The sequence below is a fragment of the Barbus barbus genome (assembly GCF_936440315.1).
Source record: "Barbus barbus genome assembly, chromosome: 25".
NCBI classification, from domain to species: Eukaryota; Metazoa; Chordata; class Actinopteri; order Cypriniformes; family Cyprinidae; genus Barbus; species Barbus barbus.
In genome coordinates this window covers 20694559-20838737 of record NC_136753.1, presented here as the reverse complement: position 1 = coordinate 20838737, position 144179 = coordinate 20694559, and the positions used below count along the sequence as shown (strand labels likewise).

Genomic DNA, 144179 nt, shown 5'->3' with positions numbered 1-144179 from the left:
ACACATTCACACAAACATACACATGTCCTTGAAATGCGTAGAAATCTGAGAAATGGTTTAATGATTAGTAGTCTTCACATGTTTATTACTGAAGCACATTAGTGTTTGTGCATGTTTGTGAGAAGCCTCAGAGCCAATTCTGAAGGTTCGACCAAAGAGAAGTGCATCAGGAAGACAGAACCCACTGCAGCGTAAAACCAGTGCGCCCCCTGCTGTCATAGCATCTGACTCTATGGGTGTGTAATAACACTGTGCTAAAATCAACTAAAGCAAAGACATAATAAAAAAATTGTTTGCTGTGAATTCAGTTGCAATTTTGTTCCATGATCCTTAGACCAAGTTTGTGTGTTTTGTAGGGGGATCCTCCAGTTCTACTCCAGTATCCAGAAGAAGTTCATCAGCAGATAAAAAAATGAACCGTCAAGAGCCACAGACTTATAGCACATCATCACCACACCAGGTCTGTTACTGGTCTCTCTTTATATTATCTCTTATATGAGTAAAATATGTTTTAGAAGTCAGGTAGCATTTTTCATTTTTTTTTTCTTTCATTTTGCAAAGCTGGAATGCACACGCGTAAGGTTATGGTGATATATATTTTTTCGTACGTCACAGCATTCACTGTGTTGCTGTAACTTACTCCCAGTTGATTACTGCAGCGATCATCATGCAGCGATTTTATTTAGCCGCATTTAATTAGCCACCTCGTAAAATATGTATGAATTGCCATGAGATTGGGCTGAAATTGGGCCTACAGTTTTTTGCGGAATAGCATATTTTTTCTGTTTAAATAAATTGGAATGTAAAACAAATATTTGCTATGGTCTCCCATATACCTCTACAATTTACTATACTATAGTTGTGAAAAGGGTCCATTGTAATTGTTTAATAATTGTTTTAATGTTATATTAAGCCTAAAACTTTCCTCATTCCTGATTGCAGCTACATTATTCTGCTTTTCTTCAGGATGAATCTCCTGTACACATTGGTGTTCAGAACACCATGCTCTGGACTAGATATGAACAGCCGGTCTTTGCCTTGCCTGCACCTGTTCTTCCAGGTAACACACAACATTCACTAATCTTGAGACCAAAAAATGAGAGTAAATTAGAAAAAATAGCATAATTTGCTCTTTCTCTCTCAGTTCCTGGACCGTGGGCGGTGATGTCTCATAAGCCTTTGAGCAAATCCCAGTCGGCACCTTCTTTCTTCCAGCACATCCACACTCAGACTTTTATGATTACACATCCCATGTACCAACAGCAATGGCCACAGGAGACGTTCCAGCAGCACACTGAGACAAATGTACATTTGCACGCAAACACACAGAGCTCTTTTTCACATGCTCATTGTAAGGTACCTCTTCACAGGGTGCGGCCTGTGTCCTCTGGATCACTGAGAAAAGACAGAGAGAGAACAAGAGAGGACCTACACATACCGTCTCAATCGCCGCATAATGATCACTGCAGTAATCAACTGGGAGTACAGCAACACAGTGAATGCTGTGATGTACGAAAAAAAACATATCACCGGAACCTTACGCGTGTGCAGTCCTCTCCTGGCACCTTTGACAGAAGTCTGCCTTTACATTTATCCTCACCTCTAGCCCGGGATATCAGGAGAAAATCAAACTATACCACAGGTAGAAAGTTTTGAGTGTTTCAAAAAAAAAGAAAAAAAAAAAGAAAAGGAAATGTTTCTGCACTAATTTCATTAAGTCACTAATCAAATAAGTCAATTTGTGTCAATGAGCTTTCGGATCGATTGTTAAATTAAAAATTTTAGATACAGTATTAGCATTTTGGGTGTCCACTACAATTTAATTAATTGCTGTCAAATAATTGGGTGTATATATATATATATATATATATATATATATTATTCGGATTATCGCAAGTTAAGTGCACATTAAATTCGGCTGGGCAATTACACCCAAAAGATTATTTAAAGTCATTATTAGCATCAAAAAGTAGTTTTAGAAAAATGTATTTTGTTCTGCTGTGGCTTTATACGTAATATTTTTGTTTGCAAAATTGAGCAAAAATACTACTAAGCACTATATTGAGAACAATGGAGCAAAGACAGAAAAAAATAGTCTGTGTAAAATATGACAATATTTGCTCTTATATTAACGTGTTAACTCGGCAGCCCTAATATATATTTATTTTCATTTTAAAAGTATATTTGTGTGTGTAGGTTTGGTGTTTGACTATCAGATGCTGAAACATAAGTGTGACTGTAAAGATTCCAGTTTTGATCCTGGGTATACTGGCAGAATTATGGGTATCTGGTCGAGACTGCAGGAGTGTGGCTTCAGTAAGCAGTGTAAGGTAAACAATGCTGAACAGCTCATGAAGCTCTAACTATTATAGCAGTGGTGAGAATTTAACATCTCTCTCTCTCTTTGTGTGTGTGTGTGTGTGCTGGTGTCTCAGTTGGTTGAAGGCAGGTCAGCCACGTTTGAGGAACTACTGTCGGTCCATTCAGAACAACTTATTCGTTTGTATGCTGGGTTCTCAGAAATAACATCTTCAATACAATATCAAAGTCAGACAGACCATGATATGGTATTGAATAATTCCTGCAGTGCAGCAATACTGAAGATGTCAGTGGGCAGTGTGATTGAGCTGGCTTTCCAAGTGGCTGGAGGAGAGCTAAGGGTGAGATTCCCATAGTCCATAATTCCTTCTCCTGTTACCACAGAGCTTTGACCAGTTCAGATTCTTAGACTAGTGATACATGGGGCAGATTTTTGAGCAATGTTGCTTGGGCACTTTCCCATTGAGAATGGGAAACAAATTTCTATCTGGATAATTTATATTGGTCGTGGGCCCTGTGTCTCACCTAGTTGCCCACTGAAGGCAACATTGCTCAAAAGTTGCCCAGTGTATCATCAGCCTTACTCCTTCTTTTTCTGACTCATCCTCAGAATGGGTTTGCTGTGGTCACACCACCAGGACACCATGCATCACATTCTCAAACATAGTGAGTTGAACTTTATACAACTGCAGACACAAGTTTTTTTCGAAACCAACATGAAATGACGTTCAAAAGGATTTTTAGCAAGCAAGCATATAGAATAATCACAATTTCATGGTCATTCCTTTTCTTGTGATGTCACATTAATACTGAGAAACTGAAAAAACACTAACATTTAAAAGTTTGAAAACTATTTAAAAAAAAAGTTTATGCTATTCAATTATATGTTAAGCAGGACAACTGTTTTCAAATTGATAAAAAAAGGAAATGTTTTTTTTGAGCTCTAAATTAGCATAACAGGATTTCTGAAGGATCATGTGACATTAAAGACTAATGGCTGCTGAAAATTCAACTTTGAAATCACATTAATAAATTACATTTTAAAAATATATTAAAATAAAACAGTTATTAAAAATATTTCATAATATTATTGTTTTACTGTATCAAATAAATGCAGCCCTGGTGAGTAAAAGAGACTTTTTTCAAAAACATTAAAACATTTTTTACAAACCCCAGACTTTTAAATGGTAGTGTATGCAGGTAAATAATGCTGTGTATTTATATGTATGTTTTTTTCCCCCTCTCTCATTCTCTTTCTTACAGTGGTTCCAGTATCTTTAATTCTGTGGCCATTGCTGCTAAACAGCTTCAGGAGCGACTGAAGGTTAAAAAGATCCTTATAGTAGATTGGGTAAGACACACACACATTGTTTTATGGGGACCTTCCATAGGCGTAATGGTTTTTATACTGTACAAACTGTATTTTCTATCACCCTACATCTAAACCTACCCCTCACAGAAAACTTTCTACATTTTTAGATTTTCAAAAAAACTTAATTCTGTATGATTTATAAGCTTGTTTCCTCATGGGACCTAAAAAATGTCCCTGTAAGGTCTAATAGGTTCTGTATGAAAAGTTTCCAAAAGATTTGTGTGATTTTTTTTTCATCGTGTTCCTTGGGGCTTTTGTCAGGATGTTCATCATGGTAATGGAACTGAGGAGATATTCTACACAGATCCTAGTGTCCTCTATATATCCCTACATCGCTATGACAATGGTTCATTCTTCCTTGGGAAAGGACAACCCACCAGGGTTAGTTTTGTGTACATCCCTTTATGAAACTAGTGAGTGTGTTTGAGATTTGAGCATGACTGTGCATTCTGTCAGATTACTCTGTATGTAAATTTAAGCTGCATGTATGTGTTACAGGTAGGATCAGATAGAGGGAAAGGCTATAATGTAAACGTGGCATGGTCAGGAGGCCTGAATCCTCCAATGGGAGATGCAGAATACCTAGCTGCATTCAGGTACTCTTTTGATGTCATTTTAGTGTGTAGTATCATTCGCACAAATTAAAAATTCATAATTTGTCATTTACAAACCCTCATGTCATTCCAAACCTGTATGACTTTTTTTTTTGTCCTTCAGGGAACCTGTTTGCAATTCTGTCTGGTGCCACTGTTAAGTCTACATGAACTAAATAGCTATATATTCTGTCTCTCTTTATAGAACGGTAGTGATGCCAATTGCTCATGAGTTTTCCCCAGATGTGGTCCTGGTTTCAGCTGGTTTTGATGCTGCTGAGGGTCACCCAGAGGCTCTGAGTGGATACAGAGTCTCAGCAAACTGTATGTATTAGAAACACATACTGTGACCATAGAGTGTCTACAATTTCCAAGTTGTCTAATGTCTACAACAGGGGTTCTCAAAGTAGGGTCCACGACCCATAATCAGGGGGTCCGCAAAATAGGGCGATATGATTTCTGCAATGTGCAAAATGTTTCAAAATGGAATTTACTGTATAACTCAGAATGTCACTGTAGTTTTGAACAAATAAATAAAAAGTAGGTAGGTAATTGCAAAAAAACAATCAAATTGCAACATGGACTTGTGTCTGTGAATATTAAACCGCAAAAAGACTGCTATTGATATATGAATCCTGCATGTTCTGCGTGACTCTGTGTGAAAGAATGGCGCAGACAAGAGGTTTCACAAATTCAAGCACGCATGAGGCTTGCAGTGTTTTCAGTGTATTCAGTGAATTGAGAAAAACTACTGTCAAATCATATACACACAGAAACGCCAAAATAAGAGTTGGTGACAGAAATATATAACGATTGTACAGCTGAATGCACTTTTTAAAATAGTAGTAGTAATAATAATTATTATTATTATAATAATGCAATTATTGAAATGTATTTCGAAGGGAATAATCACACTATTTTAATCCATGTTTTACACTTTTTTTGCCAAAAATTAAAAAGAGTTGTTACATTTTCATTTCATTTTAAGATTCAATTGCTAACGTTTTATGCCTTCATTTGATTACCACCATTTTTGATAAGAAGTATTAAATTATAAATCCAGAAATCCAAAATTAAAACAACAACAAAGAATTTCTGAAGAAAATAAAACATTTAATATCGCCATATTATTGTAAAAAATATTAAATTACATTCATCAGACATGATTTTAGATTATTAAGATTGAATTAAACCATTTAAATCCAGAAATCTTCAAATGAAAAAACACTCAAAATTTGAGAAAAAAATAAAACTGATTTTATATGACCCTAAAAACATATTTTTTGTTAAATTATTAAGTTTTTGTTAAACTGTATAAGTTGAAGAAAAAAAAAACAGTCCAGCGAATGATAAACAAAAAAAAGTAATCCAGCTAAGTTTAACGTTTTCCAGAAAAATTAAATATTCCAGAAAAATGGAAGTTCCAATGGCATCTATAAGAGTACAAATTGTAGTAAAAAATTGCTTTTATAATTATGAGGGGTCCTTGGAAAATTTTCCCTGGCCACAAAAAAAATCTACTATATTTTTTAAATATTGTTCACATTTAATAAGCATGAAGATAGACAGAACATTTAAATAAATACTTGGTAAAAATGCATTTTTAAGTTTCCTTAAGTTTTGCAAGAGCATTTAATTATATTATCTGAGAGTGTTTGTGTTGGTTCTGCATTTTTCTTGCTCTGTAGGGTTTCCCCTTAGGAAAGTCCATCAAATACTTCAGATGGAAAGCAGAAGAGCTTATAATGACTTGGCATTTTTGATGGGACTCAAAAGTTATGGCCGTATATTATAGTCATGATTTAGCCAACGTCAGCTCTCATGAACTGTTAAATCAAGAGCCACTATAATGCCTCCAGGATGATTCTGTGATTGAATGCCATTACTGTCAGTATGATGTGTGCCACTGACCGAATATGCAGATGATCATCTGAAGGTTTTGATTTTATGTGATATGTCTCAGGTTTCGGATTCTTGACCCGGAAGTTAATGGAGTTGGCTGAAGGTCGAGTGGTGCTGGTGTTAGAGGGAGGTTATAACCTCACATCCCTCTGTGACGCGTTGCAAGCCTGTGTCAGCACTCTCATGGGAAATGAGGTGTGTGTGTTTACAGATGCCCACATGCACACATCAGCACCTTGAGTATTGTGTGAATGCTTGCTTGTTTTTACAGCCTGAGCCTTTAGATGAGGATGAATTAGTGAGGAAACCCTGTATCAACGCAGTCGAGTCCCTGAAGACAGTTCTACATGTTCAGAGTGAGAATCGTCCGGTTAGCATTGTTCATGTCTGTGTTTCTGTGGTCTTTCTGATCTTTTCTTTTCATGCTTCTCTCTCAGGCAGGTACTGGCGTTCAGTGAGGTCTATGGTAAACACTGTGTCTTTGTCCTATGTGAATGCGGAGAGGAGATACTCGGCAGGCAGTGAAGCTGCTTTAGTCCTGGATGGCCTTCATATGACTGTTCCAAGCAGCAGCCGGTAAGACAGCAGTATAGAAAGAAAATACAAGAGAGACCTGCTGTAAGACAAATCTTCCAGATCCAACATGGCAGAAAAAATAGGCTAGCACTGTTGCTCTGTAAAAGCTTTCAGTATTAGCACATTGATGGACTAACATATGGAGTGACTTGACTATGGAATCTTTTGGTGTTCTCTGCTCTATAGTTTCCTAAATGAGCCTATGGAGCATGATGAAGCTGATTCGTTGTAGAAGCCAGTCTGTCTTATTTCTGGAAGACTTTATTCCTCTCCAAGCAGAAGTTGGACATCCAGTGCTGTGACAGACTGTGATATTACTATGGTGACTGCAGTGTTGAGAAAGGAGACAATCCTCAGGAACTTGGCTGAACAAGAAAAATGCACTGTCACATCTCGTGAGTGATTTATTGAAATGCTGAGTCATTTGTTTAATGACAAAGGTTTTACTCATGAAGCCTCTGGGCAATGTCAAATAAGGATAACATACAGATAGGAAGTGAAAATTAATTTGAAACATCCTTACCCAGGATTTTTTTAAGGGACTAAACATGTGGTTAATACACTACCTTTCAAAGATTTGGAGTCAGTCATTTTTTCAAACATTCAGCAAGGATGCATTGCTGATCTTTTGAACTTTTTATTCACCAAAAAATGAAATAACTGTTTTCAACATTGACAGTAACAAATGTTTCTTAAACACCAAATCAGTATATATTAGAATGACTGCTGAATATTCAACTTTGCCATCACAGGAATAAATTACATTATAATATATATATTCATAGAAAATAGTTGTAATAATATTTCACAATATTACTGTTTTTACTGTATTTTTGATCAAATAAATGCAGCCTTGATGTGCATGAGGCTTCTTTGAAAAGCATGAAAAAATCTTAGCAACCCCAAACATTTGAACTGTAGTGTAAATTGTTACTGTTTAAATGTGGACTGATAAATGACTAGTTTTAGGCATCTGTTAGTTTTACATTCAAATCTTTGAAATGATCAGTTGTCCTTGATAACTTTAAAATGGTTTTGGCAATTTAATTCTAAAAGCTTTTGTTAATTGCACTTTATATTCATCAGTCATTACAAATTTCAAAAGAAAAAAATCCTGAGACATTTTGCATTGTTCAAGCTAAGTTTTTGCCATTATTAATAGAGACAGATTTCCCTAAATGAACATGTACCCTTGTGTCAAGTAGTTATACAGCAAGCATAAAGAAAAGGGTGCAAAGCACTGTGTCAGTTAGGATTAAATTAATTTCTGAGAATATTTTATTTCCTTTTTATTACCAAGATGGTCTACAGTTACATTTGAATATGTTTTGTGAAATACCATGACAGCACTTGCATATTTTTCAGGTGTCTGGTTTTATATATACATACATTCATGTTTTTATAGTCTTTTCATTTCACTTAATTATCTTCAAAATATTTTGCTGTTCTCAAAATTAATAAAACCTGTATTTTTACTTTTTTGTTTGTTTGTTTTGAAACCAAGAAGCATGTGTCAGGTATTAGGTTATTTTATTAATGGGTCACTGACAAATACATAAAGTTATTGATTTCATAATACAATATAATGGATATGTTCACAAAAGTGCCTGATATATCAGGCAAAAGCAAAAATCACATTCTAACAGTATAATGTTTTTTTGTGTGTAAATAGAAAAAGCTCAACTTAATATAACAAGACAAATGCATGCAGTATTATCTGAGTGAAATTATACTAACCAACACTCATATAACAGGTGACAGACATAAAAACCTCTAACCCTGTTTTGTCTTGTAAAAAAAAAAGAAATGCTACAAAAATCATTAATTTCATTCAAATGTGTGCTGGATGTTGCTCTCAAATGCTTTGGGGTCATAAAAGTACAAACAAGTAGAGAATTTGGGCTTTCCACATAACATATCCCTCACCAGTAAAGCTTCGCACAGGAACAAGGTTTGTGATTGGTTATAACACATTTTATAGACAATAAAGTGCTCGTTTTAAAAACCAATAGTTACCTAAATGCTATGCAATAGCAGGAGAAAACACCAGCTTTACCTAAACCTGTCACTTATCCTTATCCCATAGTGAGACATTCAAGAGAACAGCAGCAAGGAGAAAGACAAAAGACTCCTCTTAATTCCTCATTCAGAAATTCAAAGTATAAACCATACATACTGAAAAGTGAAAAGGCTCAGAAATGTAGATTTTGATCATAGATATTAAAAAGTCCCAAATTTAAAAAGACTGATGACATCCTTCATCCTGGACAGACAATAGCATAAAGAGAAAGAAATGGTACTCTAATGTCTCGATATACTAAAAAGACTTATGCTCCTCTTTGAGTGTTCCTGGTCCATTTTAAATGGTAACAGCCAAGCATGTTGTACACTTATTTACTTGTTTGTCTGTGGGCACGAGTGTGTTATTGTGTGTATATTTAAAAGTCACTGAGGATGGCGATGTCTGCAAATTCTTTGCGATATCGATGAGAATAGAGGGCCAGCAGAAACGCCCACTTTAAACTCATGAAGCTCCACACACATGACAGGTACAGACTGGTGGGATCTTTGAGAGCTGTAGACAGACACACAAAGAGAGAGCAAAACAGTTTCATGTCCTGAAATCCACATCATATGACACTGATATTTTAAACACTTTCCTTCACACATAAATGCTACTAATACAATTTAAAGTCAAGCATTCACGAGCTTTAGAACAGATCTCTACTCACATTGTTTGCGGGAGATGGCGACACAAAGGAAGGAGATGAACGCCACGATGGACAACACAGAGAAAATGATGCCTATGACCAGGAAGAACTTCAGTCCCTTTAACCATGTTCTCCAGTAGTCCTGAAGGTACATTATGTGTGTGACCAGAGCCCATAATGCCAAAACACCTGGAGAAATACATAAACACAACGAGCAAAAGAAAATTCAAAACACATGACAATTTTCAATCGGAAATTACCAGTAAATATTAAACAACTACAAAGAAATGACAAGTAACACTGAATTAAAAGAGACATTTTGAATGAGAAAAACTGAAATTGTATTTTCTGATAAAACATACTCCAATAATCTTTGTTTTACTTACAACTTTGAAAAATGTATTATTATTAGTGTACTAGTTTTGCATGTGTGACTGAATCCATGACTCTGCATTTATTATTGCCTTGTCATCCTCACATGCGTGTAAACTGCTCAGTTCCTGTTTGATTCTTTTGACAGTGCTATTTTCTCTCAATTCTGCATGTGCTGTCAGATTTGCAGAAGAGCGTTTTGTGATATTACACAACAAAGTAGACTCTCCCTGACCAACACCACCATATTTCCATTTTAAACACAGCGGTGTATGTGGATAGGGTGTTTACTATAGTCACACTTTTCACTTGCTCTCATACAACAACAACACTATAAATAATAGGCTAGTTCATGTGACATTTCAAGCAGTGTCCTGCAGTGTGACATGCTTTATAATTGTTGTATAATTTTGTTGCCCTCACACATAGAGGAATATTACACACTGTAGGACCATTTAAGTGAACTGCAAAAATGGTGATTTATAGCAGTGACCAGTTCTGAAATATACTTTGCTTTATCATTTTTAACCAAAGATGTGTTGCAATAGTTAATGGACATGTAATTGGTCAACCGTCTAATAACTGAACAGAACAAAAATCTGCATAATCACAACACAAACTCAAAGAGCACAGCGACGGATCAAAGTGCACTGAGGAACGGACATTTAGTGAGGCCAAACTCTCAAAGTTTTTTTTCTGTATTTGTTAAGTTAAAGGTGTCGCACCCTTCTGATACCAAACACTAATATATCGGACAAATATAACTTAGATTTGGAAACAATTAAGTTGTCAGGCCAGCTTCTGGGTGTTTCTACAAAACGCAATAAACATGTTGAATGGCATCTGTGGAAGGATTTGTGTTAAATACCTTCCTAAATGTGGGGTCAGTAGGTTTTTTAATGTTTTTACAGTTGTGCATACTTTTATTAACAATGTAAAAGTATTTACTGTCACTTTTGACCAATTTAATCCATCTGTTGCGAGTAAAAGTAAAAATCTTACTTGCTCCAAACGTTTTGTGTATGTCATGTATATAAGTATTTTGTGATCCCACCTTTTTCATCTAAACATTGTGGGTACATGTTTCATTATAAAATGTGTTACTGTTATTAAAAATGGTTTGGTGTAACATTTTATGCTACATTGTCCATATTACACACAAAGTTTGATAACTACTTCTGTACTAACAAAAACAATGTGTAAGCTACTCCAGGAAAATTAAACTCATTTGTTCACTACTCACTATAACACGAGGGTTAGATATTTAGTGTATTAAACCTGCATTTATTAATAGTTTATCCAACAAATATGTTCATAATTTACATAGTGGACACAGTTTTGAACCCTTGCACTAAAACTGATAAAAAATAGTAGCAGAATTTTATAGATGAAAATATAACATTTCATGTACAGCTTGTCAATTAAATAAAACAATAAGAAATAGTTCCCTTACAGAAAAAATGGAATGATATTATTTATACATGCATTATGCAGAAATAAACATTTTAATTTAATAATTTAATTTAATAATAATAACTGAGTTGCTTGTAAAGTTTTGGTAACACTTTGCAATAAGGTGTCGTTTGTTAACATTAGTTAACTAACACGAACAAACAATGAACAATGCATTTATTACACTATTTATTAATCTTTGTTAATGTTAGTTAGTTAGGCAAAAAAAAATGAAAATTAGCAGCAATATTTATTTTAAATCCATTCCTCCTCGTCCTAAAACTAGAGATTTGCCAACCTAGACAATGTTTAGGCAGCATAGGCGCGTTCCAAGTCAGCTGTCCAAAAATGCTGTCTAGGTAGACAGCTCACCTGCATTGAAACACAGCCAAAAATGTTACCTGATAATCCACCCATCGCGGCTGTCCACGGCTGTTTGTAAGCGATGTTCCACACTAGAAACGCCGAAAATCCCAGCAACACCCCGACACACGAGTAGCCCACGCTTATATAGGTCTTTTTAATCGCCATTCTTGCCGTCAATTGAATGAATTAAGGAAAATATTATTTAGAAATCCCCTAAACAACAAAGAACTAGCAGCTATCCAGTTACTAAAAATAGTTGTTATGGAGCATCAACAGCAACTAGTGATGAAATGATATTCACCGAGGTTTTATGAAGGACAGTAAGACCGCCTCAAACGATCAATACACGTTTACTGTCATTTACTGCTCCATAATCCGCCGTGTGTTATTGTTGCTCTTCGCCGAAGTAACAGTTAACGTTACAGCACAAGAGCAAAAGTGAAATTATGCGCCCGTTAAACAGAGAACAGCGACCCCTACGAGTATGGATGAAAACATGAATTTCCAAAAATTATTTGTAACAACATCATGCGAATCTTAAAGGAACACTCCACTTTTTCCTTTTTTTTTTTTTTACAACTCCTCTAGAGATAAACAGTTGAGTTTTACCGTTTTTGAATCCATTCAGCCGATCTCCGCAGACCCGGAGATCGGCTGAATGGATTCAAAAACGGTAAAACTCAACTGTTTCACTCTTGGGGAGTTGTAAAATAAGCCTATTTCCAAAAAGGTGGAGTGTTCCTTTAAGATTAGAATGATGCCAACTTATGTAATGTGAGAAACAGTAAATTTATAATTAATATTAAGTTTATTTTCTTTATTAGTCGTAGATATATCAGTGACAGTAAACGCGGTAGTGATGAAAGTAAATTAAAGTTTTAGTGGTATTATAATTTATATGTGGGACTTCGAGCGAGTGGTAGTATTTTTAACAGAAGCTTCCGGTTTACGTAAGCTTATATTTATTCTATTTACTGTATTCAATGATAATACACGTTTTTTCATAGCAAAATGAGTGTACAAAACTGTTTGCAAATTCTATTAGTGTCCACTAGATGTCATTAAAACGTTAAACAATAGTGTAAGTTCCTACAAAACGGTCGACAGATGTGTACAGCGCGTTTTGTCAGTAGGTTTACACCTGACCTGTTCACTTCTTCTAGTCCCAGCCTCCTTAACAAAACAAGAAAATACCATAGTTTCTTAAGCTATTGCTGCTATGATACAACTTTGGAAATTTGGTACGGTCATACATGGTTTCTCATTCATATTTATTATAGTGGTTTAGTAATATCAGTCTAATATCATACTAATGCAAGTCAATACATTTTAGTTTAACTGCCTCTTGTGTAATAGTAACATTGCCTATTGTATTTGAAAATCAAGTTCATGAAAAATAAACTGGACATACAATAATTCAATGTAGAACGTTTTTTTTTTAGCTGTCAACTTTATTGTAGAAAAATATTGTGGAGAATATATGTTCCCTGTACATTTAAGAAAGCAGTTTCACAGTAATACTCACTTTTTTTGGTCCTGTAAACATTGTGAAAATCTTGGTAGTCAATCTTAACACTGAGATATGTGAGAAACAACAGACATCATTACATGGTTAACAAACACAAAGAAGAGACCATTGGAACAGCCACATAAAGAGTGTTTTAATACTCATTGCTTAGAAATATTTTTGCATAAACACTATTTTTACTGACACACAATATGTGGGTACATTCATGCAAATGAACAGTGAAGATATAACTGCAAAACTATGAATGATATCTAAATCGAGTGAACAATATTAAGATCTATAAAAGACAAAGAAAATGTGAAAACAGAATAAAGACTGTGCAGCTGTCTGCAGTCTTAAGGCTGCATCAGGAAGTTGTAAAGGCACCGTATACTGAAAAAGTCAGAGTGTCTTTCATGTCTAGAGGAAAGGGCAGACAGAGTTCATATTACAACATCCAGTCATGAGGGCCTCAAATAGGCATTTAAGGGACCTCTGGTTGACATGCCATCCTGTGTATCCCACTTCATGACATGTCTTGATCAGAGGTGATGCGCTGGATCATGGCCTCCTCGACAATGCCAGCGAGAAGTGTTAGATCCTTGTACTGGATCCAGTCCTGCTCTCTCACACCCCATACAGTGCCCTCCGGCTGCAATATAATATTTCCACAACATTATAAAAATGTTAATGAGCAACAGAATACAAAATGATATCTTAGAATGAACAATGAATTATTCATAAAAGCTAATAATAATAAAAGAAGAAATAATATGACGAAACTTACAAAAAAGGACAAAGAAAACACTAATGTAGTCCATATGAGTTACTGGTTGATAAACTTCCCCACAGCCACAGCTCTAAAATCCTATTTCACTAGGTTTGAAGTCGAAGCCAAACACGACTAGTTTTTGGGAATGAACATGACTTGGCAAGTGTGAATATATGAATGCATGAATGAGCCATAATGGAAAGCAATTATTCAGGTAATAAATTTGAAAAGAAAAAAAACAGGAATTGTTTTATGTTTAAATATATTTGAATTTATTCCTGTGTTGGCAAAGCTGAATTTTCAGCAGCCATTAATCCAGTCTTCAGTGTCACATGATCCTTCAGAAATCATTCTAATATGCTGATTTGGTGCTCAAGAAACATTTCTTATTATCAATGCGCTGCTTAATATTTTTGTGGCAACTGTGAAACATTTTTTCAGGATTCTTTGATAAATAAATGGTCCAAAAGAACAGTTTGTTTGTTTTTTGAAATAGAAGTATCTGAAACATTATACAATGTCTTTACTATCACTGTTGAGCAATCCATCCTTGCTGAATAAATGTATTAATTTCTTTAAAAAAATATCTTACACAAGAGTTTTTAAGGGTGACAGAACCACCCACTTTCCAATTTCAAGCTGCAAGAAACTCAAGTTAGGAAAACCCTTTAACTGCTGCGCCATACAACATTATGCCTACTCTATATATAACTCACCTTTTCTTCTTCTTCATCGACATATGTAAGGATCACATCTCCCTTTTCAAACAGTAGAAGCACACCTTCATCTGAGTCTTGATTCTGCAGAGCAACAGCCTGAAAAAAACAAATACAAATGATTACCTACACAAATACAAAATCAATGACCATCTCAACACTTCCAAAGACACTGTACCTTATAGAGGAAGCCAGGAGGATTTTCATAATCTATCTTGTGGACTTTTACATCTTCGCTGCATCCCGATGTATTTTGATCAGTCTCTCCTTCATCTTTCTTGGTAGTGCTAGATCTTCGGGGATTTGGGACTGGTGCAGTTTTGTCTTGGGCGTCTGATAAGGGCTTATCCTCATTGTCTCTATCTGTAGATGCATGATGGGTATCTTCTGATGCTGCTGCTGATTTGGTTTCCTCCTCTTTTCTATGCTCAGCAGCAGAAACGGAATCTTGATGTTCCTGGCCGTTCGCTTGCACAGACTCATCATTGGTAGTTTCTAATGCGTTTTCATTGGCTCCCTCAGATCGAACCCCTTCACCCTCAGAACACAAAGACTGCCGCTTGGGTGTGTTAGGTTCACTGTCAAAAGAGTTCGACTCAGAGTCTGATATTTCAGATGCTGTGCTTCCTGTGCTCTTTGAGGGAGTGTCTGAGCGTGTGTCCGTGTACATGAGGGTGTTGGGCATGCTGAGCTTGCTCATGGCCGGATGATCAGGAGGGAAGGCGGTGTTACAGGGGATGGGGGCAGAGATTGTAACAGACTTTCTCTTCTTTGACTTTGAACTAGTCCCAATGGGAAGAAAAACAAGGCACATAAAAAGACAATAAAGACCAAGATTCATTGAGGCAATGACATGAGACAATTCTTAGATTTGCCTAGAGTTGGACTTGTAACCCAAAGGTCATGTGTTCGAGCCTCAGGTCAGGCAGGGATTGTAGGGGGGAGTGAATAACCAACACTCTCTCCACCCTACACCCTCTCCACCACGACTGAGGTGAGACCCTTGAGCAAGGCACCAAACCCCCAACTGCTGCCCGGGCGCCGCAGCTGGCTGCCCACTGCTCCAGGTGTATGTTCACTACTGTGTGTACACTTGGATGGGTTAAATGCAGAGCACAAATTCCAAGAATGGGTCACCATACTTGGCCACACACTACCACTTCCCCTTTCCTGCTCACATGCAATATACAGTGACCACAAAATATATTTGATCTACACTTACAACCAAGTGGTATCTCTAAACAATCGAACCCCTTCAGCCTCAGAACACAAAGAACAAACAAAAAAAACAAAAAAATGATATTCAATTAAATACAGGTTATTTCCCAAAGGGGAAGTTGAGTATCATTTGCCTTTTTTGCACGTTTATATAACCAACTTGTGCCAGTGTTATTTTAAAGGATGTACACTACCATTCAAAAGTTTAGGGTCAGTAAGATTTTTAGGTTTTAAAGAAAAGGCTGTATTTATTTGATCAAAAACAGTAATACTGTGAAATATTATTACAATTTAAAATAACTCTTTTACTATTAACTACTTTAATGCTTTCAAATATTATTTATTCCTGTGATGACAAAGCTAATATGTAGATTCAAGAAACATTTATTATTATTATTATTATCATCATGTTCGAAACCATTTTTCAGGATTCTTTCAAAGTAAAAAAAAAAAAAAAAACAGCATTTATTTGAAACAAATGTTTTATTACAATATAAACATCTTCACTGTCACTTTTGATTAATTTAACTTCTAAATTTTTTTTTTACTTTTGAAAGGTAGTGCAACTTCCCCTGAAATTCACACCTCATTTATCAGGGGAGTAATCATAGATGTATGATATTCATCATGCTGGCAACAACAAATTGTACAAATACTGTACTCACAAATATTTTATGAATGTTTTTCTGGAAAAGTGCTTTTGCTCTTTTTAAACATTTTCTTATTATATGTAATGCCATTTATACACTGTAAGCATGTACAGTTTAAAATTTTAGGCCACTGTAGAGCTTTATAGAAATGAATTATTTGCAAATACAGACATTACCTGTTAAGGCCTTTAACAATGAAGGGTTTGGTGGAGTGCTGATCTTCAAGCTTCTTCATCATGTTATAAATGTTATGATTCAACTGAAACAAGATATTAAATTGTCAATCAGCAACAATGAACTCAGTAAACATTAAACAATGTTACTTGAAAAGAAATCTTGTGTCACACTGAGTTTTTAAAGGGATAGTTCACCCAAAAATGACAATTCTGTCATTACTTACTCACCCTCATTTTGTTCCAAACCCGTAAGACCTTCATTCATCTTCGAAACACAAATTAGGATATTTTTGATGAAATCTGCATAGACAGCAACACAACTGACATGTTCAAGGCTTAGAAAGGTAGTAAGGACATTGTTAAAATAGACCATGCAGCTCCTCGTTGTGGTACTCTCATGAATGCGAGGCGATTACTGACACGGAAGAGAAGAAATGGTTGAATAAAGTAGTAATTTATGTTTTCTTTGCACACAAAAAGTATTCTTGTAGCTTCATATACTTAAGGTTGAACCACTGATGTCACATGGACTATTTTAACAATGTCCTTACTACCTTTCTGGGTCTTGAACGTGTCAGTTGCGTTGCTGTCTATGCAGGTTCAGAAAGCTCTCGGATTTCATCAAAAATATCTTAATTTGTGTTCCCAAGATGGACAAAGGTCTTACGGGTTTGGAATGACATGAGGATGAGTAATTAATGACAGAATTTTTATTTTTGGGTGAACTATCCCTTTAAGTTTAATGAGTTGAAACCCTGCTAGTTAAATGGCACAAAGAAGAAGAGCACACCATGCATGTGAATGTCCATCCTAGAAGTACACAGTAAAACAACTCACAAACACAAATGTTACATTCTTACCATACTCATTTCCTTGTAGAAGACATCACGTAGGTTTGAGATGTTCTGGAACATGGTGACGTAGCAGCTTATACGGCTGAAAGTAGGAAGAGAGTGCAGCCAAAATAAGTTACATTATTATTTGTACCACCACAGTACCTCAGTGACAGGAAGGTATTGTCTGAATGCATTTAAGTTTCATTTTTGTTAATAAAGCTGTGCTAACCTTTGATAAAGAACAGGCAGCTCCTCTCTCAACTCCTTGTTAATGTCTTCAAATACCTCCTGTGATTTATTGAACTCCTCCTCGGCCTGAAAAGAAATATCACCAACGGTCTTGCAATTTAGTTGAACTACAACCATAAACAATTATAAAATGGGATATTTCAAAGATTAAATGTGAGCTGACCTTTGATATTTTGGCCTCATCTCTCTTCTTGGAGTTCTGCAGTGCCTCCAGATGATGTCGAGCTGAATCGTAGTCAACCAGCTTCCTTCCTCGTTTAGCCACTCTTTCCTGCAAGGTCACAATATTAGAAAAATATTAAAGCAACAGTAACTTTTTAAGAATTGATTTTAAGTACACCACATGAATTTGCTATTAATTCAACACCATGATATACATCAAAGTACCAAGGTGTTATCACTGTGAATATATAATATAACTATTAAGTATTTTCAGTATTAAAAGGCGTGAGAAAACTTCAGCGAACACCTAACTTGACAATGTTAAACAGTCCTTATACACTAACCCTGACAACCTTGCAAAAACACACTGAACAGACCTAGACCATAGATAGTGAATAAATAACTGCAGTCGTTTTAGCCTATTCAGGTCCATAATGAAGCAATTTTACGAACTTTGACATCTTGAAACTGTCCAGTATAATTCTCCATTGTTCGAACAACTTGATCGCTCAGCTTTTCCTCATAGTCATTCCACAAGAGATCCTCACTCTGTAATATAAAGCCAGAGAGATGATGAAGGCAAGGAGAGTGGAGAAATTTTTACTATTAAATATCACAAAAAAGGCCTGGTTTACCTCCATTATAACAGTCAGGTCTTCTACACCATGCCAGTCTGGTTCATAGATATCTTTAAGAGTCTGGGACAGGCGTTTGGATGATTCATGCATCACTGAGAAACAAAGAGTGTACAAGACATCATGTGATAAAATTGTTACACAATTTAACAGTAGTCCTAAAACTCTGTATCTATCTATGACAAGTCATTACAAGTTACAGAGATAACATTGTATTAGCAAGAAATTATGAAATTGACCCATGAGTATCTGAAGTTTTTTAAAGTGTTCATCAAGCACTGAAAAACATACATCACTTGTTGGAAATTTATTAGATTGATAATTGTAAAAATAAAAATGTATATATATCTTCATACACATTTTCTGAGAATCAAACCTATGACTTTTATATGGTTTAGTATAAGGAAAAATAATAAACATGTCTAGTAGTTACTTTGAAACTTTTTAGACAGCAAAATTCAGAGATTAATCACTGATTTTAGATACCGACAACTACTTCATCCTTTTAGAACACCTGGGGGCTAAAAACACACGCAGTGACTTAATGGTTTCCATCAAAACTATGTGTATGGTTTGAGCAACAAGACCACAAACATCTTGAGTCTTCCTCAGTCTCAGTCTCTCCTTCATATTCTCATAAGCAAACTGATATCTGGGTAATTCAAGTGGGAGCATCAACTATTCTTGTAGACGTTTACACAATAAGCATTTTCACTTCCATTAATAAGAGACATTCACTTCCCCAAATGCTGAATCAGAGAAACACAAGCGAGACTATCTTTGTTAACTCGTCTTCTCTTGATCAACTGAATGTGGCAGTACCTTTAACAGCATTGTAGTACGATTTAACATCCTTATAGAGTCTGCTGCCATCTGCCTGGAAAGAGAAAATAATTTTATGTTATCTAAAGGCAAAAGGTTTAAGTATCATTATTTAAAAAAATACCTATTTGTAGATTTTTCATTTATGGTTAAAAGAAGAAAGCTCTTAAATCATTAGGTTGATTTGACTGCATCTATAGAGTGTAAAACTATCTACCATCATTAAACAAATACAATATATATTCTCAGTGGTATGATGCATCCAGGACATGGAATAGGATGTAAAGTTGATCAGTGAAAAACTAGGTCAACACTAGTCTAATATGATAAAGTTTGTTAGTGTTAATAATAAAATGTGGCACTAAACAAAAATAGCATTTTAAAAGGGCTTCCTGGGTTGGCTGACAGTATAAACAGTTCAGAAAAGAGGCAGAAAAGGCCAGCCTCTGCTACTGTGCAGCAAGTCACATATTGATATTTTCTAAAGGTGGAGTTTCCTGTGCTACTTGCAGTGATGATTCTGTTCATACAACACAACTCATTCAATGTAGTCTTTTTTTTCTGCAGTGTCCAATATTGACTGACCTCATTTAATACAGTCTGTGACTTGCTTGAGGTAACAAAATGTACTGTGACCTGCTTGTCGTTCTCTCAGACATATACTGTCAAAGTACCTGCTGTTTGTTCAAGTCGGCAGAGTACTCCTCAAACTGCTCATCTTTTGTCTCCATGGTCTTCCCCAGCTTCTGCAGGACCTACAAACAACACAATCACACTGAGAAGACCCACTACTGGTCAATCATTTCAGACAAAAACTGTCAGACAAGATATTAGGCAGAGGAGCAAGAGTTGTCACTGTATGGCCACTGAAATACGACTCGCCAAGCGGTTCCACCTTTATTCTTGACATATCAGTTGCAGCGAGTGTTCCTTGTGATGATGAGGAAAGAGCTCTATGAGTAATAACCAAGATTTTAAAATTCACTCTAAAATCAATAGGAAGCCAATGAAGGGCCTTAAGCATGGGAGTAATGTGTGACCTCCGGCTGGTCCTAGTCGTAAGACTTGCTGCCACATTCTGTACAACTTGTAAGAACAACAGTTGTCACTATATGGCCACTGAAATACGACTCGCCAAGCGGTTCCACCTTTATTCTTGAAATATCATTTGCAGCGATTGTTCCTTGTGATGAGGAAAGATCAGAAATGCTCAAAGGAAGAATTTAGCAAACATAAAATTTCCAAAATTTAAGAAAATGTGTAGTGTGCAGTCTACTACAGAGTAAACTCTAGAAGAGGAGGTGAGCCTAGGGAGGAAGTGATTGTGGGCAGGAAGTGGTAGTCTTTGTGTCAAATTTCATTTGAAACAGCTATAATAACTGACACTTTATTTGCATATCTTGTGAACATTTGTACCAGTTTTCTTTAGGCCTCTAAACATTTTGGAGCAGATATGGTGGATGCCCACACACAAAATACACACCCAGAGCAGCATGATAAGAGAGCCAAGGTCCTGAACTAAAAAAAAAAAACACCTACCTTCTCTTGCGCTCGGTTCATTGATTTCTGAAAGCGTTTGGCCAGGATGCCAGCTCCCGCGCCAATGTTGCCCCCAATGTTGGCACCTAGTTTTCCCTCAGACATCTTCACTTCTGATCCGCTGGCACTCAAGCGATCCTTTTCTCTGATATCAGCGCTTCTTCTATAAACTGACGGTTCCTGGGCGGAGTGAGCAGAGCGAGTGGGTGTGAAAGCACAGCGTGGTACAGCCAGTTTGCTGCGTATTAGTTTTAAAGACTGAAACTTACGGGACCCCGCGTCACGGCGGTACACTAACCGAGTTTGCAACATTCCATCGTCTTGTCATCGACGTGCGACGGCATTATCAACAAGTCAACTAGTCCTAATAAAATAAACGTGACGGCTACATTTGGATAAATTCATGTCAAACTACAACTCTCTGCATTGAGAGTGGTTCTATGTGTGCTGGACACTTTTAATGGGTTTCATCACAAATAAATATAAACAATATAAAACTCTGTATTAATTGACTACCGCTGATATAATATAACGACATTATGATAAGACTCGTAAGAGCCAAAAAGAGAATGTGACTGCGGCCCGCGCCTGTTAGCCAATATTAAAATTGCTCAGTTTGAAGCGGCTCTCTGCCAATGGGTTATTTATTAGATAGTTAGTGAAAAATAGAATGTAAATGACTGTAAAATAGAATTCGGAATGGCAAACTAGAATATACTAGCCTATTACTTTTTCTACGGTACCATATACATTTGTAGCAGTTGAGTAAAATGTATATAGCACCTTTCACAGACAAGGCGTCACAAAGTGTTTTACAGTAAGAAATAAAGTCAAAACAAATCAAATGGCAGCTGTACAAATGCCACAAAATTCAATGACAGCCAAACCATATTGTTCATTAAAAGCTTGTCCAAAAAGATGTCTTTAAGTATTGTTTTAAAAGATTCTACAGAACCCATAGTTCTCAATGTTGAAGGAAAGGAGTTCCAGAGCCTTGGAGCCACAACACAAAAAAGCACAGTCCCCTCTTGTCTTAAGACGTGCATGTTCTTAAAATAGTTAAATGGTCTGAAGGCCTCAAAGACCAGCTAGGGGAGTGTGCATGTTTCTGGTCTGGATATATACGGGTGCCTGACCATGTAGAGCTATATAAGTAATAGCCAAAATTTTAAAATTCACTCTAAAATCAATAGGAAGCCAATGAAGGGCCTTAAGCATGGGAGTAATGTGGGATCTCCTGCTGGTCCTAGTCAAAAGCCTTACAGCTGCATTCTGTACAACTTGTAATTGAACCATGGTAGATTTGTTCAAACATTGTACAGAACATTACAATAGTCCAACCGTGAAGAGATAAAGAGTAACAATAGAGCTAAAACAATAGATCTAATCTTAGCAATGTTCCTGTGATGGAAAAAAAACATAAGCGAACTACAGACTTTACATGACTGTTAAGACATAAAGATCTGTCAAAAATGACACCCAAATTTCTTACATCACTGCAGTCAGAGGATGACAGACCCCCATTAACCTGCCTAATCTTAGGGGTAATGTTGTCAGGGGCAATAATCATCACCTCAGTTTTATCAGTATTGAGTTGCAAAAACAACTCACTGTGTGACATCCATTTGTTAATGGAGACTAAACAATTTTGCAAAAGGGACAGTTTGTCTAGTCTATCAGGACTAAACAAAATATACGATTGGATGTCATCGGCTTAACAATGATAAGATATTATTTTAAAAATATTATTTTCTTTCTTTCAAGTTCTCCTGTTTTGTTGTACGAGATACGAACACTACACTGTTGTATTAAATCATTACAAATCCCATATGCCAAATCCCATTTTACTACTCCATATGCAAACAACACGCCAAATCTGAGATGAGATCCACATTAAACTATCTGTTGTAATCTACAAGAAGCAGATCATATTTCAGCTGTCATTTGCAGGCCAACTGACTTGTGTGGCCTAATGGTTAGAGAGTCGGACTCGTAATCCAAAGGTTGCGGGTTCGAGTCTCAGGCCGGCAGGGATTGTAGGTGGGGGGAGTGAATGTCCAGCGCTCTCTCCACCCTCGATACCACGACTGAGGTGCCCTTGAGCAAGGCACCGAACCCCTAACTGCTCCCCGGGCGCCGCAGCATAAACGGCTGCCCACTGCTCCCGGTGTGTGTTCACGGTGTGTGTGTGTGTGTTCATTGCTATGTGTGTGCATGTTGGATGGGTTAAATGCAGAGCACGAATTCCGAGTATGGGTCACCATATTTGGCAGTATGTCACTTCACTTGTTCTCGGTTTCACTCAGCTGATACCGTTTACACTATCCCCATACAACAATATTTGTTCTGTTATGCCAAAGGTGTGGGAACAAACAATGAATTTGCATTGTAAATCATTTGGTGTCACATTGAATTAGATCCCACTTCACTGCATCACAATGTTTTACATTTAATTATTAATATATTATATCAGTCATTGTGTTAAAATATAACAGCCAGTTAAAAACAAACTCCATCAACACGATATTAAATACAGACTCCTATTATACTATATCAGTACAAATAAATACTTATTTGTTTGAGAGTGGCTATTAATAGTGGCAGAGTTCTGCTTGGGTCTCACAATTACATAAGCAGCATTATATAAGCTTTAGTCAGCTCCCCACACATTGTTTAAATTGCCCAGGGCTTATATCTTAAATTCAATATGACACAGCACAGCAGATCTGTAAGTCTTTACCCTACACTTACTGTTATTGAGGCTCTTAAAAAAAAACACAAATACTGAAGTGACCACAAGGTGGCAGTGATGGTCATCATTAATTGAATTATATGTTTATTTACAGTAACAGCCATGTGAATTTTTGAATTTACACAAATTTGTTCTGTCTACAAATCATTTTATTGACAAATGACACGTTTTTTACTGTCTTGTGCTCTCTCTTTAATGATTCACTGTCTGCATGTTTGATTTAACAGTACAGTACAGTGTACAGTTTCCATGTGCTAATTAGATGATCTGTTCCCTTACATAGAAGCTTTCAAGATGTGAGACAGAGAGGTGATGAGTCAGGGCGGTGTATCAGATATTTCACTGGGCACAGCTGGTTTCACCACTCCTTAATGTTTCCTTGAGGCTTAAAGCGCTCATAAATAGCAGACATAAATCATTACCCAGGAAGTCTGAATCAGAGTTTGTGTTTATTCATATTCCAGAAAATATTTAATGTTGCTATTTAGACATCTTAAGTTAGTAAGTAGGCCCACCTTAAGTAATTTTTTTTTATTGAAATGTGTTGCATAGACACTCAATAGTTAAAACAAAAAGCAGCTTTCGATCACATCTTGTAGGTGCAGAGTCTACTTCAGAATCTTGTTCTGTGATTGCATGTGGACAGTCAAAACTCACAAGCATATAATTCAGATTACTGTAAAAATACAGTATCCATCCAATTGTTAATGACCCAGGGTTTTTGACTAACTCTGATGCACTTATGCTCCATTTAGAGTGACCTAAATCCAGTGAGGCATCACTCATGATGCTGCATTCTACTGCAAGCTTACAGAAAAGCTCATACTAGTGTGACCACTAAAACTATGCAGATCAATACTATAAAAAAACGCTATTCCACATAGTCTCCAAAATATATGAATGATGCCTAAAAACCTGGAAAAGTAGAATCCCAGATTGTCATTCTAAGACGCACATACTGTGTTATGTAATGACCTGATTACAAAGCTGTTTCCCCTCCATCCTCAGGGTCAGTGAGTACAAAGACTACACCGTCATACAATTTTATCCTACAGAAGACCCTCCCCCAGTACACACCATCGCCATAGACTGCACATTCCCATCCCCCATGTCTCTTCACGCTCTTAAAGACTCTTTCTGTCTGTCACCTTATTCCCAGCTTAAATATATAGCAATTAGGGATCATTCTGGTGAATGGTGCAGATGATATATTCAACATTATTCATGACCATGGCAATGGCTTTAATTGTGAGTTCTGACACAAGGTTAGGCCCAAAATTGACAGAATTGATCCTGTCAGGTTATAAACCCAAGCAGGTGTTTGGGTGCTGGTGTACAAGAACAAAATGTCCTTTCCCGCATGACTGCCTAATACAATGGATAACAGCAGCCTATGGAGAGTGATAGCTTTGTTTTAAAAGGGGATTTATCTTGTCTGAACTGATTAGTGTAATGTGGCTGTTTGGGGTATCGGACAACAAAAATCAAAATCGCATTTAGTAGTCGGACTGTGGTAATCAAACTAAAGTCTGGTAACAGTAACATGACTTTCTACTTCAAAATTTCACATTTAATTCAATGCGTTACTTAAACGGTTTCTTTAACCATATTTTTTCTGTGTTAAAAAAAACATGAAAAACACACAGTTTATGGTTTTACATGGTTTATTGAACAAAAACAACAAAACAATGAGGGATGACACCCGAGCGAGTGAAGCGTCCAACGGCTCTAGTGTGCTATACACAAAGGAAAGTCCGTTTTCAAAATTTGCACACAAAAAGCAGAAAGTGTTCCATTAAAAAAAAAAAAGTCATAAAATGAGCACAACAAAGCAACAAATTGCCATGGTCTGAGCAGAGCAGCATCATACAGTGTCTGAAAAGGAGAGGTTGCATAGAGTGCGCTGTACAGTCAATGTTGGAGCACAAGGAATACAAAGAAAAACACAATTCGGGTAAAAGAGATTACAGAACAGGAAGTGAGCTTCTATTAAACTTGGTTCACTCTCCTCAGTGCAAGTGCAGTCTAATACTGTGGTTCGTATGACTGCTATGACAAATTTCTCTGTGTTTATGCTCTCTGAAACATTCAAACTGAAAAGAGTCAAAATTAAGAGGACAAAAAAGCAAATGCAAAAACATTTACCAACTCTCTCCAGGATTAACTGACCCTCGTAAAAGATACAATCATTTAAATTGCCATTCGGGAAAACAAAAGTGGATTTAAAAGAATCAGAAAGAATGTTCCCAATAAATCCAAATAGCATTAGCTGACAAAATGAAAACATAATTGAAGATATAAAAAGCAACAGAACAATTTTTGTTCCCACGTGAAGAACTACACGGTCCAGAATATATCAAAATACCTTAAACCTGAGGCTGATTTAATCTTAAAAAAAAGATCTTGATCTCACAAGCCCCAAGTTTCTTCCACAGCAGACAGCAATAAGCAGTCGCAAACCAAGGAAATAAAAGAAGTTAAAATTACTAAAAAACCTTGACACTATAGATTTTTCATTTAAAAAAAACAACAAAATATAAATAATTCCATCTGAAAACATTAATTACTAGCCTCACCAAAAAAAAAAAACAAAGCACTGCTAGTTAAGTTAGTGAATTAGTTACTAAAACACAAGAGTGCTGAGGTAGAACTATAGCACACTCAAACCACACCTGGAAGTCAAACACACACCAATTTCTTCTCTATGAAGCATTCAGGACACAGATGAAAAAGAGCAATGGTACACTATTGAGCTCCCATTCTGTTTTAGAGAACATCAAGTAGTCAATATTGGATTCTGACAAATTAACAAAAAAAAAAAACAAAAAAAATTCTTGTATTTCTTATATAAAACACAAATAACACTCACAGAGTCTTTAACTGCTCCCTTTAATCATAATCAAATCCATATTTTAATCAACCAGATTCCACAACAAACTAAACGTGAAACTGTACAAGTGTGCGTGTCCGTACAGAAGGGTTTTTCACACTGTTTTTTCATAAGTGACAGCAGCATTGTAAATGGGGCACCAGAATTAATCATTTTTGGCCAAGAAATCATCTCACACAATGTAAAAACAAGCACCTAAATGGCTAAACTGCACATGCCTAATATGTAAAGTGTTTAAATATTAAAAGCTAGCAAAACGTACTGCATGTTTAAAAGATAAAGCTGTAAAACAAAACAAAAACCTACAAGAAATCTCACTTATTTCACTAGACTTCAAGGCACCAGGATAAATCTGCATTCAAGGAGAAAAAATATATCTCAGTGTTAGGTTTAGGCTTAAGATCATGAGCATTTTAATGGCAAATGAAAACCAAGTTCTAAATGTTGGTCTTTTTAGTCTCGTGATTTCAACTATTTTGTTGTGACAGCGGAAAGATAAATATGATCACGTTCTGTGGGGTTTTACTTTTAACTTCAGTAAGACCCAAGTGTAAGACTATGAGACTATGGCAGTGACATGGTTTGGGACATGTGACCTCAAAATGTAATCAAGTATCTTGTTTGTGTTTGTATTTGGATTTCCTTCTCCCCCAAAAAAACTAAACAACAACACTGTTGTGAACTGCTTGCTTACTAAAACTGAAGGCTTCACTGCTCATAAAACTGGATAAATTAACTGAAATACTTCTCTTTGTCTGTTGATTGTTTTGAGAAGATGAGCAAGTAGGGAGGCTCTGAGAACAGAATTTTAAATTCCCAGTCCCTCAGTAAGACTAATAAAGAGCTTGCTTGTGCTTGATTGTACTCACTGCATCATAACATTGTTTTAGCTTTACTTCACTCTTAGGGACATAACTGGTGATTGATTTAGGCTGAACACTTCTGGGCTTAATGAATGATGCGTTTAAATTACTACTGTAAACAAAAAAAAAACTAAAACGCGAACGGTCAGTTGAAAAACTATTTGTGGCAAACTTTGTATTGGTGTTCAAGTTGAGTACTTTGTACTCTTCACATTAAATTAGCAATGGAAGATTCACAGTTTTCCAAGCAACGCGGTGCGGTCCCTTCTGGTCTGTTATGAGAGGGAAAACCTAAAACAGAAAAAAAAATACAAGTCATTAGGATTAGTACCCGAAAGTGTCACACATTTGACTATACAGAAATTTACTATTAGCAACTAAGAATGCAATTACTAGCCAATAATATATTTTCCCTTGACCACGGGAACCCAGAAGACAGAAAACAACACTAGACATACAAATTGAAAAGAGGTTGGTTGACAGGCTGAAATGATGATGTCATGATGGCTGGTGCTGTTGCATAATGCATGATTTAAATGGGTCCAAATCTCAGATTGCTTGATCCAGATTTACAAGCATTCAAACATCTCAAATAGACAAATCTTTGCAGGCTATTTGTGATTAGTCAACACGACTGCCGCTTGATCTCAGCTGCATACAGTATAAAGAGCTTACCCCTCCTCATATCCTGCAGCTCAAACTATGTGCTGAGTCAGGAAGAGCTACTAAACGCCCCGCTGCAGTCACTCAAACTACACAACGCACGCTGTTTCGGGTGCAAACCCACCCTCTCTCACGTCCCACACATACAGACCAGAGAGAGAGAGAAAGAGAGAGAGAGCAAATTAACCAAGAGGCTCCAAGCAGTTTTCTTTTCCTGTCTGAACGTAGCAACAGAAGGAGAAGGAGAGGGGGATGGTGAACAAAAGACGACTGGAGTAGCAGACAGCTGTAATGTCCTCATAATGGTTGGGAACTCATGAGCCCTCTGCCTTTCATATGCATTCATACTCGAGCACACACATAATATTTTAGTGAGGGATGTTCAACCCTAAAATACATCACTTTAAATGCTCTGTCGAACTAATCCAACTGCAATATTCCAAAAGAAAACATTTTTTGATTTTTACAAGAATATTTTGTCTAAATGAATGAAAAATAAAAATGCTAAAAACTAAAAGCAATTAACTTTAATTGCTACAGGGTGAGTAGTCATCACAACATTAATTCCACTGTCAAAACTATTCATTTTGAAATTTGCTAAAGATTTTGGTGTAGTGTTATTAAATTGTTAGTGTTTTAAAACATTAATATTTACATGAATTAAAATTAACATTAAGAGCTAGATGATCGCAAAGGTCATTCACTTAAAGGGATAATTCACCCAAAAATCTAAATTCTCATCACTGACCCTCATGTTGTTTTAAACCCATAAAACCCATTTATCTTCAAAACAAGATATTTTTAATGAAACCTGAGAAGCTTTTGTACCTCCATTGAAAGTCCAGGTAACCAAAACTTAAAAGATCCAGAAAGGCCATAGAAGCATCGTTTTCAGTCATATATGGAAGTTCATGAATGCATCATGGGCTAGAATGAACCTCCTTGGTTTTCATGGTTTTCTCTCTCACACACACAAGAATATGGTTTGTTCGCACGCATGAGTTTCCATGTTAGATTCGCTCTATATATCTGTGTTTATCTGAATAAAATCATACATTAAATCAGTTCATCATATAAAGCAACTGTATCTCTTCACGAGACTTGGATTAAACCGATCAATTCATAGATTCCTTTTATAAATATTTATACGTTTTGGTCACCTGAACTTTCAATAGAGGAACAGAAATCTCTCAGGTTTCATTAAAAATATCCTAATTTGTTATTTAAAGTCATATGGATTTGGAACAACGTGAGTTTGAGTAATTCATGACCATTTTCATTTTTTGGGGTAAATGTTCAATATCAATACCTATATTACATATGAATATTTAAAAAAAACATCTACTTTTGGTTGATAACTGAAACTGTGACAGTACATTATGCACAATATGCTGTAATACTTTTAAACTAAATGGGTCCTTGCAAGGAACTGTCAAGTTATGTGTGGCATGTCAAAACAAAAATCTTTCCATTTCAGGACTAGGAAGAACTTCCAGTAACCTGGTCTGCCTGATGAGCATTGTCCCCCGAGGCAAAGGATATGGAAAATAAAGAGATGAAGGGATGGGGAGTGTTAAGAGGAGGGGTGGTGGTGAATAGGTGCGGTTGTATAACAGCTATCCCAGCATGCACTTTTAAAGACAAAAGAAGCTGTTATAGCATGCAAACAGAAGCTCTCTGAAAGTCATGTCATTAAATAAATCACATCATGATAAAGTCCTAGCAGAGCTTTCAAAACCACAGTGAAACTGATGTGGTCAAATAAGACACTAGCAATAATGTGCTAAATGTCAATTTGTTCTTCACTGCTGTGGGAAAGATAGTGAAGCTGTTATCCAATAACAATTGTATACAACTTATACTACTTGTTGAATATAGATATGTATATATATATATATATATATAAAAAAATGTATGTGATTTCACTTGGGTTTAAAGCCTCATGTCGTATTGTTTTCCACTTGCCATGCATGAGCTTCATCAAAATAATCAACACCCCTGGGATGCCTGTGTGGAAATACACATGACGATAACTATTTTAAAGATGCATCAAAATTGAAATTCTGGCTGATATGTAGGGTGTTATAAATCTATACTACTTCGCGAAAAAACAACTTTAAAACGTTTAAAACTCTTCAAAAAAAATAGTGCTTTTTTTAAAGGGTTAAACATTTTCCATAATCTATTGTTATGCCTTTAAGGAAAAATTACAAGCATAGGTGTGGGTGATTTGACCAAAATCTTATATCATGAGTTATTTTACTTCACAATAACAATATATCACAATATAGTTATTTTGACTTGTAGTTATAGTTATTTTGATAAGAATGTATAATGTTAAAATGTTAGATGTCATTGAAATTTCACGATCCTTAAAACAAAATTTCCATATCCCAGCAAAAACTAATACTAGACAAAATAAGTAAAAATCCTCAAGCTTACTGAAAACATGTAAATGGTAGGGGTGTCTGAAATATATCGTCTGCGATAATATTAATTGTTGTTTTAACAATGTGCAATTTGACATTGAGTGCACGCATACATTACGTGAAACATTACCTTTACCTTTCATTGCATGATTAAGTCTAATAAAATACATTTAGAATGATCACAAAATTCAAGATATGGGGACAGAAAATGTATATTTATATAATTTCATATAGTTAACCAATTCCACACAAAGAGTGCCATTTTTTTCTCCAAAAATGACCATGATTACAAATGTAATTTTTACAAAAGTTCAATAAACAAGAAGTTAATTAACAGGATTACAGACACCATATTGCCTGTTTTAGCACTATTTCGACAACAAAAATAATTCCAAACAAAGCCACAATGCTGTTTTGCGTCTCTGAGCAACATGACAGAAGGTGTGTTAGACTTCATGCAGCGCCATAAAAACCGATCGGCGTCTGACTTGAAGCAGTGCATGCCGTTAGAAAATTTGTCCGACTTGAACCGACGCGACGTCACTGTCACGTGTGGCATCAAAGTACCGCGAGAGCAGCCGGCTCCCTCCCTTTTTTTTTTTTTTTTTTTTATTGCAATTGAACAATCAAATAACAAATAATAATACACTTGAACATCCATAACAATGAAATGACAGTGGATGACAAAAACATAAGGAAGACAATAGAAATATTTTAAATAGTCCTACAAAGAAAAAAGACATATTAATCCAATTACACTTCGCTCAACAAAATGTCATATAATTTCAAAAATTTGACACTTTTTTGTTGTTAATTGTTTTCATCGTCTTAATTAAGTAGTTAAAGTCACACAAAAAATTATATAATTTGGGTACTTTAAGAGAAAACTTACACTTATGGATAAAATATTTTGCTAATAAAATAAATATGTTTACAATATATTCTGTTTTATGATTACAATGAGAAAAAAAACCAAATTACATCACCCAATACAAATTCAATATCTAATTTTAGTTTTGAAACAAGGAGATTTGACAAATCCAACCAGAATTCTTTAACAAGGGAGCAATTAAAAAACAGATGATCAATTGACTCAATACTACTTTTACAGAAATTACAATTCAAGTTATCATTACCAAATTTAGATGTGAGTTTGTTGGTGGGGTAAATATTATGTAAAATTCTTAAGTGTAATTCTTTCACCTTGTTGGGGATACAACATTTGTAAGGTAAAAGCCATGCTTTTTTCCAATTAATATTATCTATAAAAGAATTCCAAAAAAAATTCCCCCTCGGGGTAATTCGTTTTCTTGACTGAAACACATTTCTTAAAATTTTATTATTACATTTTGGGTCGTAAATACTCTTATCTTCAATCATAAATTTCTGTTCACTCTTTACAATCTCTTCAAATGATAAATGACATTTCATTAGATGAACAAGTCCATTTGGTATAGCTTTTACCATTGTAAGAAATTCCTTATGAATAACAGGGAAATTATATTTAGACATGCCGCCGCAGTATCTCCAGAGCGACTGCGGGAGCGCTGATGATGACAGCCGTTTCACTATTGGCCAAATTCACCACATGACAACAATGACGTGTGTTTCTAAAATCTTCAAATCCAATACAGCTCACAAATCCTATTTTACTTGGAAAATATCACATTCATGTGAAAAAATGGACTAAAGCTAAGCCAAACTTTGAACATTTTATAAAAGAGATTAAACAATATGGTTCTACGTTTGATAAAATTAAGAACAAAAAAACAAGACCTATGAAGTTTTTGTTCAAATTGTTGTAATTGTACCCCTGGCATGAATTGTTTCACTTAGGCCCCGTCCACACGACGACGGGTTTCTTTGTATACGCATAATTTTTTTACCGTATAGGCGTTTCGTCCACACGAAACCGGCGTTTTCGAAGAGTGAAACCGATCATTTTTGAAACCGGGTCCCAGGGTGGATAAATTTGAAAACGCCGGTTTCGTGTTTTCGTGTGGACGGCGAATCCGTATATTTTCTGAAACGACGACGTCATCAGCCCACGTCTCGCCCCTAATCAGACACCGCTACGTCACATAACAGCGACAACAACAACAACAATGTCAGACTACGTGCCTGTGTTCGTGCTGCAGAACCTACTGAGCTCATTAGTTTTATTAAAGCAAAATCCAATCCAAAGGTTGCGGGTTCGAGTCCCCGGCCGGCAGGAATTGTAGGTGGGGGGAGTGAATGTCCAGCGCTCTCTCCACCCTCAATACCACGACTGAGGTGCCCTTGAGCAAGGCCCCGAACCCCCAACTGCTCCCCGGGCACTGCAGCATAAAATGGCTGCCCACTGCTCCGGGTGTGTGTTCACGGTGTGTGTGTGCGTGTTCACTGCTGTGTGTGTGCACGTTGGATGGGTTAAATGCAGAGCACGAATTCCGAGTATGGGTCACCATACTTGGCTGAATGTCACTTCACTTCACACTAGTTTATATTCAGCGCGCATGGTCCAAGTCTTCTTCTCTGTTTTTTTGTGTATCTCTGTGGCAGAATTACAGCGCCACATATTGGTCTGGCATGTGTACTACATTTTCAGTCGGTTTCAGTGATTCCGTGTGGACGCAGATATTTTATGAGACGACTCCGTGTTTACGGAATTTGAGGCAAAAAAAAAAGATCGGATACGGAGAAACCCGTCTTCGTGTGGACGTAGCCTCCACCCCTCATTCTTATGAATGTTTATTTGTTTTTGTACTTGCTTGTACAAACCCTTGTATAATTTTTGCATAATAATAAAAAAACACTGCTCACAAATCTGTTTTTACAACAGTAAAAGCTTTTTTACTGTATAGTCACAATGTTATATTGAGTTACATTTAATAAAAAAACACTGATAAAAGCAAATATACCCCCACTTTATTGATATTTAAATAGTATGTTTATGTTGAACTTTATTCTTGAACAGATGGCCCTGTCTTAAGTAGTTTATAAAAAGTGTTTGTTGCTCATGAAAACATTTCTGAAACGTCTCTGCATTTGACAAATATTGCATGTTATTCACTTCATCTGTGATATAGGAGTATCCAAACACCGCGAGAGCATCACTACCTGGAGCAGAAAGAGTCCGACTTCACGTCTCCGCTTTCAATTCCGCCCCCGACTGCAAGCGGCTACTCTCGGCGATAGGTCTGTGCGGCGCTGCATGAAGTCAAACACACCTAGAGAAGCGTCTCGCTGCAGCCTACAAGATCCAGGGGGCGTGGTTGGATCCAGATCCAACTCCTCCCACCTTACATACACCTAAACCTACCCATCTCCACCCCCTGATCCCTAAAGCAACCCCATCTCCATCCCTAAACCTACCAATCTCCACCCCCTAGATGTGGATCCAACCACGCCCCCTGGATGTTGTGGACTGCAGCGAGCCCTACTTGACATGACAGCGTTTTGTTCTTAAGTGAATCAACCCTTTAAATGATTCGGTTCAATGACTCACTTGTTAATAGTGACTTGCTGCCACCTACTGGTGGTTTTAATTTCACATTTAAAGTATATTTTTATTATTTACCCTTAACTGTCACCTGCCCGTATACGGGCAACCTAAATTTACTTCACTATTTTACAATTAAATCCTAATCTAATCAAACTATACAAACGATATATCATTGGAAAGGTCTAAGACTCCTAAATAGATATTTTTCCACCTTTTTTGTTAAAAAATTATGTAGGCAAATGAATAGATTAATTTATGACAAGAGTGCACCTGAAAAATCTACATCAACAGAAGTTCTGACATTTTTCCTAGTTGCCTTTTTCCCTCTCACGCTTTAGAAATCATAAGAAATTATATAGTTGAAAACTTAAAATCTCAAAATTCATCCTTTGAAACCCATTTTAAAATCAGACATTGCATTACCATGGAAATGGTACATAAAAATCATGTTACAAAATGTTTTCGTTCATGAATTATAAACATTTAAGTTTGAATAGTGCTCTATAATCTCTATGTTCAAAACTGTGAGTGACAGTTAAGGGTTTTAAAGGGGTCATATGATTTGGCTAAAATGAACATTATTTTGTGTATTTAGTGTAATGCAACGTGGTTAGAGGTTCAAAAAACACATTATTTTCCACATACTGTACATTATTGTTGCTCCTCTAGGAAAAAGGAAAACTTGAAATCGCATCATATGACCCCTTTAAATAATTTAAAATAACAGTATTCAACGTTTTGTTTAAAATATCAAAACATTATTCATGCATTTGCAATTGCAGGTTAAGTGCATTCATGTTTTGCACTAAACAGTAGTGTATAAATGCATCTAAATGCCACTTCAGATGCAGTCTTTCTTCTGCACTGCAATGAATTTTGTTTATACTGATTTCATTTGCTTGGTAAGAGCCCAAATGTCTTATTTTAATTCACTGCTTGAATGTAGGAATTTGACTCAAAACATAATGCACACTTTTAGAAAAATGGCTTTATAAAAGGTAAAAATCAATTTAAACTTGTTAGAAAATATTAATTTCTATCAGTGTGGACTGACTGCCACACAGAATATGAAGAATATCAAACAATTTAGGAGTCAGCGGTCCACGGTAGTCCTTAAGATACCAGCACAAACTCAGCAAAATGTTGTCTAATTATCGTTATCGATAAAATCCCAGAAAATATCAAGATATTTTTTATCAATATCGCACACCCATAGTAAATGGTAATAAGAAGAAAGAAATTAATTGCAAGCAGTAGGACAAACGAATACAAATTTGACAGCCGGTAGAAAATTTATATTGCGAATGCGTTTGTCTTTAAGAGATAACATGAGAATAAACAGTATTTCTGCTGCTCTACCATTATCTTTTACCGGTTGCGATTACTGTCACTGCACACATAAGCCTTCACACAAAAACAAAGCCAAAAAAAAACATTTATGGAAACTGCACTGGCAAAGGCTTACCTGTGTGTGCATTCAGGTCAGGTCAGAGTTCACGCTGCGCAAGTGACCTGTCCCATCCTGCTGTGCAGTTCTAGTGCATCTGGTCGGTCCTGAGGATTGACGGCCAGCATGTCCTGCAAAAGTTTCCGGAGTGCCTCAGGCATGCGCGAGCGCCTGCGCTGGGGAATACTCAACACCATCTTTGGGTTCTCCAAAAGCGCCTCTCCAACTGGGACGATGTCAGAACCTTGCCGCACATATGTCCCGAGAAGCTCCCGTTTCGACTCTGCGTCAATGAATGTGATTCTCTCTATCATGGCCCAGATGATAATGCCTAGAGCAAAAATGTCTGCTTTGGCTGTGTAATGTCCTTCCCAAACCTCCGGTGCCATGTAAAAGTCCGAGCCGCATGCCGATGACAGCCAGAACTTGTTGATGTTAACACTGTTCTTGATTTTGTCCCGTCCCTCCTCCGAGTCTCGTACTCCGGCACTCAGACCGGCACACACTTTGCTCAGTCCGAAATCTGCCACTTTCAACACAGGTGCGCCGGAACGCTCCGAGATGAGGATATTATCTGGTTTAAGGTCTCTGTGAACAATGTTGTTTTCATGCAGGAACGCCACAGCGCTACTCAGCTGCATCATGAAGCTGTCATTGGTTCGGGGATCGGGCCGCCGTGACAGGATGAACTGATTCAGATCCCCTCCCTCGCAAAACTCCATAACAAACCACAGGTAGCAGGGCTCATCTGGACCCGACAATACACGCTCACCTAAAAGAACACACACAGAAAAAAGCAGATGCATAGATGAATACACTTAAATGTACTTGAATGTTTTGGAGATTTTTGCATTGGTATGAAGCATTAATAAACAACAACCATGATTCCAAAAGTAAGGATTACAATGCAACTTTCGCAGAACCTACTCAACACTGTTGTTGTCTAATAAAAATATTAAATGACTTCACCTTCAACAGAAATACTATGGTTTAAACTACTAGTTGTTGCTTATTGACATTAACTGACCCTAGTTAAGATTATTTATGAAGTTTAAAGGCGGCAATTAAATCAAAATTGGAGATTTGTGGCGTTTAGTGCTTGAATTTTGGCTTTGATTTCGTTGATATGCTAGTGCACTCCTACAAATCAGTCTATTTGGAAAAATAGACCAAAAATACTGATGAAAAAAAAAAGCTCAAAATAAGAATGTCCTTTACACTTGCCTCTGACTAATAGCAAGCATTAGATCATGGCTATAATGTAAACCACTGTATAAGGCAGAGAAGGTCTATTTGTAAATTATACCACATAATATGGCAGCTGTAGTTTCGCCTTACTGTTAAAAGTACCAATCGTCATTTGCAGGAATGGAAATCCTTCTTTGAAGTTTAAATTAATTTGTTAACCATAGAATGCATGCACATTAGCACAATTTATGAAACCACTGTTGTCAAATTTCATTGCTGATTTGAAATATGCAACTGTTACATAGGTTTTGGTCTTTCCCCATTCAAGTAGACATGAGCTGTACATGCATGCCTGGAAATAGCTTACAAATATGGCTGTCAAGTGTACCAACTTGCCTTAAAGGGACTTTGAGGTCAACTAAAGTCTTTAAAAAAAAAAAAAAAAAAAAAAAAAGGGTTTGGCCCTTCAATATGTCACACCCTAACCTTGTGTTTAGGAAAAGAGAACAACAAAAACACATCAACACAGGAGCGCAAACTGTAGGAAAACCTTCCACATAACATATATTTGTGTGCTATAGCAAGTAAACATGTTTTAAAAGGTGAGAGAATGAGAGCACCAGATAAAACGAGGAGTTAATGCAATGAAAAGAGTTAAAAGAAGAATTGATTTGTCATCAGTTTCAGAGACTGCATTGCTGTGGAACCAGTTTGAAGCGGTTGAGGTTTCTTCTCACAGGACTTGACAAGCTCCCATAAGAACAACAAACACTGGCTTGTATCCCCTGATACCAGCCAAAATGCCTTAGTCTAATTAATAAGCATGGTCCTGTTCTGGGCATTATTTTTATCACTTTCCCTGGTTTTGTTGAGCAAGCACTACGTAAATCTGCACATCTGCTGTAAATACAACACATATGAAGGTCAGACGTTATCATCATAACAACACAAAACAGTCTAAAGGCTTTATCAAGTTGATGTTTTTATTCACACTATAAAAACATATTTTAACATCAAGGTAATTGCTTGAAAATCATTTAAATCTACGATAAATCAGTTTCTTTTTTATATACACCTTGAAGTGCACTAAAACTTTTGTGTAGGTTTTAGCTGGCTTTAATTCCAATGATTTTAAAGTTTATGCTAACACCTATTGGCCTGAATGTATGGTGTTTGTTTTGTGTTTATGCTATGCAAGTGCTAAGTTTAAGTTATTGTACCATTATTGTTTTTATTACCTTTGTCAATGCATGACGTGGTTGCTCACATGATTGAAAAGACTTTTTCAGTTATTTCCACATAACCAGATGCTTTTAACCAAACATTTTCAGATACACAAAAACTGTTCACTACAGCAACACTTTACAACGTAACTGCCATTTATTATAATCACTTAGCTATATTCAAGACAGACAATACTGTCTTGTGTTCCCACCAGAGATTAGCTGTTTGAAACATTTAAAATTCATAACATATCACCCATATAAAAGTTAAACACCTCTTCCATTTACACTAAATATAGACTAGACCATCAGCTTTCAAGCAAATGCCTCTAGCAACACTTTGCATATCATACAGTATAAAAACCTGCATGACAATTCAGAAGAACTACATATGAAAGCAGTCACACAAAGAAGGCATTAAGATGAAGAAGATCAAATTGGCCTCAATTATCTGTGATAAATCACCATTGTCTATTTTTAATTTGCATGCTAATTTATATAGTTGTCATGTAAGGAATCACACTTCTTTCATTGTTATAACTTGGTACAGCGGGTGTGGAGAAGGTTTGACCCCAACACAGCACCTCCCCCACCTCCAACCTCAGAGTTTCATAACCGAGAGGAGGGTGGGGGAGGGCAAATCTGACCGACATTTGCCACATTCTTACACAAAATGTAAACAAATCTTAATGTAGAGCAGAGACATGCGCAATATCGACGTCCGGTGTCACTGATGAAACGCCACATGACTCACTGCCAAACAATGGAGTCTCACCGTTTTGTTTCAGATTACAATTGAAAAACGAACAAAAATTGACATTGCTTAGATTTTAAATGGCTAATATGACATTGCTACCAAATGAGTGAACTGTCACAAACAAAAGCCACTCTTTGAGCTCGTGACAAATCATTCTCCCACCGTTGACCTTCCAGAAAAATACCAGCTTGAATAAAAACACCTCACCTTTCAACGAGGTCTCGACCAACCTCAAATACTGCTTTGAACGCTTATTGCCATGGCTCATTTTCTGGGCCATCCCGTTCCTTTGGAGCACACACTCTTCCAGCTGCACCACGTTTTCATGGCGTTTCTCCAGACTGGTCAAAGCCCAAAACTCCGCCAGCGCCAGCTCCACGTTCTCAGGCGCGTCGCAGCGCAGCTTCTTCACCGCCACTCTCGCACCTGATTTACGGGCAACGGCTTCGTACACAACGCCATAACTGCCCCTGCCAACTTCACGGAGCAAGCTGTACCTCGGTGCGATGAGTCGCTGTTCAAGACTGCCATGTTTAACCAGGTCCGACTCGCCTGCCATTGTCTCATTATCGCCTATGTTGTCGACGCTGAGCGAGCGCAGGACACTGGCGCTTTCGGTTCTTTTGCAAGCGCTCCGTGTCCGCTGCCGCTCTCTGTCCTTTGCATCCATCGCGCCTCCTCACGTTTTGTGCGTGCGCTTGGAAACACCTTCCGCGTTCATATTTCTAGAGCTTGAGGAAGTTTAGCAGCGCTTAAATTTTCGTTGGCATTTGCATTTGTTTTCATTCAGTAGAGTAGTGCGACTGAATCACCAACAACGTGCTTCTAAACTGAACTGCATGAACCTTGAATGGGGAGAGAACTTGACTGGATCGTCCCACTTTCCTGTACCGGGGGGATTCCTGACCTATGAGGATAAACGTACGCGTTACGCCTCTTGTAGCTTTAAGTTACGTTAAAATCAGTATTTTTAACTTGGTAAGGTGAACCGAATATGAGACATGGTGTGATCATTTGTTTTTAAATAAAAATAAATGTGTGTTCTTTCTTTTTTTATCGATGTTAGTTTCATGCATGCGAAAATCATTATTTTCAAAAAAGTTTTCAAAATTTTTATTTATTTCAAATATCGTGATTTTTGAGTCATGAGTATCAAGATATTGACCTGACAGACAAATTTGACTATAAATATGTCATTAATTTCAATTTATAAATTAAAAGACATTAATCATTTACTGTGTCGCTATTTAACACAACTTGTAGAAGAACTGCACCTGATACATATTAACATAAAACAGTAAATTATTTCCCCATCGCAAATTGTTAATGTAATGTCAACAAGGATCAGCTTGTCACTGTGGAACACCTAAAGACATGTACATACGTAGACACCCATATTGTGGACTAGAATGGTTTAGTCCCTCCAGCATGAGCGTGCATGTGCTCTATAAAGCTCAGCGCATACACGTGGTCTGACACGATGGAGAGCATCTGGGGTTTCTGAGGTCACCCACCTGTAGAGCATAAATAAGAATTTTTGTCCGTTTAATATTGTTATTATTTATTTCACCGTTCTATCCGTTTGATTCATATACACATTAAAATTATATTTTTATTGTATTTTCATAATCAGAAATAAAAAACGTTCATAAAAAATGCGTGAACAGCGAGGGAGAATCAGTACATTTATTTGTTTGTTTGTTTATTTATTATTTTTTATTTGCTGGTTATTACAAGAGGGTAAGCTTTGTAGAGAGAGGACATCAACATTCAGATATTAATGGACAGGATTTACATGGATTACATAAAATGACAACATTATGAGGTGGCAGCAGTTGCTTGCTTTCTTGCTGATCTTCCTTTAGAATAAACAAACAATGTCTGTCTCACTCTCTTTTTTCAGTAATAAATTCTGCAAATTTTTGTATAGATAGATGTTTATATGCGTCTGTGCATAACAACGATTTGGTTAAAAAAACACCCTGAAGCAAACCTCAAAAATGACCTCAATTGTCATCATTCATCCACATACAGGCATGAGGGCATGTCTGAAAATGCTGCCAACATCAATGGCTCACTGCCTACATGGATCAATGTTTTGTTTGTCTCCATACAGTGAGGAAAGTACACACACAAACACACACACACACACACACACACACACACACACAAACAAACACACACACACGCACACACACACACACACACACTCACACACACACACAAAGAGAGAGAGAGAGAGAGAGAGAGAGAGAGAGAGAGAGAGAGAGAGATTCTAGGCTTTTAATTTGCAGCAGTTATACAGATATAATATAACTTATGTTCCTGGGCAGCTGGCAGTCCTTATTGTTGATCCCTGATGGAGGTCTGACCCCACCAAACCTTTTCTCAGTAACAGGCAGAGAGAAATGTACTGAGAATCTGAACTGATCTAAAGTCAACATGGCCTTTACAACCCATTTTTTAAAAGGGAAGGAAAGAATTGATTTTATCCATTAGTAATTGAATTGACTATAAAAGTCCAAGTTAATAAATGGAGTGGTGAAAGAAAACATGATTTAAGAAAAGAAGTCAGTGGGAACAAGGGATAATGAGTAAAAGAGTGACAAGAGACTAATTGCACCACCTACTGTAGTAGTTTTAAATTACATTGTTAAAACTTTAGTATATTTTCATAATGCAAATTTGTTTAACTGTATATGGCTAATATAGATGTAGTCTGAATTAAATTTAATTACAATTACAAAAAAATTATGGAGTAAATTCTCCACTTTCAGGAATAAGGGTACAAACTGTCACTAGTGAGGTACCCTTTAAAATACTAAATGTGCTTTTAAAGCAATACTATTCACATTTCAGGCACTAATATGTACTATTTAGGGATAAATGAGGTACAAAGTTACCCAAATAAGATACCTTTAGCTTTTGTACCTTAGGATATCACCCCTGTGAGTACTTTGTATCTTTTTCCTTTGTGTAGCTAGTTTGTGACCTAATTTTGTAAAACAAATAAAATAAATATTTACTATAAATAACTCACTATTAATGAAAAAGATTATGTCAAATATGACGTTGGATGATTTAATTGTTAGATACAGTCGAGATATGTTTTATATTAAATCAACATTATAGTCAGTTTTTAAATTAAATATCTTAATAAAAAGTTTTATAAAGAGTGGTAATGTGGAACAGCTTCAGTAATATCAAAAATTACACTGTATACTGCATTATAAGTTGTAGATTTCTTCCATGCCCTTTATTATTTTGCAGAGCATCCTGTAGATGGCGATGTTATATTTGTACAACTGGCTCTTCTGAAGTGCTACGATAATTGAATGGTGAGTAAACATTCAATAAACCTTGGACCTTTATATATGAATAATATATATTTGTAAGAGTACACGTTTAAAGAGACTTAAAAGGCCAGAACAGACTTAACTGATATAGTTAAAAGTATAAAATGTGATTCTCCTGTTTAGTGAACCTTCATGTGTTTGAGGATCATGTCCTTCAGTAGTAACAAAAGGATCCAAGGTTGTAGCCTTTTTTTTTTTTTTTTACACAGATAAAGCTAAAATCTACTATACTAATGTGTAATTATGCAAAGGATGCATAGGGAAAAAAATAGCTCTAAATTGTTGCAACCTCATTGCTTTGCATCTCTATAGGAAAAAACATACTGCATTACATTATGTGTGACTCATTAAAATGCAGAGACATTGGAAACATTTGGCTGTTGTGTGTGTAGTGCGGCCTTGAAGACCACTGAGAACAAGTGGCGTAGAAAATGAGTGTGTGGTACAATAGGATGGTGTATGCTGCTCTGAAGTGGGCAATAGGGTACAGCTCTCCATGCTTTTGTATGGCTTCCATGGCAACTTAACAATTATAAAGGCAAGCTACATTTCTGCACGTTTTTGTGAATACTAACCTCTTGAGTAATATAAAATAGTAGGCCGCCAGTGTATTCTAATGACATCATAATGCCAATGTTCTGTTTTTATTATTCCCTCATGAATAATTAATTTGAATACATTTGCATTATTTTTAAACCAATAGGGCTTACCGTTGTCTTTTGGATTTGGTATTATAGGCAACAGTTTTTTAAGATCACCCTTGGGCCATTCAAGATGTACATGACATTTGGATTAATTTAGCATTACATCATATGGGCCGGTCACTAACGGATCCACTGCAGTGAATGGGTGCCGTCAGAATGGGAGCCCAAACAGCTGATATGAACTTCACAGTAATCGAAAAGTAATGCACATGACTTCAGTAACAGTAACATGAACTGAAAGCTGTGTGTTTGCAAGAAACGCAATATGATTTTAGCTTCAAACTGTTGTTCTGGGCTGGCTAAAATACAAGTCCTCTATCCATATTGCTTTCTCCAGTAATAAAGTTGTCTCCTCTGAATCCGGAGAGAAGTGTTTACAATTGAAAACAGTAACAGTGTTATTTTTTTTAAATCAGCTGTTTGAACTCTCATTTTGATGGCACCCTTTCATTTAAGAGGATCCATTGCTGAGCAAGGGATGTAATGCTAAATTTCTCCAAATCTGTTCTGATGAACAAACAAACTCATCTACATTAACTCATGGACAGCCTGAGAAAATATTTGTTTCTGGGTGAACAATTCCTTTAACATATATTGAGCTGTGAAGTCAAGAAAAGAGTCACCTTTATCCCTGAAGTGCCTAATTTCTCCATTTTGTGCTGTAAATAATATTATTTTAAAGATTGCTGTGACAATGGAAAGACGTGGTGCCGTGCGGATGTTAAGAGATCTGACATTGCTCTTGCCTCTGTCCACCACTTCAGCGCTCTTCTGAGAGATTGTTCAAAACACAATCACCGCAGGAGTAATCAGGACACAAGAACAAGAGAGAGGCTAGGATTAGGGTAACACACACACCCACCTCCACACACACAACACTTCACTGCAATTACTGTCCACTTGAATTTGAAATGCAGAGTGATTGGCATGATTACATTAATTCCTTCATCATTTCACCTATATCGGGGTCGGTGGTTCTTGTTGGCCTCAAAAAGAGTCAAAAGACCCAACTCCTTTGGCATCTGAAGATACAATTACATTGTGTAGTTTGAGTGTAAGGTCTGAAACAGACTTGATGTTTTCACTTGACATGACGTTAGTATAATGTTATGTTTTGATACTATATTTCTTAAACAAGCACACACAGCATGGGATTTATTTTATTTTAGAAATTACAATCTATTCACGCTAAGGTCTCCTAAATGTCATTATAATCTAGATATTCATTCTCTGTGTTGTGAAATCCAAAATATTTTCAAAGCCTTAACTGCAGCCTTCTAATCAGCCTAGCTGAAATTAATTCCTGATGGGTTCATTTTTGCTGCTGTGGGAAGGTTGAAGCAGGTGAGCACACAAGCCTTATGGTTGCCATGGCAACATCTCATCACCCGAAGAACGCTGTTGTTGTAATCAGCAAGTCCGTCGAATGAGGGTAAGCTGTCACATTGAGGTTTGCATGGAAACACCAAAACACCTAGGTGTACCATTGCAACAATGAACATATTAGATCTCCTAATTCAGCGAAAGATTCAAAGGAATAATTTACCCCAAAATGAAAATTTTCTGAAAATTGATTCACCCTCAGGCCATCAGTAGATAAATGTGTTTCTTCTTCAGAACAGATTTGGAGAAATTTATGGTTACATCACTTCTTCACCAACAGATCCTCTGCAGTGAATGGGTGCCGTCCGAATGACAGTCCAAACAACTAATAAATATGTTGCAATATTTGACAAGTATTCAACACAACTCCAGATGATCAATTGCTGTCTTGTGAAGTGAAAAGCCAGGTGTTTGTAATCATGCTGGGTATTCCAGCATGACAATGGCCCAAAACACACGGCCAAGGCAAGAAAGGAGTGGCTCAAGAAAAAGAACATTAAATGGAGTAGCCTAGCCAGTCTCCAAACCTTAATCCCAAAGAAAATCTGTGGAGGGAGCTGAAGGTTCGAGCTGCCAAACGTCAGCCTCGAAACATTAATGACTTGGAGAGGATCTGCAAAGAGGAGTGGGACAAGATCCCTCCTGAGATGTGTGCAAACCTGGTGGCCTACTACGAGAAACGTCTGACCTCTGTGATTGTCAACAAGGGTTTCGCCACCAAGTACTAAATCATGTTTTGCGAAGGGGTCAAATACTTATTTCACTCATTAAAATCCAAATCAATTTAGAACTTTTTTGAAATGCGTTTTTCTGGATTTTTTTGTTGTTGTTGTTATCCTGTCTCTCACTGTTCAAATAAACCTACCATTATAGACTTAAAATTATAGACTGATCATTTCTTTGTCAGGGGGCAAACGTACAAAATCAGCAGGGGATCAAATATTTTTTCCTCCAGTGAAAAAGTTGCCTCGTCAGATAAATATACTCGGATAAATTACCAGAACAGTCCAAAACAATTCTAAACAAATATGTTGCTGGATTTTGAGTTGAAAGGACAACAGGGGACGGAGCTTTTCACTGGAGGAAGCATTATTATGGACTCGTATTTTGTCAGTTTGTTTCTTACAAACATGCAGCTTTGTGTTAATTGATGGACTGAAGTCATGTGGACTTTACTTTTGGATTATTGTGAATTGTGAATTTTCTTTTAATTATCAGTAATATTGACTGTACTTCAGGTCTGGTATGGCTAGCTAACTGCTGCTTAACATCTTGTGCACATGGAACTGATACTAGAAATTGTTCCTATTCCAGTGATGTATGAATAATGTCAACAAAATTTTGCCAATATTCTATTTTTGATAAATCTGAAGTAAAATATCCACTTTAATAGAAAAGTTTAAATCTTTGTATGTCCAAATGAATCAATTATTTAAAAGAAAAACTGAAATAAATGAAGAACAATAAGCAATTCCAGCATGGGGACAACAGCAAAAACATGAATTTGCTGCTTAACATGTAGGAATATTCTAATCACGATTTTAGAATAAATGTTTAACCGGTACACAGATGTGAGCTGTAAAATGATGTGCAGGTAAAAGTTGTGAGCTGCGTATTCAGAGAAGAATCACTTGAAAAGAACAGGCTGATGGATGATCTGATTCTGTAGGAGATGTAGAGCAGAACAGGATAACAGTGTTTAATGCTCCGGGTCAAAGCTGTTCTCTTCAAAGTCTAGCAACACATTAACAGTGACAATCAGAACAGGTGATCAGGGTACAGGAAAGATGTGCATTTGAAAGACAGATGCTAACATTATATTGCTTGTATTAAACTTACAACTCCAACAATGCTTCATGTTCATGCTCCTGTCCCTCGTGTTCCCTGTGTTTGTGTTAGTGGTTTTGTTTCATTCTTTTAGTTCCACATCTCTGCCAGCCATATTACAGTATCTGATTACTAGTGACTCTAATGAACTGGTTTTACAGCACACTCTTTCTCATTTATGCTGTGTTTGTGCCTCACTGCATTTCTAATTAATGCAGTGTTTTGTAGTATACCGAAATGTACAATGGCATTGTAAACAGCTCCACAGTGCAGTCCCCCCACCCCCCTGAAATATTCATCTCATTTATTTATTTATTTAACATTATTAGGCTACAGTTTCCAAAAATGCATAAACTTTTAAAAATATCAAACTTTTAAAAATATCAGGTTCAGTTCACATGGAGTTTCAAATCTGTTGATTGCAGCAGGAATGTGGGTGTATGGCTGTCATTTGTAATGATATTGAGTGAAGCTGGTTACACAACACAAAAAAGTTACAGCAGCGCATAGGGTGAAAGCAACCTTGCAACTATGATGAGTGAGTGGCCGAGAAAGAGAGAGAGACAGGCTGAGGAGGACGGAGGTGTTTAGAGACAGTGATTACCTTTACCTTCTGGCTGTGTGAGCTAAGAGGCTTTTAATTGAGCCGAACGTTTCTGTACATGACTGTGATAGTTTTATTATCATGATTAAATGAATTCACAATTATTACCTTAAAGGGATAGTCTGACCATAACTAAAGATTCTGTCATTTGCCCTTGTTTCAAACCTTTATGCATTTCTTTCTTGTGCTGAACACATTTGAAGAATGTTCAGTTTCGAAACATTTTTGGTTCCCATTGATTTCCATTTTAATTTTTTTTCCACACAATAGAAGTCAAGGAGAACCAAAACTGTTTCTTTACCAACATTCCTCAAAATATCAGAAGAAATAAATGCATACAGGTTTGGAACGACATGAGGGTGAGTAAATGAATGTTCTTGTTTTTTTTGGGTGAACTTTCCCTTTCATTTTCAATTATATATGTGACCCAGGACCACAAAACCAGCCATAAGGGTCATTTGCTTTCCATTGATGTATGGTTTTGTTAGGATAGGATAATATTTGGCTGAGATACAACTAGCCTATTTGAAAATCTGGAATCTGAGGGTGCAAAAAAATCTAAATACTGAGAAAATTGCCTTTAAAGCTGTCCAAATTAAGTTCTTAGCAATGCATATTACTAATCAAAATTAAGTTTTAATATATTTACGGTAGGAAATTTACAAAATATCTTCATGGATCATAATCTTTACTTAATATCCTAATGATTTTTGGCATAAAAGAAACATGTATCATTTTGTCCCATACAATGTATTTTTGGCTATTGCTACAAATATATCCCAGTGACTTAAGACTGCTTTTGTGGTCCAGGGTCACATATAGTTGAGTATCTGTTTATTGAGTCCACAGTTCAACAGTTGTCTGGAATACAGTAGACAAAATGTGCATTTTAGATCAGTTACACATTACCCAATAGTTAACAAATAAAATAGTTGGAAAAGGTTGGGATAGGTGTTGTCTTAATCTGAGTGTAAACAGAGGCTGCAGTAATATAACATTTGTGCCAAACCAGTACTCTAGTTAGGCTGCATTAAGCAGCAAATAGAGTCTTTTTAGGGGTATTATGCAAATCTGGACAATTAGCCAGCAAATTATGGAACCTGTGTGAAAAGCAAATAGGCATTAGCCCATAATCTATAATGATAGCATCAGTCAAAGCTGTGTGACTATAGAGAGATTGCATTAGTATAATTTATTTATTTTTGTAGTTACATCATGTTATTTCCATAAAGGCTGCAGCAGCAACATTCTGCCTCTGCCACTCAATGTCCCAATGACATGAAGAGCTTTAAAGCAGCTGAGTCGAAGACACTTAGCTTCCTCAGAGATCAAAGAAAAAAGGACTACGCATAAGACCTGGACTGCATTAAACAGATTGGTGGAATGTCAGAAAAACATTTAGCTGAAGATTGATTGGTTTCTGACTGAAGGGCTGTGCCAGATATTATACCATATTCTGTAAACTGTATTATGTATGTTATATTCTTCCCTTGAAAGACGTGTGAAAAATAGTGTACTGTTTGACAAATGTTTACAAAGCCTGATATTCATGATTTGCCTATGTCTTTTCAAAGTAATGAATCAGGTTATTAATTAAGGATCTACAGTGTTTCTTCTGAAACAAATATATGAAATTCATATCTGAATCCCACATAAAAATATATAAACATATTCAGTGTTGTCTTTAAGTTAGTACAAATGGGGCAAAAGCAAACCTATAATAATAATAGGATAATAATGTGGGGCAGTTACAGTTTATTAGCTATTGAAACTAACTACAACAGGTTATTTTTTCATAAAAAAAATGGCATGATGAACCTTTTCAGATTTTGTATTCACTTAAATACAAATCTTTTGGAGATCTGTGACTGTGACAGATGGCAGATGTTAAAGGGCAGCTTAGTCCTTATTAGGGGCACTTAATAATATGCTTTTGGCAGGAGACATGAGAGTTATGTTTGCAAATGCTTCTATATTTTATATTACTTGTTTGTATTTTTGATATATCGGTTTCTCTTTTACTCTTTCTGTCTCATCTCACACCCAATTTAAAACACTGAGCTCCCTTGAGATTATGTCTGAGTTTTCATTCTGCCTTTAGCTTCTGTACTCTTTGGTCCCAGTCCATTTTAAGAAAAATGCAAAACCATGTACTAAACGTGCTACGTGAAGTCAGCCCAGTTTAACTGATGCACACATAGTATTTAAAGGGCCGAGGCCAAGAAAGAGTATTAGGTGGCTCAGATAGGTGCTCAGGCCTAATCTGGGATTAATGATGCAGCTCCGCAGATTGCCTTAAGGATTTCTCAGGTCTCATTAGCATGGCTGGGACGACCATGTTGATGCCAGAGTTGGTGATATCGGTATAGTGCCACCAATGCTTGCCACTTTTTTTTTCAGTGGATCACTAATCTCTGAAAGTGCTGGTTCATCAGGACAAAAATACTGCCTGGCAGCAAAGAAAAGGTGTTCTCACAATGCAGTTATACAAATATAAATAAAGATAATGAATAACATATTTTATGTAATGTAATTGTTTTAATTGTATAAATTAGCCTACAATATATCATTATAAAAATAACTAAATACGACATAATTTCTATAAATTTTGCCCTAAAGATAAATAAATAAATAACAGAGGAATCACAAACATTAACATTATGTTTCAGTCGGTTGTAAAAATTGCCATTTTTCATTGCTAATGAATATTAATGAGAAGAGGAGCACTAGGCTCCGCCCACGTCCACATCGATAGCTCGGAGCTGTCAGTCATCTGAGGAGCTGAGGACTTCTGAACGCATCCATTAGCAATCTATGAAAAATTTGGACATCTAAGAATCTCAGTCTAAAGAAGACAGGTAATGGCAGCAAAAGTGGGTGAAAACTGACGGCCAAAAATGCAAACTCAAATTAGTTCTTTAAAGATGGGATTTTACATAACATTGAGCAGGATCACCAATTGCTTCAACCAAAGAGCAACAACTTGAACAGGAATTCTCTTTGAAACTGCTGCCCTAAATCTGTCGGACTACTAAATATTATTGCTTCGCAGGTAAGTTTAATAGATTTCATGGTTACTGTAGTGTAGCTAAATGATGTAAATATAAAAATGCTATGAAAGTGCTGGTAATTTCCCATACGAATACTTATTTGTTGCCCGTTGGTGTTTCCGAAAGAATTTGTCGATGAGACGATAAGTCGTCAAGACACTGAAATATTGGATAACGTATTATTATTAATAACTAAGGTTCGTAACAAATGTAAATGAGTTGACAAGATTCCCTCTAGTCAGAGCGTTTCTGGCGCTCAGCTTTCCAACTAAACCGTTTAGTGACGCAACAGTGACACTTTACATTACAGTGCCAATGTACATAAAACATATACTGTAAAAACTAGCCACCTTTATGAATATGAATCTTAAATGAAAGAAATACACAGTTCATTTACTTTTAATTTATATGATTTAGCATAAACACTAAGCATTTGAAATAAAATAACAGATGGTTTGTCTCTGTTAAATGTGTGATGGCAGTACAAATTATAGAAAGAAAGGCTACACTGGGCATGTCAGAGTGTTGATTTATTTAGGGTGGGCATTGGGGTCTCCTCAGATGACAGAACCCTGTGGGTGGAAATCAGGCCTGCGGAGCTGCTGTGTCCTCAGTATTAGCATCGTTCTGGATTTGGAATAGATTACACAAATAGCTTTGGTGGTGTTAGACTAATTACACTAATCTTCCCTCAACAATACGATAAAACTAAACATAATTAGATAGAGAAAGCACAGCATCGCCCTTTTGGCCAAAGACCATTAAAGATGTGGTGTATAACTGGGTTAGGAAATTTGTTGTAATTTTTGTCCAATTTCTTGCCATATGAACAAATAAACATTATTTTTTCAAATCAATTGACCTCTTAGTTTAACCAAAAGTCAACTAATTCTTGCTATATACAGTCACACTTTCTAAGAGTTCTGTCTACATGGTGGCTCGAATTGCCTTTAAAGTACATCTGGGTCAAGATCTACCAGCGAGATGGGCCACTGATCTTGTTTAGTGTTTACGCAGCAAGTATTTTTAGGCGATTTGTTCAGATGGCAGTGCTGTCGGTGTGAAAACGGTTTGCAGAGATCAAGTCAATAACAGGTTCTTGTAATCTCTTCAGATTTTAATTCCACCGAACCGTGGGTTCAACCGATACGTTACTATCTGAGATAATGGCAGCCCATTGAAAGCCTCCTAACATTATGCTTTTGAGCATAATTTCTAGGATCAAATACATGATTTAAATGTTTAATAATTCATGGTCTTTTGTTATGGTGTGGTCCTTTGTTTGATATGTCTTATCAAGTGCTGGATGCCTAGAATAGGCAAAGAGAAGAAAGAGAATGGCGAAGATTTGTACAGAGCAATCCTACCCATCCAGACACAGGCTCTCGGTCCAAGCCTCTGAAGATGAACTGGACCAGACTGAAAAAAGTGCAAGCAGGTTAGAATAACAAGACGACCTTAAGGGGGTCATATTGTACATTTTTAATCTTTTTTTCTTTCTTTTTGAGCATCACTTACTGTGTTCATGATTTTCGCACCTAATGGAAAACAGATTTCCAGACTTAAATTTTTCCAAACTGTAATATTTCTGAAACCACGACCTCTTCGCAAATGAAACAGGAAGCTGTCAAGCTCAGGATGTGGGTTTGTTGTCAGGTCAAATATATTTATGACTTCCCCCATTCTATAATAACTTTTTTTTTTTAAGCTTTTTTTTTTGCAAATCTGCATTACATTGTGACAAGTTCACAAAACAATAAATGCTGAAAAATTCAGCTAAAACAGTTAAGTTTAGATTGAAATGGTCTGGTATTTTGTTTAACAAAATTAGCTAAAATCTGAATGTTTGGATTCTTCAGGAAAATATATGGAGCTGCAAGTCCTAAACTTTGTAGAACGTACACTTTGTAATTTGGAGAACATTCTTGCATTTTTTTTTAAAAAGTTCTGCTGTTTTGCTATTTCTGCAGCTTAGTTTCAATAGATGGTCTTTTTGAAACATGATTAACCCCAAACTTTTCTTAGGGCACATTCTCTTTGTGAGGACAATTCCTCTGACATGCAGGGGATAATTTCTTCTGCAACCAGCCAGTTTCAGGAATCCAGGAGAAACTCTTTCACAGGCGCTGGGGCTATGGCAAGGTAACACCAAGACCATCTAAACCAAAGCTTTAACATAGTTTACCATGTGAACCGTGATTACCACTAAAGCAAGTCAAATGCATACTCAGCATCAGTCATTAACACATCTGATTTTACCATACACAGATCCACACTCATCAACAAAACTGCACACAATTTGAACAAGTTAAGTGTGCATTTGACATTGCTTGAACAGAAAGCTACATACTGTATAAAGAGCTTGGAAGTGTTTCTGTTTGACATCTTTCGGTCTCCCAGGCTCACCCAGTTTCCGGTAATGCTGAGGAACTGGGCATCACACAGGCTTCACAGAGAGGTTGAGCGTCCCGACTCCTTTTTAGAGCGATTCCGCGGACCTGACCTCAAAGACTTATCTAGCCGAGGAAGTAATGCCCGATCCTCTATAGGCCTTCCTGACAGGCCTCATAAGAGGAAGTAAGTTAAGAAAGATTTTCTGTACAGTTTCTTTGTATAGACAAAGATGCCTTTGGTATAATGCGGAGGCTTGAAGAATCATGTAGAGAATCATGCTGCATCTGTGCAAAAATACAGTATATCTGTGTGCAGATGATTCATAAAACAGATCACAGAGCTTAGGATTCATTCAATTAAATCAAAATCCAAAAACAGTATGTCAATTTCCATGTAGAAATCCTACTTTAGATAAAACAGTATCACAATAACTAGAATAGAAACAGTTTTTCACTATAGATATAGATAATAAATCAGCAGTAGTGATGAACTATAGAATCTATAGAGTTGTTGTCCTAGAATCAGATCCCTCAAAATGTACTCCACAATAATAACAAAAATGAATGCCTTTTGCTCATTAAGAAAAGCCAATCACTGGGCTCTGGCAGCTTACAATATGAACAACTGCAACAACACAGATGAGTAAGTACCATGTAGAAATGGCTCCTCCAGATATAAACCCTTACTTAGTGCTTTATAAATGACAGAAAAATAATACGTGGATGTGATAGATACTAGATTTTAGAATCCTAAATAATAAATGAATGCTAAAAATAATTTCTCAAATATGAAATTAATAACAACAGATGACATGTTTGGTACATTTCCTTAATAGTGTTCAGTGGATATTGGTAGTGTTAATGCTGCCCTCTGCAGGATAACATGAGTGTTTACTAGTTTTAGTTCACACTAGTGACCCTTAGATACCAGACTAGTTCACAAGCTAATTCAAATAAAAACAACCCAAAATGTTACCTTCAGCAAAAAGGAGGACAAAATGGATGAAATAAAAAAAGATGAGAAAAAAGATCAAGACAAGAAGGAAGAGAAAAAAGATAAGGAAGAGAAAAAAGATGAGAAAAAGGATGAAAAGGAAGAGAAAAAAGATGAGAAAAAGGATGAAAAGGACGAGAAAAAAGATGAGAAAAAGGATGAAAATAAGGATAAGAAAGATGATAAAAAGAAAGATGCTCCTCCTCCGCCGTGAGTATACCACAAAATAAATTTTAAAGATAGCAGTTTTAGTACTAATAATCAGATAATGATATTGATTATTCACAGATGAATGCTGTGATTTAGTAGGTGTTCATATTAGAAAGTGGCCAGACGGTAATCTCATATGTGTTTTAGGAAAGAAGTATGGATCATGGACCCAGCCTCAGACAAGTATTACAGATGGCTTTCAGTTATAGCAGCCCCAGTGTTTTACAACCTGATGATGCTGGTGACAAGGTCTGTTCATGCAGAATCTCTCATGAAATCAATGACTTCAGATGTGGCATGTGCTTCATTGTGTATATTTCTTTAGGGCCTGTTTCAATGAGCTTCAGAACTCTTACACAATCCTTTGGATCATCATGGACTATACCTCCGATGTAATCTATTATGTAGACACATTTGTCAGATCAAGAACAGGTATGCGGATTTTACAGGAATATTTAATATCATTTTTAATATGTACTATTAAATGTTAAACATATTGATATAATATATACATTATATATTTAAATATGAATACACTACCATTCAAATAATTAAAAAACAAAAATGCTGTTCTTGAAATTTCTATTCATCAAAGAATCCTGAAAAAAAAAATGTATCAAACTGTGTAAGCACAACTATTTTGAAAGCTGATAATCAGCATATTAGAATGATTTTTAAAGGATTATATGACACTGAATACTACAGTAATGGTTCCTGAAAAAGGTTTCCATCACAGGAATATATTACATTTATAAAATATATTATTATAGAAATATTTATTTTAAATTGTAATAATATTTCGCAATAAATACTGCTCTACTGTAATAAATGCAGCCTTGGTGAGCATTAGAAACTTCTTTCAGAATCAAAACTTTAACAATCTAGTCTACTAGATACTATAATCTTGTTGAACTTTTATTCTGTTTTTTTTTTCAGGCTTCTTGGAGCAGGGTCTCCTTGTCAAAGACTCTAAGAAGTTGATGGATCATTACAGGAAAATCCCACAGTTTAAATACGACATGATTTCAATGATCCCGACGGATTTAATAATGCTAAAAGTGGGCTTCAACAACCCAGAACTTCGCTTCAACCGCCTTTTCAAAATGGCACGTCTCTTCGAGTTCTTCGACCGCACAGAAACCCGAACAAACTACCCGAACATTTTCCGCATCAGCAACCTCGTACTTTACATCCTGATTATTATTCACTGGAATGCTTGTATTTTCTTTGCCATTTCCAAAACGATTGGTTTTGGGACTGACACGTGGGTATATCCAAACATCAGCCATCCAGAATACGGCCGCTTGGCCAGAAAATACATCTACTGTCTGTACTGGTCCACTCTTACTCTCACCACCATCGGAGAAACACCACCACCTGTTAGAGACATTGAATACTTGTTTGTCGTTATGGACTTCCTCATCGGAGTGTTGATTTTCGCTACCATCGTCGGTAACGTCGGCGCCATGATCTCCAACATGAACGCTTCTCGTGCTGATTTTCAGGCCAAGATCGACTCCATCAAGCAGTACATGCAGTTCCGGAAGGTCAGCAAAGACTTGGAGGCCAGGGTCATCAAATGGTTTGACTACCTTTGGACGGAGAAGAAAACCTGCGATGAGAAGGAAGTCCTGAAGAACCTTCCAGACAAGCTCAAAGCTGAAATAGCCATCAATGTCCATTTAGACACACTGAAGAAGGTGCGAATCTTCCAGGATTGTGAAGCTGGACTTCTTATCGAGTTAGTGTTGAAGCTGCAGCCTCAGGTGTTCAGTCCCGGAGATTACATATGTAAAAAGGGTGACATTGGTCGAGAAATGTACATCATCAAAGAAGGAAAGCTTGCTGTGGTGGCTGATGATGGTGTCACGCAGTTTGTGGTGCTCAGTGACGGCGCTTACTTTGGAGAGATCAGTATCCTTGGAATCAAAGGTAGTAAGGCCGGAAACAGAAGAACGGCGAACATTCGTAGCGTCGGCTATTCGGACCTCTTTGCGCTGTCTAAAGATGACCTTGTGGAAGCGCTTACTGAATACCCAGAAGCCAAAAAAGCCCTGGAGGAGAAAGGAAAGGCCATCTTAAGGAAGGACAACCTTCTTGATGAGGCAGTTGCAAGTGCTGGTGCTGATCCCAAAGATCTGGAAGAGAAGATTCACCGCCTAGAGAACAACCTTGAAGTTATGACTGGCAAGTTTGCCAAGCTTACGGGAGAATACACATCCTACCAGAGCAAGATGAAACAGAGGATCACAAACATGGAGAGCAAAGTGAAAACACTTCGGGTGGAAGATCTGTCTGAGGTTGTTAAGGACAAAAAAGAAGAAGAGAAGAAGACAAAATAGTCAACAGATAGACATTGGGGTTAAAGGGGTTTCCTATCCATGTAGATATTTCTTAACATAGTACATTACTTTTAAACTGTTTATATTTATTTATAAGTTTTACATGACGATGTTGTACTAATTGCCATATATTATATATGTGTTGAAATGTAATGCTGATGTTATATTTATTCAATATGTGCAGTAAGAGCAGCTCAGATGACAGAACTACCATTGAAGAGTTTTTTTTAAATTTTTTTTATGTTTTAGTATTTTATAGTGCTGTTAAACGATTAATCGCATCCAAAATAAAAGTTTTTGTTTGCATAATGTGTGTGTGTGTGTTCGGTGTATATTTATTATGTATATATAAATACACACACATACAGTATATATTTTGAAAATATTTACGTCTATATTTATATTCATATAATTTATTATAAACATATTTAATATATCGATTTTTCTGAAATACATACATGCATGTGCGTGTATTTATATATACATAATATACACAGCTCACATACATAATGTAAACAAAAACTTATTTTGGATGCGATTAATCGTTTGACAGTACTAGTATTTTTTAAAAGATGTGTCTTAAGCTTCCCCAGGATGCATTTATATTTACAGTAATAGCCTAAAATATTATTACAATTTTAAATAACCATTTTCTATTTGAATTTACTTTAAAATGTAATTTATTCCAGTGATGCAGCGCTGAATTTTCAGCATCATTACCACAGTCTTCAGTGTCACATGATCTTTTAGAAATCATTCTAATATGCTGATTTGGTGTGCAAAAAACATTTCATATTGTGATCAGTGCTGATTCATAAACATTATAAATGTCTTTACATTTATTGATAAATTGAATACATCATTGCTGAATAAATGTACTCGGTATTATATCTTTGGCTACTTTTAAACAGTAATTTATCTTTGTGTTGTAGCCCATGTCAAAAACGTGGCCAAAAAAGGCACTTTGTACTGGATGAGGTCTACATTTTTAGGTCAGACTCAGAAGAAATAATACTCTAATTGTTGATTTACAGCAATGAGTATGATAACATATTCTAAATTAATATTTAGTTGCTATGACGACGTTCTGATTCTGCTCATTAAACAATTACATTATTTTAATAATATGGCTAATAGCGTTGTTCGAAAAACAACTCAACATGGACAAAGCTAAAATCATCCCAAACACAAGCCAAAACGTTTTAGTATATTATCCAAGAGGACCCAAAATGTGTTCTTTAATAAATGTTCTAACAATGTTGTTTGCTTAAGAGTGTTTCATTTAAAAGTAATATTATTTAGTTGGACTATGTAAACAAAACTGGACTCGAAATTCTCAATATTCTAGGCATGTATTGTATGTGTATATCATCTTAGGGACCACAAACTGTACTCGTAGAGAAAAGGTTAAACCGTGTAAATTATTAATTTTTATAAAGTAAGTACCAGTTTGATGCTAAACACCAGGCGACTGAATCCTAAAGTGACTAAAATCTTAGTTTATAAAAAGTTAAGCAAAGTATTTTGGCTTCAATGTGGTATTGAATAGGTTTAAATGTTGTGTATATTTTACATTAGAAATGTGTAAAATATTGTGTATAAACTTCTAAATTGTGTGACACCACAAAAGACCCAAAAGTTGAAATCACACAATCTCATCATCACATTTTCACACTTGGTTTGTTTTTTCAGTTTTGAATTTATTTAAGAATAACTTGAAACAATCAAATGTTGTCATTCTCAATATCAAGTTCTGTTTCCCCCTTTTATGTTAGCGCCATCAGCAGTGGAACAAACCACAGTCACATTTAATATGCAAGAGGGGAAAAGGAAAAATAAAAAGTGTAGAGGGCATCGCTAAAGTGGGTTTTCCAGCTATGCCTGGACTAACCGGAGCGGCGATTCTCAGCATAAATGTTTGGCACGACAAGATAGTGGTACAATTTGTGCCAATTTCCCCTCATGTTCATCCAACAGTATAGGGCGAGACACTGCAGAGCAAAAAAAAAAAGCTACTAAAACAGAAACAGTTTCTTCATGGGGCACTGTCAATTAGCATTCACCGACTAAAAGTCTGCCATCCTGAATTAAAACAAGACAGATATAACAGAAAACAAAACACTTGTAGGAAGCCTTTGAGAGAGGTTTATGGGAAGGTTAGATCTCTTTTGTAACACTACTCGTTTTTATCAGGAGTGCACCATGAGCGTGGATTGATTTTAGCAAACAGATCAATTCTGTGCAAGAGAGAAAGTGCCGGCTCTGAAGCGAAATGCAGAACACTGGCCATAAAAGAGCAGCACAACTCACCAAGCGGCATTACAAACAATGCAGTTCCTCAATAAATACAGATTCCTGGACACGAAATTGAGACTGGAGCTGCTCTGTACCTTTGAAAGCACTGCTGCAAATGCAAATGGACTAGGGAAGACCTATGAAACACAAGCCAAAAAATGTCAAAGGGCAGACCCAAAACAGAAAAAAAAAACCAACAACCCTAAGAGACATTCTGAATATTGAGTTAAGTGCACTTTCACAGTTCAACCATAATACATCAATAAAGTTCCACTTCCTCCCTTTGATCTTGTTAAGTTTAGATGGTGATCAGTCCTGCAGGTGTTGAAAACTTCTAACCGTCTCTCCGTTTCATGACTACGAAAGCAAAAAGTGAGTGGATTTCCTGGCAGACAAGAGATTTCATCCCTTAAAATAAATAACGCTATTTCTCAGTGCATACAAAAAGGGAACCTTAACACTTACATAAGAGGGAGAGAGAGAGCCAAGAGTCCAGTGTGGTTTTATCTACTATTTAGGCACAGGCACACGGTCACCAGAACTTTTCCATTTTAACCCATTTCACGTTGTCTTACATTTAAACTTGATATTTACTTTAATTTGTCGATGTAGCTGAATGCTCCGTTGACTCACAAATGAGAGCTCTGAGGGAGAGCGAGTTCTTTTGCAGATCCTGGTGCCTCAGAGCATGCCGAAGCCTTTGGCGTAAGTGATGGCTTTAAGGAGTCTCTCTCTAAGTTTCTCCTTGGTGGAGTATTCAGGGAGGAGCAGCACGTTGAAGCAAGTATGAGAGGTGGGTAACCTGACCATAGGAGAGAGGAAGAGCGTATTACTTTGAGAAAACGTTGCATATTTATTACTGTAGAGATGTAGATATACAATGACATTTACATGTGGTAAAAGTGTAGTTACACATGTATACTTGAATGCTGGTTAATAAAAAGAATGCAATACATCATTGCATCTGAAGAATATGCATAACTATGCTAATTGATGCTTTTTTAAAAACACTAAGAAACAGGTTTACTTGATTTGAGCAAGAATAAAAAAAATAAAATAAAGTGCTACAAAAACAAAAGCACTGGATAAATATATATAGAAAAAAAGCATTAAAGAACCATTAAGATTACTGCATTATGACATTATTTTCAGGAAAAGTGTCTCAAGACCTTGCATTTTTTCTCCCCGTTCCACTGCCCACATCTCACTTTCTTTAAAGTAAAAAATGTATTCTGATTTCAAATTGAATCGATCTGATACATGATCTATTTAAAACCTGAACTCATTATCGAGCAACAGTGTATGTGAGTTTACCTGTCTGAGTCGGGGCCATTTTTGGCAATAATCATCTTGAGTTTGCCTAAACCTCCAACTGGAGCTCTATCTGTGCCTGTTGTGAACTGAAGAAACAGCCTCTTCTGCTCCTGCCCAAATGAGTGCACTGTCTCCCAGAAATCCCTGATGAGTTTCAAAAATATTATTTTAAATACACTTTTAATCTGACATGGGAAGCAGTATTAATAACTAGTGGTCGACTGATATTGTGCTTGTAAATGCTGATGTGAATATCTGGAGATTAGGTTGGCTGATGCGTAATGTAACACAATTAAACAAGACAAATTAAATTAATTACTTAATGACAAATTAAATGCTCGCATAAAAATGAATCATTAACTTAATGCACATCTTGCACAACATTTAGTCCTGAAACACCTGAAATACAATTACTACCAGAAAACCTATTTATTATCCATTGACATGGTTGTCAGTAGGTTTTGTAACTGGAGAAACAAACTGCTAAAAACCTCAAATGGTCAAATATCAGCCGATCACTACTAGTAACTATTCTGTCATAAAGAAAATAATAATCCACACAACATTAAAAACTTTAATATACATAATGAAATTATTTTAATAAGCATCCACATACTTAATAATGCAAGAGTCTTTGTTGTATCCACCATCATATTCTGTACTCTCTTCAAGTGCTAGGAAGTCAAGATTCTGCATGAGAAAAACACAAAGGTATGGGTTTATATCTATGGCTGTGCCACATGTGTAAGAACAGCCTGGAAGTAGGTAATAATCCATAGCCAACGCACCCTGCTACCACATATTAGCAGCTCAATTTCCTCCGGTCGAAACAGATACTTCAGCGGAGATTCATTAGTGACCATGTGGAACCCTCTTCTGAAGGCCTTGAACTGTTTCTCCACACTTTTGTTCAGCATGTACTCTGCATAGAGTGCCACAAAATCCTGCAGAGACCCACTTAGTGTTATGTGTATACTGGCAGATACGAACATGTTTGTGTTTTCAAATGTTGAATGAATTAATTTAATTCCGGACATTTCTTCTTAAAGTGGACTAACCTTTCTGTTCTCATTGGTAACTGGGATTTTATCCCCTCCTTCCTTTAAATCGTACATTAGTGGGTTTCCAAACAGGTCTGTTTGTGAGATCTGGAAGGTAATCATCATGTCTTCTTCCACATTACCTTCATACTTCAGCAGATCCTTCAGACTCTGATAAAGAACCTGAAGAAACAGATGATCAGAACCATTATATATAAACGTTTTCAGTAGAGATGCACTGATACAGCTAGGTTTTCTGCCAATCCTGCATAATTGCTATTTGACCGAGCATGAATCAACTCGCCCCAAATATTTTGATGAGCAGACACCATGTGCTCAAGTCATAATGACAGGGTCTGTCACTAAAGTGCTGATGTACCTGCCTAAATCTCCACCCAGGCACAATCTCTGCCCTAAATCCGCCTGTATCCTGTACAAGTGCAAACAGACAGCTGCTTAGAAGCATGCCTCCAATATGAGAACAGGACATGCACTCCTATTTTGCAATAAAGCTAAATTATCGCTCTTTGTAAATTCATAGTCAATGTACAACATGATGTTGAAATGCTGTGGAAAACAATGAGCTTATGTTTCAAGCGATCCAAAAATCCTTTATCATTAATATAAGGGCATGTTAACAGAAGATGTGCTCTTACATACTGTCTTGTTGGATTCAGCAGGATCTGAATCTACAATTAAGTTTATCTGCATGTGAAAAATGTACACGCCACTATTTGTAAAGTGTAGTTTAATTGTTCACACAAGTGGAAGCTTCAAAACATGTACACTACTGTTCAAAAGTTTGGTAACATTGTAACAAAAAATTTATCAAAGAAAGTATCATGGTTTCCATAAAAATATTACGCAGCACAGCTGTTTCAACATTGATAACAATAAGAAATGTTTCTTGAGCACCAAATCAACATATTAGAATGATGTAGCACTGAAGACTGAAATAATGTCTGTTGAAATAATTTTGTATTTTATTTCTAAAAAAAAAAAAAAAAGGTTAGACTAGGAATGCTGAATAACATACATAAATGTAACCAGGCAAGTATTACCGGATGAGAGTCTGCAAGGTCTCTAAATGTTCCTTTCTTTCCCATTAGTTTTCTGTAAATCACCATAGGGAAGTGCACATCGAGAATGCAATTATTGTAGATAGCTAAGCCCAGGACGATGCCTATCAAGGTGAACTGGCCTTCATTTTCAAGCGATGAAGGGTTGAACCAGAAAAGTTTTGTGCTTTCATCATAGGTAAACATGCCTGAGGGGGTGAAACAGAAAGAGAAACAGATCCTCATCTCACACTCACTGAATCAATAAGATCATCAATATCAATAAAACAAGTTCTGAGAGGCACATTAAGCCTACTAGCGCATACAAATAGTGTATTATCCATTCCAGTATCAATAAATAGAAATTAAACTGATTAGGCTTCACATTAGGATAAGTAGAAAAGCCAAAGAGTATATTAAATAAGTCAAGAAGGAAATAATTGATGATAATTACCTATATCAGGGTTAAAGATCTCCTCTACGACCAGTTGAAAGAACTCTTTGGATACTCCTCCTTCATCTACTCCCTGCTCACCCTCAAACTCCACATACAGCTGTTTCTTCAGGTCTGCTGGGTTTTCCATGGCAATCATCTCCAACTAAAACCAATCACATGTTCATCACGCATGATCTTCACAAATGATAAATAATACAGAAGAAATCACTATGAAACAACATTCATCTTTGCAAGCTCTTCGGGACCTACCCTGACAAGAGCATCATCTATGATGTGGTCTCTGCGTACTTTGAGTCGCAGGTAAGGGTTCAGCTGTTGTCCCTGCACTAAACTGTAGAGGGCTGTAATCCTGCGCTCGCTGTACATCCGGATCCGGTTGTCGTAGTACAGGCCTAGATTCTTAGTCACAGCGTTAAGAATGAACGGGCAGGTCATAAAGGAGAACTTGCTTTCTGTCTCCACCTTGAAGAAGGTGTAGTCTTTGTCCATTTCCAGCACCTCATTGAGCGGTTCGTTGATGAACTCCTCGAAGGGGATGAGGGGCTTTCGACAGTCCGAGGAACGAATACCCAGTTCCGTCTCCAGCGGATCCACCCGAGGGCCTTTCTTATTGCGTCGTTCCTCACCAAGCAGCTCCTGCAGGGTCAGCTCGCTGGACTCCGGGATCGGTTCGTCGTCCTCCTCCTCGTTGTGATCCGTGTCTAGGTCGCCGCCCAGCACATTTGCATAGTAGACGATTTTCAAGCACTTGGTGGCTGCCACCACACCATCATCCTCGTTGACCAGGTTGTCACTGCTGAACTCGTTGCTGATGACCGTGTAGGTAATAAGCTGCTGGAACGTCTCAATCAGACGTCGGATCTGGTCTGTGCCGTACTGCGACCACAACCACGCAAGCTTGGCCAGAGCCGGAAGAGGTAGCTTGCTCATTGCCTTGCAGAATTGCGGCAGGGCGATTTCTAAGTATTCTGGACTGTGGAGGTTACTGTTCTCCATGATGATGATGAAGACGTTCAGGTAATTAGGGTCGGCGGCGTACACATTGTGATAGGTGAGGTCACACTCTACGTTGGGCGACAGGTAGACTAACGCATTGAGGAATGCTGCTTCAATCTTCTCGTTCGATAATAGTTTGTCGTACACTCTTCTTACTGCATCAATGTCTACAGAAACCTCGACGGGACCAAACTTCTGGACGTTGTTCTCTCCGTGAGATGGCCCGTCTCCACTTGACGCCGAGGCTTCGGGTTCCACCTCCATGGCTGTGGACGAACCAGAGGCCGTTTCTTTCTCATCTTCATCTTTGTCCTCGTCCTTGGCCTGAAGGGACTTGAGCTCTTCCTTGGTGTGTTGTTTCTCCTTGCGGAAACTCTGGACCAGACTCTCCGCGCTAGAGAAAACCCTACCGATGACACGGATTAGAGGAGAATAGTCCTCGGTCTCACTGCAGAGGCTCAGGATTTCATACACCTTCTCCTCAGTCAAGTAATCCAGATCTGCCGAAGAACATGGTAAAGAATATGTAAACATTTGCATGGAAAGTAAGTCAAAGGTATGATTCAGAAAGTAAATCGAAATTGGATTCAAGAAGATCATGTTGTGACAGAAACATTAGCTGCTCCTCAGTAAAGTTTTCTTTCTATGTCAAACTTGCTTTTTTCCCCACCTTCATAGTGTTCAGGCCTCTTTTTGTTTTTAACTTTCAGAAAAAGTCAAAGGAGTTAAAAATTGGAATTTGGGAAAAAACTATGCTTAGATTCTAATTTACTTAATTGAAAAATACTTGATGTAACACTTTAATGATTAAATTTGTGATATATACTAAATACATATTAATATTCAAAGTTTAAAAGTGTATTCAATAGCACATTTGTGGTATCAAAATTTTTATAACAAAAATCATTAGAATATTAAGTAAAGATCATGTTCTATGAAGATATTGTGTTAATTTCCAACCGTAAATATAATATGCATTGCTAAGAACTTCATTTGGACAACTTTAAAGGCGATTTTCTCAATATTTCGATTCTTTTGCACCCACAGATTCCAGATTTTCAAATAGTTGCATCTCGGCCAAATATTGTCCCTATACTAAAGTAACATCAATAGGAAGTTAATTTATTCAGCTTTCAGATGATGTATAAATCTCAATTTCAAAAAATTGACCCTTATGACTGGTTTTGTGGTCCAGGGTCACATTTAGAAATTACATTGTGCATATGCTCCTTTCCTGATCATTTTCTAAAAAAATAAATAAAAATAAATCATGAAATAATACTAATTCTGCAATTGTGACAATGCTGTTCACCTCTAAAGTCCTCCCTTGTGGGTGGTAGGCCCTTATGGTTCATCTTCCCGTTGCTGCAAGCAGAGAAGTTGTGAGCTCCTTTGGCACTGTTCTCCGGGAAGGCTGAACTGGCTCCTTTCTTAGAGGGATGAGGATCACACAGTTTGGCATTATTCTTATATAACTCCAGGGCCTTGATGGCCGCTGCATTGTTATCCATGCGCTGGAAATCCGGAGAAGAGCCACAAGCCTCATTCGTGCAGGCCTCATTTCCACAGCCCTCTGTTAACTGGTGGTAGTAGCGCTCAATTAAATGCTTTGCAGCCGCTCGCTTCCTGTATCAGACATTCAAACAGGACAGCAGGGGGATTAGTATGGTTCAATCCCGAAAATAAGTTCACAACAGTGCAAGTATTTCTCTACTAATCAATCTCAAATAAACCCATCCATTTGAATTTCTCAAAAGCCATCAAAACATGTTGACTTTTGCATGTGCACATGAAAATACATTCAAAATGATGAAAAAAGCAAGCATTATACTTCAATTTTTTAAAGAGAATTATTAATCTCAAACGATGATTTAAATATATAAAATGCAGCTACACATTGTTAGACCATGCCTACAAAATTCTTTATGCACGGGAAAAAAACAAAAAACAAAATACCATGCACTGATCTGTCACAATAGAAAACATTCAATGCACATTTGTGTCTTCATATAAAAATCATTGATGTGATATCATTCCAATATAAAGGCACCCAAAATGTTTCAGGTTCAACAAGTTGCTCTTTTGACAGCATTTGTGCCATAATATTGAACAAAGCACAAAATAAGTCACTCATTTCTCAGTTTACAAAAAAAAATTATAATAAATAAATACAAATCAGTAATACTTACAAAACATAAGTAGTAAATGGAGTCAGCCTTTCTTGGGGTTTAAAATCATATATGAAGCTTATATATTTATTACAGCTTTACCATGATTATTCATCAAAAACTGCTAATTATTTGACCTCTAATACTTAAATTATGCTTTTTGGAATTAGACTTTTCTAGGTGGATGGACTTATGGATAAGTATCACCAATGTAATGTCAACACATATTAATGTTGAGGTCTTTTAAAATAATGCATATTTTATGCTCATTCTGTACTTCCAAGTGTTTTACTGTAAACATGATTTTATTAACCAATGTGGTTAATGGTGCTTTTTCAACCAGTAATTATTCCTTTTTGAAGAACTCTTAAGGTGCGGTCACTTTAGCAAAAGATCAGCACAATTATGCAGGAGAAAAAGTTCATTGTGAATAGTGCAGAAACGCATAAATCACTGTTCACACTTTCAAACCAAAAAGCTTCCTGTTGGTCAATGTGGCAAATTCACGTGACCAAACGTGGGGAACTTTTTCACCCTCACGTGACATTCCTGATTGTGTGGATTCCTGTCGAAATTTATGGATTTCGCCTGCAAAATGCCGCCCAGCGATGGTATTTGTGTGACCATACCTTCATGATTATCAAGAATTTGACAGTTCAACCAAAACCGAAAATCTGTCATTATTTGCTCACCGTCAAGTAGTTCCAAACCTGTATGAATTTCTTTCTTCTGCTGAACACAAAAGATGATATTTTGAAGAATGCTGGTAACCAAACAGTTGAGAGCCATTGACTTCTATAGACAAAAATACTATGGAAGTCAATGGCTACTGTCAACCATTTGGTTACCAACATTATTCAAAATATCAGTAGAACCTCATACAGGAACAAGTGAAGGGCGAGTAAATGACAGCATGTTCATTTTTTGGTGAACTATCCCTTTAATGCAAACTGCAAAATAGAGTCAGTAATCTGGAAACTAGCTATGCTTGTGGAGAAAATTTGAAAGGAACACACACAAAAATCTTACCATTCAGCATAAGTTTGAAAGTCAGTCAAGACAAGCAAGGACACTCATGAAAACACGGGTATAAACAAAGAAACTTACATTAGACTTGCTTAAAGTTTCCAATATCACACTCTTCTGCGGCTCTGAGCTCAAAGAGACCAAAAGGTGGTCAGGTAGCAATCCTGCAGATGAACAGAGAACGGTCACTCACACACATACTGCTGTACAAACAATATCCACAGATGACTGTGAACAGTTCACTTAGTAACGACGGATAAAAAGGGCAGTTCTTTCAAAAATAAAAACGACCCTACTAACTACTGATCATAACTGCTCAAGATGATTGAGAAACACTGTAGTGTTGGTAAACACGAACCTAACGTGCATCACGGGGCACGCAGGGGGTATGACAGTGCACAAACAACTTCAGCCTTGCACACACACATAGCCAATCTCCCACGGTTCATTTTAAAACGAACGAACACAGACCTAATGGCCAGGAATAAAGTGAGTTGATGATCGGTGCGCTTAAGGCAGAGTGAGAGCAGTATATCGTGTAACCTTGCAGTAACCGTCATGTGGAGTAACGTTAATGGCAGGAGAGAGCTGAGTAACTAGTTAGCCTAGCTGCAGCAGCTAACCACAGTCTGACATTTCGAAGACACGGGCGGATTTTACTTAACGGTTGTTTGTTGCATAATCAAATGCGAGGGAGTATTTAGGATATCGGGACTGCACTGATTTAGCTTGTTTACCAGAAACCCCTTCCGTCCCTCCCCGGAGCTGTTAGCAGCGCGGCTAACTGGCCTAACAGCGATCGATCAAGCGCGATCGGGGCGGAAGAAGCGTGATTAATGTTTTGACAGCTTACTTCTAAAGATGTTCTGATGCGGACGAATAAATCTGGTCTCTCAACATCACAATCGCTCCGAGTGCAGCGTGTATTCAACTCCAACCCCTCCACAAAATATTCGCGGCCATCTTGATCAACTGAGGCAAACACGGAGAGCGATCCCACAATGCACCGCTGCACGAGGACGACCATCAGTACAGCGGGAGCGTTCTTCTGGCAGTCAGTCAAGATCAGAGATGTGATGAAACCTTGAAAGTTGTATTTGTATGAGCTCAAATAAACAAAGTTTTTTTTCTTTTTATACATACATATCTAAAACGAAACAATTGTAATAATATTGTTCATCAGCAGATGGCAGAATCCGAAAGGAAAACTTAAAAATAGCTTTGCATTTGCTGAAGAAAATATCAGTGCTTGTCTTAGCAGTGGGATTTTGTTTTATCTCACTGATTTGATTTTTTTTTTTTTTTTTTTGTCGGTTCACCCAAAATATTCATCATTTATTGAGTATGTTCTGTGGGACCTGCAGGTTACGTGTTACGCCAGTAGGGGGCACACCAATGATAATTATTATTATTGCTATAACTGTAAATATAAACTTTTGTCAACCATTCTGATTCTATAAGAGTAATGTCCAAATCACAGCTATAATATTGTTTGAATCACTTAAAGATTTGTTTTTCCGCTGATGAATGTTATAACCACTGACAGCCAATCAAACTCAACCCAACCCCAAAGAAGCATTTAAAGTGACAGACACACAACTGCAAAAAAGTGTAGAAATCCTGTTGTATTGATTACCATTTATATACTGTTTGTTATTTTACTACAAATACCATGGTTAAACAATGATTAGTCTAGCAAAATAGCTTAACTTGTGGTTTTAGCCTACGCTTTTTTGTTTTTTGTTTTGTAGTAAAACCATGGTTAATTTTTGTAAAGGATTCTTATAACTTTATTATGTTTTATATGTGTTCTTGTGTTGCTGAGAGAAAATATTTTCCGAACAGCATTTTCGGCATGTCATTGTGATGTTATTTGCACTTGATGAATGTTGAGCGAATATATTCTCTGAACAACATTCTCGGAACATCCTTATAATGTTATGTTTATTGTTCTTGGTAACAGCTCTTTAGTGAGTTACTGAATCATTTATTCAACCGTTTCGCTAAAAACATTGAGTCGTTCACAAGAGAAAGAAGTCTTTGTGTTTCTACAGATCTACTGAGATAACACGGCAGGCACAATTTAAATGCTGCAATGATATCATTAAAAACTGTTATTTAAATGTTTAATGTTCAGCATTCTGTCAGTATAAAGATGTGTTCAAACCAAGAACGCTAACTATAAAGAAACCTATACATACAGTAGTTCTGCTTATTATGACTGTTTGCTGTAGTTGTGTCGTCTGCTGCTTTAAATGCTCAGGTGGGTTCTGATTGGCTGCCAATGTTTTTACTGTTTATCATCTTAGGGAATAAAAATGGCCATGAAAGTGATTTCAACAATATTGATCATTTGTGTTGTTATCGTTATAGTAGTGTGTGCTTGCTTCCTCATAAACATAGTGATTGTAAAAACCTTACTGTTATAGTCATTGTCCTTGGTGTGAAAATTAAATATATATATATATATATATATATCTCCTGAAATGAATAAAAATGACAAAAATGCCACAAGCCTGAAATTATTTAATAAACAAACTTTGAATAGAGACTCATGATTCAGGCTGAATTTATTGCAGAAGTTTAATGCTTATGTTTGGGGGGGGGGGGGTCTGACCTGAATGTTTGAAAAATATCAATACAATACTGCATTGCAAGCACTGTGATAAAATAGCAGTGAATAACCCTGCTTGAATAATGGAGGCACAAACTGAATAGCAAATATTACCTTTACTGGTATCCGAGACACTGAAGCCTGTTCCTGTATTGACAGCCTATCACTTCACAAGACCCTATTCACATCTCACTAGACTTTTACAGCTGCAAAAAAAGCAGCAGCAGCTGTAAAAAAAACTTGATTAACATTTATTGATCTAAACTTTTGTTCTTTACTTATCAGGGTATCACTGATTTATCAATTTACAATAAAATCTCTATTTCTGAACAAAAAATGCAAAGCATGTGACAAAAGCCATCCCTGAATGCAAGATCTGTGTGGATCACAATAACATGATGGTACAAGTGCAGTGACTGGGAATATTTTAGAGTCAGCACTGCTACAGTGCAACATGGGACATTTTTTTTTAGATCTTTGAACATCTGAATATTATCCCAAGCTTTTCATCACCGTAAAATGCATGAACATCACGCGTTAGTTTACACATGCATCCCACTGTGTGTTTTGCTTATCTCACAGACCTGCAAGAAAAGCAGTTTTCTTCTGAAAGAGACAAGAGACATCCTGTAAATTCAGAAGAAGCTCTTGTGGGCTTGAATAATGGAAAAGGTGACTGTTTATGATGATGCAGCTGTGGAGAATGAGGATCTCATGAATATAGACAGCTGTTTAGCCCAGAGTCAACACGGTTTGAGATCCCACACCACTCCTGCCAAAGCATTATTAGATGGAAAGACTGAACTAATCTAAAGTGTGCAGCTGTCGTGCAGCAATTCTATTGAAAACAAGATGAGAAAACTATTCATATTTTTTAACATGCAGACGCTGCATATGTTCACAAAATAAGCATGAAACTAGCATGAGATGTCTGCATTAAAGATTTGAGAAATATTTTGCCCTAATAAAAAAAAAAAAAAAAAGATTTGTAAAATTTGTTTTTGTTTAGTTTATAAAACATGCATAACTTATGAACAAAACAGACAAAAGGGCAAATATATAGTTCAAAAGATTTAAAAAATGCTTTGAAATAAGTTTCTTATGCTCTACAAGGCTGAATATATTTGATCAAAATATAGTGAAAAAAAAAACCCTGTACTATTGTGAAATATTATCACAATTCAAAAGAATTGTAGTTTAATGTCGATATTTTAAACTGTAAATTTAAATTGTAAAGGCAATTGATTTTGATGGTTCCATGAAGAACCTTTAACATCCACTAAACTTTCCATTCCACAAAAGGTTCTTTAGATATTTAAAATGTTCTTCACACTGAGAAAAATGGTTCTTTTAAGAACTGTTTACAGAAAGGTTCTTTAGGGAACCAAAGGCATCACTGTTAAAACCTTTATTTTTAAGAGTTTATTTTTTATCAAATAAATGCAGCCTTTGTGAGCATTAGAGACTACTTTTACATGAAGCAGTCTTTGTGATTCCAAACTTTTATACGGTAGTGTATATTTATTTCTGAAGTTATAATTTTGATAGCTTTGAGAGGACTTGGCCAGGCTGTTTTTTTCACCACAAGCCCACAGTCATGTTGGCCACATCAGGCGAAAGCCCATGGAAGAAAGAACAATTTAGGCCCTTTTGTGAGACTAAAAAATGTCAAGGCCTTGGGACACTCACTGCAGAACATAAACAAGCTACCAGTGAAACAGACAGCCATAATTCGACACATAAACAATCAATTTTTCTGAGGGTCCAACACTCAGACCTCCACAGGGACTGCTGCACACATACAGTACACTCATACAAGTCAAGGTCTGTAGTGAGGCTGTTTCTCCTCTCTAGACTCATGGTAGGATTTAGGGCATGGAGCTGCTGAACGCAGGGATGGAGCTGTTGAACGCACTGATTTGTGGGTTTGGAAATGCAGGATCATAATCATTTGGCAGATTTATTTTAAACCAGACTCATGTGTTCTAAAGTAAACATACTATATATCTGAACACATTAATAGGCACTTTTTGAAAAACAATCTCAACAGAATGGTTTATCTCCACACTGAAGAAAAATAAATGCACCATTGTCCTTTATCCATTCATTTAATTTTTATTCCTGCAGCCTTTTCAAATACCAGAGGTCTAAAAAATTCATGACTCTGCTATGCGTTGTTGAATTAGATTTTTCAAGTAATTCATAACAAAATGGAATGCTGGGGGAAAATTCTGTTGCTTTGGACATCTTAAAGGACATCATGGAATGAATGGCTACATAACTTGAATGATTTCATTTCAACAAGAAAGAGACATTATAGCTCCCACAAACCAATAAACAAACAGTAAGTGAATTCTCAATGTCTGAGGGGTTCTCCTTTACCTCTCTCTGTGTACAAATAGCATCAATCTTCCAAGCTGTACCCTTGAGCCATGCACATAAAAAGACCAAGAACAAACTGGATTTGCAGCAAGTGTGATGGCCAAGCAAATGAATAAAACATAGTGGTAATAGTTCAGGTGATTTAACCATCAATATGTCAAAATATGTATTCTCTTGGGAAATTCTCTTCGTCATGGGGTTCCGGCTGGAGTGTCCTGGCCGAGGGACGAGGCCACGGCCACAAGGAACACCTGCCATGGCCTCCTGAGCTCCCTGCTCCGCCATGGCCTTCGTAGCTCCCAGCTCCGTCATGGCCTCCGTTCTGTCTGTTCCGCTCTGGAGGTCCCCGTCCTGTGATCCTGTCCATGTCTGTCCTGAGGGGCCTCCAGAGTGCCCGCCCCCCCTCCCCGGTGAACTGGGGCAGTTTTCGGACTGTCTATTGTCCCTGTCAAATAATGAATTAAATAAAATAAAGTTACAGCGTGGGAGGCGCCTTCCGGGAGGAGGAGGAGGGGGGGGGGGGGGGGGGGGGGGGGGGGTTATGTGAGTCCTCTGTCGTGTGTGTCATGTTTGGTTTGTTTCCTGTCCTTGTTTAATGTGATTATTAGTTTATTCTGTTCAGCTGTCTTTTAGTCATTCACCTGTGTATTAATAGTCCTGTCTATTCAGTTTCGTGTCATCTGGTCTACTCGTTACTCCCCGTTGTTCCTGTCTGTGTCAGCCTTGCCTTGTCTTGTCTTCCCTGCCTTGTTTGGAATCATTAAAGACTGTTATTTGAGTTTACATCCTCGTCTTTGCGTGTTCCTGTATCCTCCTCGTGTGTGCACCGTGACAATAATATACAACCCGAATTCCTTGTTGGGACGTTTTTTAAATTTGAATAAAATGAAAACTAAAAGACTTTAAAATTGCATGAGCCCATATTTTTCACAATGGAACATAGATAACATAAATGTTTAAACTGAGAAAGATTACACTTTTATCCACTAAATGAGCTCATTTCAAATTTGATGCCTGCTACAGGTCTCAAAAAAGTTGGCACGGCGGCAATAAAGGGCTGAAAAATCAAGAAATTTTGAAAAGATTCAGCTGGGAGAACATCTAGCAACTAATTAATTTAATTAACATCAGGTCTGTAACATAAAATGGATGTTAGGGTTAGGTTAGGGTTAACATAAGACAATATAATGTACAAAAGTATAATATAAATTTTATATTAATATATAAATTGTTTATATAATAATAATATGTAATATAATTGTTTATATATTATACATCCCACTCCCTCTGACTGCTCTAGAAAGTACCCTTGGGACTCAATCTTCCTCTCCCGCCACGTTTAAAATGCATAAGGAATATGTTTCCGTTGACCTTTGGAAGAGCAAGAAGGTCCAGTTATATTTGTCATATAGCGGTCCCCTCAGCACCTCGCTCCCCGTGACCTTTTCAGCAGGCCTGTTTAACAGGGTGATAAACTGCAGCATTAGGAGTAATGCTAGCTGCTATCGCTGGACTCGGAAATCATTTTGAAATGATAAAGAGTGAAGAGAAAGGGAAATTCCGAATTTAAATTTACTGCCTGACTTCTACTTAAAAAGATATCACAATGGTAAAAAAGAGAGGTAAACTGATTGATTCTACACTGTGACCTTTTTTTTTTTTTGAAGCTGTAAATAAAACAAAGATTAATGGAATAAGTTCTATAAGAAAACACTATTTCAGGCTTTCTACTTAAAAAAATCACATTCAATTCAATGTTTTGCTGTTTCTTTTTAGTTTTTTATATTTACTAGCAATATATGAGTTAAAATAGTTTCTACACCAATTTTTTTATTTTTAGTCTAGTTGTTCTTGAAATCTTGTGACATTGTAAAATCTACATAGATCATTTAAACAATTCATTACCAACTGTTTTTTTTTTTCTCTACAGTTCACATTTTCACAATGAGCAAAAAACAAGTAAAATTTAAATGTCAATGAGGCATTGAAGGGTGGCAGAGTTTTATTTATTGGCCTCCAACAACTATTACAGCAAGCATGCATCAACAACAAAGGTTTTTCGTCTCTGTTTTGACAGAAAAGTCATTACTTCAGGTTTGCTGGTTTGACTCAATTAAATGGATTTAGTCTTCCAGAGGAAACCGTAAGTATTCCTGCTTTGGTTGTAGCTGCTTCTTCTTAAATGACCGCCGATAGAAAGCATCTGCTTGAGTGACTGCAGCGAAAGCTATTTTATCCAGTCTCAGAACAGATTTACTTGTAGACATCATCATAATTCATTTGGCGAGATACTAAAAGGTACTTTATAGTGTTCTCAGCAAGGCTTAATTGACATTTGATACCTGAACATGACAAATTATGCATGAACACTTTAAGCAACATCTGTCCTCTCTTCCCCTGCTGAAACCTCAAAACAGAAGGACTTAACTCATGTCTCCTTCATTCTCTTTGTGTTAATAAATGCTCTACGAAGGTCAGAGGAGACTGAAGAGTTCTAATCTCCAAAGTTAGTTCATGGCTGTTGTTGACGTTGTTCAAGCAGAAGCAGCGAGGAGCAGTCTTCAGTATGCACATGATAGCTCATCGCTCTGTGCTTTAGAAACTGGTTAAATGGCACTGATGAAGAAGCCCACTCATCAGTCAGCCAGCCCCTGAGCCTCTCTGTCTTAATTCATTTTAATCTTGGACAGTAGCCATCAAAGTCACTCTCTCAAAGGCCTAATGGGCAAACAACTTTGCTAAGATCAGCACACGACCTTTTTCAAAGGCAGAATTATACAGTTGTTGCAATCAACTGAGTGAGAAGGAAAAGTGTTGATTCTTTATGTGTCCCTTGTCTGTGTTAATACTATAAAGGAGAAGTAGTGACACTTTTTGCTGTCCTCTAGGCAAGGAGAAATGAGTTAAACTAATGCATTTAATTATTTTTCAGGATGCCTACTATCAAATGAAATAATAATAATAATTAAAAAAAAGATTAACACAAGCTGTGCCATGGCAAGTTGAATCATTGGGGAATATGTGAACAATTTACATAAAAAATAAATAAATAAATAAATAAATAAATAAAATGTATGAATGCCCAACCTCAAATTAAAGTCTTGTTTTGCTGATGCATTTTCATAATATATTTTCATAAATTTTAATTTAGTAAAACCATTTTCAACATTTTTGTAAAAGGCTTAAGTGGCAAAAATAGGAAAAATAGTTTGTTTTTTTTGTAATTACATTTTGTGGCAAAGCTTGCTATGATAGTTGGGCATTGGCACACCTTACTTCACATTTGGGAAAGATATGATTAATTAATAGTATATACACATATGAATTAATAATTTTAGGCTAATCTTTTGCAAAATTATTTACGGTTATTTGGTTTTACACATAGGCATTTTACCAAAATCTATGATATATATTTTTATAGCTATATAAATTATGAATGTCAACACAAAAACACAGGTAAAAACATTTACTGATATTGAGCTAGATGCTTGAGCAAAAATAGATTTGTGAATCCAGACTGTGCCAGCACCAATGATAATTTATATTCATCCAATGCATTACAGTCTGAATTTTGTTTATCATCTCATGTAAGCACACTGAGAATATACACTCTGAAATAGATTTTTTCTTTTTTAAATAGTGTTCACATGTGGCCTTGAGAGTGTCATTATTCTGTAATTGTATTGAATTGGAAATGGAGTCGTATTCACTGCGCCGTTTGGTTAAGGCCGCTGTCATTTGTATTTGTGGCTGAAAGGCTGTAGACTTTAAATCAAAGACAGAAATCATAAGATTTGAGTTATATATTACAGACGTGGGGACTGCTGAACCTTGATGTGAGCCGCAGCTCATACACATGCTCAAAGACAGATATCTTCATCAAAAAAGAAGCAGACTAACAGCATGGTATATTAAATCACATACAGATGAATTATTTCTGGCCGCAACTGAATTTATAGTGAACAAAATGAATAGATATACGGTGAATGCAGTGTGCATGAAGAGTGAAGAGACGCCTTTGCATATTTCATCAAACCGCAGAACGCTGGCGTTTCTGCTATTACTCAGCTGAACACTGGGAGTCTCTGTAATCTCACTGATGCATTATAATGCCAGCATTCCTTTACTCAGTGTCTACTTAAGTTTTGTGCTCCTTTAAAAGTGACTTTGTATTTCTTTTCTTTTAACACAGAGATAACTGATTTTTTTATTATATATATATTTTTTTAGGTATTATTACATTTAGCTTTATTTATTTATTTATTTTTGTTATTGCTTATATATTCTTATAGCAACTATATTGCATAGCCTTGAAATGTGAGTGCTGGTACTTGTGTAGCTTTTGTAAAAATAAAATAACATTTGGGAATAAGCATGACAAATCATTTTAAACAAAATTCTCTATATTTCTAAAATCAGGCGTTAACAGATTGTGTTACAACTTGTTTGGTTATTGTCATGAGCTATGATGTAAAGTAAGTAAACAAATGCAGGCTTTAGGAAAATAACTCATGGGAGGGGAGAGAAACAAAAAGAAGCAGATGCTAACCTGCAGTTAAACTACCAGCAAAATATGATGGTCCATTGTATATGCTGTTAGTGCATGCTCTGTCCTTGAAAACATTGATTCATACAGCATGAGCCATTCAGTTTGCAATGAATGTGAAGTGTGTATTCAGCACAGTTTTACAAAATAATAAGTATTTCATAAAAAAACGCATACAAGCAGCCGGGTCCAAGTAGAAAAGTGCAGAAAATTGCAGTTTTGCCAGTTGTGGCAAAACAGATGCTGTAGATACAATAACAGTACAATGGTGTGAAAAATTTAAACGGCCTTGAAAACATGCAATATTTAGATTTTTTCAAAAGTCTATGTAGTTCCTATTCACAAACCATAGATTCACTTATTATAGCTCCCCCATATAGCTAATTCTGAGTAAATTTGGTATATAAGTTGAGGACGAGAGCCTGATTAAGAGTTGGCAGTCATTCTTGTTGATTTATTGGATAAGAAAAGGTATGCCAAAATACCCCCCCCCCCATATTTAAAAAAACTGGTAGACTGATTGATTCAGAGAATGCTTTTGCATTATTATCAGTCGTTCCTGAGTAATCAGCAAAAATATAAATTAGTTTCTCAACCAGCAGAACATATAACATCACAATTCCAGATTCTTAGTTCTTGATAAGAATAAACTGCATTGAGAACTAAACCTTGCTGTTTAATTAAAGGCCTACGTACATAAGTCTAACAGGGCCTTGATCTTTCAGAAATGCATGGATAATGTTGTACACTTAGGTCTGTTACTCAGTCATACAATAAGCTGATTTCACAGGCTTTGATGGATGACTACTGGAAAAACACTGACATACCTTGGCTGATTTACGGAGGTCTTTAGCTAGCCTGCTGGATTAGTACTGTGCAAGGACACACCGTATGAGGAAAGGCTAGAACAACCCTTTCAAATACTGCTTTCATGTATTATTTAGTGAGAATGTCCAACACCCATCACACAACCTGATGCATTGACCTCCCAGATGCAGGATGCACATTAAACACTAAAGAGCCAAATGTCCCTGCATGCATCTAATGAATATTCATGAGCCTGCCCATCATGCTCCACCCCCAGGGGTGGGGTACGGCAGGGGAGTGTTAATGAAGGTTGCCGAACGGGCTTAGAAAATATTAACAGCTCTTCTGATCATTAAGTGAATTTTGGAAATGTGCCACAGTTACAGTGAGAGAGAGTGTGGTGAGGGACAAATAGGCAATTAGAAGAGTGTCAGCGTGTGTCATGATCTTAATAAGACCTTCCCTTCCACATACCTGAGGCAGGCTGTCACTCAGCAGGTGTCCTGTCTCATTTGTCTAATTGCAATCTCATTTTAAGCTTAAAACACATTCACTGCCACTTTTCAAGGCAATTCTTTAGGGACTCTCACACCCTTGAGTTACAATGCAGTGCAGCACAGTATGGAGTAGCAGGCCATTAAATAAATGCAAGGAGGTCTGATCCACATTGCAGCTTATTCTGTTCAAGGATTATTATATTTCACTAAAACTAAAACCTTAACACACACACGTTGGTTTTTGTAGTTTATGGGGACTCTCCATAGGCATAATGGTTTTTATACTTAACAAATTGTGTGTGCTATTGCCCTACACCAACCCTACACCTAAACTTAGCCCTCACAGGAGACTTTTCAAAAAAACACCATTTAGTATGTTTTTTAAGCCTTTTGAATTACGGGGACATATGCAGTGTCCTCATAAACCACCTTCATATTGTAATACCTCTGTCATACCCATGTTATTATACAAATTTGTGTCCTCATAAACCACATAAACATGCACACACACACACAAGTAGGCGTAGGTTTTATTTAATATTCCCCTTTTTATTCGAAATATACCCTAACGTGTTAACTACATCATGAAATGATTCTCAACTATGTGTAAGTAAATTATTTTGTAAAAAGTATTTTGCACCTTTTGTCTATAACGGGCAATGGGCAAAGTCGCCTAATTTTAGACTAATTTAATCTATTAACTATGCATAAAACCCATCTTTTTTTCCTTCTTTTTTTTACTCTAATACCAGATATGGGTGGAATAATTTCATAAAATATTTTTAATATGACTGACTTTGTATTTAATATGAGTTTAAAAAATACATTGTAAGTTAATTATAACACTTTCATTGTATAGAAAGAGCAAAGAACATTTACATTATCAAAGAACATTATCATTGACTTTAGTCTAATCAAAACTCTCGGAAAAAAATCTCAAAAACTCCCCTTATAATCACTGAAGCCGTTTACACTGCGAAATAAATATCCTACTTACATCTGCACTTCGTTGTTTCTGATGAGAGAATTCACCAGAGAGCAGAATTCAGCAAGCTCGCTCACTGAACAAAACAATGGTGCTTCAGCGATGACTCATCTGAACGCCTCTGATTGGCCACTGCATTCATAATCTCAACAGAATCGTGTGTGATTGGTTATAATGCACAGCGCTGTTAAAACGCATCTGTCTTTGGCTCAGCAGCAGTTTATCAGCTGACATATCAAATATAAAAAACCTTATTCGGCCATTTTCTGTCATTTGGAAGCTGCATTCAAGATGTTTTATTGTCCCCACAAAACATCTTTCTCCTATGTTTTTTTGCAAGTAAATATTATACAAATTTAAAATAGTATAATTTTACCATTGCCTGATTTTTTGAGGGCATTTCGACCAGTGGTTCTATATAGCAAAAATTGAAGATTTCCCTTAGCAAGTATTAATGATAAATTAATAATGACAACAATTAATTCATATTTCATGAAATGATTATTAACTTTTCTAGAGATGCTGTATGAGGTTATTAAAGTGAAACTCTGACCGTGAACTCAGGATGAGCCCTACATGCGCTCCCAAGTGAACTATTCCTACAGGCAGCCTGAAGGGAAACGGTGAAGAAGAGACACTGCAGCAGTAGCTTGTTTTACAAGGCTGCATAAGGAATTGAAGATTCACACCTGTAAAAGAGATGAATAATGAATCACATTGCATTTAAACCTCACATTTCACAGCAAACCCTCGGTTACCTCTAGAACAGAGGAACTGCAACAACTATCTCCTTTTCATTGCCTTTTCGCTGTTTTTGTGAAGATTGAAGTTTTGGGGGCAAGATACAAAACTTTTAAAGATGGAAAAGGCAAAATATTGACATGATACAAATAAATGTGTATTTATACATTTACAACACTTTTGCTGCTATTGAGGTGTGATACGGATAAGGTTAGGGACAGGTTTGGTAAAGGCAGTGGTCACCATACTCGGTCCTGGAGGGCCGGTGTCCTACAGAGTTTAGCTCCAACCCTAATCAAACACACCTGAACCAGCTGATCAAGGTCTTACAAGTTATACTTGAAACGTCCAGGCAGGTGTGTTGAGGAAAGTTGGATCTGAACTCTGCAGGACATCGGCTCTCCAGGAGGAAGTCTGGTGACTCCTGGGTTAAGGGGCCAACATGCAGGGGTCAATTTGTTTACTATATAGGAACAAGGTTCAATCGGTTTATATTACAATATGTGTATGTCTTCAGCATGCATTTAGCTAAACTTAACGAACCACCATTTACACAATGTTATAGTAGCTTAAAAGTCCAATGAAAGGTACTAAATGATTAGTAAACATTTTTAAACATTTACAGAAAGATGTGAAGATTTCAGATCATTTGGGACACATTTTGCCATTGAGGTGACTGCTTATAAAGGTAATAATGATTAGTAAACGTTTATAAACATTTATAAATGAAATATACAGCAAAAACGATTAATTAAATGATTAATAAATTATTTGTTAAGATATGTAAATAGTAGAAATATACACAACAAAGATCAAATATATGACCTTTAGTGACTGTGATTATGAGTTAATGGATAATATGTTAACATGAATAATTTGTGAAGGACTGAAAACTACTAATTAAAGGCATAGTTCACCCAAAAATTACAATTCTGTCATTAATTACTCCTCGTCATGTCGTTCCAAACCTGTAAGACCTTCGTTCATCTTCGGGAACACAAATTAAGAAATTTATGATGAAATCCAACAGCTTTCTGACCCTGCATAGACAGTAACACAACTGACACGTTCAAGACCCAGAAAGGTAGTAAGGACATCGATAAAATGGTCCATGTTTTATGAACCTACGAGAATACCTTTTGTGTGCAAAGAAAACAAACAATGAATTTATTCAACAATTGGAACGACATGAGTTAAGCATTCTGTTATGCATTATCACAAAATTTGTTAATGATTTATTAATGAAAGTTATTATAAAGTGTTACCTTGTTTGGTAATTATAAAAAAGTGTTTATGTACAATAAGCCAGTCATTATTGCAAAATAAAAGACACCTGTGCTTCACATCAGGGTCCTATTTTGTCTTTTGCGGCTTATTTTGCAATAATAATCAGCCGACTGTACATTATCCCTTGCTTAAGAGTTTAGTGGCTGTTTATGACAAACTATGTGACGGCTGGACTCTGAGGGACAAATAACAGTGGTGCAAAGGCAAAACAAACTTCATCACCACAAATAGACAGTGCAAAAGTAAGAATGAAGGAAAAGATAGAGGTAAGATCTCTAGTGTGCTGTGCTAACCTCTGAAAACAGACCACGTTAGCAAGTAAAGGAAGACCATTATCTGCTTGCCTGGATGACGGAAGTTGATTTTGAAAAGTGCAAAGGCGGCGGCCAGTAATTTGCCAGTGGCAGGGGCCGCAGGGCAGCTCTGTATGGCTGCATCAGCACAACCTTCGTGCTTTAAAGGAAATTCATTAATAACCTTTCCTGCCTCCTGAAGAGGGACCACAGATGCTAAACGTACCACCCAACGACCAGCAAGAGCAACTCTGGGCGAGATATCATCCATCTTCCATCTTCTGTTCTAAAGGCCTTGCCAAGTCTTGCTTAGGATAAAACTGTATAGAGATTACTCCCAAGTATATACATATCTTAAGTCATGAGAGAAATGTTGGTTCAGCAAAAATCTGAATAAAAATCAGGTTGTTTTAGACTAATGCTCAGACCGTTGTAAACGTATACAAAATAGAACTTTGATTTCACTTACATTTTATTAGGATCTTAATGTTTTATGTCAAACCAAGCAAAATTCGAGAAATGTTTGACATTTACACAGTCATTTGCTATAACACTAAAAAAACAAAACTAAAATAAACCCAAATAAACCAAACTAAAAGACAAAAACTAAAACAAAAATGAACCAAAAACAAACCACAAAACAAAATAAAAAAAATAAACCCAAGTAAACCAAAAACAAAACAAATTAACCAAAAACAAACCACAAAACAAAATAAAACAAATAAACCCAAGTAAACCAAAAACAAAACACAAACTAAAACAAAAGCAAACCACAAAATAAAAACAAACCACACCAAACAAAATCAAAACAAAAAAACAATTCTGCTTGGATGTAGGTGGCTTATTCTACAAATATCGAAATGATAAAAAAACAAAAAAAAGATATTGGGTGTCGTCTATCAAGCCTTGATAAGCTGGGTGAACATCAGGTGCCAAACCTGAGCCATTGGGTAACACCAGGTAAAAGTCATTAAAGAAACAAAACAAATAATAATCACAAAATGCCATCATGCCTTTGTGTGACCAAGCACTTCCTTAGCTGACAGATGTTTCCAGCCACTGCTAGTTGTGTATATTATTCCCATGGGAAATGTCTCCAGCTGTACCCTGAGGTGAATGCATCCACTCAGCTGTCACGTGCTATAGCCTTCCTGCAGATCCTATAGTGAGGGAGCAATTACAATGTACTGCAATACCAGTGAAAAAACAAGAGTCTCTGAGGTGTTTTAGGGCAATTCAGGGCTGAGACGAATAGCTCACCCAAAAATAATAAATCATCATTTACGCACTTGTTCCAAACCCATATGACTTATTTTGGAGAATGTCTGCTCTTTTCTATACAACAGAAAACAACGGGCACCAAGACCGTCAAGCACCAAAATGATCAATTTACATGATTAGATTCTATTCAACATGGTGCATCAAAATGCAGCAGATGTCAATGAATCGGATCATGAGACTAATAAATCTGCTTTTACACCATTCAAATAAATGTGAGAAGGTTTGGCAGCTACAACGTAAGAGAAGACTTGCTCAGCACTAATTAAAGTCGTCAGTGGATATAACACAAACACAACACTTAAAGGAATATTTAAGGAATTACACTAACACTTTATAAATAGCGTACACAAATCATGTGCTAATACTTGAACTAATGGGGAATGAACTCACAGGCTAATCAAGAACTAATATAAGTATTATAGAAACTAGTATTGCAAGAATACTAAATAACCTTGAGTTTTCCCTCACACATAGGCTCCAAATCACTTGGAATATTTGAAATGTACTTTTAAAGTGTTCGGTTTTCTTACTGAACACTTTAAAGAGAATGAGAGCACAAGAAACATTTTCTTATCATTTATTTCAGTTTTATGACACAAAGAGTTGTTCTTTGTCAAGAAACAAACAGAACGATTGAACAAACCCCTCCAAAATGTCAGAGAAGCACTTCAAACAGGTGTTTTCATGAAGGGCTGGCAACGTAGTGAGTCTACAGTGAGAACAAACTGAACCTTTGAGTGACTTTAACAAACACCAATTACAGTACAATGAGCCAGAAACAGTCATGGTGATAAAAGTGATGGTGATAAAAGTCATGCTGGGTATCAAAAAGTCCACCCAATGCTTACATGTGTGCTATGACAAACTCTGAAGGACGGCATTCCTGCTGGTGATCTGCCCTGAAGTTAAGGAAAGGCTCTGGATTGCAGCTGTGAATGGATTCTATTACAGCATGTGATGCTTGGCCAAGAACTTGGGATCCAAGTACTGGCACATTCCAATCTAAATCAACAACAAAAATACAGCATAATCTCTTCAATTTGTTAAAAACCAAAAGGATTTTGTTTTATTAAACCTCATTTATTAATAGAACTCAAAATACCTTTTACATATACTGCATGTATATAAAATTCACTATGTATTGCCGTCTACATCAGCGTTCTCCAGTGTTAAGGCATATAACATATTCCACATTGTATAAAACGGTTTTCTTGCGTATACGAAAGCACTTCAGTACATACAAATGTTGCCTTTATCAAACTACGAAAATAAAATAATTTTGGATGATATACACAGTACAACTTTAACGAGACGAAAATATTGCTCAAAGCGGCAAACGCTGAACCTGAGCTGTGCAGAAGAAAAACTGACGGGACAAAGTACTTGTGTGCTTCATATTAGCTTCTTTAGGGTTTTACTGTAGTATCCAGAAACATACAGAGAGAATCAGTCATTTTTTCCCCACTCACACCCAGCTTAATACTGCATCGCCCTCTAGATACACCTAAAAAAAAAAACATGAGTTTTTGCATTTATGAATGACAGGAAATTACAACCAAGATGCTTTCTAATGTAACACCCCTGTTTTTTCTTCTTTTTTGGTCTGAGCACATTCGGTTCACACCATTCGTTGTGTAATGAGCACAATAGATCTCATAATCCTCCTGGTAGGCTGTTCATAAATCAGCGGTTTTGATAGCGACTGCCCAAATGAGATCCCGAATGAACAGATTGGCGAGGCCTTGAGGTTATGCGAGCACAGCATGACAAATCATCTCATAAAAACTATTTTAGCATCTCTCTAGGGGACTCTCTCTAATACGCCACACCCCTGACATTTGCGGAATATTCTCTTGCGGAACAAACGAATAACCGCCCATGAGCTTGTCAGAACCGTTCATTACACATATTGCAGCTTTAAAACAATGAGAAGTCACAAAGTCATGGACAAGTCAGTTAATTCCCATAGAGATCAAAATTAAATGTGTTCATGAGCGTATACTTGTGTTCCTGAGGGCGAGCGAGACACTAATACATACATGATTTCTGTCATGAAGAAAAAAAAAAAAAAAAAAAAAAGACCAGTTTGCAGTGAGGGCACAAACACTTAAAGAGAGAGTTCAGGCAAAATTACATTGCCGTCATTGTGTACTCACCCTAAATATGACTTACTTTCTTCTGTGGAATACCAAAAATAATTTTTTTTGTCCACGCAGTGAAACTCAATGGGGTCCAAATTGCATTGGACACCACAGACTTTCATTGCATGGGGGAAAAAAAAAAAATAGTTGTGTTAAACAGAAGAAATTCAAACAGGTTTGGAATGACAAGAGTGAGTAAACAATGAAGGGGGGGAAGAAAAAAAAAAAAAAAAAAAAAAAAAAAAAGTCACTTTGGAGGAAATATCCCTTTCATAACAGAGTAGCCCGCCCGGAGCCAATTAAATTGCTAATTAATAAAGTGATCAGCCTAAGCAAGCTTTTACAGTACTAATGCTCCAGCGGTCATGTGCTTCTTGCATCTTTGGTCAAGGATCATGTATAGAGTAAACAGCAGAAAAATGCAATCATAGCAAATAGCAGAAGATGCATATATATCTCAACAGATCAGGTTGTAAAAAGGCCTAAAACAAACAGCGGAAAGTGGCCTTTCTGTTCGCACGTACTGAATCAGGCCACCTCCCAGCATCCTCAACTGTCAAATTAGCTTGATGCATCAGCCTCTATTTCCTAAAGCACTCTGCACTATGACAGAATAAATAGAACTATATATAAAAAAGCAAAAGTGAAATCCTATCCTGCAGGAATGTGTGCAGAAACAAAAGCAGCAGCAAAAAGTGAAGAAAAAGACAAATACTTGAGCTGGAACCTGCCATAAGCACCATCTGTATATGCATGAGAAGCTCAACTGCGCTAGAGCACAGTTCCATTTTACATGATAACATTTGACTAGAAAGTCAGCAATGATGTTGGTGTGAGCTCCTGACATTTTAACATCTGGTAGATGTCTAAGAGCTTCAATAATGGAATGCAATAGAGTACAAGTGTCATGCATAGTCCTTTGGACAGCATCAACAAGTGCAGAGTGCGTCTCTTGCTCAGCACTAATTAAAGTCGTCAGTGGATAGAACAACAAACACAACATTTAAAGGAATATTTAAGGAATTACACTAACACTTTATAAATAGCGTACACAAATCATGTACTAATACTTGAACTAATGGGGAATGAACTCACAGGCTAATCAAGAACTAATTAAGCGCTAGCATGAGATATGACTGGAATCAGAGGGAGTCATGTGAATAATGGCCACTTTAACTACATGTTTGATAGTAAGTAGACTAAGAATTTGAAGTAGCAAAAAAATGCTAATTAGATTTTAAATGAGATTATTCATTTAAATGATAAAGCGTGATTATCCAATAATGTTCTTAACGAAAAAGCAGATGTGAGCGTGAAGCAAATGTTATTCAGGCATTCAAATCATGCATCTTTAATTAAAGTCAGAGCAGGTTTTGCCACTTCACATTCTTTGTAATAGAAATCATTTGATTTAGTTGAGTGTTAGGTGTTAAAACATACTACAACAAATATGTACTAACAGGTTGTTAAAGCTGTTTTTAGTGACTCCTGTCGCACATTATTAGTTCTTGATCAGTTCATGCCTTTATTCGATCAGGACTTCTCATGTACTCTATTCGTAAAGAGTTACCGAAATTCCTGTAGCTACTGACATTGAAGGGTACCATGATTTTTTGTTCTGGGATGGGGAAATATGAGTGTAGTGCTATCAGCAGTGTCTAATGGTAAGACAGGAAGGTCTTTAAAGTGCGCCAGAACATCCAGGTTCAAATAAACAGATAAAGGAATGTCTCTGGACTGCCTCTGCTTCGAGATACAAACCTCCTCCACTTCTGAGATGGTTTTAAAAAAACAAAAATAAAAATCAGCCATTAATCATAAGACCATCCAGTTTGCATATGCTGGCCACTCTCTCTCGCAAAAAAACTTCTAAACTTTATACATCTAAAATATATATCTATATACATATACGTAGTACCAACCTATATCTTCATAAAATAATATTGAATATATAATAACATTTCTTAAAGCTAACGTGCAAATTTGAATCAGCGTAACAGGTAGAAAGCATCATAGAAATGTTGTTTTGAGTGAATGTTCTTGTAGGCAGATAGTTGACTGGTTGTGATCCATATCCCCGACCTGCTTCAGTAGGGACTTTTGGTTTGAATGGTCCTCGTCTTCCAGCTTTTGCCCCCAAAAAAAGCTGGGTGGCGTTGTGAGCTGCATAGTCTCTGTTTGAGGAAGCAAGGGAGTAGAGGTGAGCAACCCGACCGGACAGAGGACCGTCGGGCTCAGCGGGTCCTCCAAGCCTGTGCTGTCCAAAATAGTCCTGGAGGCCGGAGTGTCTTTGGTGTAGGGCAGAGTGCCTGAAGCGGGATTCGAAGGTTCCTTCATGCAGTGTAAGTTCTCAGATAGAGGGCCGCCTGAGTCCTGTCTGCAAGACTGAACTTTTTCCTGCATTCTGAAGTTGAGTGTGATATGGTTGTCAGAGTTTTTTGAGCTTAAAGGTGTGTCCCGCATCTCCATGCTCTTTGATGGGATGGGGCTGGATATAGGTTTCTCCTGTTTGGTGCTACTCATGTGGGCTTGCTTTACCCTGGGCCTGTAGTCTTTCTGAAAAGGCCTGCAGAGAGGGAAAAATGGGGCGCGGGGGGGAAACAGTGACCCGAGGGAGCCCAGCTTCATCTGGCTCAGGAAGATCCTGCGCATGTCTATTGGCAGTTTGTCCAGTTGTCTTCCCACGTGGACAGGGTTTGGGAATAGAGTTCCCTGACAAGCTCTGTAAAAGTATCTGAGACATGAAAACAACAGAGTCAGCAAAAACTAAAACTCCCATGAGCACTGCAGTTACATGGGCACTGGCAGCAGACACCAGACCCAACAATCTGATTTGAGTTTGTACATCTTAGAAAGCACAAAAATAACATTGTTTTAATGACACATAGATATTTAATAAAAGTTTTATATTTAACAAGTTTTAAAATGAAGATTTAAATTTTTTGTTCGTCAACCAAACCCTTTTGACATAAAATACTTACTTGAAGTACTCCCTGATATTTTAATATTTCAACAATTTCACATTTTTTAAATTAAATTTTTTATTAAAAAAGTGTTTTTTTTTTATATTTTATATCTACTTCAATTTTGTATTTTATTATTTAATTATCAGCTTAATTATTAACTATTAACAATTAACTATAATATAATATAAATCTGTGATTCAAAATCTAAATTAAATCTGAAACTACAGAGAAAATGAAATTAATAGGAAATAGTTTTCTGCACTTTTTAAAACTGTGGTTATGTTAATAATATAGTAAATTACTACATTACATATTCATATTCTGAAATTATTTAATTACACAAAATTCTAAAGCACTTTGAACTAAACTGCAAAACATTACTGCACCAAATTCAACTTATAGAAATATACTGGCATAAATATTCCTCATTAGAATGACAATATATAAATTGGTGTGCAAAAAATGTTTGGTTCAATTAACTTAATTTAAATAAAATACTTCCAACAGGGTTTAATTACGGTTATAGATACCTGGGAAGAAGCGCAGCAATCGGTGTGACAACACACAGTAGGTAGAACATAGGTTCTCCCAGCAGCCTCTGCATGGTCCAATAAGTGTTGGAGGGGGAGAAACAGGTTGGGCAGGAAGCATTGTAGCACAGCGCCACAGTGAAGAAGAGAGCTATACTGAAGCCAATTGACACCCAGTTCATCCACGTCTGTGAAATAATCAAAGAGAATCAAGGCAGGGTTAACAAAGAGCTGCTAAATTGCCTGCAGTAGATATTTTACTACTCAAACTGAGAACAAACTTCAAAACATGTCATACATTATTCACATTTCACACTTATTAGTGAGAACTAAGAAACTTAAGAACACTGGATCAAACGTGTTTCTAGTAATTTCTATTACATAATTCCGTCTCCAAGTTTATGATGATCTGCTGTACAAAAGCAAAGCTCTAACAAAAGTAAAGATTGTTGTTTCAGTCCTGTTTTTCTCAGTCAGTCACATTTTGGAACTGAAATGGGCTGTGCATGGAAATTCACTTTCACTTCGAATGCGCACAGGGCGACGACCTTCCACATGTACTCTGGCCTCAACGTTGCCCTCACCTCAAATAACCTAATAGGCGTTCACTCGCTCTCTCCAGTACATGCGTTCATTTTCCCAGGCAGCACATGGAACGATGAAGCTGCCAGCCCAACTACTGGAAACGTTTACTCTCTACTTGAGCCATTTACTGTGAAGAACAGCCTCTTTCACACCAGAAGCCATCATCATGTCCGGAAAGACAGTGAGGCTGCAGAGGACATTTTTCACGCACCGAAACTTGTCAGCTGAAAATTTACAGCGGCGGTGTAATGGAAAAAGCTCTAATCCAATTCATGCTCATCAATCTATAACAGCAACTCAAGAAAAAAGGGAAAAATAGAGGAGAATCAGGTACGGGCTGCACACATACATAAATGCAGTTTGCAAAACACGCCACAGGACATGCGTCGGAAAAATCAACTATGAGCTTTGGCCACCCTGTGTGTGATGGCCACGTGTATGCCACCGTGGTGAGCGAGAGAGACTAGCACAGTGGGCTGGACTGAGGTTGCCTGCATGGGCTGTCAGGTTGATGTATGGCTCCTGATGGCGCAGTATCTCCCGGTTCAAACCAATCATGGAGGCTCCCTGCATAAATGTCTCTGGTCGTGTCAGCATCATCCTGGTCTTCCTTGCCACAGAGTTCAGCCTCATTTTGTAATTGGAGAAAGAAAGAAAAGGCTTGCTTTCTCTATCCCCTTGTACACGTGTGTGAGATGGGTTTTTGAATTCAGCAAAGCTAAAGCACTTAATCATTTCCAAATCCTAACCTGTCAGATGAATCGTACACAAGATATATAAATACTCACACAAATTGCGACACCAACAGATTGTTTTAGAGGAAGTTTAAGCAACAATGACGAAGAAAATGGGTTAGCTACAAAGATGTTAAAGAAAAGAAAATAATGAGGCAGTACAAAATCAATATCAGGAATGCTGCAGTAAAAAAAAAAAAAAAAATTAATATATATATATATATATATATATATAGTGCAGTTTAAGATCTTTTAATAGACTTGAACCACTAAAATTATAACTATCAATAAAAAAAAATAAAATACAGGATATTGCAAGTTTAAAGAATATTTTTAACTAAGTGGATAAATAGAAGAATATTATTTATTTTTATTATAATTTAAAATTGTGTTAGACATGTAAATATTATTAAACCATTCCATGCACCATAAATATGAATACAAAAATAAACATTTAACTATATACAGGTACATCTCAAAAATTTGAATATGGTGAAAAAGTTTATGGTCTATATATAGTATATATATATATATAGTCTCTTCTGCTCATTAAGGCTGTATTTATTCGATCAAAAATACAGAAAAAAACTAATATTGTGAAATCTTATTGCAATTTCTAATATTGGTTTCCTATTTGAACATTTTAAAATAGAATTTATTTCTGTAATGCAGCGCTGAATTTTCAGCATCATTACTCCAGTCTCACATGATCCTTCAGAAATCATTATAAATTTTCTTTGATTCTTTGATGAAATTAACAATTAACATTTTATTAATCTAACCTCCTGAATAAAAGTATTAATTTCTTAAAAAAAAAAGTAAAAAAAAAAGTACTGACCCCAAACTTTTGAATAGCATTGTATATTGTAACAATTTCTTTTTTCAATAAATGCTGTTCTTTTTAACTATTTATTGATCAGAGAATCCTAAAAAAAAATATCACGGGTCCCAAAAAATAAAATAAAAAATTAAGTAGCACAACGGTTTCCAACATTGATTATAAATCAGCAAATTAGAATGATTTCTGAAGGATCATGTGACACTGAAGACTGGAGTAATGATGCTGAAAATTCAGCTTTGATCACAGAAATAAATTACAATTTAAAGTACATTAAAATAGAAAACTCATTTTAAACTGAAATAATATTTCACAAAACAACAGTTTATTTTTCTGTATTTTTGATCAAATAGATACAGCCTTGATGAGCAGAAGTAACTTCTTAAAAAAAAACGCTTGAGCTGCAGTGTACATGCAAAATGCCATGCAGGGACATCCTTGAACATTTCTAACTGTTGGCATAAACAAACTACTCAATCACTTTATTGAAATATTTAATGAAACATTAATCAGACTGAAAACGGACTTCACTTCTCTTATCAGCAGATTTTGCAATTGGTGTTCAGGATAAGAAACGGAATAAACAGGTTTAACCAGAGACCCTCACCAATCATAACAAGTGCACAACTGTCTTTACACTGCAAAAGCAGTACAGAAGAGCCATGAAGATTGAGCTTTAGCCACTACATCCTATTACATTTAGCATATTATAAAACAAGACTCACCCAGGTTTTGGTTTCTATGCCCAAGTGCAGCAAAATGGTGAAGAGTGCCAAGGTGATGATGGGAGTACCCCATGTAAACAAATCCACATCAGAGTCAACGTAAGCCTGAAAATACATGACATGTACACAAAACTGTTGATTACTTCATTTTACTTTACATGCACAGCACGCTGCAAAACGTGAGGTTAAAATATCAGGAAATTCTTGAAACAAGAGTTTACTTTAATAAAGGACTTTAAAGCATTAATTATAAACTAAAAATCTGCCAGTGCAATTAACAAAATACACTAATACTGAAGACACAATCTATGCAAATCAGTCTTAATGCTACAAAGTCTTGCTTGAAGTAAGTTTCTCCTATTTGAAGGTTTTTTCGAACATTTCTGCAGTGCACTCAAACTTTAAATAGTGTACTATAAAGGTTCCATCAAGATCAGATGGCCTCCATCTTAAGGAAGACATACTTGAACAGCCATGGATTTTGCATGGACAGTTCAGCGAATGCTTAAAACATTCTGATCAAACTTACAAAGTAAGGGATGAAGAAACAGATGAGGCTTTGGTAGAATGCATCAATCATGTTCATCCAAAACATGTAGGGTTTATATTCCTGTAAAATAAATTCAAACAGTCAGATCCAGGCAAAAACCATTCCATGATTCCAGACAACCATGTTTTATTATAATGTCATTTTCCAATAATGGAGTCACAGGATGCAAATAAATGGCTTGTGAATAAATGAAGTCAAAGGAAGACCTCTGCAGAGGCATATGGTTAGCAAAGCAGAGGCAACCGCTGCAGTTTAATTATCCCAGGTTGCAAACTTTCACCACTCTCAAGATGATTAGTGGGTTTTATAAAATGTTTGCTCTTGCTTGTGCTGTTTTCTCCCTCATGAAACTCAGCACAGAATAAAAGACCCATTTTGAAACGGGTCAGCAAAAAACAATCAAAGCAATAACTGTGGCAACCGCTGCACGGGTAATATACTTCATCTGCTTATAGAGGAACCGCTGATGCTGCAAATCGCGGCCAACTCGTGTGTGAATACATGTGGCAAAACGCTGTTCATGGGTTTTTATTTACCATTTACATTACACTTTCAATAGTCTTTTCACTCCCAATTCTAATTCAGTTTACGGAGTTCACGGATGGTGTTATTATGTTCTGTCCAATCAGCATGTACCTCTGAGTTTTGTCCATTCATGTAGAGCTGCGGCAACTCCTGCAGGGTTTCTGCTGACACATCTTTGTCCAGGGTGCCGGTGATGAGCTGAGGGAATGCGGAGAACATCAGGTTGAAGAAGATCAGGTACCACTGATCAACCATGGCTGACCCAGAGAACCCACAGTAGAACTGATACCAGAAGATGAGGGCAACGAACATCTAGGGTGAGAGAGAAAGACAAAAGAGGGGAAAAAAGGTTAGAGAAAGACAAAAAAAACAAAACAAAACAATGAGGACTGCAGCTGTTGCCTCATTATAAGCCATGCATCTTCATTACGTCCAAGACGTTTCTAGGACCTCCCCAAGAATAGATCTTCATTAATCAAAGAGTATATGAAAAACAGACAACAACATTTAAGAGCTATCTATAAACTATTCACATCATGAAACTTCAACTCATTAAACTGGATGCATTACACGGCTCTATGGAATGCTTTATTTGATTGAAGATTGAGAATACTTTTTTATAATGGCTTATGTTTTAAAGAACATAAGACCAATTAATTAAACTAAAATTACATGTTCATATTTAATGATTAAATGCTGTTCACTGGCTTTTATTTCACATTTACATTACACTTTCAATAGCCTTTTTGATGCCAATTATAATTCAATTTATGTCGTTCACGGATGGTGTAATTATGTTTGTGTAATTTAATGTTTAATGATTCAATTCAATTCAAGTTTATTTGCATAGCGCTTTTCACTATGCAAATCGTTGCAAAGCAGCTTTACAGAAAATTACAGTTTCTACATTATATTTAGTAATAGCTTTTTTATCTCAAGTTGATGTCCATATGGCAGAAATGTATGGTAAAAATCAACCAGTTAGTTATGTCATGTAATGGTAGTTTTGTTTGTGGTCAGAGGGTTGGCTGAGGTAACAATGATCAAACAGTATAAAAAAAGTAACGTTAAACAATTAAACAATATCTTAACACATCAGAATATTCATTTGAACTTTATTAATTGTGATTAGTGCTGAATGTTATAGATGACAAAGATTTAAGATATTCAAAAAAGTGAATTTTTCTCTCTTAAATCAAATATTTCTATATCCAAATCAATATTGCATCCCTATTTGTTAGTCAGTTATAAGAAGTCGCACGGGTATATTTGTAGCAATAGCCAAAAGTACACTGCATGGATCAAAATTACAGATTTTTATTTTATGCCAAAATCATTAGGATATTAAGTAAAGATCATGCTCCATGATGATATTTTGTAAATTTCCTACTGTAAATATAATCAAAGCTTAATTTTTGATTAGTAATATGCATTGCTAAGAACTTCATTTGGACAACTTTAAAGGCGATTTTCTCAATATTTTTTATTTTTTTTGCACCTTCAGATTCCAGATTTTCAAATAGTTGTATATCTCAGCCAAATATTGTCGAATCCTAACAAACCATACATCAATGGAAAGCTTATTTATTTGAAAAATTGACCTTTATGACTGGTTTTGTGGTCCAGGGTCACATTTAGGTATTTCTTAGCCATGCAAGTATAATATACAGCAAGCTTGTCATTATTACAAAATAAACTTCAGTATGATACAACACTGGTTACTGTCTGAGAGTTTATTTTTGCAATAATGACCAGCTACTATGCATTATTCATGTCATATTGTAGTCCCTTTACAGTAGTTAATAACCTATACAATAATGCCAACTATAACCAGGAAAGTAGCAAACTTCAGGAACTCACAGCATTTTTGTAGAAGAAGTAGAGGATCATATTGGCGAGACGAGAGTAACACCAATGGCCGTGAACCAAGAGCAGCTTCTGCAGGTATCGAAACCGTGGCAGGGCAAAGTCACTGGCCATTACTGCCTATGAAAACAATGTGAACAGAACAGTGAAGACAGTGAAATGTTAGTAAAAGTTCTGTGCAATTAAAACTATTTTAACAACGCGATGGATCACACTAGTGCATGAATAGGAAAAGCTTTAAAGATACAAAAATAGGTTTTACTTAATGCTTATGCTTGTTAAATACTCAAAAAGGTAAAAAATAAAACACTCCTTTCCTATACTGTTACATAACCACATTCATATAAACAGGATTTTGATGACATCTTGCTCAAGGCCCAAGATCTATCAAGGGAGACACACACAAACATGGTGGCATGGCATCCATATACATTCATAAGACAAAAGATTAACATCAGCCTGGTGACAAAACCCTTGTGAGGACATTTTTGCATGAAAGAATTATGAAAAGCCTTCCTGACTGGAATCTGGGAAAAATGATCCCCCGTCCATTACCCATCTATTCTTTTTCATATGTTTTGGACAGCTGCACGCGTCAGGCAGTTAACATGTCATCTATCAGCATGACAGATACCGCCTTGTCGCCTCTAATGGCGTTTGGGATTTTAATCTGTTACAATTGGCCTGACAGCGGCATCAGCTATATTCTCCATCCTCATTGTCATTCTCTCCACATCATGAAAGCATAAAAAACACAGGTGAGATCAGTTATTACCCTACTATGTTTGGTACATTATGGTCTATGGGACAGAGTCATAAACAGATTCTCATTAGGGTTGTTAATACGGAGCGCTGACCTCAACGAGATCTCGGATAAGAGGAGTGTAGAGTGCTGCCTCATTACATCCAGATCTTTTGCGGAATTAATTAATCTGCATGACGCTTGAGACAGAGCGTCAAACAGATGAGCTCATGGCGCTTCCTGTCTCTCTTCTCACCTTAACAGGATGTATATTATGTAGGCCTGCCACTGAGAACAGAGCTGAGGGGGGTGGGTAAACTATTTGTGGGCAAAGTGGAGATTTTCTGAGAAACCAGAACGAGATAGGCTGTTCCCAGAGACGAACAAGTGGAGGGCGCTTTATAAATGATCCACTGAAGGAACCATATGCTGCATATTGCCCAAACAAAGCAAAACTGCTGCCACTGCATACAGTGCATTTAGGTTAACATGGGTCAATATATCAAGGGAAGAGTCAGTTTTTCAAATAGTTCTGCTTTAGGACATGTGGCAGTATAATACAGTACCAAAATTCTTTGTAAAATTATTTTTTTTTCTCCTTAAAATCAAGCTACTCTAGTATTTTTTTAAAACCGCGGTTTCAAAATTCATATACAAGTTCTAACTGAATGGAATTTATACTGAATACACATTACCATTCAAAATTTGGGGTCAGTAAGATTTTTTTATTTTAACGAAAAATACTCATTTAAAAAGGATGCATTAAACTGATCTAAAGTGATAGTAAAGACAATTATAATGTTACAAAAGGAACATTCTTCTGTTCTTTTGAACACATTCAATTGAATTAAAAAAAAAAAAAAATTCCATAAAAATAGTTAGCAGTCAATAATAGTTAATTGATAAGAACTGTCTCTTAAGCAAGAATAAATAACATTTTAAAATATATTAAAACAGAAAACCGCTATTTTTAACTATTTTTAGTCAAATAAATGAAGACTTGGTGAGCAAAAGACTATAAAAAAATAACATTATAAGGACTATAGCATTTTTATAGCAAACAGGTTATAACGCGTGTTCAAACTGTGTAATTTATGCTGTAAAACAAAAAAATAGTATTTAATTATTTGTATTTAGGGTTGTTTTCCCTGTAACTCATAATTGGGTTGTGAACCGCTGCTATAAGGTACCATTTATTAACTGTCTGAGTACAGGCTGTCTCCGTATCTTGGCCAAAACATCTTCATAAAACATGAATTATGTACATCCAGAACCTTGGTGCATTAACTCTGCAGTCCTGCTTTGCAATGCTCATTCCTCTTGTACTTTACACTTAAGGCAGAGTGTAAAGTGTGGCCACAATGTATGGCTCCACCATCCACTTTCAAACACCTTTATCAGCATTACTTCCTTTGATCTTTTCAGTTTCTCCTTACCTGCATGCCCTCCTGTCCAGAGATCCCCACCCCTACATCAGCCACTTGGATCATACTAACATCATTAGCTCCGTCACCTAGGATGAATGAGAATAGAGACAAAAAGAGGGTGAGAAAGAGGGGTAAGTGAGTTATCAATTCCGTTTCACTTTGCACAATGTCAGCCTGCATTAATGCAAACACTGCATCAGGAGCAAAGTGCTCCGCTGGCAAAAATAAACAACATAAATTATCTGCAAAAGAGCCCAGAAACAAGCTGCAGTTTCTGAAATTAACTGGAATGACAGTGCATTAGTAGGGTGACATGACTTTACATCAACGTCACCTTTTACACATCTGAAAAATGCTTACTACACAGTCAAAATCACACAGGAACCCAAAGAGGGGACAGTCATGCTAAATTTTGCATTCCATTTATCAGTTCAAGTTTAAGTTTGAGCTGCAAATTAGTATAGGAATGTTTAACAAAGCATCTAAACGCTTCAAATTAAATTCTTGATATATTCTCAGATATTCTTGCTTTGTTTCATCCTGTTCTATATAACTGAAGTTTTAAACTTCAATTAAGCCCTACTTAAACCTACTTAAACCTACTGAAACCTCAAACAGAAAAGGGTATAAAATACAAAAATGTTGGCTTTAAGAGCTATCTGACAGTAAAAAAAAAAAGCTTAATTTTTAGTTAGAGCAGGATAAAAGGTTGTGTATGCTTGATTGCTGGAGTGTGAAATCATTAAAGGTGCCATAGAATGCATTGATACAGTATTTTAAATTGTTCTCTGATATCTACACAGAAGGTATGTGGCTTAGGTAAGGGCAAAAAATCTCCAGAAACGATTTTACATGTCCATTTACAACCCTAGGATTTCTCCCTAGAATGAAACTGTCTGTTATTGGCTTATTTGGCAGGGTCATGAATAATAATGAGCTCTGCTCTGATTGGCTGTTTCACAGTGCTACTCAATGTTGAGCTCTGCTCTGATTGGCTGTTTCACAGTACGGCTCATCAGCAAGAAGGAAGCACAGGGAGGAAAATATATATTTAAATACTTTCTCTCGCAGTTATATCGTCGGGTAATTATACTGTATATAAAACGCGGGCATCAGGGAGCCGTTATTAATATGCGAGGCATTGAAACTGCTTTTGAACGATCCATCGATCGTGTTATAGTTTCACTTTCAAGAGACGCGATCACACAAACTATGTTTACATTATGGAGCAACAGTACTTACCACACATTTCACAAGATCAGATGCTTGTCAGTGGTGCTCAGGATCTGTAAGTCATTCGCCATCATCCTCATCTCTCCTTACTGAGAGTGAAATCTTATGTACTGTAACAGGCTACCGCTAGCAAGGAGCTAACCATGTCCCTTTAGTGGCTCGCGTTATTTGCTTTCTGTGCCTTTCTGAATACAGACACCAACCCATCCCTGCACATCACACCCCCTGCACGGCCTGGAACATAACATTTATTTTGTTATTTTCGCTGTTGTCCGCGCTTGTTTATTTACAATACCTGCAGAGCTTCTGATGGTTCGGCCAGCTTAGAACAAGGGCGGGTTTATGCAAACGTTGGGGGCGTAGTGATCCCGACTGTTGCGTCACAGTCGGTGTTATGTTCTGATTCACCTGTTTTTCAGTGGTCTTTTTTAATCACGTGATTTACATATGAAGGAGAAAACTATGGTGTTTGAGGCTCACTGTATGTCATTTCCATGTACAGAACTGTTATTATTTAAATATGCCAGGGTAAAGACAGTTTTTCATTCTATGGCACCTTTAACATTATGATACAGACTCAAAACATTTATAACTCTTGAATATTTTTGATTGTCTGCTGCATGAAAGGCTCAGTCCAAACAGTTAAATAAGCACATCAAGACATAATAGACATAATATTTCAGAATATCTGATCATAGGAAAACTAGTTGAGTTAGACATTAAAAAACACCCTGAGCTAAAACAGACCGAAGGACTACAGAAAATTTGGTGGATATCTCTAAAAAAAAAAAAAAGAAATAAAATGGGCACAAAAAAAAAAAAAAAAAAAAAAAAAAAAAAAAAAAAACAATTTGCATTTTTTTTTTTTTTTTTTTATAATTAAAATCTGCTCTGACCACCCCTGTATATAAACATGGGAATGAAGGTGTGGCCATTTTCACAGAAGAAGAAAAAAAAAAAAAAAAGACAACACCATTACATGATTATGAACTGTAAATTGACAACATTCTGTCTTTAATTTCTGTCTGGTGAGAGGCAGAGTGTACTTCAGATAACACTATACGTGTTCAAAAGTGTTTATCTTGGACCTTTGAATTTGCCTTGAGGAGGTTTTTAAAATCATCCTCTGTTGCTTGAGGCATAAGGCGCAGTGCTGACTTGACCCCAAGCTATCATCAAAAGCTGACTTTCAAGCTAAAAAGCCAGTAGGCTTTGAAGTATATAGAAAAGTAAAAGCCTGCTGAGACCGTCAGTCGCCTTTGTCCAAACTGAAATAAACAAACATGGCAGCCAAACTCAACAAGACCACCTTTATTTGAAGAAGTACACCAACAAAGCAAATATGCTTATCGCGAGAACCGGTAACATCTGTTGTGAACGTGTCTGAACACCATAAATTTCCATTCATTAGAGTCATGCGGTGAAGATGGCAAGGCTCGGATTCAGTCTGTAATGAAGTCTGTCAATTTCGAGGCAAAGGAGTTTATTTACAGCACCGCTGAGCATCATTTGAACACTCCCTCTCTCATTCTCTTCCAAAATGACAGTGTTAAGGTTTAAAAAAAATAAAATAAACCATACTCTTGTCTTTCCATGAGACATAAATGAATTACAAAATCTTTATTAAGGCGGGGGGAATGACCTGAGGTAACCCGCTCTTTCTGCAGGCAGGTGGCTCAATCTTGATGCACCTTGCATCTCTCCCTAAAGCCATCTGGATAATTAGCCAGAGTGCTGCGTAGGCTTGTAAATGTGGCATTCTGCGCTGGGGAAAGGACAGACACGTGCTGTCCAGTCACCACTGAAATGTTTACTTGCAACACCCGGGACCATTAATCTCCAAATTCAACTTGCCAAGCAAAAAGTACGAGAAACAACAAAAACAATGAGCATCTATGCTACACATTTTGTGCATCTTATAAATAAACACCAGTTATTGTTTAAAGGGACAGTTCAAGCTAAAATGAGAATTCAGTAATCCTTTACCTCACCCATTTGAGGACATATTTTGTACTGGTCTCAATTTTCCATGCAATTACAGTGAATGGAGACTGAAGCTTTCAAGCTTCAAAAAGGATGCAAACGTTTCAGAAAAGTTATTATGCACTGATAAACTTCCCACAGTATCAGTGAGCTGAACTCCAGTGCTAGATTCAGAGAGGAATCATTTAAAAACACTTCTACCAGTCAAGAACAACTTGGGTATATCAGAATGAGCTTTATTGCCAGGTAAATTAACATATACGAGGAATTTGTTTTCGTGACAGAAGCTTCCACAGTGCAACAGAATGACAGTGACAGAACAAAAACACAGATAATAAAAAGAAGAACTAAAAATAGAACAAGTAAATAGGGAATAACCATTTAAATAATAAATGTTTAAAGATTAAGCGAAAACCTATTTTGCTCTGACAAAATTCTTATTTTTTTTCCTCACAAGTCCTTTTTTAAAAACATGTATGAATGGACTTTCGGAATAAAATTTGCCTAGTGATATAAATATATAGTTCAGTCATGAAACTCTAGATGGCGCAGGCTGACAGGTTGTTAACGTAACTGATGATATTAAGAGAGTTAAACGACTTGGCACAAGCTGATTGGTTCATGTTGCATATGTCCCAATGAGCTTACTTCTTTGCATTTATATGGCTGGTTAGCATTCACTTGAGATTCCTGTAGCCCTCTTTCAGAGTTTCTCTGAAACCTCCACCTTCCCCAGCTCCACCTGTATAGATCAGCTACAGGTTATTTTATATGCTATTTGTGCAGCAGCAGTATGTCTTAAATACTCACGGCACCGTATCGCCATATGCACTGGCAGTAGCAAGTTCCTGTACTTGCTTGCAGTAGTAGCAATAATCTACAACTACAGCAATAACCAACAGTAGCAGCAAAATAAGCAGCAGCGTAGCAGATCTATTCTGCCAAGACCAAATACATTAACATTGTCATATCCATTACCATTCTAAAATCTTCCGAGAGTTGCCATGATTGACATCTCTTTATCATCACTTTTGATCAATACAAAACAATACAATACATTTTTGATAACAATTTCTGAGAAAAAATTCAAAAAGCTTTTGAAAGGTAAATGTCCAAACTGATCACGTTTTCTTTTGAAAGAAGGGAATAAAAGAAAAATCTTTCAATTATAAGGATAGACTTTGTTGGAGTGACAATTTTTACTCAGACTATTTCAATGGTTCTCATTAGTGTGCTTTCAAGGCTTCAGTCTCTGTTTATGTAATTGCATGGAAAACTCTTGAAACTACGTGAGGGTGAGTAAATGATACCATCTTCAATTCTGGGCGAGCTATTCCTTAAACCCAGTCACCAGCATTAGTACTGTGGAACGCAGTGAAGTTCATTTGTGTGCATCATCTTAGCTGCAGTTGTGTGAAGTTTATGACCACTAGAAGCTTATCACTTGCAGACTGGGCTTTAAAAACGATTTTTATGCAACAAATTCAGCTAAATGAAACGCTGTTAAAAACACACTTGAGATTAAGCATTTGCAACAAACACTGAATTAAAAAAAACGACCAAGAAAATCCACCACATACCTATTGCCAGCGTCATGACCTTGAGCTTGTTACGCACTAACTTGACCACCATACTCTTCTGCAGGGGCGTCGAGCGACAGCATAGAACGGACCTGCAACTTCGAGCCACGGCCAGGAACTTGTCCTCCAAACTCTTGTCCAGTGCGTAGGACAGGGTTCGACCATCGATCACCAGCCCTAGTCGGTGCACCAGGAAGGGGCTGGAGTGGCCAGAGGAGGCCAGGGAACACACCGGAGAAGAGAAGTGGATGCCACCATAGTCTCCAGCTGCTTGAGGATCTGGTCGAGGGTTGCAAAGGAACTTGGCCTGGATGTAGTGCAGACTGTTCTCAAGTAATACAGCACAGGCCTCCTAGTAGGAGTTCACATTCAAACGCAAAAATCAGGAAGGTCATAAAAGGACAAAGATATCATGAGAGTCAGACAACATCTGGCAAATAGAGAGAGACAGAAAAAATAAATAAATAAATGACTGCTCGGAAATGCAACAAAACAGATCACAATTATGGTATAAATTATAACACATTTACTGTACCAAATCACTTTTATTAAAGGGATACTCCACCAAAAAATTAAAATGTTGTCATTGTTTAGTCACCTTCATGTGATTCCAAACCTCTATGACTGCCTTTCTTCAGTGAAACATAAAAATCACAGAGAATGATAGTCAAAATGTCTTCTTTTTGGTTCAAAAGTAATCCAAACCGCTTGGTTCCCAACATTTTTCTTCTTTTGTTCCCCAGAAGAAAGAAATTCATACAGCTTTGTAATGATGTGAGGGCGAGAGTATGATGATGAATATTTTTTATTTTTGGGTGAACTATGCCTTTAAGCAAAGAAAAAGTTCTGACTAATACAGCAAGTCGGTGATTAAGACATTCCAGTATGACAGCTATTTGCCTGTGTGGTTTTTCAAAACAAAGCTCATGTGGATGCTTCACGTGTTCTCCAAGGAGACAAAATGAAACCTCATGAGAGCTCATTCAAGCCAGTTCAGCTGTTCTATGGGGGAAACACCCACTGTCTAAAAGTGGACATGCATGGGAATACGCAAATAGTTTGATATATGGGTGTTTTTTCAACTATAGACACTTTTGGTCCTTTAGGTCTAAATAAATTACTTTACAAAATATTTTCATGTGTGGTGGGCAGATATGGACTTTTGATGGCTATATCTTAGAGAGAAGGTTAGCTTGATAAAAAGCCAATAAATGCAATATAACTACTTAAAATGTCTATTTAAAGTAATGATTAAAGATTATGAGGGCACACATCTAAAAATTCTGTGCATGGCAAATTATTTATAATAAACGCTGCAATATCCCATAAATATAAAAATGGTCATGACTGACTTTAATTTGAAGATAACGTGTTGTCGGCACTGATAGCCTTGTGGGCAGCGCGTTGACATATAGTGCCATTGCGCTTTGGACGTCCCATGTTCGAGTCACGGGTAATGGGTTCAAGAAACACATTACAATTCAATTAATATTAATATTTACTTAAATTAGAACATGAAAATGAATCAACATTAATTTTTGATATTATTTATTGTGTGCCGGTGCTTAGCTGCTTTTGTTCTCAGTGCTGTCAGTGGAAAAACTGAAAATCTTAACAGCAGTTGCTGATAATTAAACTAACTAAAGACGACATTTGAAAAACAAATAACAAAGAAGGATAAACCAAGCAATCCCAAGAGAAAAATAGTGTTGGGATTAGTTATACAATAATATTATTTAAAAAAATAAGTAATCAGCCCTTGGGAGATTAAAGTGCCCATAGTGAAAAAACACACTCATATGGTAGATGGGTGAGGGAAAAAACATATAATAGTGGGAGAAATGGAACTACAGTTTGTGTTTTCAACTGGAACAATCAGGCCTACAAGTTATGGGCAATACCTTCAGACATTTCTGTCATTCCTGGTTGCAAAAAGCAAAACAAGAACAATCAAATCATCAGAATAAATAATTAAATATACAGATCAAACAGAATCTACACCAAAGATATAATTATAAAAGGCTTTCAAGCCCTTGTGAGAACTGATATTAAACATTTTCCAAATTCTGTGATTGCAGGCAAGTTGCCAGCTAGAGTGGGCAGCCTGAAAGTAACAGTTACTTTTTTATTAAGGCATTTGTGAAACACACTTTCCCGTAGTTTTAGGAAGTCTGAGACATTTCAAGCAAATCAATTCTTTCAAACATTTCACATTTAAACAAATTGGTTCTCAAGTTCAGTTTAGTGATTATTTGTGGCCTTTAACGTCATATTGTTAGGAGATGAGGAATCTGACTAAATGATTAACTGCAGAAGTAATCAACAGATCAATTGTTTATCAAAACAGTAATTAAACATAGACTGAGTCTCGCTCAGTCAGCATTTAGAGGGAGAAGGAAGTGAGTAGAAAGGGCAGAGCCCATGAGGAGAGACTGCAGCAGTGCATGCTGGGTTTACCTGCGAGTCAGCATTAAGAGTGATCAGCTCCTCCTCTGGGTCCAGCAGTTTGCAGGCATAGGCAATGTTGATGGCAGTCTCTTGTTTATCTCCTGTCAGCACCCAGATCTGGAGACCGGCTTTCCTCAGAGAGGCGATGGTCTCGGGAACCCCATCCTGAAGTCTGTCCTCAATACCTGTTGCTCCTATTTGAAAAAGACAGAGAGAAAGATTTTAAGTGTCTGGTACTAAGCACTTCTGTTTTGAATCTCGAGATGCTAATAGGATAGTTCACCCAAAATGAAAATTCTGTCATTGTTTACTGACCATCAAGTTGTTTCAAGCCTGCATGACTTACTTTCTTTTGCTGAACATAAAAGAAAATATCCTGAAGAATTCTGGTAACCGAACAGTTGCTGGTCTCCATTGAATTCCATGGAAAATTTACTATGAAAAGTCAACGGGGACTAGCAACTTTTTGCTTAGCTACATTCTTCAAAGTATCATCTCTTGTGTTCAGCAGAAGAAAGAAACTCATACAGGTTTGGAATGACATGAGGGTGAGTAAATGACAGAATTTTTATTTTTGGGTGACCATCCCTTTAACATGAGGTGTAAACTAGTCCTTAATGGACTAAGAGTGCTTTAGGAACTATGATTACCCAGAAGTTGGAGGTTGGTCTCTAGTCGTAATGCAGACTCAAAAAGCAGCTCCTCTCTCCTCTGTATGGCGGTCTCTGCTTCCAAGTGGCGTTGTAACCAACTGGCATACTCCTCCTTACTGAGAACCTGAACCAAACAAATACAATCACATCACTGATAGAGGTGCAACATCAGCATTAATTGCAGTAAATGAGTTTTGATTAAGCACTGGTTGTCACACTGTTTCAAAAGTTTTTCTAGCTTCAAAGGGATGTGTGAAAAAAGGAAAAAGAGAGAAGAACGCAATAAGGTATTCTGGTTGCTGGCTTAAAAAACAAACAGGTGGAGAAAATAAAACTAACAATAAGAGGCTTGTTAAACTTTAAGCAGCTCCATTTATGTATTAATTCACACTTAGCTGTGTGAAAAATAATTGTATGCAAGCTGTTCAAGGCTTCCCTTCTGTTAAGGTGACTATTTAGCAACAGTGATAATGAAGCATGCCAAAAAGAAGAAGAGATAGAATTCATACTTTTATTAAAATTATATAGGAAGTGTTAGGTCACAGCTGGGCTTTAGTGAGAAAAAGGGGGAAAGTAACGTTTTGTTGGTTAAAATTCTGATTGTCAGTGACAGCAGAAATCTGCTTCAGCAGGTCCAAGGAAGCATGTGAAAGTTTGTTGAAAAATTGGGAAAAACAAAAAACAAAACAAGAACACATCTCATCACATCATATGGCAACCAGATTCCCACAAGGAGCTCAAGACACCGAGTTAACAAGTCAGAGAAGAGAGTGAGAGCATATATTACTATCCATGAGATATGGAGAAAGAATAGAGATGAGAAAAAGATGGACAGAGAGTGAGAGATCTGTTACACAGATCAGCATTCTGGGAAAAATCTCATAGACTTGTAAACCACCTGTGCACAAACACTTCTATTTTTTTCAACACGAACACTTTGTTTTTATCCAGTAAAGTCCACCCAAAAGTGTAAATGACAAAATAAAAATGAGGGCTGTCATATATATATATATATATATATATATATATAGTTTCTACTGAGAATCTGTGTTACCTTTTTGGCTATACAGAGTGTTCTGAGACCGTCTGCAGCATAAAGATTTAAGTAGTTTTGGGTTTTATACAAGATTTTTCTTTGTCGCTTTCCTTTGCAATCATCTGCAATACAAAAACACAAAGAAAACCAAAAAGAAAATTAGACAATCCATCAAAATATTCTAACATTTAGAGAAGGCTTTACTAAAATAATATTAAACAGTGTGAAAAACACAATGTAAGCAGACAGCTAAACGAATCACTTCAGCCTCTTCAAGGATGGTTCTCTATGTTGCCATTGGCCTTCTCAACAAGGCCATTAGATTTAATCAAGATGGCAGAGCGTTTTGACAGGTTGACTGGATAAGCTGGCTACGGAGCATTTTGAGGTTTATCGCTCCTGTGTTATTGCTCAGTGCATTGCTTCCTGGCAGGAAGAGCAGAACAAACTGTTTGGGATGATCACTTCCCAACATGGACGACCGTCAGCCAAGACGAGGGGGCGAGAGTGCCAAACCTCACATTTTCACCGAATGATTCATCACCACCCCTGCATCTGTGGGACGACTGGACGTGTTTTTCTAGAGACTGATGCACTGACTAAGGTATTAAATGTTCTTAATAAACCTATAGATAAAGTAAATCCCCATATCATGCCCTGACATGACCCTTCAAAGAGCAAAAAGGAAAAGTTTAAGAAAGTCTTTCATAACATATGCAACAGTATTTAAAAAAGTTTAAGTGGGGAATTCTTAAACCACTAGCAACACAAATGGAGTAGTATCTTTCATGTCCACAGCTCACTCTATGTAGGACGACCTATGAAGTATGTACAAAAGCAAGTAGAAGTATGTGCTGAGAATGTTGAAAGCTTTACTGAGCCATAGAAGATAAACACAAAATTAAGCAAATAAAAAACAAACAAAAAACACAAACTACTAATTCACCTTTAAAGCTTGCCTAAAAAGAAACTAAACAAAAAACACCCTCAAAACAAAAAGCAAACAAAAACACCAAACAAACAAACAAAAAGCAAACAAATTTAACCAGAGGGGCGGCTACTCACAGAAAAGAAAATTACGCACCAGTTTCTTATTACTAAGAGACGGAAATGATTGCCATTCCCTTAGCAAAACACGGCGTCCTTTCCAACATTGGTAATGGTGCACACTTTGGAACATTTTTGTCCATGTCCTTCATTTTAACACGCTACATAATGACTGGTACTGTTTGTTTTTCCAGATCTGCATGGTTCCCCGGTTAAGACAGCTTTATGTCAATGAAGTTGTAACAATTCACTTGTCAAAGACTCGAAAGCTGTGTGGCTCAGGCTGGCACCTGTAGTCTGTTTTTTGTGCATTGTGTCATTAGACAAGCATGGCAAACATCCCACTGCTTCTGAATTGAGCAACTGTACCTTCAGTTGGTCTGCTGTGTTAATTGGAAGCCTACACCCAGAGGTGAAAAGTGGCTCTAGCCCCAAAAGTACAGGAATATACACTGAGCGTGTGTGTCTATGTGCATAAAACAGCTCATAGTCTGTAGTGAGGCACAGTCTGCGTGTGTTTGTGTGTAGTTTTATGCTAACTAACCCCAACATAGGCTGGACACTAATAAACCTGGGGGTTTTTAAATGTATTTCCAGACTGCCAGCTAAACAAATGGCAGAAAGGGGAAATGACATAACTACTTGCAATGGCACTAGCTTATTGTCTATATATCTGAAAAAGCTATAAAGGACCTTTCCTCTGAAAAAAGACTAGGGATTTCTATTCACTGGTTGTTGATTGGATTTTGAGATGCGAGCATTGCACCCAAAAATTATAGCGCGCTCTCGGGCAACTGTGGTAAGGCAGGGTATTAAATGCTGAAAGAAAATCAAGTTATGACATTAAGGTAAAAAAAGCCAAAAAAAAACAAAACAAAACATGGATGAATCGCTCACAATAAGATCTATAATGTGTTTCGCGCCGACTTTAAGGTTTTTTTTTTTTTTTTTTTTTTTTCCCCGGCCTGTCAGTAAACCGACTTTAAGGTTTTAAATAGTATTTATTGAATTTTTTTTACAGATAGCAATGTAAAACTCAGAATATCCTTGAAAGAAAATGAATGCATTGCGAAGCAACACTGTATTTTATTAAGACTTGTACTTATATACTTTTGCCTGAATGCGTTTTGTCTTACTCCACTTCTCTTATCATATAGCAAATATAATTTTTTTTAAATATAAATTAAACAAGGGACAAAATCTGTCAGTGCAGTAAGATGAAATGCACTTAATATCATATGCAATGTTGCTTAAAATAAATTCTTATTTTTTCTTATCCTATTAAAAAAACCCAGGAAACTAGAAATTTCCACCCAAAGGAAGGGTGTTGGCAACACATAACCAGAAGACGGTCTGTTTAGAACAGTAGTCTGTGACAGACAAATATTACTGTTCAAACACACTTTTGAACATAAGAACTATATAACATTTAAAAAAAAATATCAACTTCACATTACTGCTTTTAAATCATTATCTGATTCAATTGCTATATTAAAAGGTAATATAAATACAACAATATGATTTTTTTTTGATGAAACGAGTGATAAATGATTCTCTTTTCTAATCTGTAACATACTAAAAAATGCTAAAAAAGAACACGGAAAAAAGTCCATGTTCTGATTATTCTGCTCTTTCCTCCAAAAAGATGAGCAACTAGATCGCTTGTGAACTATTCTAAGGCATAGTTTTATTAGGGTTTTTTTTGGCTGTCGTCTTGACATTTAGATATAAAGCACAGCGCTGTACTGTGCATGTAGTACTTCTGTTCAGTCATTTATGTACACAGCATTAGAGAAAACAGCCACTGGAGCTGTTCTCGTGCCTGGAATACTAACAAGCCAGTCTACCTATGCCATTAGGATAGTTTATTACCGCTAAAACCCTTGGCTACATCAAGAGCCAAGAACAATCTGGAAGCCATCCAAAAGATGTTTGGGTGAAGGGGACATATTGCCCTTACCATGCTGACTATGTGGGAATCAAATGTCTATCAGCATGGATCAACAGTGTACATCAAAATATGGAGGCCACTTTAAGCACTCCAAAAGACATGAAAAATTCAAAACATTTCCTTGAAAAATCACACCGTCTCACTGCCTGCTCTTAGTTGATGGTGGTTCTCTCTCTTTCAATTTCTTGGAGACATAAAAAAAAAATATCCATCCATTCAATGTTCTGAAGAAATCAGATGACTTTTGGCCATTTGACCGTGAGCCATTATTCATTAATTCTGCTGGAATAGGCCTCATGCGCCGTCTAACTGGGGCACGGGGGGAAAAAAACAAAAAAAAACCCCAGACTTCATTAAAACTTTAGTATGATCAACAAGCATTCAAAAGCATAATCAACACCGAACATCAAAATAAACTAACCCAGAATATTTGATTCATTTCATAAGGGGGAAGGTTTGACAGCATGCCAGGGGTTTGTTAATCTGAATTCCAAATATAAAAGAGGAGAGCCATTAAAAAATAAAAAGAATAATTCAAAAAGTTACAGACAGTTGAAACCATAGATGGTGAAATTCATAGAAAGTGTCTTTTAGAAGCTACAAGATGGATGGAGTCAGAAATGCAGCTTCAAACTTTCAATTAGATGAACTAAGATGAACTTTTTAAGAAGATGATACGAGTTATGCTCTTTTTGTTATAATGACCGGGCTGTAAAAATAATAAAATAAATAATTGACAATAGACAGGTGAATTAATGAAAACAAATAAAAAATTAATTAAAACTGCCTAGAGTGGTGCATTTAAAAAAAAAAAAAAAAAAAAAAACCTTTTTAAAGTAGTACTGCATACTTTTATTTAGGAAAGGATACATTCAATTGATCAAAAGTGACAATACAAGCATTTATTAAGTTATTTTTTTCATCTTAGAATCCTAAAATAATAATAACAAATAATATTAAGTAGCACAACTGTTTTCAACATTGATAATTAATAAAAATGGGTTCTTCAGCACTAAATCAGCAAATTAGAATGATTTCTGAAGGATCATGTAAATTTGAGGACTAGTTTAATGGCTGTTTCACAGAATATCACAGAAATTTGTTTTTTAAAAATATAATAAAACAGAAAAGTTTATTCTAAATTATATACATTTATATTTAATTATTTTTACATAATGTTTCACACTATTTTTGATCAAATAAATGCATCTTACTGACTCCATGAAGCACAATCTTTCGAATGATAATACATGTAAATATATACAGTCAGGTCCATAAATATTGGGACATCGACACAGTTCTAACATTTTTGGCTCTATACACCACCACAATGGATTTCAAATGAAACGAACAAGATGTGCTTTAACTGCAGACTGTCAGCTTTAATTTGAGGGTATTTACATCCAAATCAGGTGAACGGTGTAGGAATTACAACAGTTTGCATATGTGCCTCCCACTTGTTAAGGGACCAAAATTAATGGAACAGAGTAATAATCATAAATCAAACTTTCACTTTTTAATACTTGGTTGCAAATCCTTTGCAGTCAATTACAGCCTGAAGTCTGGAACGCATAGACATCACCAGACGCTGGGTTTCATTCCTGGTGATGCTCTGCCAGGCCTCTACTGCAACCGTCTTCAGTTCCTGCTTGTTCTTAGGGCATTTTCCCTTCAGTTTTGTCTTCAGCAAGTGAAATGCATGCTCAATCGGATTCAGGCCAGGTGATTGACTTGGCCATTGCATAACAGTCCACTTCTTTCCCTTCAAAAACTCTTTGGTTGTTTTTGCAGTATGCTTTGGGTCATTGTCCATCTGCACTGTGAAGCGCCGTCCAGTGAGTTCTGAAGCATTTGGCTGAATATAAGCAGATAATATTGCCTGAAACACTTCAGAATTCATCCTGCTGCTTTTGTCAGCAGTCACATCATCAATAAATACAAGAGAACCAGTTCCACTGGCAGCCATACATGCCCACGCCATGACACTACCACCACCATGCTTCACTGATGAGGTGGTATACTTAGGATCATGAGCAGTCCTTTCCTTATCCATACTCTTCTCTTCCCATCACTCTGGTACAAGTTGATCTTGGTCTCATCTGTCCATAGGATGTTGTTCCAGAACTGTGAAGGCTTTTTTAGATGTCGTTTGGCAAACTCTAATCTGGCCTTCCTGTTTTTGAGGCTCACCAATGGTTTACATCTTGTGGTGAACCCTCTGTATTCACTCTGGTGAAGTCTTCTCTTGATTGTTGACTTTGACACACATACACCTACCTCCTGGAGAGTGTTCTTGATCTGGCCAACTGTTGTGAAGGGTGTTTTCTTCACCAGGGAAAGAATTCTTCGGGCATCCACCACAGTTGTTTTCTGTGGTCTTCCGGGTCTTTTGGTGTTGCTGAGCTCATCGGTGCGTTCCTTCTTTTTAAGAATGTTCCAAACAGTTGTTTTGGCCATGCCTAATATTTTTGCTATCTCTCTGATGGGTTTGTTTTGTTTTTTCAGCCTAATGATGGCTTGCTTCACTGATAGTGACAGCTCTTTGGATCTCATCTTGACATTTGACAGCAACAGATTCCAAATGCAAATAGCACACTTGAAATGCACTCTGGACCTTTTATCTGCTCATTGTAATTGGGATAATGAGGGAATAACACACACCTGGCCATGGAACAGCTGAGAAGCCAATTGTCCCATTACTTTTGGTCCCTTAACAAGTGGGAGGCACATATGCAAACTGTTGTAATTCCTACACCGTTCAACTGATTTGGATGTAAATACCCTCAAATTAAAGCTGGCAGTCTGCAGTTAAAGCACATCTTGTTAGTTTCATTTGAAATCCATTGTGGTGGTGTATAGAGTCAAAAATGTTAGAATTGTGTCGATGTCCCAATATTTATGGACCTGACTGTACATGTATAACCACAAACATACATGAAATGGAGGGAGAGAAAAGGGCATTGGGACTGGGTCATGACTCAAACCTGCGTCACTGTAAGCATGTAAACTTCATATTTTAAATATACACTGCAATGCATCTGTATTATGAATTAGAGCAGCTAAAATGTTGAACCCTAGAAATAAAGTGTGGGAACAATGTGCTCATCCATGTCAGCATACCTGTGGCTGGTCTGATCAAATCCATGATGACTGAATCGGCACCCTTGGTGTAGACTGTGATTTGCTCAGTCAGAGGGTGTTTTACCACCACTGACATCCTCTTTCTTGTGGAGTCAAACCCTAATGTGTGCAGAAGCTCGAAGCTCAGCTTGCCCAAGTGTGGAAGCTCCACGGTCACCTGATCTGGCAAACGACCGACAAGAGCACACTTATAGGCCCGGGCTGCATAAACCAGCGCTGCCTCATCTGGTGACTCTGCCTCAAATCTGAGCTCGCATTCATCCTGAGCCAAAGCTTTTGTTTTATCAAAGTTGGGTGGGACGGGGCTGAAGGCATGCTGCAGGTCATGCTCTGGACGCTTCTCCTCATTCAGCTTTGTGAGCGTGCTCTCGGCTGAGGGGGAGGACAGCATACTGCAGCCCACTTTATGGGAGGACGAGCGGTTGGTGGCCAGACTGGAGGAGCTGCTGCTGTTGGACCCAGAGGTCAGGCGGCTCGGAGTGAAGCGCTTGATGAAGTCCTCGATGGTCTTCACTGGAGATTTCAACTCGTAGCGACGCACCTTGATAAGATCCAAAAGAACATTTGTCAAAACAAAACTCCTTAAATATTTGTGTGCATTTAATACTGCAGCCAACTGGGAGGATGATTTGTAAATCGTTCCATAATAGATGACATGTCAATTTTTTTTTAACCTGACATACAGTAACCTCAAGAAGTTTTTGAATACTTAAGCATACTGCATTCTGAACTCAATTGCATCAAATAAAACATCAAAACAAGCGGTGTTTATTTTAAATGAAAGATTCACAAGATGACTAAATTATTTATTCAATTATTAATTAAATGTATTTATTCATTTTTAACTAGAAGAGTATATGAGGGCACCTGAGTGAACCAGGATTAGTTAATTAGTTTAGATTAGTTAACTCAAACTAAAACCATAAGAAAACATTTGAAATAAAATAAATGGTAACTGAAATACAAAATTTTAGCTACTTTCCAAGGCAACATTTCTCATTTTCATTTAGTTTAATTTGATGTATTAAAATAACAAACTGAAATAAAAACTATACAAACTCAACAACAAAGTAACCAAAATTATTAACTAAAATTAACAATAACTACAATAGTAAAAACTATAATAGTATATCAACACCACACACTAAAATAACACTTGTGTGAATAGAATCCACTAATAAATCACCTTGAGACCAAATGGTTAAAAAAATAAAAAGTGAAATTTATGCTGGAATGGCTCCAGATAAGGTGGATTTTGAGGGCATCTCATGCCATAAATTAGTAGAGGGCAACATTACACATTTGAAGGATAGACCATAAACATCTTTTACACAGAAACCGGAAGTTGCTCCAACTCTACACAGCAGAGGTAGATTCCTCTACCAAAGGAAGTTAACTGCGGCCAACAAACACCACAGCCCACACACAAGACATTAATAAGTGTGTGATCAAAATCTGACATGAGACACTTCAGTTGTTCTGAGATTAAAACAAATCTCAATCTCAAACCTATATTTGACCGATATCTTTGGCCTCACCAGCTGTTAGTGAAGCATGATACCTGACAAAAATGCCACTAGGATTGAAATGACAATTGACCATTTACTGCCAGCACTGACTTCTCAACGGAATGTCCTGAATTGCATCACATTACTGACGTAAAATAGGTTGCGAATGTCAGTTTCAGTTAATTCCTGGTAGTCGGTCTGCTTACTTTCTGCCGGGGTTGATTGGGTGAGGACACAACCACAGTGTTGCAGATAGTGAGAGCAATGAAAAAGTCAAAGACGTCACACAGGTCAGGGGGGATCTGGTTCAGGGACTGACTGTGAAAACGCATGAACTCCATCTGACTGCTGCACTCATTGACTTTATCCATGAGCTGGGGATCTGGAGTAATGTCCTTTTCCTGTCAAACCAATAAAATAAAAGAGCAAATATCATTAAGCACTGGGTACAGCTACACATTTACAGCTCAAGGCGGAGAAGATATGTTTTCTAACCATGGGACTGCTGAAGGCAGTGTGTTTGGACAGAATGCTGGCCCGTTTGGCTTCGGCTCTGCTCCCGGTGCGACGGTGAGATTTGGTGCTCTGTGATCGCAACACCACTTTTCCACTCTGGTGGCTGGTGACGCTGTCCCGCCGTGGGAGAGTTCCACCATGAGATGTGCAGTCCTCCTCCTCTGAATCCAGTTCCTGGTACATAGCAAGCCTCCTCGCTGTGGGAAAGACACTCTTTGAAACATTTGGGCTGTACATTGAAGACATAAGGCTTCTGGCACTTTTTCTTCATGCTAGTCTTTAATCTGAGCTGCCCTACTGGGGCACAGGCTACAGATGGAGTGAACTACTTATACATTTAACCAAATCAATCAATCAATCAATCAATCAATCAATCAAGCACTCAATCAAATCAAATCAATAAATCTACCTATACACACACACACGCGTTTAAAGTTTAAATGTTTTTTGTTAAAATCAAGTAATTTTTAAAAGAAGTCTTTTGTTCACCAAGGCTGCATTTATTTTAAATTTTATTACAGTTAAATTTACTGTTTTCGATTCTAACACGAAAAAAAATTATTTATTCCTGTAATGCACAGTTGAATTTTCAGCAGCCATTACTGCGGTCTAATATATTGTTTTGGTGCTTAAAAATATTTCTCATTATTGTCAATGTTAAAAAAAGTTGTGCTTCCTAATAATTTTGTGGAAACCGTAATCTATCTTTCCAGGACTCTTTAACAGTTGTAAAGTTTAAAAGTACAGCATTTATTGGAATAGCAATTTGTAACATTATAATGTCTCTGTTAATTTTTATAAATTTACAATGCATCCTTGCTGAATAAAAGTATTAATTTCTTTCAAAAATAATTGTGGGTAACACTTTAGTTTAGGGATGAATTCTCACTACCAATTAGTTGCTTATTAGCATGCGTATTAAGTGTATTGGCTGTTTAGAAGTACTTCTAAAACATATATTAATGCTTTATTCTGAATGACCATAATTTACCCCATATCTAAACTTAACTACCTTACTAACTATAAATGAGAATTTATTGAGACAAAAGTCATAGTTAATAGTGAGAATTGGTCCCTGAACTAAAGTGTGACCTAATTCTGCTATATGTCTTTGAATGATCTTCATTTGGGGGCTTTTTGATTTATGGCATTAATTGTAATCACTATGATTAATTACATTAATTGGCATATCATGTAATTAACTATTAATATTTTACATGATTGACAGCCCTATTATTTATACAACATATTGCTCATTTACAGAGAATTAATGGTGTGCACTGGCTCTTGTTTTGGCACTGCAGACACGAGAATCCTAACCATTGGCATCATGCGAGTACTCGACTCCTGCCACAGTACAACGCCGAAACACCATCTTGTTTTCCGTGAGCGTGCCAGTCTTATCAGAGAAAATGTACTGCATCTGGCCAAGGTCTTCTGTGATGTTCAGAGCCCTGCACTGGAGGTGAGAGTCTGTTTCCTCATCGTACAGCTCCATGTCCTGATGGATAAAGTACACCTGGCATATCTTCACTATTTCAATGGAAACAAAGAGCGAGATTGGGATCAGCACCTGCACCAGAGAAAAAGAGAAGTAGGGAGGTTTGTTGTAGGTTCATGCAGGGTCATCATTTCAACTACCGCTGAGCCTAAAACCAGATGGCAATTAAAGGAAATGTTCATCCAAAATTTAAAGCGAGTCATTATTTAATTGAATGATCACTTTAAATTTAAAAGAATTAGAATTCTTCTACATACGGAGCATCAATGTTAATCTGAAGCACATGGTAACATTCCCCTTACACCACTTGCTATTCACCTGCAATACTATAATCATGGTCAGGAAGAGATAAATGGCTGAGACCACTGGAGAAAAGTCTGTTCCTTCTGGGCTCAGGACGTCAAAGACAGGCCTCTTATCTCCATACTGGAACATCCACAGGCCATGTCCTAGAGGAGGTTTCAGAGAAAAACACTTGACTGTATAAGGCATGGTAAAACAGAATCTTGTTTTTTTTTTTTCACTGAAAATGTTCAAAGAATCTAAAAATGTTGAAGGAAACCAAACAGTCAAACCACTGCTTCCTCTAAAATGCTTCCTCAGATACATTCATCACTGACTGAAGGAGTATTTTTATAAAAGGTAAAAAACAAAATATCTTTTTTTTTTTTCTGAAAAGGGAATTAAAAATGGTTTATATATTAAAATAACAAGATTACCTGAAATAAACATTAATAAAATACTTTAACTTGTTTGATTAGTTTTTGTTTTAATTTGGGACTTGATGCAAAAGATAAGATTATTCATAACAGATGAATCTGCAAAAGAGCTTCACATTGTAACATTTTAGTTAAAAACAACAACAAAAAAACAGTAACTAACACAATAGTAATTAATGTTATATGGATAGTTCAGATGAGCCACATATGACACATTTTAAAATAGCCATTATATGCACACCTCACAAAAATTTCAGTAATGAAAGCATTAATAAATGTAACAATGCCAAGTTTTACGTACCAATAGCAGAAAAGAGGCACATGACCAGGAGGATGATGACACACCAGAACACATCTACGTTCATCTGCCGCTCCAGTTTGCTGCGTTTATAACGAGGGCCATTGTTGTTCAGCATTGCTTTTGTTTCATGACCTAAGAATCAGGGCAAAGCAAAACACTCACTTTTTGTAAAAATAACATGAGCTGCACCAGTCAGATGACCAGTCAAACAATTTGTATGTAAACATGAAAATCACAAATCACACAATTTGCTATTTTTTTTTTGTTTGTCTTAATACTAAGTATTTACCATACTTTTTTGCTTCCTTTTAAATGCTGTTAGTAAAGTTTTTTTTTCAATTATCGGTGACATTTAAATGTGAAATTTTAAAATATTAAAATCTGAAGAAAAAAAAAAAAAGATTTTAAAAAAAGAAATGACAATGATATAATTTAGATAGTGTGAAAATTATTTAACAGATTATAATTGTCCAGTTTTTATTTCCTTCACAATCCAAAAAAAAAAAAACTAACGTTTAATCATGAAAAAATTATTATACGTTAGTGTACTTGTAACAAATTTGTCAGTAAACTGCATAGTTAATGAGGTGTGTAAAGGGTTTTTATTTTTTTATAGAATATTTAAAAGAATGTAATCTCCAATAATACAGCATCATTTGCTGTTATATATAAAATAAAAAAAAATCATTGCACTTTTTTGTGATGGTGATGAAATTACTTGGATAAAAGAGCACTGTTTTAGACATAATACATCATTTGAAATGTGGTGGAAATGACAGTGTAGTGGACATTTCCAGCCCTGGTTTGGAAAGAAGCAGCGTACCTGCATAGATGACTATTCCTACAGCCTCCTCTGTGTTGCGGATGGTGCAGCCCCTGAGCAGCAGATTGTCTTTGTACAAGCCGTTTCTCTTCCCACTGCGATTTATTCTGTCATACACACCATACAGGTTCATTCATTACACTTGTAACACAACACATCTTTGAGGATTATACATAATCTAGTTCCAATCTGAATTCCTCCGTCCTCATTTTCTAGAACTACATTAGACTGGAAGCTAAAAACATCCGTATGTGGATATTGCCAAGGGACATCCACATAATTCTGCATCCCTTGTTGTTGACCACATTGATCCATCATATTTGACAGTCCACAGGGTTTCCCTCAGGATCCCTCTTTCACAGCACAAAATCAATAGTAAAGCCATGACCTCAGGAAAACGGCTCTGTACACAGGTAAAGCCCTGAGGCCAACTGGATCTCACGTTCAGTCAATGCAGCACTTTTTGTAAAACCTCAAAGCCGTGTCATAAAAGAACTGAGCAAAGTAAAAAGATTCTCAGGATAAATGAGAGCGAAGGAGTGGTGGAGAATTAAATCTTAAATCCAACGAGCCTTCTGATCCGAAGGTTGCGTGTGATTCCAACAACAGGAAAAGGTTCAAAAGGCCCCAGGGCTAAGCTTCCTGATAAAAATGGCGTCAAATGCAAATCAACTCGTGCTGAATGAGCGCTGAATGCTAAATACCCCGTGGAGGGAGCTCAATAAGCATTAATGCAAGCACTAATCCCAGTGCTAAATTCAGGATTACATCTGTTAGTTAAAAAGCTCTTCGCTGTTGCAGAACTTTTCCTTTGTCAATTATCTGACAAGGATTCTGGCAAGGTTTTTTTTATTTTTTTTTATTCCAAAGTAGTGCATATATCTTTGAGCTTGGTCCTGGTTCATTCTCAGACCTGATATATTAGCTGTATGTACACCCCATGCTGTCAATCACAGTTCTGGTTTAGCTCAGAGCCATTTAAAGAGCTAAAGATATTTAGCAGAAGAGCTATATATCTTCTGTTCTGTTCCACAGAAAAAGAAAGCCATAAAGTCACACAGATTTGTAGCAACATGGGAGATGAGTACATTTTCATTTAGGGATGAATGAACGTTTTAAAAGTGTGTAATTGGCAGAAATGGTGGTTATTGTCTGCAGCCTTTCACGTCACAGCTCAGATTAGCTGCTAATGTACACGTTTGTGTGGTATCATCAGTCAGTCAGCAATGTCTTTTTTTTCTGCCGCAACAGAGTAAATAAGCTTCCTTCAAGTGCGCCCGGGAAACTTCTACCTCAGAGTTAGTCATTCGTTATTATATGTCACGCAGTCAAGACATAACACTGAAGTAGCCTAAAATAAAACTAATAAAATAATTATATTGTGAACAACAAGCCCAAATAACCGCAACTGAATGTAAAATGATAAAAAAAGACAGCATGTAAAATTAAACAAACTTACAAAATCATTTCAGGTTTCCCCACTCGTAAATACAAATCTTCTTGGTCACGCATTTGCTCAAAATTACAATATTTTTGAATCTTCTCCACTTGAAGGGCATATTAGTTCCATAATATTTACCATTAAGGTGACTGGATCAATACAACATGCCCATGCCCTCCAGGTATCATCTCCTTAGCCTGCACTGCACATATTCGCCATCTGGGATGATCTCTTAATGCAATAAGTTGTCGCTCCAACAAGACAGACCTTGGCACCCACTGTGCATTATGTTTCCCCTTTTGCTCCGGTAAGCCACTTTGTGGTAACCGGACAAAAAAATAAAAAAATAAAAAAAATGCTGGCAGCACACCAGAAGCATCTGTTCTCCATCATCCAGGGAAATAAATGTCATAAACCTTCTGGTTTCTGTCAGCTGACTCACTGGCCCGGCTGTCATTACCATACCATGTGCAGCAGGTTTTCATCTAAACACAGGAGATATACTTCAACCTACACAGCCCTGGCTAAAGCTCGTTTTACAACTGCTACAGCAGTCTGCTCAAATATATTACGCATGCTAATCTCAAGCCTTTGACCTGTATGCGTTAGCCACCATTTAAAGACTTTAAGACTACTAAAACAGTACAATCTTAATCCACACTTTGTCTAAATACCAGATTAACAAACCTTTTTAAAAAGTGAGAATACAGGGATTCCTGGGATCATTCTATGAAACGAGTCTATTTCTCAGTTTGCTAAAGTGATTTAAAGAAGATTTTTGTAGGATTTTAAACATCCCCTCAGATAAATTTATCTAGCTATGCTGTCAGATAAGTGATTGACAGTTTTAGAATGTAATTTGATATTACAAGCCGTGAAGGTCAAGAAATTATAAGGGGCTTCTTAGAATTGAATGACGCTATATCAATAAATATCCATTTTCAATTATCATATATAGCTTGGTAATTGACCAAAATCAAAACCATCCCCTAAACACAACTTAAGAAAAATTGATGAAACCACAGAAAAACAAAACTTATCCTTGAAGAGTTCACTTCTTGAAAAGATAATGAATTTATCCTTCAGTTTTTAACTTTTTTTTTAAATTGTACATTAAAATAGTTCTTTAAAAAGGGTAGAAATATAATCGTAACAGTGTAGATGCATAACCTAAGGACATACCTTCAAGTCTTTTTAATAACACATCTACTGAAATATTAAAGTACATACAGGGAGAACAGACTATATTGCTTACTTTTATTTCAAGCATTTTATTGTCAATGTCTATATTTACTGATATAGCAAGGAGACATCACGTTAGAAACAGTGGTGTGGGGAAATTGTGATGTTGGACAAATTTGAAAAAAGGTTACTGTATTTTTGTTGATATTTAGAAAAGTGTATATAACGTATAGTAAAATATGGCACCAATTATAGTTACAGCCAATAAATATGATAATATAAGAAAGGATCACACATTTCTGCCCTCTGGCCCTTAGAAAATAAATTTGGCATCTAAACACACCAGCTTACAACAAAGGTGGAAAAACATTTCACATACTTCAGCAGCAGCATGGCAGCATTATTTACAGCCTCCATCCATCTTCTAACCTTAACACTAACAACCAAAAGACCCATTGCTATAGTACTCCAACAGAGAACGTTGCTGGTGAGAGGTGGTATAAGGTACAGTAGAATAATTAGGTAGAATAACAGGGTTGAAAATTCACCAGAATAATGCTGGAGTAAGAGAAATACACACTGCCTCTCCATTACAACTATATTAAACCGGATCTATGTGGGTCACAAAATAACCATTCATCCCGTTATTTGAATCTCGGAGGCTAATGGAATTTTAATCACTGCCGGCAAAACAAAACATAGGAAAGATCTGTTTTGTCTAAATGGTTTATAGAAAAGATGATCATTGAATATAATGAAGGTGTACAAATTTCCAGATGTGATATTAAACATTATTAGCTATACATCCAGGGTCAAACTAACTCACAATTTAATCAAGTGAAGATTTTAGAGTGAAGAGCTATGAAATTTCAGTGACATTAATCATGATTAGGTTGGGACATATAATGTAAATGCACTTAAAATACATAAATGCATTATACTTACATGTATCCACGAAATCTGTTGAGGTCATTGTTGGGCTTCTCACATTCAATAACACTGTTGTATTTTAATGGGTCGAACTCACAGTCCTGCAAATGAAAAACAGATTTGCAATTTGGGATCTGAATATACAAATATTTAAAACTGAATGATAAATGGACAGTTCACCCAAAAATGAAAAGCATGTAATCATCTAATCAAACTCATGCTGCAAAATTTCAGTCTATCCCTCATACAAATCTTTTTATGATTTTGGAAGACTCTGAATATATAGGGCACAAGATTTATTAACTACTTTTATTGTACCTTTTTTGTATGAAGCATTAGCAGCAGGAACCTTTTTCTGAGATTCACGATTTTTTGGCTACACTACTCCATTAACATTCGATTTTGTTGTCAAACTCTGCTCAGATCAACTCTCTTATTGGCATCTTGAGATGTAAGACATACAGGGTGAGCAGCAGTGAGGGAAATGAATATTTGACTTAGGTGAGTTGTGTGAAATGACTAAAGTTATCTTAGTGGGCAAGCAAAGACCATCTGAATACACACACCATCACTTTAACTGTTCTTGACACCAGCATGCTTCTATTCAGTTCTTTACTCAACTTATGGGATTTCACAACAAACACACCACAGTTCTGAACACTCACCAGGTCGATAAAGCTGCGCACCACCTGCCTCTGCTTGAGGTTGGTTTCACCGTCCAGTGTGGCTGTCTCAATGTGACACAGGCGGTCCGGGTCGCTGCTGCTAAGCAGCAGAACATCCGCTGGCAGAATCTCGTTGCAGCGCAGACGAATGAAGTCTCCGACACGTACCTCTTTCCAGTATTTCTCCACATACCGTTTCTCACTCCTACAAAGAAAACAAATGTAATTTACCCATAATCATGTCACAAAGAGGCTTTCTTACTGCACAGAAGCCATTGTGTCCTAATGCGCTCTAATGTTGAATATTCAAATCATTAAAAGGTTACTCCACCCCAAAATGAGAATTTTGTCATTACTCACTTACCCCAATGTCATTCCAAACCCGTAAAAGCTTTGTTCGTCTTCGGAACACAATTTAAGATATTTTGGATACATTTTGGAAGCTACAAGAATACTTTTTGTATGCAAAAAACCCCCCAAAAATGACGACTTCATTCAACAATTTGTCTGCTCTGCATCAGCGTAGTGCCATTTTGGAGAGTATCCGCTGGACGCAAACTGTGTACGCTGTTCTATGTCAGCCACACCACTGGTTTTTTTTTGGCGTACAAAAAAGTAGTCTCGTATAGCTTCATAACGTTACGGTTGAATGGCAGACTGACTATTCTGATGATGTCTTTCATACTTTTCTGGGCCTTGACAGTGCAAATTGTTTGACAGTCAATGGGACAGTCACAAGCCTCCCGGTTTTCATCCAAAATATCTTAAATTGTATTTTGAAGACGAATGAAAATTTTACAGATTTGGAACGACATCGGGGTACGTGATTAATGACAAAATTTCATTTTGGGGTGGAGTAAGCCTTTAAATTTAATTTTAATGTTCAAGTTTAGTTGGAATTGAAAGACGGATGGAAATTTTCTACAAAGCCTCAGATTCATTGATTGAGAATACCACAGAAACAAAACAGAGTCAGACGTTGGTGAAAACAATTCAGAACTTCATCAGGACAGACTAAACAATATACATGAACCAGTCTTTCTTTCCCATTAGAGAACTGTGCTCTTAAAAATAACTAATCTAGAAAATGTTCAATTTTCTTAATTTGCATTATTTACCTCAGCCTCTTGTGTTGTTTTCTGCATTAGCAGTGAACGGATCCGTAAGCAGTAAATGTGAAAAACAAAAAGACCAAACAAACTCCACACAGGACTGAACAATAAACAAACCACATCTGTGCCATGTTCAAAACTGGGAGGTTAGTGTTCATGGTGCTGGCCTGACATGATGGGCAACATGACGCCTATTTCAGGAGGACAAAAATAATATTACAGGGCTTTGGCAAACATGGCTGCAGGGACTCTGGCTCTCCGAGCGCCTCTGCTAAACAAACCTTCCTTCTGTTTCTTTTCCCGCCCTTCTACACATAAGAGCACTCTTTTACTGCCACGCGGGAATGTAGGGTGACCTCTTACGCAAACTTGGCTTCAAGAGTTTCACAAAGTAGAGGAAGAACTAATTCTCCATGGTTTAAGAGGAATAAGAAGGATTCACCTGATGGTAAAGGAGGAGAGGTGAAACGATGGCCACCAGGAGGTTTCTTTGAGTCTCTTGCCAGACAATAGAGCGTTCCAGGAATGTATTTTTGTAAGCCGGTTTCATCTTCCCAAAGTAAATGGGTCTTTTGAATGGATTTTGGGTTAAATGTCTGAAATAAGGTCTTTGGAAAACAAGCTCAAGACATTTTCAAATTTTATTCTATGACGAAATACAGCCCCTTGTGATTTTTAAAGCGTGTATTAGCTTGTATTATTTATTTATTTAAATTTTTTAATAAAGACAGTTGTCAGGGGCTAGGTGATGACACTGAAGTCATGTGATTATGGTGAACTTGTTGTACATCTGCTGACTGTGATTAGGCTTCAAAATTCACCAATGTTGTGTTCATTTGTGAAGATAACCATGATGAACAAAACGTTTAAGAATCATAAACCTTTGTTGGTCACCGAGCTTACTTTCTGCAGTAATTCAAAAGCCAATGGAAAAATCCTATTGGGTTGTTGTCAAAGGTACAAGGGTGATGCTAACTCTCACAAGGGTGATATGTCCCTCACTGCTGTGCTTTTGAGGAAGTCGCATAAATGACAATAACAAAAACTGCCAAAACCACTCATATTTTCACCTATTATTTTGAGGCATGTGAATTACACACTTCACCTTAAAATCAACTCTGAACCTACGTTTAACTGTACTGCTGATTACAGGCACATGACTTTGAGGGCCAAACGGGTCGGACAACATCCAGCTGTAAGTATATAAACATGTCATTGAGAGGAAGCAGGGGCAGACTAGGGTGGTCATGAGGATGTTACACGGATAATGCAATTCACAATCTAGCTAATTTTATAAATGATTCTGGTTACTGTAAAAACTGTTGAAAGTTAAGGATTTGGAGGAGGAGGAGGATTGTAAACATACATAACTCAGATAATGATACATGGATGAATAAATTTAGTGAGATAATAAATTTGTTAACAAAGGATGACCGTGAGCACACAATAATTCACCAATTCAGCTTCAGGTTAGATCTTAGTTTAAAAAAGTAATCAAAGCTAAAGGTAGGCCTATATGGACTAAAAGTCACCAAACTCCAGTTTTAAATTCTTTGATGTGACGTCATGAAACCTTAAGCATTTAAATAATATACGTGACTTGCAATTGCTTAATTTCATCAAGTGAAATACATTTGTACCAGTTACTTGCCCTTTATAAATGTAATGTCAAATCTAGTTTTAAAGTCACAATAAAACAGAAGTAGCAACATATCTTTTCTATATTGTGATATAGGTTCAGGTGTACGTTCAGGTTATTTAGAGAAAAAATAAAGTTGGTGATCTGTGATTTTCACAAGATGGTGACATTGTTTAAATATAATGCATGCAATAAAGTTAAAAAGCAACATATTGCAATAAGATCTGTAACATGCATTTATATGCATAATAAAATTAAAATTCTTTCTTTAACCCTTCAAATCACAATTTCAATACACTTGGCTGCATAGTTTAATTTGAAAATGGCCTTTATAGGGTCTCTGATGCCGTGAAAGGCTTTGATTCATGTCCAGGCAGTCACAGCGCATATAGTAGAGTTCATCCTCAGGGCTGTGTGCTCTTTTAAGAGGTGAATGTGTATGTTTTACATCTAGATCTGTTATTTTGAGCTTGAATCATTGAAGACATGGGTCCTAGTTCACATTTTGGACACAAGTGAATTAACTCTGTGAAAAAGAGAGGACGAAAAGTATAGAACATGATTTAACTCCTATACCCTAGACTTTAGAGAAATGGTCAACCAATAATAATTTTTAATTAATACCAACTACTACTAAATGCATTTTAAAATAGTGCTAAAAAAAATCATTAAAATGTAGAGCCCCATGTCTTCAATAATGTTCTGTATTAATAATGAATTCATACTAATATACAAACAGTGGTTTAGGGCATTGCAGTACAACTAATCCCCCAGCATTCACCAGATAAAGGAAACACAATACAGGCCTATGTGCCAACAGGGTGCATTTCCTTTTACGTTTTTTTTTTGGGCATACTCTCACTCAAAGATAATTACCAAGTGTTCTAAATATAAGTGAAGTGAAGTGAAGTACTGCCAAGTATGGTGACCCATACTCGGAATTTGTGCTCTGCATTTAACCCATCGAACGTGCACACACACAGCAGTGAACACACACCCAGAGCAGTGGGCAGCTGGGGGTTCGGTGCCTTGCTCAAGGGCACCTCAGTCGTGGTATTGAGGGTGGAGAGAGCACTGGACATTCACTCCCCTCACCTACAATCCCTGCCTGCCCGAGACTCGAACCCGCAAACTTTGGATTACGAGTCCGACTCGCTAACCATTAGGCCACGACTTCCCCTATAAGAGTTTGGTTCTATGCCAAGCGCAGTCATGTATCACAACAAACCCCCATGTGGAGTGAGTGATTGTTTTTATTTCATCTCTGGAGTTTGGGGTCATTCTCTAGAACCCCTTATGTGCCACCTACAGTATTACTATTAAAAAACAGACACTAACATCAAGTCATTTAGAAGGAAATGTGCAAGGAAACACAGTTGGGATTGGCGATGGATTGATATTCTAGCACAGTCCTAGAGAAAAGGCCACTGGAACTGATCTTTAAGGTAATTTTCTCTAGCGACACAATGTGGAAACGGTCCACCAACAAGACTTCCGAGAGAAAACAAACTGCTCAGCAGAATAAAGGCTTCTATGGGTGTATCTAGTCAACAGAAAGCAAAGGTTGGTCTCTGAAAAGGCTTTGCCTACACAATTCCTACAAATCCAAATTGTCCCATGCATACAGGCCAATAATGTATAACAGTCAAAGCTGAAGATCCAATATCAAAGAAAAACAATTACTGAACACAGTCAGACCACCCAAAACAAGCCTTCAAACCACTGACAGAAACTAGTGTGCATGGAAAAACTGAGTGGGACAGAAGTCTCATGGGAGCTGATGAAGAGAAGAAAATGGAAAATTGCGATTGCCAAATTGTTGCTGTAACAAAAGCAGTTTTACACCGTTTCAGTTTTTCATGTTTCAGTCAAAAATGTTGTCAAGATTATCATATCATAGTTATTAATTTTAGTCAATGTGACTAAAGTGTGTCAGAAAGACCAAGTTTACCAAACATGTACGGTAAAAACAAAAACATACATTAAAAAGTCATGTAAGTTAACATGCACTTTTCAGAAGTAACTAATATTTTAACTATAAAAATCTGAACATCATTGGTAATTTTATTGTTTTTATTGATTGTGCAAACAAAGTCATTTTAATTGTTGTTTGTTTATTTTAAATAGAACACTTAGTGAAACGATTTGTGTGTCAGTACATTTTGAGCACATTTGTGACCCTGGACCACAAAACCAGTCTTAAACTGAGAACTTCAAAATTGAGATTTATACATTAATAAATAAGCTTTCCATTGATGTATGGTTTGTTAGGATAGGACAATATTTGGCCCGAGATACATCTATTTGAAATCACCTTTAAAGTTGTTCAAATGAAGTTCTTAGCAATGCATATTACTAATCAAAATTTAAGTCTTGCTATATTTACGGTAAGAAATTTACAAAATATCTTCATGGAACATGATCGTTACTTAATATCCTAATGATTTTTGGCATAAAAAAAAATTATTTTGACCCATACAATGTATTTTTGGCTATTGCTACAAATATACCCCAGCAACTTAAGACTGGTTTTGTGGTCCAGGGTCACATTTGAACAATAACAGTGCTAATTTTGGTCACTATAATCATGATGAGACATTTTAATACCGTTACATTGCTTTATGACTAATAACCCTTAATTTCAGAAAATGAAACAAAAACCTACATAGTACAGTCAAGGTCTCGGTTAAGGGCTTCTATGATACAGATATTCATGTTAAACCTGTACCAGAGATTTAAAAGAAGTATTCGAGGTTAACCTGAACCATTTGATAGAGCGTGAACCATCTCACCTGGCAAAAGCTCAAAATTCCTTGAATTCCTGCCTCCTGTCCTCTCACCGAAAAAACAAACGTTGATATCAAAATCCCACAGGAAACCATGTCACAATGTAAACAGATTTTCGTAAAAACATTATTTTTGTATGTAAGAATTTGAAAAGAGCAGCAAGAAACACAACAGAAAGTCTTTTGATCCTGCTGCTGCCCGCCGAAAACAGGAAAGGAGGGGACGTACTCGCATTCTAGACATTTCTCTCAGACACACAATAGGCCACGTCAAACTGTCGGAGAGGCAGGTTATGAAGGTTTTAGTCATTTTCATGAATAAAAAGGAAAAGAAAACCGCACTGACTCTAGATGTCCCCATCACAATGCTCACAAGCGGTCTTTGCTGCAACACGAAAAACATTTTCAGGCATTTCAGACCATCTTCCACACAGTGTGTAGGCCTATCCTAATCTTACATAACCCTTTCTCCTGTCGTCCAACATGAGCATCTACATTGAGTGCTGACATCTCAGAGACCCTGCAATGTTAATAAATCATCGATATGTCTCCAAGTAGTGTTTACCCTCATGCTAAACAGAAACTCCATTTGTGTAGGTCTCCCCCAAAATAGCTCTTTCTGTCCGAACAGGATGTCCATCAGAATGAAATGCACGCTCCTGCATGTGCACAGCTGATCAGTAAAAGCAGAAACGTTATGGCTTGGCAGACGAGGCTCTAATTTATATTTAAGATGGTGAAAATATGAATATAAACACGTCACAACAGAAGAGCAACTCATAACAAGAAGTCACAGACAGTGCCTGCATCCTCTGCGCTTCATAAATATGTCTAGGTGGAGGCCAAAGGTGGAGGTTTTCCAACACATACAGACTCACACACACACACAATGTTCATCATATTGATTGTACTAGCATACAATACATAACCTACCATACAGAAGGGTTTTTGCTGACCTTGCATGATTCATTCAGTCCAACGGGTTAAACAGCCTTCTGTGAGTCTCATTAAAATGTCAAGACCCTCAGAGACTAGTCTAAACCTAGAGTCTGAACTTATAAAAATTAGCAATCAGGGATCAGATTCGGTGACATTTGGCCTTCCTAACAGACACCTTCCGAAAATTAAACCAAGGTCTTTTATGATGCTGCTGATACAATATTACATCGTAAAATATTGTAGATATGGCCTGCTTGCAGTTGTCTAGCAACTATCTTCGATTAATTTAATCTACAAAACAAAGGGTCTGATTATTGGAAAAAGATAAAGAGAGCAGCAGATGCCTGGTCATGTAATCTTAATATGATGGAGGCGACCATGAAGGGAGACCATAAGCAGAAATAAAACTTTTTCTATTAGCCACTTATGATTTCCTTATAAGTTTGAGGGTTTTGGGCATCACACTGGAAGGGAGAACTGAAAATGGAATCAAACTGACATTATACGAAGCATAAAACACACTGTACACAGTATTAGGTAATACGCTTCCATTCAAAATCTGAGTTTAAGATTTAAAAAAAAGAAATTAAAGAAATTAATACTTTTTTCAACAAGGTTGCATTAAACTGATCACAAGTCACAGTAAAGACTTTTACCTTTGTTACAAATGATTTGTTTCAAATAAATGCTATCCTTCAAATCAGCACATTATGATTTCTGAAGGAAGATGTTACACTGAAGACTGGAGTAATGGCTGCTAAAAATTCAGCTGTGTCATCAAAAAAATAAATTACATTTTAAACATATACTCAAATAGAAATCAGCTATTTTGAATTGTAATAATATTACACAACAATACTATTGTTTTTACTGAATTTTTTATCAAATAAATGCAGACTTGGTGAACATAAGAGACTATTTTAACAAAACTTTAACAAATATTACAGACCTCAAACTTTTGAACGGTAGTGTATATGTGCACCCACACACAACAACGACAAATCAACAACCTAGAAAGCTTGCGAAATCATTTTTAAAATGATCCATAATATTATCCACATGACTTAAAATAAATGACTTCTATAATTTCTCAGCTGTTTTGAAGTTTTTGTACATTTAATCCATGGATGAGGCAAGATGCAAGGCATGATGAAAGAAAGAAGAAACTCTGCAATATCCACATTCCTTTATCACTTTATCCACATTTACATCATTGTGCAATAACATAATACAAAATGGAAAAATGTTGACCAAATATTTTCATAGGCATTACTGCCACACACAACGCTGCAGTGTCGAACAACAAAACGGTTTATACTCAAAGTATATCAAATCTCTCCTATATCAAGCTATTAAATCACTTGGTTATTTCCATAACATCAGGCAACATGACACTTGCACCAGATGTCTGTAGTTGGAGTGTAGTGCCTGGATGCCACACACGCATGGAAAACATTGTTCAGATACAAAAACATCCTGTCAACCCAGAGTAGATAGAAATAAAAGTGTCTAGTCACATTGTACAATTCACACTTGGAATGATTAAGACTCATTAGCACTAAATGTAAATGTGTCCTTTACAGTCCAACCAGTGACAAGTAATTCAAGTGTGAGTTCCCGTGACAAACTTTGCAATCATTTTAAAGGTCAAATGATGTTCAGCTGGGATGACATCATACTGCGAATTCAATCTGAAGTAATTCAGTGTAGCTTTGTTGGCAACAGGAACAGTTTTCAAAATAGTCATTTGCTTGAGAAAATTCAATCAAGCCCAGCCTTGAGAGCAACATTGATACAGCACAAGCTGTACTCAGATTGTGGAGACTGAGAAACACTGTGGCTTTTGACAGAGCTGATACATGGCCTTAACATGGCTGACAGAGACGCTTTTCATCAAGAAATACAGTCTCCAGACTGACTCTCTGACTCTCAAAAACAAACAAGCAGAAGCCCTCAAAAACGCAGATGAGAGACAGGCTGATCTCCAAACAAGGCCATTTTTTAAACTGGCAATACAGGAGAAAGCATGACAACGTCCTTCATTTCTGTACAAAATGAAATTTCCTGACAAGTTTTATCTGCTAAAGGAGTTGTAGTTCAAGCGGATGGAGGTGAATAGTTTGTTCCAGCAAGTTCGCACTATGAGCACATTGTGTTTATCATGAAGGACAAACTTGAACAGCATGAAAAAAGTGTTTAACTTGATCAGAAACTAAGCTAATCTTCAGGGCTAGATAATCTGACACACTTTCACAATTAGGGGTAATGTTTTTGCCACATAACGCCAACAAGGTGAAAGGACTGAACTCAATTCACCCAAGTTTTTAAATGTTTGAAAGGATATATCCTTGACTTAATTGACCGAATGAGCAAATTGACAAACCCTCACTCAGTGTTTTAGTACTATAATTGAGATACTATTAAAGATTTTACTTGTATTTTGAATTAGATTTTTCTTTTTCCCCCATTTTGAATTAATAAAGCAAGTCCTTTTTACCAATTTAATTACATGTTTTATTTTAAAGTTTTAGCTTACTACAAGAACCCTGCACTCAATTCGACAAGAGAATAAAATACATTATCTGAGGTGATCAGCTACACTTACATAACATACCAATAAGCCTATACTTAAGTCCAAAGACAATCATGGCTGAATATTCAAGAAACTCGTTGGAATTTAGAGATGACATACAAGAGTGACACTGAGGCCTGAAATGCACAACCATATCAGCCACTCCGACAGCGCTCATTCACCCAGAGTGTGAAACTTCAATCACTGTTCCTTCTCTTTTGCTTATGGGTGTTGTGTTGGTGTGAGAGGTTTCACACAACAAAATGTACCAAAATATAAAAGCAGCACACTAATACCACAACCCAAACTCCCCAACCTGAGTCTCATATATCAAGTGAGTTGCCAACCTAGACCGCATTTTTGGACCCAAGGGTTTTTCATATTGCATTTAACCCTGGGCTCATCATTTTAACCCAGCGTCAAAATTGAGTGGCCAAAAGCAGACAAACAGTATGCTGGAATGTAGTTGGAAGTTGTTTAGCAACACACAACCAATCAAAAACTTACTCAATGCTTCATTCAGTAAATATTTGCGCAATTTATGCATAATCGTGAAAAGTTTAACGTGTTGCTTAAATCAAAGTATGAAGGGAAACGTTACACATGTCAAACGCGTAAAGAAGCAGATTTACGTGGCAAGACTTCCACAAATGGACAAGCAGGTATTAAGCAGGTGGTCCAGTGCTGTATTTGCCCATATTGCTAACATCCTAAATATGCAAATAAGAATCTCAGAACCACAGATTACTGATGGGCAGTGTGAAAAAAGGACTAAATAACCCAGGAAATGCAACTTTAAAGTGTGAAAAAAAACCTCAACGGGTGCCTGTTCAAAATGTTGTCGCTTAGGTAGGCAAAGCATTATAGATGAGACACAACCAGAGACTCGTTCAACAGGTAAAGGCAGGCCCACAGGTCCTTAGCAGCAAGGCAAAATCGTGTCATAGAAGTGCACTGGTGTCCATTCTCGACGAGAAAAACTAAACAAACATACACATGGTTTTACAGCACGTGCTTACCTGCAGTAAACGAGACAGTCCAAATGATTTATTTCTTTATCCGAGCGGTGCCGTCTGTAATCTTCCCATAAATCCTTAATAGCGGTAACTGACAAAATAAAAACCACAGGGGCCAGAGCCAACTCTGGTTGAAAAGCATTGACCACAGGCACGAAATTCAGTAAGGCTATGAAAACAAAATACACGTTGGCAAATCGGTGGAATTGCTCGAAGAGGTTCTTCGGTAGGAAAGAAAGCAGAGTGTATTTTGTGGTTTTGATCTTATTGTTTGCATAGTGTCTGTTGGGGTTATCCCCTCCTTTGGTATGGTCATACAAAATGTTGGCATGTACAGTCCTGGTTTTGCTCTCCTTTTTGCTTTTCCTTCTTTTATGCTTTTTCACTTTGGTACTTTTCGTTTCTCCAGACTCTCCGGTATCTCGCGCCATACTTCGCCCAAAACTTTTGTCTCTTTTCCTTGAACCAATAAAAGATGGTATCTATGTAATCATGCTGATCCTCCTTGATTACGAAGAGCCGTAAGAAAAGTTCTTCACTCTGTTTTATCGTCCTCGCCCATCGCGTCAATTCTTTCTCTTTCTCGTTAGCACTGAAAAGTTTTACAGAGGCATCTTTTCTTTCACTCGGTAGCCGAAGATGCTTTAAGGCAGGGCCGAGCAATTATACATACGCGCTGTTACACATTTCAGCTATATAAATCATGAGGAAAACCATGCAGATGAGTAGTCCTTGTTTAAAGTCCATCCACATGATTGTACACGCGGTGTGTGGTGAAAAAAACTCAGGCCGTGGTGAAAAAAAACAAGCCAATCATGGGAGGTCTAAAAAAAACGTCACCGCCTACGCAAATAAAGCTCCGCCCACCTACCAATGAAACATCTTAGCTGGAAGTGCCACGCGTTACCATTGACAAAAACAGTTTCCCCTTGCAAGTTTACAAAAACCTGTAAGAATGACAGCGTCAGTCACTACTTTCATTGTACAGATACAAATATGCTCTCATTCACTCAGTAAGTCCTTATTATCTGTTTGCCTAACATCTTCTTTTGAATGAAGCAAACCACAATTTTATTTAGTAGACATCTGGATAAACAGCTGAAGGGTCAGAAGTGAACTAGAAACTAAATAGTCTGGCTTTAATGATCTGACCTGTAGCAGTCAGATTTCTGCATTCATTGTTGCTTAGGCGAGTGATGTTGAAATGTAGCTATTATGAAACTGAACATAAAAAAACCCAACAACTTGAAACTGAGATTTGCATAAAAACTACTATGACAGGAAGACAACAGAGAGCTGTGGAACCTAACAAATATGGCCATAACAGTATCTGTGTCTACTATTATTGCATTATGTTTTATTTGTGTCTTCTTCCCTGTCATCTGCTTGCGTTGTCATCTCGGTTTAGTGTTTTAAATGAATGGTCATCTATAGTAAAACTCTGAATATGACAAAGTTTAAATATAAAACCTAAGGACTTTAGTTTTATTGAAGTTTATAGAACTTTAGAAAAGATAAATGCATCTAAAAGTTTGAGAAAACTCATTACTGAGAAAAAATCTAAACGTTCTATTTGTTTACCTGTCCTGATGTCTGTAAAATGCATTGCAGAAGGTTCACTGAGAACATAAACTTATAAAGCACAAAATTGAGCTGAATGCACGACAGGGAAGACGACACAGATAAAACAACAGCAATGACAGCAGACAAAGACAAATGTATTGTACAAAGCAGTCAAGACTTTTTTTGGCACAAACTGAATGCCATCATTTTTTGAAAAAGCCTTCCATAAATGACAGAACAAGACGATATAAGAGCATACACATTGACATCGACTAATTGCTGAGATAAGGACAAATGTATAGTACAAAGCACAAATTGAACCTCATAAACACAGGGACCAGACAAAATTGTGTTGTCGAAGTGTGTTCTGCTTGTGTTACTGCATGATGTCTTGTGCACTATTTACAGTTACTTGTGCTTTTGTCATCCATTTATTTTCTAAAGAGCCATAATTGTTTAAATTCATTTTTTCAAAGTAATTATAAGAACAAATTGGTTTATGTGGTTGAAAAATGTTCTTAGAAAACTAAAAAGCTCAAAATAGAGAGATTTCTATATTGTTTACTATTGCAAATTCTTGGTAGCAGTAGAGTTGGTTTTATGATGGTTGCCTCCCCACAGGACTATTAAACAGACCACACCAAAAATGTGGATATTTCAGAACAATTAAAAATAGCACATGAACGTTTCATGACATAGTGATCACACCAAATCTACGCCCTTTTTAGGTGGAGATTCCTGTAGCCATGAAACTATTAACGAATCGTTGTGTTTATATTACCGCTACAAACAAGTTAATCAGCTTCCCTGTGACTCAGGAGCCTGCATTGAGACGAAAGCAAACGTGCCGCCCAGTGCAGTTTAATAAACTCTCTGGTCTGTTTATCCCTTGTTATCTTCTGATTGAATAAGACCATCTGTCTTAAGAATGCAGAAAAACAACTTTGCAATAACACTGTGTGCTGAGGCCTGAATTTAAAAAAGTTATTTGCGCATTGCATTACAGACAAACTGAGGATTGTTACAGCTGTTTAAAGTGAGTTGATATAAGATGGTTGCAAATGTGTGAGCAGATTGGCAAAGTTTGATTACAGGAATAGGTAGGTTAATAAAGGTATAAGCTCTGCACCATGAACGGGAAGGACTGGTTCAGATTCCATTCAGGATATTTCAACTTTTTCTACTGTTGTACCCTTGAGCAAAGAAGGGAACAAAACAAGTTGTCCCTGTGCTCTGACATCTGTCTGCGGCTACACAGTTGAATTTCTAGCTATTTATAAAATCTAAGTGATAAATCATGAGGTGAGATCTAGTTTTAAATAGATAAACCAGTTGCTATCGCCATTGATCAGGTGAACAAAAAATACATTTTGACACCACCAAAGGCAAATACATTAGTAACTGTGTGTCTCTTTGTTCTTTTATGAAAATGCTGAGCATAGGTCATTGTTTTTTCCCCATACTTTCTTCTATTTAATACCTGCTGGTGTAAATGGAGGATATTTCTGCAGGGATTGTGCTACATGGTGATTTATGTGTCTGCCTGCAAAGTCAGAGATTTTAAACTTCTATTTATCTTAAGGGCATTTCAGTGTTCTATGCTTTGCCTTTTTAAACTCAGCTCGGGGTGTTTTATATACTCTCTTGGGTGTAAATAAAAAGCAGCATTGCGTTTAGAATAACTCTGAAACTTCTTGTAAATGTATAGTTGGCTAGTAATGGACTGGATCTGATTTTTACTTTGGACATGCTGTTTGGAATCCAGTTCAACACCAATTCAGTTAAAGCTTGCATGGCTGGCTTTGATTAATTCAATTAACATTTCAATGTGAATTGCGTGAATTTGTCTGAATACATACAGTACATTTTTCTTGTTTGAACAAGCATGCAAGCAATAACATTTAATACTTCATTCACACTGCAAGAATTGCAAGGTCAGTTCCATCAACATGATGCTTTATTCAAAACAGTCATGCAAAATTGGCCTTGGATGGAGATTCTTTAGTCTATGTTTTTTTTTTTTTTTACCGCTACACAGTCAATTATGTCAGAATTTTTGGGAAAGCTCTTTTAGAGGTCCAGAAAATGAAATTAGATTAATCACGATCAGCCTTTTGGGGTCAAAACAGCACACGGCTTTCTCTCATCTGGGAAAAGCACATCATTGCAGTGGCTTTCTGGCAGTCAGCTCGAATGCCTGGAAACGCTCCCTTGTCTCGCTACTGTTTTTCAGGTCTGCGTTGGGTCTGTAGCAGCGTGCTGCAGTGGCTCAGGACCGGCACTCTTTGACCATCCATCACGGAGAAATTAAATTGTTCCCCAATGCCAAGACGCCACAGAGTCCAATCAGCCATTATTTTTTCCCAAACCCAACAGCTGGACGCTGGTACTGCAAATCAAGGACGACAGTGGGACGGATAGGGCCCTGATTGATCTTCTCCTGCCCTGTGCGCTCAGGGCTAAATGACCCAGCACTCGCAAATCTGCTGAGATCTGGGGCTTTGGATAGATGCAGCCTCCACTTCCAATAAACCTGGAGAGTGTCCATGCCTGGCGGCTGCCTTTGATACCTGATTCAGCATTTGCCACTCTTTTGCTGCTCTACATCATTGTGCTTAGCAAGTGGATTAAGGATTGTCATTCATTTAGCAGATCGAATGAATCTTGAATTAGAACATCTAGCCGTTTATGGGTTCTGTCTGAAGAAGCTGCCCCCTTGTGGTACAGCTGTTGTCATTTTTTTTTACAGCTGGAAAGTTTTGGAGATTGTGGTGTTGTCAGTTGAAAACATTTGTATCACTCATCAATAATTCCATCGTTTTACACATCAACAGTGTTAACAAATTACAACATCATTCATCAATCGTATGAGCACATGCCAATTAAAATGAAAGCCGTTTAATTCATTTGAGTAATCTAATCACAGCAAATCATAACTAAATGTATCTCCATAACCATGATGACTGACGTTAAAGGTAACGTGATTTAATGTTCAAGACAAAACACAAACTTTTAAAATGATTCACATTATTAAGGCTCAATCGAACAGTTTGGTAATCACTTGCTTTCTTTTAAGATCATCTAAGTGGAAACAACTTTACTGCATATTTGTAGCTTTACTGCAGATTTGTTCATTCACACCCGATTTACTAATAATACAATTTTCCTCCAAATTAACCACCATTATATTTAGGCAATTCTCCAGGAAACCTGTCAACACATACTGATAATTTTTTTCATCATAATTTGCTTTTTAATATTATAATCAGCCATTATAATGAACCAGTGAGCCATGAAATTTATGTAAGTGGTGGGAATATCTTCAGATTTCACACCAGAATGCATTTGATGCTTCCCAATGTTTTCAGGAGAGCTATCAACGAGTTAGCTTAACTTTAATATGCCAAGAACAGAGCAGAAATGATGGACATTAGTATGTTTATTAAGCTATTTCTCAAGTCACAGTGTAGTTAGTTTCAGGTTTTACTATTCTTTTGGGGATATTGAGTCTCTTTCTGCTTTGTGAAGAGGAGCAGATGACATTGTGATGAGTCCTAAACACAGAAGTGCTGGCAAGACAAAGGTCCCGTCCTCTGGCACCTTATTGCGCATATAGCACAACTTCAAAAAACTGCTTTGCACATATTATTCAGCTCTATTTTGGTCTTTTGTGCAACTCACAATCTAAGCACAAGTAATGAATCTGCAGTATAGACAGTGGTTTTCATTTTTTTTTTGTCCTGCATGTGAGATTTTGTCCTTTCAGCAAATAACAAATACCAACTCTTTGTTAAATTAAAGGGGTAGGCCGCCCAAAAATGAAAATTCTGTCATCGTTTACTCACCCTAGACAAACTAAATGACTACTTTAAATGTGTGTTTTTTTTTGTTTTTTTTTTTTTGTAATTTTTGGAGTTTGGTGACAATTCAGTTTCATTGTATAGAGCAGATACTTTGGGACAGGGACTCCCAGAAACTGGTTGATGGGTGCTCGGTTTTGTCGTGTGACTGATCACTCATGTGGAGAAAAAGTGGTAAACATAGTCTATTTTACACTTTTCATGTTTTTATTCACCAATGCCTGTATAAATGTTATATTTACAGACAGCCATGATTAATTTGATTCTGCAAGTGAGTGTGTCCACTAAAATCTTGGTGGGGACTTTCTGTCAGCTTTGTTTTCATACAGAACTAATCACTTTATGTCCCCTAACCTTAAACCTTTACCTAACCTTTTATAAAGACATAATTTATTATGCTTACTATGCTGTATTATGCTTTGTGAGGACTATTGTCTGCCCTCACAATGTAGAGGTAGTTTTATTTATAAAGAACCTTTCTGCAGCTCAAGGGTGCTTTACAAAAATACATTTCACAGATACAAGGAAAAATAGGTAGGTGATTTCAGGTTTTTCGGTACTTTTGGGGACACTGGTATGAGCAAAAACCTGAAAAAAGCAAAAAGCAAACATTTGTCCCTTAAGAGATGATAAATGCCATTTTTATTCAGCTGACAATGTGAAAAAGAGAAAAAACTCTATAAAATAGATATCTGCAACATCAAGCACATTCGTTTTTCCATACTGACAACAAGTTCAACAGTTCAACATGGTTCATCATAGTCTCCTCTAGCTCAGTCTGCATATCATGCGTGCTGCTGCAGAAGTGCTCTTTTGATAAATGATCCTACAAATTCAATACATTTTTGTGTCTTGAGAGCATATTTTGTTTTCATCATTTGTCTGTGGCTGTGCTGTAATGAGTAACAGGGCAGGCGGTGTTGATAGTAGAACACTCACATCCCAATCACTACTGTTCTTTTACAAGCAGAGCTCTGAAACACTGGATTGTGCTTTCTGAGCCATTCTCAAGAGGATGCAGCAGTATCTGTTGAAGATGAGTTATCGGGGAGAGGTCAGGTGACAAGAACGGAAATAGGAGAGAGAGACATGCTGAGGTTTGATCTGGAGAAACAGTAAAAAAACAGGTTGGCCATGATTACCCTGAAAAAAGCTTGAAATATAATAATAATAAAAAATAATTTTCAATATATTGGATAAATTCCATGAAAAATACAGCAAAAAATCTCATGATAATGCATTTTGTGTGTATTCAAACTTTTTTTTGAAAAAATAAAAACCCATACTTTTCATGCATTGTTTTTCTTATAGTCTTTTTTGTTCCACGTTTTCTATGTTTTACATTCTAACTGATATATAGCTGACTTCAGATGTGCTGCAGTCTAGTAGAAATGACAAGTATATCATGCACACAGATATAAGACTAGTCAGCAGAGGGAGCTAGACTCCATCCAGTACACTCAACACGTTCTCAAAAGAGTTTGGCTGTATTCAGAATAGAATACTAGCATACTGCACAGTAGGCTATATACTGAATTTTGCACAATATTTCTTAAAAACACTGTCATATGCATTATGCAACAAACATTTTATGTAAGCTTACATTACATTCCTTTAAAATGTTAATTTAAAAATAAAATTATTTTTAACAAATAATAAAATAAAGCTATTAGTTGTAAAGTTTGTATTTATTTAATTTTTTATTATTTAATTTTAATTTAATTTCTAATCCAGTTTTGAGTAAAACATTTTAAATCTTGGGAATACTACAATGATTATCGACAATTAATTATGATAAATAATGAAAAATGAATAAAAAAACAGTGACTGTGGTGAATTTAAAGGAACACTCCACTTTTTAAAAAAATAGGCTAATTTTATAACTCCCCAAGAGTTAAAAAATTGAGTTTTACCATTTTTGAATCCATTCAGCCGATCTCGATGTCTGGCGGTAGCGCTTTTAGCTTAGCATAGATCATTGAATCCGATTAGACCATTAGCATCTCGCTCAAAAATGACCAAAGAGTTTCGATATTTTTTTTTTTTTAAAGCTTTAAAGCTTGACTCTTCTGTAGTTACATCGTGTACTAAGACGGACGGAAAATTAAAAGTTGCGATATACTTTCATTCCTGCGTAATAATCAAGGAACTTTGCTGCCGTACCATGGATGCATAGAGATATATATATATATATATATCTATCTATGCCATGGATGCAGCAGGCGCAGTGATATTACGCAGCGCCTGAAAGTAGTTCCCAGCTATATCATAAGTAGTTACCTAGCTGGGACTACTTTCAGGTGCTGCGTAATATAATTAAAATGAGCCTATTTTCAAAAAAAGTGGAGTGTTCCTTTAACGTCTAGTTTATACAGTATACTATAGTATTTTACTATGGTGGCCGAGAGAGCTCAACGCGCTGCAACTTCAGAAAACACGTGCAAATAGAAAAAGCACCAACAGCTCAAGAAAACATCTTCATTAATTTGACAGCAGGTGTTGCAAATGCTCACAACACAACCAAATAAAGAATTTTATTTGCAGCAAATTTCTTTGGTTGTGTTGTGAGTATTTGTAGTGCGTTTCTTTATTTGGTTGTGTTGTGAGCATTTGCAGCGCATGTTTTGTCAAATTGTTTTCTTAATTTGCAGGTGCTTTTTTTCTATTTGCAGTGCATTTCTTTATTTGGTTGTGTTGTGAGCATTTGCAGTGCGTGTGTTGTAAAATTGACAAAGTTGTTTTCTTAATTTCCAGGTGTTTTTTTCTATTTGCAGCATGTTGAGCTCTCTTGGCCACTGTATATTACCGTACATTCCATGCAGATCCTTTCTGTTGGCTACTACACATACTGTATGTCTTCCAGGTTTTAATATGCTATGCATTATGCACAGTATACATACTATATACTGCATAAATAGTAAGCTTAGTATGCTAGCATGCTATTCCAAACAGCCCTTGCGTGTGTGCAAGAAAAAAGAAGCAAGTTAGTAGCATACATGTGTGAGCGCTTTGAGACACAGAGCAATATACAACCTTAAAGTGTTAACCTCTTTAGCGAGATTCAATTCTATGTTGTCTCACTCATTCGCTGCAGACCATTTTGGTGCAGTGAGGGAAACAAGGTTATTTTGAACCCATCGGCACCATAAGTGTTACACCACGAGGGGCATCGCATTTCAAAAACCCCAACCACTCTTTCCTTTTCCTGCTTCCACAATCAACAAGCTGTTGTGGGAGTATTACTGAGACAATCAATGCTAGGTAAAAGCCAATTGTAATAGCCAGCAATGAGACAAGCTCTTATGATATTAGATTAATCTGGTGGGGAAGTTCCAGGAGGAACAGAAAGTTCACATTCGGGCGAGGGTCCTGTCAGACACCTTACAACGGCTCCGAACAGTTAGATAACATCCTCCTAAATCTGGTCCTGGTTGCCTGGAGACAGGAGTATGATTTGGATGGTGTTGATATGGGAGACAAAGTGCCACTCTCTGCCTGCACGGAGAAGCTCTTATATCATCTGAGGGTGCCCGAAAATGCCCTTTAAACAAATTAAATAATAAAATTGACTAATGGCATGGGAAAATCGCACTGCTATTTCTTCCCCTTGTAAATATCAAGCATACATCTATTTTCGCTCTGATCGTAAGGAGATGGCAAACAACTCAACCCAGCGCACAGAAGAACAGGTTAACTGACAGCAGTGCTTTAAAAGAGACAAACTACACAGAGTTATTCTGGTGCCTAACCATGTAACATTTTGTTTCAGACTATGATAAAGAGTCAAATAAAAATAAAATCATCTTTACAACGCTCTCCACCGATCAACCCACACAGCCATCTGCAGACATTTGATGGTTTCACAAGACTCACCCAGAGCATTTCGGCACCAAATGCAATTAACATCATCCAAAACCAGTTGGAAGTAATGTCAGGAAGAGTTTTGCACTGGGAAAAGCAGTTCATATTTTTTCATACATCACTCTGCAGGGTGCTTGCTAATGACTTTCTTGTGACCATCACTCTGCATCTGATCAATTGTGCTGATTTCCATTTCTAAAAAGCTGTTGATGAGATTGAGTACTACACATCAATCATGATAGAGAAATGAGAAATATAATTCGATTAGACGATTGATGGGGTCCTGACCCCCCAGTATTTTAACATGCATTGGAGTAAGGGGCATGAATGGGATAGCCTCCCCCCCCCCCCCCCCCCCCCAAAAGAAAACTCCTCTTTAGATTTGTCTAAAAATGGATTTCTGTTCTCCTATGCATGCCATATTTTGAAGAATTGTACTGATTGTTTCGTTCCATGTCATTACAATGATTGCGGACTGAGGCTGTCGAGGGTTTTTCTGGCCTTAAAAACTATCTTAAAAAGTCTTCCACAGTTTAAGGCCTTAAAATGTCTTAAATCATAGTGGAATGTCTTAAATTCATAAAGTCATGGAATTAAATGTTGTATGCATTACCACACATGTATCTTGCTCAGTATTTTTGTCTTGTTTTCAAATACAAATATCTGAACACCCTTAAAACAAGATACCTTTACATGTTACATATCTTGAAAAACTTAATAAAATTAAGTGAGTTTTGCTTAAAACAAGAACTTTGTGTATCTTAATTTAAGAATCTTTGCACTGGAAAACATGATGGATATACAAATACGGATAAACTGTTTTTCAGTGTGATCAGAAGGTACAGTAAAGTTATTCTAGTGGTTGTGGGAGCAGAGCTATTCAAACATTAAGCTATTTTTCCCCCTTAAATGAATTTAAAAAAATAATGGAGATCTATTGGAAGATGTATTTTCGTACTTTGAAGTGTAGCTAATACAACTCATTGTGTTCCCTGGACATTTACATTAAGAAAACATATTTGACGTATTCTGTTCCTTTAACTGTGCTTCTTAGATTTTCTTTGCTTGGTCTTAAAAATGTTTTACATTTACTTTCATCAGCCTGAAGAAACCCTGGAATGCAAAAACATCATAAATCTATTATATACGTGCTTTGACTGTATTTAATTTTTTATTTTCTTTGATCAAAAGAAAATAAATTACATGAGGGTGAGTAAATAATGATTGTTTTTTTGTGGTGAACTATTCCTTTAACTATAAGCAATTTTAAATTCAATCATAAAAGCCGCGTCACTATCCTTTGACCTATGACCTTTGTGCTCTCTGTCTTTAAAGGTCACTGATTTTCACTTTTCTTACTGTTCACTTGTCTCTCCTCCTCTGTTCACTTGGATTTAACCATATGGTTGATGTGTTAAAATGACTACTACAATCTCTCACGCTCAGAACCGTGCATGGTAAATTGATTTTCTTCTTTTCCGGTAAGGAAGGCTCTTCGGAAATGAGAATGTCATAAGCCCCGTATATGACATGTGCCACCCACTGGAAGGTGTTGTGTGGACACACTGGGTGAATGTGGTATCTATTTTAATCCAAACAGTGGGCGATCTTCATGTTATCAACTGCTATAATGGCTTCCCATCTGGTCATATGTTCTAAGCATGGAACACGTCGATGTGGTTAACACGAGCTCAACGGCTAATGACAGATGGGTACTCAGCAATCTGCGAGTCACATATTAGCCATGCTTTCTTTAGAAAAGTTAATTGAGAATGGTTAATATAATGACTAGTTATAGCTGACAACCCAGAATGTTTGACATACAGCTAATGGAAATGCATATATTTAATTTAATTCACTGTTATTTTAGTATTATCATTATAATTTAAGATTTATTTTTATTTTTTATTATGATAGCACAGTGTTCAGACAGGAAGTGAAGTGGGAGCGAGAGGGAGGCGGGATCGGGAAAGATCCGCAAACCGGGATTCGAACTCGGGATTGGCACCAATTTTTTTGTATTATTTTTATACTAGTATAGTATTTATTAGTAGTTTGAATTTATTTTTGTGTTTTCAGTTAAATTTTAGTGTAAGTTTTAGTAATTTTATGTGCTTCTGTCATTTTTACTTTTTTAAATATTTCTTTAATTTTTAATTTTAGTTTTAGTATTGTACTTTTTGCTAATGCATGTAATCGCACCTTTTTCATCCCCTATTGATTTTTATTTTATTTCAGCTTTATTTCAATTACTGAAAAATAGTTGTTATTTTAATAGTTGTAGTTAAGAGCAACAACAATGATAGATTTTATCCACAGGAGTTATAGGTACACTGAACAACATTTGGTATAGAAACAATTTTCACTCAGAAATTGCTAGTAAATGTAACAAATAATTGGCAAGTAACACAATAAATTAAACATTAAAGTAGAAACACTGAAATACCATATATGCTTTAAAGGAACACTCCACTTTTTTTGGAAATAGGCTCATTTTACAACTGCCCATGAGTTAAACAGTTGAGTTTTACCGTTTTTGAATTCATTCAGCCGATCTCCGTGTCTGGCGGTAGCACTTTTAGCTTAGCTTAGCATAGATCATTGAATTGGATTAGACCATTAGCATCTCGCTCAAAAATGACTAAAGAGTTTCGATAATTTTCCTATTTAAAGCTTGACTCTCTTGTAGTTACGTTGTGTACTAAGACCAACGAAAAATGACAAGTTGCGATTTTATAGACCGATATGGCTAGGAACTATACTCTCGCAACTTTTCATTTTCCGTCAGTCTTAGTGCACGATGTAACTACAGAGGAGTTTAGTTATAAATAGGAAAATTATCGAAACTCTTTAGTCATTTTTAATGACCAAATGCTAATGGTCTAATCCGATTGCACAATGATCTATGCTAAGCTAAGCTAAAAGTGCTACCACCAGACACGGAGATCGGCTGAATGGATTAAAAAATTGTAAAACTCAACTGTTTATCTCTACAGGAGTTGTAAAATGAGCCAATTTCCAAAGAAAGTGGAGTGTTCCTTTAAACATAAAGTAGAAATACTGAAATAGATTTTCCCCCTTGTAAAACATATTCCAATTATATTTGTTTTATTTGTGACTTTGAAAAATTTGTGAGTGAAAATGTACCAGCAGAACTGCCAATGAAGAACATTTTCTAGTCATTTATAAGGTAGTATTTCAGATGCCACCTCAAGAAAGTATGGGCCTACGTAGACGGTAGACATGCAGCACACTGTTTTGGAACAGAGCCACTGTCAAATTAGAAAGCAAACTGCCACAGTACAAACTACAGAATCTCCGGTAGAGTGTGAAGTGTGAGGAAGAGTCCACTGTTGCACCCTGACATATGCGAAACCACCCACGTCGACACATCTGAGCTTGCTGTCACAAAGATAGGTGCTCAAAGTCTGAAAGGCAGAGGGGCAGAGAAAGGGAAATAAATAAAAGGTTACAGTTTCACATTGCCTGAATGGGTAAAGTGATAGCTGGGACCTACCAGAAACCTAGGGCCTACTGAACTCAGTAGAAAATGCATTGAAAAATCATTATAAACCTGTTTATCAACACAGTAATTTCTAATATAAGCTTTTATGAAATAACATAAAAACTACTCACCCATTATTTGAAAAGAGACAAGTTTGTCAGGCTTGAGGCAAGTTCCACATGCAGTGACAGCCGCACAAACAGCACTTCATAGTAATTAAACCTGACTTAGTCCAGATTTAAGCTGTTTATAGTCACAGTTTGGGCCCTAAAAGAGCTCAGTGTTTGTTTTTAAAATAAAAAAAATTACTGAGTGCACCTTTAAGAAAACAAAAAATAAACATGTGAAAGAGAGAGAGAAACCCAATCTTAGACCCCCAGAAACTGAGGAGAGTGGGCTTCAGCAGATGATTGCCTGTGTGTGGGAATCTGAGGCACCACACTGCCACAAATATTAAAACAAACGCGCTCTAACCGACCAGAGAGAACATCTTAGAAACGGGACAACAGCTCTGAGACCGATTAGCACAGCAGTTGCACTCGTGCTCATGCTAATTACACTCCTACCAATAAACTCCTACCAATAAAGGAGGGTAATCATTCAGGAGGAGGAATGTGGTGGGTGAGGTGAGCCATGAGCAGTGGGCTGATGAGCTGGTCATCAGATGACAAGAACATGTAGTTCATCAGCATTGTCTGGAACTAGGCATGTTGGTCCTGAAACTTTTCAGAATTTGGTCTCCTTTTTACTGCAAGACTTATTGATACAGTCAGAAATGTATGTGAAGTTAAGAAACATTGTGAGCCTGTGATCATTCTTTACTTAACATGTATTCTTATTAACACATTTCTATTATTCAAATCCGTTAAAGGATTGTTAGGCTGCATTAATTAGATCAACTGGAACCGGGAACACTTCCCATAACTCACAATGTACTTGTTACATCGTAAGAAGAATGGCATCTACTCTAATATTAGTCTGTTTCTTTCTTATTCCAAAGTCACTGTAGCCACCAGATCCAGTCTGTATCCAGATCAGATGGTCACTGCAGTCACCCGGATCAGGTGGTGGATAAGCACGTAGAGATGACCTCTACAGCCTTGAATGTCAGCGGAGACCAGGACACCTAGATGAGCCCCAGAGACAGATCCCCAGTGAAGACCTTGTCTCCTAGACGGCCATTGGGACAAGACCTCGGGAACCAGATGAGTCCTCTGCATAAACTGCTGGTTCGTTTGGCCAGAGGAGAACTGGCCCCCCGACTGAGCCTGGTTTCTTCCAAGGTTTTTTTCTCCATTCTGTCACCGATGGAGTTTTGGTTCCTTGCCGCTGTCATCTCTCTGGCTTGCTTAGTTGGGGACACTTATAATTTCCAGCGATATCGTCAACTTGATTCCACAAATACTATTAGAATTGAATTGAGCTGGATGATGACATCACTGAATTCAATGATGAGCTGCCTTTAACTGAAAATTAAGTGTTTACTATTGTACTTTTGCATTACCGACACACTATTTTCATATTTGATACTGTAAAGCTGCTTTGACACAATTTGTATTGTTAAAAGCGCAATATAAATAAAGGTAACTTGACTCGACTTGACTTGTGTTATCATTGCAGTAACAACTCCAGTACTCAAGGGGGCAGTAGAAGTAATTAATTACAGTTAAATGTAATTTCAAATAATGTATTTTTACTCAAGTAACCAGTTAGCCACCTTGTTTTTCAAAGCAAAAGTAAGCTAATTC

At 36.7% G+C, this 144179-nt stretch overlaps 7 protein-coding genes across 22 annotated transcripts in view; 2 read left to right on the top strand and 5 right to left on the bottom strand.

Annotated features, from left to right (window-relative positions):
* The window catches only part of LOC306844699 (histone deacetylase 4-like), an 11321-nt gene extending 3083 nt beyond the window's left edge, over window positions 1-8238 (top strand). For 4 of the 8 annotated variants that reach the window (XM_079377030.1, XM_079377026.1, XM_079377027.1 and 1 more), the window contains 15 exons: window positions 126-236; window positions 357-460; window positions 967-1060; window positions 1145-1642; window positions 2197-2330; window positions 2436-2660; window positions 2930-2985; window positions 3583-3670; window positions 3953-4072; window positions 4190-4287; window positions 4490-4608; window positions 6248-6381; window positions 6458-6542; window positions 6624-6762; window positions 6949-8238. In XM_079377030.1, coding sequence (XP_079233156.1) covers window positions 126-236; window positions 357-460; window positions 967-1060; window positions 1145-1642; window positions 2197-2330; window positions 2436-2660; window positions 2930-2985; window positions 3583-3670; window positions 3953-4072; window positions 4190-4287; window positions 4490-4608; window positions 6248-6381; window positions 6458-6542; window positions 6624-6762; window positions 6949-6994 — 2051 coding nt within the window. In that variant the 3' untranslated portion in view covers window positions 6995-8238. Of the gene's footprint in view, window positions 1-125; window positions 237-356; window positions 461-966; window positions 1061-1144; window positions 1643-2196; window positions 2331-2435; window positions 2661-2929; window positions 2986-3582; window positions 3671-3952; window positions 4073-4189; window positions 4288-4408; window positions 4609-6247; window positions 6382-6457; window positions 6543-6623; window positions 6763-6948 lie in introns of those variants that run through there. The other 4 variants (XM_079377029.1, XM_079377028.1, XR_013781935.1 and 1 more) reach the window with 4 other exon arrangements.
* Window positions 7014-12140, bottom strand: LOC306844724 (heme transporter hrg1-A). Of its 3 annotated transcripts, none has more exons than XM_079377081.1 (4): window positions 11965-12140; window positions 11699-11876; window positions 9495-9662; window positions 7014-9337 (listed from the first exon to the last, which is right to left on the bottom strand). In XM_079377081.1, the coding sequence occupies exons 2-4, from the start codon at window positions 11826-11828 to the stop codon at window positions 9201-9203; spliced, it is 435 nt and encodes a 144-aa protein (XP_079233207.1). In that variant the 5' UTR covers window positions 11829-11876; window positions 11965-12140; the 3' UTR covers window positions 7014-9200. The 3 variants fall into 3 exon arrangements, with proteins under 3 accessions (XP_079233207.1, XP_079233208.1, XP_079233206.1); XM_079377082.1 differs by having other exon boundaries at window positions 11699-11829; window positions 11965-12113; XM_079377080.1 differs by having other exon boundaries at window positions 7016-9337; window positions 11699-12140.
* Window positions 12141-13103: 963 nt separating this feature from the next.
* On the bottom strand, window positions 13104-21257 carry LOC306844703 (bridging integrator 2-like; the record flags this gene model as incomplete). The annotated part of the gene is made up of 12 exons (XM_079377038.1): window positions 13104-13822; window positions 14659-14757; window positions 14837-15440; window positions 16703-16785; window positions 17563-17638; window positions 17768-17853; window positions 17951-18058; window positions 18403-18498; window positions 18585-18679; window positions 19407-19461; window positions 20081-20161; window positions 20946-21257. 12 exons carry the CDS (start codon window positions 21255-21257, stop codon window positions 13697-13699), a joined length of 1821 nt encoding a protein of 606 aa, XP_079233164.1. The 3' UTR covers window positions 13104-13696.
* A 4089-nt stretch (window positions 21258-25346) lies between these two features.
* LOC306844713 (serine/threonine-protein kinase 35-like) lies at window positions 25347-39493 on the bottom strand. The gene is made up of 3 exons (XM_079377057.1): window positions 38849-39493; window positions 35492-36245; window positions 25347-27741 (listed from the first exon to the last, which is right to left on the bottom strand). The coding sequence occupies exons 1-2, from the start codon at window positions 39309-39311 to the stop codon at window positions 35521-35523; spliced, it is 1188 nt and encodes a 395-aa protein (XP_079233183.1). The 5' UTR covers window positions 39312-39493; the 3' UTR covers window positions 25347-27741; window positions 35492-35520.
* A 9772-nt stretch (window positions 39494-49265) lies between these two features.
* LOC306844698 (cyclic nucleotide-gated channel cone photoreceptor subunit alpha-like) lies at window positions 49266-55815 on the top strand. 4 transcript variants are annotated; one of them, XM_079377021.1, is made up of 9 exons: window positions 49269-49567; window positions 50866-51003; window positions 51591-51707; window positions 51966-52142; window positions 52542-52601; window positions 52941-53162; window positions 53310-53411; window positions 53488-53594; window positions 54099-55815. In XM_079377021.1, exons 2-9 carry the CDS (start codon window positions 50903-50905, stop codon window positions 55502-55504), a joined length of 2292 nt encoding a protein of 763 aa, XP_079233147.1. In that variant the 5' UTR covers window positions 49269-49567; window positions 50866-50902; the 3' UTR covers window positions 55505-55815. The 4 variants fall into 4 exon arrangements, with proteins under 4 accessions (XP_079233150.1, XP_079233147.1, XP_079233149.1 ...); XM_079377023.1 differs by lacking the exon at window positions 51966-52142 and having other exon boundaries at window positions 49274-49567; window positions 54099-55811; XM_079377024.1 differs by lacking the exons at window positions 52542-52601; window positions 52941-53162 and having other exon boundaries at window positions 49266-49567; window positions 54099-55805.
* A 1359-nt stretch (window positions 55816-57174) lies between these two features.
* LOC306845052 (ubiquitin-protein ligase E3A-like) lies at window positions 57175-66863 on the bottom strand. Of its 4 annotated transcripts, none has more exons than XR_013781956.1 (13): window positions 66712-66863; window positions 65940-66022; window positions 63977-64290; window positions 61918-63164; window positions 61666-61810; window positions 61215-61420; window positions 60172-60336; window positions 59902-60057; window positions 59730-59803; window positions 59114-59257; window positions 58394-58601; window positions 57815-57936; window positions 57175-57495 (listed from the first exon to the last, which is right to left on the bottom strand). XR_013781956.1 is itself a non-coding variant. In XM_079377584.1 (12 exons), coding segments are annotated over exons 2-11 (2574 nt in total). In that variant the 5' UTR covers window positions 65942-66022; window positions 66712-66863; the 3' UTR covers window positions 57194-57936; window positions 58433-58480. The 4 variants fall into 4 exon arrangements, 2 of the variants coding, with proteins under 2 accessions (XP_079233709.1, XP_079233710.1); XR_013781957.1 differs by having other exon boundaries at window positions 57176-57495; window positions 58433-58601; XM_079377584.1 differs by having other exon boundaries at window positions 57194-57936; window positions 58433-58601.
* Window positions 66864-85442: 18579 nt separating this feature from the next.
* On the bottom strand, window positions 85443-130411 carry LOC306844803 (phospholipid-transporting ATPase VA-like; the record flags this gene model as incomplete). Its single annotated transcript, XM_079377176.1, has 21 exons — window positions 129646-130411; window positions 119579-119783; window positions 118929-119014; window positions 115361-115467; window positions 114538-114669; window positions 113836-113966; window positions 113337-113589; window positions 111996-112213; window positions 111707-111901; window positions 109972-110533; window positions 103872-103975; window positions 102815-102941; window positions 102174-102358; window positions 99717-100068; window positions 94930-95006; window positions 92746-92871; window positions 90997-91197; window positions 90340-90420; window positions 89811-89915; window positions 86929-87116; window positions 85443-86166 (listed from the first exon to the last, which is right to left on the bottom strand). The coding sequence occupies exons 1-21, from the start codon at window positions 130071-130073 to the stop codon at window positions 85443-85445; spliced, it is 4587 nt and encodes a 1528-aa protein (XP_079233302.1). The 5' UTR covers window positions 130074-130411.
* Window positions 130412-144179: the final 13768 nt, after the last annotated feature.

Coding starts and splice junctions, on each gene's coding strand:
- LOC306844724 (XM_079377081.1), bottom strand. CDS start 11,828: ATGGCGATTAAAAAGACCTATATAAGCGTGGGCTACTCGTGTGTCGGG. Junction 9,663..11,698: donor CGCGATGGGTGGATTATCAG/GTAACATTTTTG, acceptor GTATTTCTCCAG/GTGTTTTGGCATTATGGGCT. Junction 9,338..9,494: donor CGCCATCTCCCGCAAACAAT/GTGAGTAGAGAT, acceptor GTCTGTCTACAG/CTCTCAAAGATCCCACCAGT.
- LOC306844713 (XM_079377057.1), bottom strand. CDS start 39,311: ATGGATGCAAAGGACAGAGAGCGGCAGCGGACACGGAGCGCTTGCAAA. Junction 36,246..38,848: donor GGTCGAGACCTCGTTGAAAG/GTGAGGTGTTTT, acceptor GTGTTCTTTTAG/GTGAGCGTGTATTGTCGGGT.
- LOC306844698 (XM_079377021.1), top strand. CDS start 50,903: ATGGCGAAGATTTGTACAGAGCAATCCTACCCATCCAGACACAGGCTC. Junction 52,602..52,940: donor AACTGCAACAACACAGATGA/GTAAGTACCATG, acceptor TGTTACCTTCAG/CAAAAAGGAGGACAAAATGG. Junction 53,595..54,098: donor ATTTGTCAGATCAAGAACAG/GTATGCGGATTT, acceptor TTTTTTTTTCAG/GCTTCTTGGAGCAGGGTCTC.
- LOC306845052 (XM_079377583.1), bottom strand. Junction 61,811..61,917: donor TAGATGATGCTCTTGTCAGG/GTAGGTCCCGAA, acceptor GATTGGTTTTAG/TTGGAGATGATTGCCATGGA. Junction 60,058..60,171: donor TTACCAATGAGAACAGAAAG/GTTAGTCCACTT, acceptor GGGTCTCTGCAG/GATTTTGTGGCACTCTATGC.